This window comes from Bos indicus, chromosome X (assembly GCF_029378745.1).
Source record: "Bos indicus isolate NIAB-ARS_2022 breed Sahiwal x Tharparkar chromosome X, NIAB-ARS_B.indTharparkar_mat_pri_1.0, whole genome shotgun sequence".
NCBI classification, from domain to species: domain Eukaryota; kingdom Metazoa; phylum Chordata; class Mammalia; order Artiodactyla; family Bovidae; genus Bos; species Bos indicus.
Window position 1 is genome coordinate 59,393,139 of NC_091789.1, and position 144,179 is coordinate 59,537,317.

A 144,179-nucleotide genomic window follows, 5' to 3' on the forward strand; every position below is an offset into this window, starting at 1 on the left:
CTATACCACTGCTGCTGCTGCTGCTGCTAAGTCGCTTCAGTCGTGTCCGACTCTGTGTGACCCCATAGACGGCAGCCCACCAGGCTCCCCCGTCCCTGGGATTCTCCAGGCAAGAACACTGGAGTGGGTTGCCATTTCCTTCTCCAATGTATGAAAATGAAAAGTGAAAGTGAAGTCGCTCAGTTGTGTCCGACTCTTCGCGACCCCATGGACTGCAGCCTACCAGGCTCCTCCATCCATGGGATTCTCCAGGCAAGAGTACTGGAGTGGGGTGCCATCGCCTTCTCCACAGAGGATATTAAAAAATATTTTGATCCAACAAAAATATAAAAATAATTTTCGCTTAAAGAAAAAACACTGAACCTAAATCTCCATTCTTCTCTAAAACCAAAACACCCTCTTAATTTACAGGAAGGAACACCTACTGATTCATAGGATTTGGTCTCAGATAAAACCCTGGGGATGGGGGGAGGGGATAGGTAGAAATGCATCTTTGCAAACCCTGCACAAATCTTGAATTAAAATTCACCTCTTCACAGATATTCTCTTGTAGCAGAATGATTTAGTTGTAACAATGTAATAATTACATAAAATATAATAATGGTAAAATTGTTTCATTTGTTTACATATTTTTGGAGCGATTACCTGACAGTAAGATGCTCTTGCTTCACAAAACACAAGGGAATTCCCAAACGCACGATGAAGTCTTCGTTTCTTTGGGTCAAGAAACCAGCTAAGTGAGCCAGACTTATTCATGCCAGAAAGACTCATGAATCTGTACTTAGGGTTTATTCATTGCATGTGATCATTGTGGGGAATTCCTTTTCTCAACCCGCTGTACAACCAGATGACACAGCATTTTTCAATTCCAATCTTATAAAAGAAAGGCCCAGCAGAGGGCATGTTGAGCATTTTTATGGCTAATACAAACACCTTGGTACTTGCCTCAAGGATATTTAAGCAGTAACATGCTATATTTGCATCTGAAGTAAAATTTCCAATGTCTTCTGATGTCATATGGCAACTCTTTCAATTAAGAGAACACCAAGATACTCAGTCAAGTTCAGCCAAATAGATTTAAATAAAACAAAAATCAATCTAATTGATTACTTTAAAACCAACTACCTTGAAGATGTGAATAAATTCCCAGAATGAATAAGACCAGTGAGTTCATAGATCCTCTTTAGTGGTTACATGCTCATGGGAGTAAGGCGATAGACAGAATATAAATATGCTAAGTTATGCCATTAATTTAATTATCTGCATGCAGCTAGTCCACTGGCAGTGTTTAAATCTCAGGCTAATTTTCTTTGATCACTCAAGCTACTTCAGAGTCACCTCATATGGGTCTGAAGGGAATGCCTGCATAAAACATAAGATGAAAATGTGCTGAAAAATGCATTTCAAAGCCAACTCCAAGTGTCTTTGATAATCTGCTCTTTTGTATTATCTGTATCACTGGTTCCCATATACTTCTATCTATAACTGAGATCTGACTCAACTCTTTCTTAGGGGACTAATAAACAGTGACCCTAAAAAATCTAAACCTTCAGTATAATAATTCTGGTGAGCACCTAGTTTAGGTGGAAAATGAAGTTCAATTAAAAAATTTAAAAGTTGATTTCAATATTTGAAGGAGAAAGCCAGACAGGCAAGAATATTATTTGCATTTTAAGAATATAATTCTAATAAGAGAAAGATCATCAGAGCTTTGGTAAATGACCACTACTTTAAGCATGAGTGCCCTCTATTTCTAAATACTTGACAAACTGCAACGAATGAGAAAATTCCAAGACACCAAATGGCACCCCACTCCAGCACTCTTGCTTGGAAAATCCCATGGATGAAGGAGCCTGGTGGGCTGCAGTCCATGGGATTGCGAAGAGTCGGACATGACTGAGCTACTTCACTTTCACTTTTCACTTTCACGCATTGGAGAAGGGGATGGCAACCCACTCCACTGTTCTTGCCTGGAGAATCCCAGGGACAGCGGAGCCTGGTAGGCTGCCATCTCTGGGGTCGCACAGAGTTAGCAGCAGCAGCAGCAGCAGTTCTCTTACATTTTTCTCCATCTTTTTTTCTGCCCACACATCTAAAATGTTACTCAACTCAGCTATTTATCTTCCCATCACAGGAGTAAAAAATCTTGCTTCCCCTCTGTTTTAATAACCCTTTGCCACAGTTAGTATCATATATGTTTACATGACACCAAAGTAAATAAAAAATACTAGTTGAACAAGGCAACTGAATGTTCTACTTTTAGCTAGTTGTTTTGCTATTATGTAGGTAAGCCTGACTCTTGAATATCTCCTGAAATTATTCATCTGTATCTCTGTTGTCTTCCAAAATAACGCACTTGAAACAATTCTTCCTATTTGCAAGTGCCAGCCCTGTTTTCTTCTGCCATTATATATAATAATTTAAATGGTAAACATTCAGTGTCTAGAGCCTACCTAATTCACAGGCATCTCAGTTAGTCCCTTGGTTAAGACCAATACAAAAATAAGACATTTGTGGATAAAATAGAATCAATCTAAAGGAGGAATTCTTAGGCTGGAGTCCTTGGAGATGCACAGATAGGTCATACAAAGTCTCTATGCAGCTGAAGTATTCTTTTTTTTTTTTTTGGCCACGTGGCATGTGGGATCTTGGTTTCCTGACCAGGAATCAAACCTGCACCTTGTGCATGAAAGGGTGGAATTTTAACCACTGAACCACCAGGGAAGTACCAAGGTAAAGTATACTTGAAGTTAGCAGTACATGGAGTGGATTTTTTTTTTAAATCATTCTAAATGTCAAGAGCAATTCAGTCCAATAACATTCTGCAATGATATAAACTTCTATCTCCATGCAGTCCAATAATGGCAGTTGAGCACTTGAAATGTGGCTAATGTGCTTGAAGAACTGAATTTTTACTTTTATTAAATTTAAATAGACACAGGAAGTTGTTGACTACTGTATTGAACAGTATAGCACTAGATGAACATTAACACAGGGTCACTGGGATAAGCTTCATGAGGTCCATGAAGTCCTTGAAACTGTGCACATATTTGTGTGTGTTCATTTACTCTGTACATAAGTTTCATCAATGGGCATGAGTTTGAGCAAACTCCAGGAGATAGTGAAGGGCAGGGAAGCCCGGCATGCTCTTTAGTCCGTGGGGTCACAAAGAGTCAGACACGACTGAGCAACTGAACAACAACAAAGTTTCATCAAAGTTTCAGAAGGAACTCTGGCCCCCCAAAAGGTTAAGAATCATAGCAAAAGCAGAAGTAGTGTCCCTGTTTGGGTTGTATGCCTCCTAACAACATAGTTAGAACTAGAAACTTGGTGAATTTTATTGTTTTTTCAAAAATTTAATGTCTTAAGAAAACATCTGAATCCCTCGGCAAAAAAAAAAAAAAAAAAAAAGGGAGATAATTTCCTAGAGTTAAATTCAAGTAATGTATTATACATTTCTACAACCAACACACATTTCTCTTTTCAAAAAACTTATTTTGAGATAATTGTAGATTTATGTGCAGTTGTATGAAATAGAGATCTCATATACCATTCACCTAGTTTCCCTGAATGTTATCACTTTATGTAACTATAGAACAATATTACAACCAGAAAATTGACATTAATGCAATCCACTGAGCTTATTTAGATTTTACTACTTTTACATGCACTCATTGCATGTTCTGGGACTTCCCTGGTGGCTCAGACGGTAAAGCATCTGCCTACAATGTGGGAGACCTGGGTTCAATCCATGGGTCAGGTAGATACCCTGGAGGAGGAAATGGCAACCCACTCCAGTATTCTTGGCTGGAAAATCTCATGGACGGAGGAATTTGGTAGGCTACAGTTCATGGGGTCACAAAGAGTCGGACATGATTGAGCAACTTCACTTTACTTTATATTACATGTTCTATGCAGTTTTATCACATGTGTAGGTTCCTGTGATCACCACCTCAGCCAAGGTTCAGAACAATTCCATCACTACATTGTTCCCTCATGTGGCCCTTTTATAGTGACACACACCTCCACCCCATACTCTTTCCTTGACTCTGCTGCTGCTGCTAAGTCACTTCAGTCATGTCCAACTCTGTGCGACCCCATAGACGGCAGCCCACCAGGCTCCCCAGTCCCTGGGATTCTCCAGGCAAGAACACTGGAGAGGGTTGCCATTTCCTGCTCCAATGCATGAAAGTGAAAAGAGAAAGTGATGTCGCTCAGTCATTTTCAACTCTTCACGACCCCATGGACTGCAGCCCACCAGGCTCCTCCATCCATGGGATTTTCCAGGCAAAATTACTGGAGTTCCTTGACTCTAGGCAACCATTAATCTGTTCTTCATTACTACAGTTTTTCATCTCAAAAATGTTATATAAATGGGGTCATACTGTATGTAATTTTTGCAGATTGGCTATTTTCCACTCAGTGTAATTCTCTGGAGATCCATTCAGATTGTTGCATATATTCATAGTTCATTATTTTTTATTGCTGAGTAGTATTCCATGGTATGGATGTATCACAGTTGGTTAACTATTCACCTATCAAAGAATATTTGGGTTCTTTCCAGTGTGGAGCAAATATGAATGAAGCTGCTATAAATGTTCATATACATATATTTTAGTGAACATAATTTTTCATTTATTTAAGATAGAGGCCCAAGACTAGTATTGCTGAGTTATATGGTAGTTATATGTTTAATTTTATACGAAACTACCAGACTCTTCCAAATTTGCTACATGATCTTACATTCTCACCGACTGTGTATGTGTGATGCAGTTTCTCCACATTCTCACCATTATTTGGTGTGGTCATTTTTTAAAGCCATTCTGATAGGTATGCAGTGATATCACATTGTGGTTTTAATGAACATTCCCCTAATGGCTAATAATGTTGAACATCTTTTCATATGCTTATTTACCATCTGTATATCCTCTTTGGTGAAATGTGTGTTCTTGTCCCAGGGGGGAAAAAAGCATCCCAAATAGGAATGGGTTCTTTTTACATAGGAACTTGAATAATACCAGTGGATAATATAGTTTTATAAAAGAAAGAAATGCTGTTCAATCAGGAATTTTTACTGGCTATCTGCTAAGATAGAAGCCTTAACATTAGTTGATACTTACAGTGGCTCAACGGTAAAGAATCCTCCTACCAATGTAGGAGACATGGGTTCAATCCCTGGATCGGGAAGATTCTCTGGAGAAGGAAATGGCAACCTGCTCCAGTATTCTTGCCAGGAAAATCCCATGGACAGAGGAGCCTTGCGGACTATGGTCCACGGGGTTGCAAAGAGTCAGATATGACTGAAGTGACTAAACCACCACCACCACCACCACCACCATCCCAGTGAAGATGTTTCTGTGGAGAAGTAGAAAAATAGAATCCAGGAACAATACTTGGCTTTTTGATACCTTGACCTAGAGAGAATTGAGAGAATACAAATGAATGGAGAGATAAGAGAGCTTTTGGTTAAGTATTAGATTAGGTCATTTCATGAACATGTTTTCTAGTAAGTACCAGTACCACAAATATTTTATATCCTTGGTATGTTTTTGATATATTTAGATGTCATTTGTGGCCTTGTTTCTTGGGTCATAGTTGTATATACTCACCCAGATAGAGAGCTGTCTACTTCAGCTCAGGAAGGGCAGATTAGGTCATTTCATGAACATGTTTTCTAGAAAGTACCAGCAGCACAGATATTGTATATCCTTGGTATGCTTTTGATATATTTAGATGTCATTTATGGCCTTGTTTTATGGGTCACAGTTGTATATACTCATCCAAATAGAGAGCCACCTACTTCAACTCAGGCAGGGCCACAGAATTAGCTGCAGGCAGAACTATTACTCTCCTCTAAGAAGAGCTGGACTCAAATACCTGCAATGATGATTCAGGCATGCATGCTACGTCACTTCATTCCTGTCCAACTCTTTTTGACCCCATGTACTGTAGCCAGCCAGGCTCCTTTGTCCATGGGATTTCCCAGGCAAGAATACCGGAGAGGAATGCCATGTTGTCCTCCAGGGGATCTTCCCAAATCAGGGACCAAACCCAGTACTCTTATGTCTCCTGCATTGTCAGGCGTGTTCTTTACCACCACCGCCAAATAAATCAAGACCAAATTCCTAAATACATTATTCAAGATCAATAAAGTCCTAACCTACCTTTTCTGTCCTGTCTCCCAATACTCCTCCTCTTATGCTTAAACAAACTGAAATAATGTTCCCTGAATCCCCCTGCTCCTTCCTGACTCTGAGCTTCTGTTTCTGCTATATCTTTTACTAAAATATCTTCTCTCACCTATAAAAATCCCACCTACCCACCCCTCAAGGCCCTGCTCGGACAGATGCTACTTTCTGCATGAAATCTCCCCCAAATCATTAAGTCAAAAGCAAACATTCCCCCCTCTGCATTCACATAGGACTTTGTACCCCCTTCCAGCATCCATCTCTCTAACCACTCTTTTGCTTAAATGTCTTGCCATTACAATAACATAGATGAGTCTCAAATGCATTTTACTAAGAAATCAGATGCAAAAAAACGATATACTTAGTGATTCCATTTACATGACATTCTAGAAAAGGAAAAAAAAACATAGGGACAGAAAACAGATGAAGAGGTGCCAGGTGTAAAGGATGGGTGCAGAGGGAGACTTGACTATAAACGCATAGTATGTGGAATTTGAGGGAGTGATGAAACTTCTATATTTTGATTGTGGTAGTGGCTACATGACTATATATTTGCCAAAATTTATGGAATTGTATACTAAAAAAAAGAGAAGTTTATTGTGTATAAATTATACCTTAACAAACACAGTAGGGAGAAATTAATACCAGCTAGTCAGCAAACTAAAGAGGTTGCCCTACAGTTCTTGCCATCCACTTGCATGTGTGTGCTTAGTCATGTCCAACGCTTTGGGACCTCATGGGCTACATGTAGCCTGCTAGGCTCCTCTGTCCATGGAATTTTCCAGGCAAGAATACTGGATTGGGTTACCATTTCCTCCTTCAGGGAATCTTCCTGACACACGGATCAAACCCATGTATCCTGCATTGGCAGGCAGGTTCTTTACCACTGAGCCACCTGGGAAATCCTGCCATCCATTTACTGTTTTTCAAATGTATTCTAATGTGCCAGGCTAAAAGCTGGGGCTACAAAGAAGAAAAATACATGATCCCTTCTCTTAAGGAACTCAGTCTCTGATGGAGAAGATATGTAAATAAATAAATGCACCATAGCATGGAAGATACTATATATGATACAGTGGAGGTATAAAGGAGACAGTAGTCAGATGGACCTAGATTGTTGAGGTCCTAGCCCTTGAAGCCTAGAAATTTCTACTCTATTCAATACACAATGAGAAGTAACATAATCATAGCTATGTTTTAGAAAGTACAGTATGGCAGTAATATGAAGGATGACTTGGAGTGGGGCAGAGACTAAAAGCAGGGAGATCAATTAGAAGGCTATTTACAATTGTCTAGAAAATTAATATCACTTTTATTCCTTATTAGTAGGCTATCGAGATTAGACTAGGCTTTCAACTAAAGCTTTTATTGCCTATAATCTAGATGCATGTAGGCAAAAACAAAAAGAGGGCTCACAAAATTTTCCTTGGTATAACTGACTCCCAGTAGACTAAGATATTTAAAGGAGGGATCTGGTTGCAACTATCATAAGATTTTGTAGACATTAGAAGCTCTAAAAAATATTTATTATTCTAATGAATAAATTCAAGAATGTGTGAATTTTCTTTTAAGTCACCGAAGTTCCAGAAGAGAAAATCATAAATCCTGCATGCTCAGTGATGCTTATCGCTTAACATTTTATATGTCATTTGACAGCCCAGAGGGTCAAGGTTAGCGAAACATTTTATTTTCCCAATTTGAATACTGACTGCAGTGATCAGGTGGGATTAGTCTAGCACATTTTTTCCCTGGAAAGTCCATTCTTTGCTTGTTCACTGCTATGTAACACGACTTGCAGTGACAGGGCTAAGATTCTGTTTAAAAAAAATAGGATAACAGCAGGCATTATAAATCTACACTAGAACTACCCTTGGGCTTCCCAGGTGGAAAGTTAAGTGAAAGTGAAAGTCGCTCAGATGTGTCCAACTCTTTGTGACCCCATGGACTATACAGTCTATGGAATTCTCCAGGCCAGAATCCCAGGTGGTGCTAGTGGTAAAGAACCTGCCTGCCAATGCAAGAGATGCAGAAGACACCAGTTCAATCCTTGAGTCTGGAAGATTCCTTGAAGAAGGAAATGGCAACCCACTCCTGTATTCTTGCATGGAGAATCCCATGGAAAGAGGATCTGGCCGGCTACAGTCCATGGGGTCGCAGAGAGTCAAGATATGACTAAAGCGACTTAACATGCACACACTACCCTTAAGCAATTGACCATTCCATCTATCTTGGAGCTCGAAAATCTCTGCTGAAAATACCGTATGTGTGGCAGAGTTGAAGGCACTGATCTGAGATAGCCTGGTTCCTGGAATGTACGTGCTGAAAAGTGTTCATCCTGCCTTGAATCCAAACAAACAGAAAGTCCTAAAACCAGCAGGATGTTGGGCCCTAAACCCCTTGTAGAGTCCAAACATAGGCTCTCATCGGGTCTGTAAACAAACATCTCAACCATCTCCACCTCAGCAAAACTAAGATATTTAATGAACTGGTAGGATTATTAAAATAAACTTGATGAACCTCTTCAAACAAATAGGAGTTCAGGCTTTCAATGTCTACTTGCTCCCTCTCTTTTTCCCCCCACTACACAAAAACTAAACATTGCTAAGCTACTTCATTGCCTCTGCTAAAAGGCTTTCTGTGGCATCAGAGCTGACAACATCCAGAATATTAAGCAGTCATTGGTCTTTGCATCCAAACTACTTTGCTCTAAAGAACATGAAGGATACTGATCCTATCTGCCCCCAGAGTTACACAGACACAGCTTAGAAACGAGTGTTATCCACCCTCTGCTAACTAGAAGATTGATAGCTAAGGGAGAATTTATTTTATGGATTCCTGGATGTGCTGTAGTTCAATGGATCTGAGCATTTTTTCCTTGTGAAGGTTCTGTTAGTACTTTACGTCATTAAAGTTCTTATACTTTATATGGCATAATTTGTGGTAAAACCAAACCAAAGTAAGTTTTGTAGTCATAAAATACCCTTTTGTTGAAGACGTGCTTGTCTCTTGCCTGTTTCCTGTGACCAACACAACCATGACAGTTATCTAATTATGGTGTGACTGAACTTAATTACTGTGTGAATCATGAGTGGGAGACCAGCTAATTTCATTTGTCTCAACTGTGTGTTAGTACCTGATCATTATTGCCAGATGCTTGTTTACTCCCAGTTTTTGATCGATTTTGAGCTCTGGCCAGCAGCAGCTAATCCTAATGCATATTGTTGGCAGCTGTGAATTTTTGACTTTGCCCCTTGAAATACAAAGGCCACCTTTGCCCACACTTTAGTTTCTAAACAGGAAACCTTGGCCTCACAGGTGATTGTGATTATGCACTACACTATATTTATTCTTAAACTGCTTTTCAGAAGCTTCAGTTTTACTAGGAATTACCAAATCAGGCTCTTATTGAAAAGGAATCCCATTCTGTCTGTAGGTTAAAAAAAATACTGCCCATGTACATTTTGAAGAACTTAACCCCTCCCTAATTTAGTAAACTGATCTTCTCCATGCCTGCCAGGCCCACTCCCTTCTCCAGCAATTCTGTCATTTGTCCTAGAAGTGGCAAAATCTTAGATAATTTATTTTAGCTACACTAGCTGATCTGGTAGGCTTTAATCTGAAGGAACACTAAGTGGTTCAGAATATATCTACACAATTTTTTCATTATTATTATCTCTATTTTGTAGCTGAGAAAGAAGAAACAGAAACTTCCTCGGTGTCACATAACCAGTCCACAACAAAGTTAAAAATAACAACAGGATCTAGTCTACTGAGTAGTGCAAACAGATTGGAAATAAACCTCATATATGTGGCCATATCTGTAGGGCTGCTGCTGCTGCTAAGTCACTTCAGTCATGTCCGACTCCATGTGACCCCCATAGACCGCAGCCCACCAGGCTCCCCCGTCCCTGGGATTCTCCAGGCAAGAACACTGGAGTGGGTTGCCATTTCCTTCTCCAATGCATGAAAGTGAAAAGTGAAAGTGAAGTCAGTCAGTCATGTCCGACTCTTTGCGACCCCATGGACTGCAGCCCACCAGGCTCCTCCATCCATGGGATTTGCTAGGCAAGAGTACTGGAGTGGGGTGCCATCGCCTTCTGCTATCTGTAGGGCACGATTCATTAAAGACATTTTCCCCAAGCAGTTGTTTTTCTTTCTTTTAATATACCGAAATCTCTTGTGTTCACAGATTTAATTCTTTGAAAGTCATCTTACTAGAAACCTAAAAAGAGAGAGTTAGAGAGAGAGAAAAGATTGCATGAGAACAGATTAATTTCCCAAGTATTTGGTTGCACAAAAATTTCTTTGAGGTTTTTCTGTAAGATTTTATGGAAAAACCCAACAAATTTTTTGGCCAACCCAATAACGTTGTCCTGATACTGCAGGTGAGGGTAAAAATCACTCACATCATCATTCCCTTCAAGCACCTCCCTTGCCCAACTTTCCCCTTGGAACCATTGCTGACCCCATGCCTTGGGCTCTTCCTACTCATATCCCTTTTTAGCAATCTGTGATCCCCACAATCATGCCCCCCAAACTCAAGGTAGCTAACTTGATTCCCCTTCCCCATAGCAGTCAACTTGTCACAATTCACTTCCAATTTTCTTCACTGTCCTTATCAGTATGATTCCTTTCTGTACTATTTTGCATCAGTGATCAGAAAACACCCTTTCCACACATAACACGTGTTCAAGCACTCCTCTCCACACAAGCATGGGGGCCAGTGTGTACAACTCAATGTAGACATTTATAAAGGATGATGAAGCACTTGACTAAATGGACTTTCATTATCTCTGTTATCTAGGATTCTTAGGGCTGCTCAGCAAGAAATCAGTGCACTCTGGTGAAGGGGTTCTTAGTAGGTTCAATGTGTTACTGGATCTGACTGAAAAACAACAAATCTTTCCCCCTTGTAGTAATACCCTCACTAAGTATGTGGAGAAGAAGTACAGCAAAGTGAAAATGGCATAGAATTTGGAGTCAAATATAACTCCCATGTGGATTCCAACTCTGCCACTTATTAGCTGTGTGACCTTCAGCAAGAAACTTCACTTTTCTGAGCCTCATTTTTCTCATCTGAAAATAACAGGATTTTATTACTTGTTGTAAGAATCAAATGATATAATTAATACATGTAAAGTGTCTGGCACATAGTAAGTTCTCAATAAATATGTTTCCTTCCTACTCCTACTTTGGGAGGTAGTTTATGGAATGTTATGGAATGAAAAGTTGTACAAGAAGAGTGTAGTTTTGTTCTAAGACACGGAGTCAAATTCCAATTCGATCATTAGGTTATTCCCTAATGGGTGACCTCAGCAAGTTACTTAACCTGAGCACACATTTCTCCTCTGGTAAGATGTAGCATATAACACTTAACACATGGATATAACGTGTCTGGCTCCTGGCAGGTTCTCAATGGTAGCTATTACTGTTACAGGCATGAGAAGACTGTTCTTAGATTCAGATATAGCACACCTACCTATTGTAAAGCCCCTCTCTGAAATTCTGTCTTTTCTTTGAGTGCATGAAATCTTTGTTTAAAAAAATATCCATTGTTTTCTAATGGTTGTAAACCCACTTGAGCTGACTGAGGTTTACCTGCACTTGCAAGTCATGGGACATAATTTGTATGCCACAGCACCACGTTTGGGGTTTAGGGTTCTGTTTCATTTGGCTGTTTGCTCTCTCTGCACTGCCATCTTCTTGCTATCCGAAGGGCAACTGCCTCAAGTGGAAATGTGTTGCCATACATTCTCTGCACCTATATTGTCGAGTTGTTTAGCTACAGCATGGATTTGATGCCAGGTCACCAGTTGTCTAAGATGGTACTTTGCCACTTATTTAATGGTAAGATGTGGTGTCTCATTTCCTGGAGATATATTAAAGGCTGAACGCTCTTGTCCATCTCTGCGCCACCACAGAAACTCCGTGTGACCGGAAACTTAATCAGCTGCTGTGGTGTCCTGCTGTTGCTTCTGCAGTATGCTGCTCTGTTTACCAGTTCATCATTAGATAGTGCACTGCTCAGGGTGGCTTTCAGTTCAGTGTTGCTGATATACATATTTGGCAAGGCTAGCCTTTGTGGTAGGATTTGAGGAGTTGAAAAAGACCCCTGGCCCAAATATATCTCTGTCACTGGTCACAGTGACTGAAATGCATGCAAGAAACTTTTCATATGAACTTTCCTTCTTGGGTGTAAGGCAATGTTAGAATGCAAATACCACTCTCGAGAGGAAAGATACTGGGTCATTATTGGCTATTAATACTTAGTCAGAAGTACGTTGAAATCCTGACTCTATTACTAGCTATATGAGTTTCAGATCAGATCAGATCAGTCGCTCAGTCATGTCCGACTCTTTGCGACCCCATGAATCTCAGCACGCCAGGCCTCCCTGTCCATCACCAACTCCCAGAGTTCACTCAAACTCACGTCCATCGAGTCAGTGATGCCATCCAGCCACCTCATCCTCTGCCGTCCCCTTCTCCTCTTGCCCCCAATCCCTCCCAGCATCAGAGTCTTTTCCAATGAGTCAACTCTTCACATGAGGTGGCCAAAGTACTGGAGTTTCAGCTTTAGCATCATTCCTTCCAAAGAAATCCCAGGGCTGATCTCCTTCAGAATGGACTGGTTGGATCTCCTTGCAGTCTAAGGGACTCTCAAGAGTCTTCTCCAACACCACACTTCAAAAGCATCAATTCTTCGGCGCTCAGCCTTCTTCACAGTCCAACTCTCACATCCATACATGACCACATGAAAAACCATAGCCTCGACTAGACGAACCTTTGTTGGCAAAGTAATGTCTCTGCTTTTGAATATGCTATCTAGGTTGGTCATAACTTTCCTTCCAAGGAGTAAGCATCTTTTAATTTCATGGCTGCAATCACCATCTAAAGTGATTTTGGAGCCCAGAAAAATAAAGTCTGACACTGTTTCCACTGTTTCCCCATCTATTTCCCATGAAGTGATGGGACCAGATGCCATGATCTTCATTTTCTGAATGTTGAGCTTTAAGCCAGGGAGTCATTAATCCTCTCTGCAGTACTTTGGCCACCTCATTCGAAGAGTTGACTCATTGGAAAAGACTCTGATGCTGGGAGGGATTAGGGGCAGGAGGAGAAGGGGATGACAGAGGATGAGATGGCTGGATGGCATCACTGACTCGATGGACGTGAGTTTGAGTGAACTCCGGGAGTTGGTGATGGACAGGGAGGCCTGGTGTGCTATAGTTCATGGGGTCACAAAATGTCGGACACGACTGAGCGACTGAACTGAACTGAACTGAATCTTCTCTGAAACAGTTTTTTTTTTTTCTGAAAATAAGGATAATAGCAGACTTCCCTGGTGGTCCAGTGGTTAAAACTCTGCCTTCCAAGGCAGGGAGTTGGGTTCCATCCCTGGTGGGGGAACTAAGATCCCACATGCCAAAGGTGCAGCAAAAAAAAAATAATAATAATAATTAAAATAAGGATAATATGGAGGGTTGTGAGAATTTAATGAGATAATGCATGTAAAGAGCATAGTAAATGCTCAACGAACAATAGCTCTTATTAGCCTTGGGAACCCGGAAGGAATACATCTAGAACTGGTAAACTCAGTTTGAGAACCAGGCAAAGGTGAAGTCTGGTACAGGGAAACTGCTCATAGCAAAGATCCTGGTGGAGTGCTGATAATACAGCTGGGGAACAGCATGGGAACTCTGGGGAGCTAGGGTAGGAAGAATTGGATGGGAGGAAGAGGAAAGACTGAAGCAAAATCACAGTACATCTCTAGGAACTTTCCAACAAGAAAAGCGTAGTACTATTCAGGATGCAGTGCTCCGGGAGGTAGTAAGCTCTGACACTGGGCGTGTTCAAGCAGAGGCTGGGTGCTGGCTACCTGTCAGGAATACTCTAGTCTACCCCAGAGTAGACTACAAATAACCTGGGAATTTTGTTTAAATGCAGATTCTGATTCAGCAGGTCTGGGTGGAACCTTAGAGTCTTCACTTCTCAGGAGCTCACTGACGATACTGATACTCCCGATCAACAGATCTCACTCTTAGTAGCAAAGGCTCTGTTGCAGTTTGAAGGGAAATCATAGTGAGACAGAGGGATTTGGTTAGGGAAAGCCAGAGAGTTACCCAGTCAAGGCTCCACAAAATGGGAGCACTCTAATGCAGTCAGGATCCACAGTCTGGTCCTTAGCTTCATAAGCTTTGCAATTTGATTAGTAGTATAACCAGAGCCTGGCCTCCTGGGGACTGACTCATGCTTAACCAAATTCACAGGAGACCCATATACAAGTCAATGCCAACTGATTAATTTCTAATGATAAGCATAATTTCCAAGAGGAACAGATACTAGTGTTTTCTAATCAGTGCATTATCGCCCTGTAGGCATATTTACATGAGGAGCTAAATGATAATAAGAAGGTTGCTTGGTGAGGGTGGACTCATAGCAAGGGGAGTTCATAGGATGATTTTAACAGTTTATGTCATCAAGCTATGATAGTCTGATACCTCCATCTCCACCACTGGGCTAGAATGGTCTAGGGTGAGGGTGTTGGCCTCAATACCAAGTCTGTTTTACCCTCATACAATTTGGATGATATATGTAAGCCTAGGTCTGGTAATATCATTCATTTGATCCACTTCAATATAAATTTACAATCTAAACTCATCATTACGAAAAGTTTAAAATATAGAGAAAAGTTGAAAAAATATTATAGCAAGCATCTATATACCCACCATCTAGATTCAACAATTGTTGTCATTTTGCCATATTTACTTTATGTCTCTGTGTGCACACATGTGCATTGAGCCTACACTGTTTAACATAGATTGCTGAACTCTTCATGCTCTGGCACAACCCACTTGACCTGCTCCGCTCCTCCTGGCTCCCCCTTTGCTCCCCAGACATACCTAACTATTGAATAGGAGTTCCCGAATGTTCCCTGCTATTTATTACCTATTGCCTATGTCTGAATATCCGTATTTACTTTTTCCTTAACTCTATTTGTTCGTAAAGACGGCCATGCCCAAGTTGCATCCTATACTCTTCCCAATGATAACATGTATTACACTATGCTGTTATTTGCTTGCCTCTCTTCATGGCTCACATGGTAAAGAATCTACCTGCAATGTGGGAGACCTGGCTTCAATCCCTGGGTAGGGAAGATCCCCTGGAGAAGGAAATGGCAACCCACTCCAGTATTCTTGCCTGGAGAATCCCATGGACAGAGGATCCTGTTAGGTTATAGTCCATGGGGTCACAAAGAGTCGGATGCAACTGACTAACACTTTGACTTTCTTACTAAACTATGAACACCTTGAGGGCAGGGACTGTTTCATTTGTCCCTGTATACTTGTACCTCTCAAGTGTCTTGTGCTTAGTAGGCATTCAGTAATCAGAAAATTCAACTGCCAGCTGGACAGTTCTACCTAGTTACATCACGGGTACCTTGAATTCAACATGTCTAAACTGAAATAATTTCTCTTCCTACCAACTCTACATATTTAAAACCCTCCTCCTAATTAAATGACATTCAGTCTTCCAAGTCAAAAACCTCAGAGCAGTCCCTAACTCTCATTCATGAATGAGTCCCTCTCATTCATCCTCCAAACAAGTCTTATTGATTCTATCTCCAAAATACACTATAATCTGTCCATTTCTCTTTATGTCCACTACCTATTTAGTCTGGGCCACCTTCATTTCTCACCTGGAGAGCACTGGGTTCCCTGCAGACAGAGGATTCCCTGCAGGAGACTCTTGTCTCCTCCAAATTTTTATTCACAGAGAAGCCATAATGATCACTAAAATTCAGATCTGATTTTATTACTCCCTGCTTAAACCCTGATTATATTACTCCTTGCTTTTGGATCAAGTTCAAACTCCTTAACTTTACCCAAAGGACTCTCAAGAACTGACCCCTTTGAACCTCTATAACTTTATCTTTTGTACTCCGGGTTCCAAACACTTGGTGTTTATAGAGTCTGTAGTACTTGTTGTTTCTCAACATTTTCAGTTTCATGCATCAATGCCTTTTCTTGTATTGTTCTCTGTCTAGAAAGGCTGACACTTTCAAAATCAGCACAATTGTAACCTCCTCTGGGAAGCTTTTTCTTAACTTCCCAGTCTGAGTTAGTTCCTCTTCTCTAACACCCACTACTGCCCTACACCTAACTCTAGCATATCTCTTACACTATCTACATCCAGCACTCTATACATAGTACAATGATCAGTTTGCTTGTGTGTCTGATCAAAAATAATTTATGAGCTTTCTGAGAGCAGAGTTAATGTCTTATTTTTTTTATCCCAAAGCTTAGCCCATGATTGACATATAGGAGATTGCAATAAATATTTAAGAAAAGACAGAATGAATATTAATAAATGTCTCTCCAAACTTCATTATTGTAAACACCTTATAAAAGATTTCTTTTCTTTTGAACACATTGTTTCCTCAAAGTACCATATAGTTGTTTGTCACGCAAGTAATTTTGATTGAATGTTGAGTGCTCCTTACCAGCAATTTCAGACAATTTCTGGAATCACACCGTCTCTTTACATGGCAGATGCTATCCTTTTATTTTACTCTAGGTAATTTTTATCTAAGAGAGTAACGTAATCAGTAGTTGGGGGTGCCATGCTATTGGTCCCATATACTTCCCTTGACCTCTAAAGTCTCTGTCAACACCTACAGTTCATGGTTCACAAAATTGCCCGTTTATTTGGATTCTAGGTGCTGTTTAGTTACAGTATTAATTTTCCTCTAGGTTTCTCTCAAACCATAAGGGTATCAAGTGCAGAATTGTCCCATGCTTAATCTTTGTGAATAATATTGATTAAGTAAACGTTGGGCCATAGGTGTGAAATGATTGATTAGGAACCTAACAAATGTTGGGCTGGATAAAGTAAATTATATTTATTTGAACTGAAAAAATTGTTAAAACTAAACATTCTGAACATTACTTTCTCTGATTATTACCTCAGAGTAACAACCTTGATATTCTTTAAAAAGTATTGGGTCCCTGACTGTTTAATAATAATAGTATTTAACAGATATAATTTTTATATTCTGCTAGTGAAGTGAAAGCCTCTCAGTCCTATCTGACTCTTTGCGACCCCATGGACTATACAGTACATGGCACTCTCCAGGCCAGAATACTGGAGTGGGTAGCCTTTCCCTTCTCCAGGGGATCTTCCCAACCCAGAGATCCAACCCAGGTCTCCCACATTGCAGGCAGATTCTTTTTTTTTTTTTCTTTTTTTAATTTTATTTTTAAACTTTACAATATTGTATTAGTTTTGCCAAACATCAAAATGAATCCGCAGATTCTTTACCAGCTGAGCTACAAGGGAAGCCCTATACTCTGCTAGCACTGTTCTAAGGGCTTTATATGTATGAACTCATTTGATCATCTGGACAAGTCTATGGGGTAGGTACTATTATCACCCCATTTTATAGATGATGAGGAAACTGAGGCACGGAGAAGTAATTTTGCCAAGGTTGAAGATTATTCATGTGTCAGACACCAGAAGTATTAATTCAGTTTAATCCATGCTTATTTATTGAGCACATACTAAATTAACAACTAACAGGGTAAATGAAAATTGTATACTTAAAATAAGGAGAACTCTTAACGCCAAAGTGCCATGAGCGAATTGTCAAGGTGAATCAGGCTCATTTTTGTTAGTGGGCAATGGAGAAAGATTAAGTTAAGGTCATGAGTTGGCGGAGACATATCCGGTTGGGTAAATCTGGTTTGCGGAAGATGGAAGAGGCTTAGTTTCGAGGAGTATGAAAACAGTCATTCTTTTTTTGAGAGCTAAGATTAGCTTTAGAAGGGGCATCTAATGCAGTAGATTTAGGATGAGGTAAGGGTAAAAGAAAATACACAGGTATGATGCTTGTTTAGAGCAGGAAAGGAAAAATAAAAAAAAGATAATGGGTTCTTCCTGCCCCTCCCCCCTTAGAGAATTAGTAAATAGCCTGTCTAGGTACCACCCACCTACCCAAATTCTCTGGACTGCAACTCAGACCCTTCAGATCTGGGCTTTTTAGAAGTACTTTTCGCATTCTGGCACCTTAAGCCTGAACAGCCTTGTGGGCAAACGTTACGAGGGAAAAAAATACATTCTTGCAGTTCAAAATGGACTCGAATCCTACCAGCGAGCGTTTCTGTTCGCGCTGATTCCACAGTTCCTCACCTGTCCATTTTTCATACAACTACTCGACACACATGACCACACAGCTTCCGATCCTAGTCTAAAGCCTTCCCCTCCTGCTACCCTTTTAAGAGGCGGTCCCGCAGTGTCCTTTCCTCCCTCCCAGCCACCTCTACCCCCAGTCGGCGGGGCGGAGCTTCGCGCTAAAACCCCGGAGCCCAACGCGGCCCCGGCAGTCGCGGAGAGGAGTGGAGCCACAAAGGGCTTCCTCTGCGGCAACATCTCCGGCGACGCTACGTGCCCGCCGGCTCTGACCCAGCCCGCCGCGCGCGCCAGTCTCGTCCCGTCCTCTCACTACCTGGCGCGCACCTGGCCCAGGCCGGGGTCCCGCCGAGAGTCGGGAAGGCGCGTGCCAGGGGCCCTAGGGAACCTCAGAGCGCGCATATCATGGGGCAGCTGCCAGGGGCCGGGGTCTTCTGCCGCGGTGGTTGTGGCTTTTCCCGATTGCTGGCCTGGTGCTTCCTGCTGGTTCTGAGTCCGCAAACCCCCGGCTCCAGGGGAGCCGAAGCCGTGTGGACCGCGTACCTCAACGTGTCCTGGCGGGTTCCGCACACCGGAGTGAACCGCACCGTGTGGGAGCTGAGCGAGGAGGGCGTGTACGGCCAGGATTCGCCGCTCGAGCCCGTGGCTGGGGTCCTGGTACCGCCCGACGGGCCGGGGGCGCTCAATGCCTGTAACCCGCACACGAATTTCACGGTGCCCACGGTCCCGGGGGACTGGGGCAGCAGCGTGCAAGTGTCTTGGTTGGCCCTCATCCAGCGCGGTGGGGGTTGCACCTTCGCAGACAAGATCCATCTGGCTTACGAGAGAGGGGCGTCTGGAGCCGTCATCTTTAACTTCCCGGGGACCCGCAATGAGGTCATCCCCATGTCTCACCCGGGTGAGTGCAGCTATCCGATTGCGCCCCATCAAACCCCTGCCGAGGCCGTTTTTCCCATATTTCTCTGAAGATATTCCTCCCCTATCCCCTTGCTCCGAAGGAGTGTCCTTTCTGTCCCCATCGAGTGAGGCAGGGTCCTCTCTTCCCCGAGCTTCACCCTGCATGGGGGGTTGGGCGGGAAAATCCTTCAGAATTTGCCTCTGGTGGAAAAGGGTAAAAACCAACGGATTGCAGAGGCTGGCAATTCGAGAGCTGTTGGGGTTCTTTGCGTCGTCTTTTCCTGCTGTTTGTGAGGGTGCTTGCATGGGGTGGGCATTGGTGGTGGGCACTGGGTTTGATATGACTGGGAGGCAGCCTAACCGAGAAGCCCATCTGGAAAATCCCTTCCTCAATCTTGTCCTGATTCACAGCCTCAGGCCCGCCGCAGATTTTTTTCCCTCCGCTCTCCCTGTTTTCTCTGCGTGTTTCCTCGAATCAGGTACAAGATTGTGTTACTGTGCCCTGTTAACCTCATTCCAGTTTTGTTGGAAACTATGTTCAGCCCTCGGATCCTTCTCTGCCCCTGGGTCTCAGGTCCCAAGTGACTGTTGGCATCACTGCTTTCCTTGGCCTCTGGGAAAAAAAAAATCTGATTTAGCTTATTGAGTGACAAAACAGGTGCCATTAGTGTTACTTAAAAGGGAGAGGTTTATGCACGAGGCTAGCAAGGACCTAGACTTTGGAAAATGTAATCCAGGTAGATCTTACGTTTGTGCAGATGAAGTGGGTTACTCTTTTTCCCTTTTCAGTTATCCTTCCAGAAACCTTCTCCCTATTTATGTTTAGGTATTCATACCATGTGTACATAGTGATCCTAGGCCCCAAAAGACAAAGAAAAAATGTGGGGGGATAAAAAGGCAGAGACACATACTAGCAGTATATCATAGTTGTTGAGAGCTGGGCCTCAAGTCAGATGTTGGTTAAATTCTCCCTCCATTGCTTGCTAGTCCTGTGACCTTGAGCAACTTATTTGAAGTCTAGCCTGGGTTCCCTCCTCAATCAAATGGAAAAGAACTAAGAATGAACCACTCCCACAGGTTTGCCAGGAGGATGAAGTGATTATCCTTTTAGGAGTCACTGGAGAGATGAATCTGCTGGTTTAGCTACTGGAGGTTTTGTGTTTTTCCTAAAACAGTGTGTCTGGCCCTGCCTAGAGAGCACTTGTAGAGAGAGTGGCTGGGTGGTTTAATGGAAAGGGCACTGAACTGGAACTCAGGAGATTTGAGCTCATTTTAGTCCCTTCTGTGCCTCTACCAGCTTTGTGACCTTGTACAGGTTACTCAGTCAAATGATATAGTACAGAGGTAGGAGGGGGAGGCCAAGTTGTAGATTGTGCAGAGACAAAAATGAACCAAATAAACTCCCTTTCAGCTCTAAAATGCTGTTGAGTCTTAGATTTTATAGAGTAAAGATAGCAGCAACTCCATCTCTTTTGGTTGATACTTCATTGATTAGAATGAAAAGACTTTTTAAAGGCTGATAGAAAGGAAGAATAAGGACTCATAAATTTTAAAGTCCTTCCATTTCAATTGGCTACTTACATGCAAGGTTTTGACTTTGCCTCCTCCAAATGAGATTCGTTTGCACGGATGATTTGGAATTGAAAAGTACTCTTTAATTAGAGAGTTCTGGTTTAGACTGCTTTCATCCTACTTCTGTTTAAGGATATAAGCTTATATTTATCTGATAGTTTTAGGGCACAATAAAATTCATTTTTTTGCGTTCCTACTATGTTCCAGGCACTCTGCATACATCTTACTTATACTTTGTGGAGAGAGAGTATGATGTACTAGGAAAAGCACAGACATTGTAGTCAAGAATGGGAATCAAATTCTGAATTTACCACATAATAGCTTTGTGTCCTTGGTCAGAGTCTCAGTTTTAACTTTACTGAGTCTCAGTTTTCCCATCTGTAAGATGGAGATATTTACATTGCTGTGATCATTAAGGATAATGTATGTAAACTACCTAGCAGATAATAAATACTCAGTTAAAAGTTAGTTATTATAATAGGCTAATGCTAACAAGATGCAAAAAAATTGAGCAAACAGAGGCTTACACAACTGTCAGGATAAAGACAATTACACTGGGAATCTAAGCATGGCTCTTTTGTTTCAGAATATTATATAGAAATAAAGTCCTAAATACACTGGGAATCTCAGCATGGCTCTTTTGTTTCAGAATACTATATAGAAATAAAGCCCTAAATAGCGATCACTTAATTAAAACTCAGAAGAGTATTTTGATACTTTAAAAAATGAATTATTGTCTGAGATGTAGCAATGAATTCTTATATGACTGTAGCAATGTTACACTTAGGTTAACTAGCTGAAAGAGCTAGCTAGTTACTTGAGGAATGGAATCGCATTTCTCCCTCCTGGAGAAACTATTTTTCAACACAGGGGGAAATCACTTTGCATTTCATCCATGTATGTTGTTAAATATTTTGTTTGCAAAGTGCTGTGTTGTTTGCTTTGCTCATTCCTGAGAGTAATCCCAGGGTTCATTGTAATCTCTGGTCAAAAAACTATTTCTCTTGGATCCTAGTGGCAAAGAGGTAAGACTGAAGTTTAAGTGCTGATTAACGTAATATATATTGCCATGAATTCTACAAGGGCCGCCGAATGTGGAAAAGTCATTGCTGTGGACTTCGTTTTACAAAACCTTTCTCCACCCCCTCTCACAGGGGCCTGTGCTTGAATTGTCCTTCACTGGAATTAGTGCTGATCATCCACACTCCTATCTATCACAGTTCTGTGACCATGAATATCCATTTGTTTCAAGTAATAGAACTAACTGGTTTAGAGCAATAGCTTTAAAACTTTTGTATATTGGAGAGAAACTCCACTATCTAACCGCAACCAATTAGAAAAATCAGACTGTTTTTATGGATAACAAATTTTCCCAAAGGGTAGCTATAGCCTTGCAGCAACCTAGCAGTTTATTTCTGTATACTATCTTCCAGAAAATCTTGATTCATTCAGATAAAAAATTGTACATGATAGATTTTTATTAACAGCTGATCCTGCAATCTCTGGATATTTTTCATTAAAAATGATCCAGAAACGGGGAAGAAAATTCAGAGAAAATTTTGGTTTCACAGTTAAATCGCTATTCGTGTCTTTTTTAAATATGAAAATCAGATAAGAAGCGGCCAAAACTTAGAGTAAGCACTAAAGCCGTCTAAAATGCAGGGTTGTCACGATGAGACACGTTGCGCATGCTCTTGTTATTGCACAACTAACTAGTCTGCTTTCCCAAGCAGATGAGCCTGAGCCTTGCATGCTTTCTAATTGAACACAGCCCACGGGTTGAAGTGGTGTCAGTACTTCCTTGTATAGTTTTCCTTGAGTCAACATGTGCAGGCATGAGTTTATTGAAAGACCTGTGCAAAGCTTCCACCTTCATAATCCATGACGTGCTTACAAGACCTTGAAACATATTCAAAAGGATGGCAGGAGAAGCATTATTCCTGAGGGTTGTAAAAAAGTGAGTGAACCAAGCCATTTAAGTTAATGAATGATTTGGTGGTCTCCCTTGGAATAGAGTTTGCTATATGAAACAGTTGCTTGTTGTATACATTGTTGAAAGACTTCTTAGAGCATGTTAAGAAGATGACCTTTGCCACTTTTTATTTATTTATTTTTTAGTTTTTGCCTGCTCAATGCAGCACATGGGATCTTAGTTCCCCAACCAGGGATAGAACCTGTGCCCCCTCCAGTGGGAGTCAGGAGTCTTAACTGCTGGACTGCCAAGGAAGTCCCCAGGTTTTTTTTTCTTTAATTGAAATATACTTGTGTGTTGATTTACAGTGTTGTGTTAATTTCAGGTGTATAGCACAGTGATTCAGATACACACACACACACACACACATACTTTTTTTCAGATTCTTTTCCCTTATGTGCCATGCTTAATTGCTTTAGTCATGTCTGACTCTTTGTGACCCCATGGACCATAGCCCTCCAGGCTCCTCTGTTGATGGGATTTTTCCAGCAAGAATGCTGGAGTGGATTGCCATGCCCTCCTCCAGGAGATCTTCCTGACCCAGTGATCAAATCCACGTCTCCTGCATTGCAGGTGGATTATTTGTCTGCTGAGCCATTGGGAAGGCCCAATTCCCTTGTAGGTTATTATAAAATATTGAGTATAGTTCCCTGTGCTATACAGTAGGTCCTTGTTGATTATCTATTTTATATAAAGTACTGTGTATATGTAAATCCCAAACTCCCTCCCCCTGCCACTTACTATTTTTAAAATCTTAGGCCAGTATTTTACTTCTCTGTGTCTTAGTTTTCTCCTATGTAAAATGGACATAATAAAAAACTTGCCTGATAAAGTTAATGGATTAAATGATATAATACAGATAAAGTGTTTAACACAAAGCCTGACATTTAGGAAGCAACTATAATTTTTCTTAGGATAGGATAGTATTTTAGAAATACATTTGGAGTTAGGTTAGGGATAGTTAAATGTATTTAAGAAAATGAAAATTGATTTGTATGTTTGTGGTATATAATTTGAAAATGAATAGCCACGAGTACTCCAAGGTCCATATTATCTGACATCTAACTGTAACTAGGAATAAGTTGAGTAAACTGAATGCCTTACAAGAAAATAATCTTTTGGCCCGCATATGTTTGTCATTCTTTTCTCAAATAACTGCTTGTCCCTTGAGTAACCAATCTCTTTTCCATTCACAAGGACTTTGGAATAGGATTTTCCACTGGTTTATTACCACCCAGTTCCTTCTCAACCATTTGACATTTAGTTTTTATTCTGTTTTGAGTTTTGCTGTTGTTGTTGTTTGTTTTTTTAATTTTTATTTTTTAGCCCCTAGTAAGTTGACATCAAAAAGAACCTCTTTAGGCTCAAAAAGAAGTTGAGAAGAGATTAGGTGGTGATGATTTACCAAGGTAAAATACCATTCCAAAATCTATTCTCACGTTCATCCTTTTTGATCTCTCTGCGGAACTGTATTTGATATTGTTGACCACTCCTTCTTTGAAACTCCTTCCCAAGCAGTCTCTTGCTTCTCTTTTGTTTCATTTCTGTTATTTTATTAACACATTCATCTCACACCTTTTCTTCCTTGCATTCACATCCAGGCCCCCAACACTCTCCCTCTAATAAGTATCTGCCACGTCCAGTTGATTTAAACTTTTCCTTCTTCTCACTATGTTCCCTTCTCCCTCACAATTGTTATTACACTGCTTACAGTTCCAAATGTCTTCTAATGGAAACAAATGCTTAGCCTCCTAATTGGTCTCCCTGCCTTCAGTCACTTTTTCCTTTCAGTTCTTCTTCCACATGGTCACTGGAACATAGCTCTGGACACACATATTCCATTGCTCAAGAGCCCATTATTTATCATTTTTAGATTATGTTTCTCAGCATGGCATGTAAACTCTTAATAATCTAGTCCCAACCTATTTTTGAAGCTTTATGTACCTCTTGTCTCATATTGATCCTGAAACATATTCTCTAGCCTTTCCCATTATCATTCCTTTGCTCATACTTCTGCTTTTGCCTGTGTACCCCTTTCTTCCCAGCTCTGTTGATCAGAAACTTACCCATTCTTCAAAACCCAACACAGATGCCTCCTCATTGTTGAAGGTTTTCATAATTCCTTCTTTTCCTCTTCTCACCACAACCCCCACAACCAAAAACAAAATAATCTCTTATCTCCCGTAGAATTCCATCCCTTATAAGTACTTTCTGCATTTTGCTGGTAGTTTTTGTTCATGTATTTTCTCTTCCTACTGTATTGTAATCATTTTAAGGTTTTATTAATTTCATATTCCCCATAGGAACCTTTATTAACTTTCCTGTTGGCTCAGTGGTAAACAATCTGCCTGCCAATGCAGGAGATGCGGATTCCATCCCTGGGTTGGGAAGATCTCCTGGAGGAGGAAATGGCAACCCACTCCAGTATTCTTGCCTGGAAGATCCTATGGACAGAAGAGCCTGGCGAGTGTACATGGGGTAGTAAAAGAGTCGGACTTGACTTAGTGGCTAAACAACAACAATTTAGAAACCTTTTTGCTGTATGTGCTTTGCAAATACTTGTTGAGTGGCCTTAAATACACAAGAATGACAGAGGATCATAAGGTTCCCTAGAAAACTATCTAAAAAAAGGGATTGAAACTCAATTCACTGAACATTTATCAAGGGTCTACTGTATGCTAAGTACTGAGCTTCCTGCCTCAATATACAAAAAAAGGAGAAATAAGATTATATAAATACTTAAAGATTGCAAGCAGCCTAAATTCTATGGTAGTCACCATCATGTGCTAGTTTATGGTTTTTAAATAGTAATATGACCTAGATAACAAAGAAATAAAGACAATGAGTATTTCTGTTGAACCTTCCCTTTTCTATTTTTTTGATATTTAAAAAATTTGATTTATACCATTCAATTTATGTCTCCAACTAAAGTGTTTCCATTGAACATGTTGGTGAACGTTGAATTCCATAATATAAAAATTCCATAATATAAAAGTCAATATAGCTTGATTGATTAATTGTTTTTCTAAGCACATAAGGAACTATTTCCCCTAGTCCATGGAAGATGTGTGTTGTCTCATCTAGAATGCATTTAGTCTCTATTCTTAGGCTTCAATGGAGGAAAAAAGATATTGTCTAAATTATTTTCTGATTATAAACTTAACTATGCTTCTTGCAGAAAACTTGGAAAATACAGAAAACTAAAAATAAGAGCTCCACATAATTCTACAACGCAGAGACGGTATCGTTAATATCCCTTCTTGTCTCTTTTTCCATGTATAGGTATAGTTTGGTATCCTACTTTTATCATGAATATTAATATAGTATTAAGAAAATACAGACAATTTAAAGGAAAACAGAAAAAGCCATAAATGTAACCATTTTAGCATTTTGGGGTGTTTTTGTTGTCATTTTCTCCCTTTGCTCTGTATATGTATTATGTAAAGAATTATAATTATATACCAGATATGCAGTTTTGTATCCTACTTCTTGTTGTAAGCATTTTCCCGTGTAATTAAAAATAGAAAGAGGGTTCTCTTATAAGCTGAAGATGGCAGTCTTTGGTGGGAGTGGGAATTGAGCTTCTTTTCCAATAACTAGCAAAAAGAAGTACAGAAATGGTGATGGGGAGGGATGTGAATTGGAACATTTAAAACAAAAATATACCCCAGAGAGCTTTATATAAAATATGCTAACTAGTCAAAAACATGATCTGGTCTAACCCATATTCACTGCCTATTGTGGCCTTGGCCTTTTGAAAGATTTGATCACCATTTGTGCCTTAGTTCCTCTTCTCCTATAGTATTCTTATAATATTCCTATATTATAGGAATTAGGTCACAAATGAAGTTTACACCCAGTTTCCTTGTTGCTTGGTTAAGCAGCACCTCATTGACTAAAATGGCTTTTCTTATTCATGATGGCCACTGAACTATAAACTATTGTTGGGTTTTCCCCAAAGTTTACTTGATAGGGTACCACAAATACTGCTTAGGGGTGAATAATTTTTTGTATATGTAAATTTTATTGACGAATAATGTACATACCAAAAAGATACAGAAATAATTAGTGTATAGCTCAGTGAATTTTCACAAAGTGAGCACACTTGTGTAACCAGCACCTGGATCAAGAAGCAGGATAGTCCCGGAACCCCAGAAGACGACCTTGCGCCCCACAGTGAAGAAGCTTTGAAGCAGCACAATTGTCAACTTTGTCTTCAGAGGAAACGACTTCTTGCAGCATGTGATAGGAGCCCACTCACCCACAGAAACAAATCCTGCACTGCATTGGAGCTAGTTAACTGTGGTTGATCCTTAGCTACACTATAGGGAGTTATTTCCAAGGACTTTTGACAAAGTTATTAAGCCAGTTCAGAATTGCCACATTTTGCTGTTAACACCCACTTTGGAGCCCTGTGGGCAAAGCAGAGCACAAGGGCTCTTTGTTATTTTTCCATTTCCTGTTCTGCCTCTTTCAGCTGTATGTACCTCTTTCTGTATATCATGACATATAATTATTGCCTGAATTTGCCCCTAGGCTTGTTACAATATTGATTGCTTCCAGAAAGAAAGTTTGGTGATTCATGCCTGACTTTATAGGGGCTGTTAGGTTCAGAACCTAGACATGATTTACTTGGTTTTAATGCTTGAATGCTCAAGTTAGATACAAATCAGTGATTTTGAGTTAACCCTATTTATTTTGACCTTTTTTGAAAGAAGATGGTGCTTGAACTCACTTGGTGTGTGTGTGTTTCTCTCAGGATACCAGTCTTTATCATTTCAGATAAAATGTTGAATAAGTTTAGTTAAATGCTGCCTGCAACTAAAAAGTCTTAGCCTAAAAAAAAAAAAGTCTTAGCCTTTGAAAAGAAAATACACCAAAATGTTAACCGTGGTTATATCCGATTGGTGGAGTTACAGGTGATTATTGTTCTCTTCATTATAATTTGTCTCTATTTTATGAATTTCCTAAGATGAATGTTTTATACTTATAATCAGAAAAATAATGTTATTTAAAAATCCAAAATATTCCTATAGTGTTCATAAATCCAAAAGAAAGCATTAATTATGTGACTATACCAATAGCAGGAACAAAGCATACCTAATGGTAGAAATGATTTATAGACTATTAGAATTTAAAGGAGAATTACTTTGGTTTTTTAAATCTATCTAGCTCACAAAATTGTTAGCGTGGTCCTTTCTTGTTAATACTAACTGGTTTTTTCATATGTAAAATAAGCCTTGAACACTAAAGAACTTTAAAGACTGACTTTTTCAATTATAATATAGAATGTTTCTCTTCTCTTTACCCTTTGTATTACGATTGGTATTTTTCCTTTCCCCCTTTTATACATACCTTACCTTTCTTGTTTTTTGTCTGTTTCTTTTCCATAAGAGGCCTGCTTGCCCTCCCAAGCCCTCTTCAATATCTTTTCTATTCAATACTTTTAAAATTAATGCTAAATTTAATAGCTTAATATGAAGAATCCAATATATTGGCAGTTTTCACCCATGACACACTGAGTTCATCTGATGACAATTTGTTGTTCAGTTACTCAGTCGTGTCCAACTATTTGTGACCCCATGGGCTGCAGCACCCCAGGCCTTGTCCTTGACTATCTCCTGGAGTTTGCTCAAATTCACATCCATTGAGTCAGTGATGCCATCCAACCATTTCATCCTCTGTTATTCCCTTCTCCTTCTGCCTTCAATCTTCCCAATCTTCAATCTGCCCAATAAAATAAAGTCTGTCACTGTTTCCATTGTTTCCCCATGTATTTGCCATGAAGTGATGGGACCTAGCATCAGGGTCTTTTCCAATAAGTCAGCTCTTCACATCAGGTGGCCAAAGTATTGGAGCTTCAGTCTCAGCATCTGTCTTTCCAATGAATATTCAGGGTTGATTTACTTTAGGATGGACTGGTTTGATTTCCTTGCAGTCCAAGGGACTCTCAAGAGTCTTCTGCAACACCACAGTTCAAAAGCATCAATCTTTGGTGCTCAGCCTTCTTTATGGTCCAACTCTCACATCCGTACATGACTACTGGAAAGACCATAGCTTTGACTATATGGACCTTTGTCAGCAAAGGGATGTCTCTGCTTTTTAATATGCTGTCTAGGTTTGTCATAGCTTTTCTTTCAGAGAGCAAGTGTCTTTTAATTTCATGGCTGCAGTCACCATTCACAGTGATTTTGGAGCCCAATAAAATAAAGTCTGTCACTGTTTCCATTGTTTTCCCATGTATTTGCCATGAAGTGATGGGACCAGATGCCATGAACTTAGTTTTTTGAAAGCTGCATTTTAAGCCAGCTTTTTCACTCTTCCTCTTTCACCTTCATCAAGAGACTCTTTAATTCTTCTTCACTTTCTGCCATAAGGGTGGTGTCATCTGCACATCTGAGGTTATTGATATTTCTCCCTGCAGTCTTAATTCCAGCTTGTGCTTCATCCAGCCCAGCATTTCGCATGATGTACTCTGCGTATAAGTTAAATAAGCAGGGTGACAGTATAAAACCTTGATGTACTCCTTTTCCAATTTTGAATCAGTCCATTGTTCCATGTCTGGTTCTAACTGTTGCTTCTTCACCTGCATACAGATTTCTCAGGAGGCAGGTAAGGTGGTCTGGTATTCCCATCTCTTCCAGAATTTTCCACGGTTTGTTGTGATCCACTCAGTCAAAGGCTTTAGTCAATGAAGCAGAAGTAGATGTTTTTCTGGAACTCTCTTGCTTTTTCTATGATCCAATGAATGTTGGCAATATGATCTCTGGTTCCTCTGCCTTTTCTACATCCAGCTTGTACTTCTGGGAGTTCTCGGTTCACATACTGTTGAAGCCTATCTTGGAGAATTTTGACCATGACCTTGCTAGCATGTGAAATGAGTGCAATTGTGTGGTAGTTTGAACATTCTTTGGCATTACCTTTCTTTGGCATTGGAATGAAAACTGACCTTTTCCAGTCCTGTGGCTGCTGCTGAGTTTTCCAAATTTGCTGGCATATTGAGTGCAGCACTTTCACAGCATCATCATTTAGAATTTGAAATAGCTCAGCTGGAATTCCATCACTTCCACTAGCTTTGTTTGTAATGATGCTTCCTAAGGCCCACTCCACTTTGCACTCCAGGATGTCTGGCTCTAGGTGAGTGATCACACTATCATAGTTATCTGGTGGCTCAAATCATGAACTCCTTATGGCAAAATTCAGACTTAAATTGAAGAAATAGGGAAAACCACTAGGCCATTCAGGTATGACCTAAATCTAATCCCTTACGATTATACAGTGAAAGTGAAAAATAGATTCAAGGGATTAGATCTAATAGACAGAGGTCCTGAAGAACTGTGGATGGACGGAAGTTTGTAACGTTGTACAGGAGGCACTGATGATGATAGCTTTTGTCATTCTAGAAAAGAGGAAGAAACTTTATGAGAATAAGGACAAAGGAGAATCATGGTATTCTTATTTTACAGTTTATTAATGATGTGCAGAACATACAAGCTCAATCAAAATTGTATTTAACACATCATTAAAATTGAATTACGGATCTTCCTCAATTTATGATGGAGTTACATCCTGATAAACCCATCATAAATGGAAAATATCATAAGTCAAAAATGCATTTAATACACCTAACCTACCTAACGTGATAGCATGTTCTTTAATATGCTCAGAACATTTATATTAGCCTACAGTTGTGCAAAATCATCTAACACAAAGCCTATTTGATAATAAAGTGTTGATTATCTCATGTAATCAATCCTTGAGAGAGGATCGTACCACTCATATTATAAGTCACATCATCATAAGTTGGGAACCTTCTGTACTTGTTTTTTGGGGGCTTCCCAGGTGGCGCAGTGGTAAAGAATCTGCCTGCCAATGCAGGAGATGCAAGAAATGCTGGTTCGATCCCTGAGTTAGGAATATCCCTTGGAATAGGAAGTGGTAACCCGCTGCAGCATTCTTGCCTGAAAAATCCTATGGACAGACGAGCATGTGGGCTACAGTCCATGAGATTGCAAAGAGTCGGACACAACTGAGCATGCGTGTATTTGTTTTTTAAATTGGCATTTCCTTTGAAATAATACTTTGCTATGCACAGGTTGGTGGTTTGCACAAGAAACTGTCAAATTCAAGAGTAGCTGTTATACCACTTCCTTTCCTCTTAGGATACATTTTGTGTCCTACTTTTCTACATGCGTCCTTTGCCTTTCATAGCTCAATCAATTCTGCCTTAGATATAGTCTCTCTCTCTTGCATTCGCTTTTATTATGTCTTTCTGAGTCCTATTTTTACAAAAAAAATTGAGCTTCTTTCTATGTGGTGCCATTTCTTTTGAAGTGAAATTCGGCATAAAGAAGCCAGTGCTGTCAATATCTTAACAACCTTAAATGTGTCCGTAACTAACTCCCACAGTCTCTACAAAAACTTCCCATCAACCATGTAATCCTCCTGATTAAATATGCATTTTTCTTATGTCCCAGCATTTAAGATATTTTAAATGTTTTGGTTTTTTTGCTTGCTTGCTTAAGTATTTCTGAGATTTTTTTTTACAGAGAAGTCTTATTATAAATTTGGGTTAAGTAATAATTTATATTTGCTTTGAAGTTTTTAGTCCTCAAAGCATTTCTCATGGAAATAATCTGGGGGTTAATTTGGGAGCTCGAACTGTGTTTACCAACATTACTATGGGAAAATGTATTGTCTCTAGTTCCAAACAACTCATTTGCAGATGAATTTTTGAAACGCAACTCATCAGTGTTTCTCTTGTGGTTTTTGTTCATAATGATAGCTCCATTAAATATAGTTTATTAGGTTCTCCCCAATCATGCTAGTTTAGAGAGATTTCTCTACTTAATCAGTTTTTTTGTGATATTGACCAAAGCACTACCTCACCTTTTACATGTGTTTTACCTTAAGGAATCTCCATTTTCTTTTCCTAACTATGATCATCTCGGAGGTTGGCTTATTTTAATAGCATTTGTAATGTTCCCAAAAGTTTCAAGAATGTAATTTTGATTTGTGGCTTAGCCATTAACAGATTTCCAAGTCATTACATCTTTTCTCATTTTAGAGGATTTCGGCAGTCATTCAGATGAAGGCTAGAAAAGTGTGATTATATTGAGTAAGGTTTTCATTAGTAGATATACACAAGCAACCTATATGTAACAGAATTCCAAAGTGCTTTGAGTTATAGGACTGCTTCAAGTTTTGCTTCCCACCACCATCATTTCATCTTGGCAAGAGAGCAGGATGTGTGAAAGAAATGGAAACTGGCCAGTGCAAAAGCATCAGTCACCTCCCTTGTCCTAGACCTCAACCCTCCACCTACTTTGCTGCTTCTGTCTGGCTAATGTCTTTTGGTTGAACTGGCAATCAAGATAAGGAAATTGACTTACTTTGACTAATGTAATTAAAGGCTAACAGATTACCCTTTGTTAGCAAGGAAAGATACATGATTACTCTTTTTTATTTCAACCTATTGTACTAGAGGTGAATGTGTTCCGTTTGAAATTGGGAGATAGCATATTGTAATGGAAAAACAGATGTCCTTGAGTCAGACTGCTCTTTTTTAATTCCAGCCCTACTAATTAATATACATGTAGTCTTGGGCAAGTTGTTGACCTGGACTTCATTTATCTTGATTTATATAAAGGAGGGGTAATAATGCCCATTTCCTGTGATATTGTAAATAAAGTGTTTGGCCTGAGGTGGGTGTTTTGTGACTGTTAGTTCTCTTGAACCTTTTGTTGACAGTTTTTTCTTTTTTTAACTAAACATAATATTTCAACTTTGATTATTACAGCTGTTCACTACCTCATTTTGAAATAAGTAATTGCTTTATATGTAGAAGTAGGAAAAAATGTGGCATCCAAATTGCTATTTTTCTGGCAGTTTTTGAGAAATACAGGTAGAAATCACATAATCAAGAAACTGAAACAACTCTTGTCCTTCTCCCCTGTGTATTTCCATTGTAAGCAGCAGCAGGACCTTAAAATCAAGATGTTAAGTTCTAACAATAGAAATGTCTTTGAACCTTTTGAGGTCAAAGTGGTCCAAAGATCAGGAACTAAGGAATGAAGTAGATTTTGACTTAAATCCCAGATCTATCATGTAATAGCTCTGTGACCTTAACCAAATTATTCTCTATAACAGGAGTCCCCAACCTCTGGGATCTAATGCCTGATGATCTGAGGTGGAGCTGATGTAATAATAATAAATTAATAATAATTATTAATAGTAAATTAATAATTTCTATTAATAAAGTGCACAATAAATGTAATGCAGTTGAATCATCCTGAAACCATCCTCCCACCAACCCCAGTCCATGGATAAATTGTTTTCCATGAAACTGGTGCCTGGTCTCAAAAAGGTTGGAGATCACTGCTCTATAAGACTCATCTGTTGAATGGGGGATGATAGTTGTACCTGTTTCATAGGGTTATTATGAGGGATAAATTAGCCAATATATAATACACTTAGTACATAGCCTTGTTCATTAAAAAATAGCTTAACCACCTCCTTACCCTCATGTATAGCCCTATCTTGGAGACTGGCAATATATATCTCTGCGGGACTTCTCAGAACCTCTGAGAAGTCTAGATGAGTCTAAAACACTTTAACTTTGTCTAATGCATTATTTTCTAAACTTATTTATCTATAGAATGCTTTTTATCTCAGAATACTAAACATCTGAAATATAATTTGGAAAACACTGATTACCAAGCACTTGATAACTTCTTTCCTCTCTTTCCTTCTCTCCCCCTCCCCCTCCCCGTCTTTCTGTGTGTCTCTTAGACTGACCTCATACTTTAACTGTACCAAAGTCCTATCAGTGTCAAGGAGTGACTACGCTAGTTATCTCACTATGATAAGAAAGAATGTTTTCAGCTGCAATGACAAACATTTATGTTTCTTGGTACTAATATGGTACCTTTTATATCAAGTTAATGTAACTTTATAGTTCCACAGGTTTATTCTTCTTACTGACTTGCAGAAACAACTTATTGTGAAAGGATAAAAACAAATGAGATGGGTTTGTGTTTGTTTTTATAAATTAGTGTATGGGCCTAACTTAGCCTTTGCAATAATTAATACAGGAGGAAATTTAGTATTCTCAGTTAGCAGAGTGTTCTTATTTATGAATTTTTTATACTAAATGGTACCACAATTTCTGTAGAGGCATACCAAATTCTCTTTTTCTCTGATTCAGATACCTAATAGAATACTAATTTAACATCTGTAACTTTTGCCTGTGTAGATTCTTATGGCAGGATCAAAATGAATACCTTATCTCTCAACATAATGCTCTTTCAGATTTTAATGATTAATGCAATTTCCAATCTAATTCCCCTGTTATAAACTATACGTGAAGAGAAGACACACAAAAAGAGGTTCCAATTGCAGCAAAAGTTTGAACACCCCTTTATGACCAACCTTGTGATGGGATATTGTAGTAGGAGAATAGTAACAGGAAGTAGGTGAAGATAAACAATGACCTGGTCCTTACCATCTAGGTTACATTTTCAGCCTGTGTTGCCTATTTTTTGGCTAATAGTGATATTTTTGTTTGGCACTCAAATATCAATAAAGGTAGGGCTTTTTGTTGTTGAGTCGCTCAGTCATGTCTGACTCTTTGCGACCTCATGGACTGCAGCACGCCAGACTTCGCTGTCCTTCACCGTCTCCCAGAGCTCGCTCAAACTCATGTCCATTGAGTTGGTGATGCCATCCAACCATCTTTTCCTCTGTCATCTCCTTCTCCTCCTGCATTCTATCTTTCTCAGTTTCAGAGACTTTTCCAGTAAGTTGGATCTTTGCCTCAGGTGGCCAAAGTATTGGAGCTTCAGCTTCAACATCAGTCCTTCCAATGAATATTCAGGACCGATTTCCTTTAGGATGGACTGATTGGATCTCCTTGCAATCCAAGGGACTCTCAAGAGTCTTCTCCAACACCACAGTTCGAAAGCATCAATTCTTCAGTGCTTAGTCTTCTTTATGATCCAACTCTCACATCCGTACATGACTACTGGAAAAACCATAGCTTTGACTATACAGACCTTTATAGGCAAAGTAATGTCTCTGCTTTTTAATACGCTGTCTAGGTTTGTTGTATCTTTTCTTCCAAGGAGCAAGCATCTTTTAATTTCATGGCTGCAGTCACTAGGGCTTTTAGACCAGCACAAAAATGTCACTCTCTAGAGTCTGGCCATATTTAAGGTTCCGAGTACATTTTCCTTTCATACATTCTTATACTAGTTTCACATGATCTGGAAATTTGAGGGTTAAGTGGCAAGTGATGGGGGCCATATCTGAATTTTATTTTATGCCTAGGCTATCGCCTCCTTTTGTGCTCATCCCATCCCCCACCCAATACAGTAGTAATTTTTTCAGTGGAATTCTCCTTCTCAGGGTCTCACATTACAAGAAAACAGAATCAATGACTACAAGGAGAAAAGAGCACTATAATTTTCTAACATTTGTTTGTATAAGTTTTCTTTCCTTGAAACCCTAAATCTCCTGTTTAACTTTTTTTTTAACTGCTCAATAAAGATCGGGTTATTATTAACCTGTGATGTATATATTGTAAGTCAGTAATTCCTTTACCTTGAGCCATTAAATATTCTTATCAGATTCTGAATAGTTCTGGATATTGTGCAGTTTATTATCCCAAAGGATTGAATACACTGATGCTATGGAGTTTACTGACTAGCATTCCTCTGGAAAACAGTAATAAATAGCAACAACAAATGTTGAATTGGCTTCTCGAAATCTTACCTCCCCCAAACAAGAACTGTAGCAATAGAAAACTTTAGCATAAACATTTAATGCAATCACAGAATACCCTTTTAACCAAATAACATGCATACTAGAATTTCTGCCTAGCCTGGCAATAGCGTATCTTATTATTTTCTTTTCCTCAGTATCAGCACAAATTTAAGGTGGTATAAATACTCAATCTGTTCCAATGCTTCAAGACCTTTTAAGTCCTCTGAACTTCCTCATAAGTGCCCAAACAACCAATCTCCTAGTGAACCAGGATGGCTGACTGGGTTCTAACTTGAACTTGGCATTAAAATGATATCTGTCCAGCTCCTGAATGCAGGTGTGAATCTGTAGTGAACTCAAATCCCAGGATGGAGAGGGATTATTGCGACCATTAGTACTGCTCTGGCTATATGTTGATTTCAGTGGAATCAGCACTGAAGCAGTAACCATCACACTAAACCCAAGATCTGCAGAGTAGGATTAGTATTTAATTTGTTACTTATTATAGATATGTCCTTGCTGTAGGCAGACATGTCTTGAAGATACGCCATTGTTGAATGTAGGGAGGTGATGCATCTTAGACTGTTCACACAATTATCTTTAATGATGAATTTGTTTTCAGATTCAATCAAGATTCAAATTGTCACTAAATATAGCATTCCTAAATTGCATTCATCAAACATTTGACATGTGTTATGTGCCAAGCACTCTGTTAGACATTGTAGTTTCAGTGATGAAAAACCCAGTCCCTAATGTGAAAGAGTCCATAGATTAGTGAATCTCAGGTAAACCAGATAACCTCAAGGAAGTCTGCACTGGACAGTGTAAAACCTGACTATCTATGTAGATGAGTCAGGATCTTATAAAAGGAGGCTGAACTTTATTTTGTAGGTGAATGAAGCTACAGAGCTTTATGGAGTCCAGTTAGGGATCTTTGGCAAAGAACTCTTTAAGAGCCTTTGGCAAAGGAATCGCATGAACATTTTTCCCATTTAGAAAAATTTATCTGGTAGCCATGAGGGGACTGAATTGAAGGACTGAGACTGGTAGCTTGGAAACTAGCTAGCAGGTTGTTACAGTGATTTAGGTGGCACTAGTGCAAGGAGATCCAGCCAGTCCATCCTAAAGGAGATTAGCCCTGGGTGTTCATTGGAGGGACTGATGTTGAAGCTGAAACTCCAATACTTTGGCCACCTGATGCGGAGAACTGACCCATTTGAAAAGACCCTGATACTGGGAAAGATTGAGGGCAGGAGGAGAAGGGGATGACAGAGGATGAGATGGTTGGATGGCATCACCGACACAATGGACATGAGTTTGGGTGGACTCCGGGAGTTGGTGATGGACAGGGAGGCGTGGCGTGCTGCGGTTCATGGGGTCACAAAGAGTCGGACATGACTGAGCGACTGAACTGAACTGAACTGAACTGAAGTGGTAAAGAACCCACCAGCCGATGCAGGAGATGTAAGAAATGCAAGTTTGATTCCTGGGTCAGGAAGATTGCCTGGAGGAGGGAATGGCAAGCCACTCCAGTGTTCTTGCCTGGACAATCCCATGGACAGAGGACCCTGGTGGGCTATAGTCCATGGGGTTGCAAAGAGTTGGACACAACTGGAGTGACTTAACACAGCACAGTGATTTAGGTGAGACACAATGGTGACAATGGAGCTGTGTTAGAAAAGAAATGGGCCTGTTTCTTATGTGGCTGATTTTCTAACTTCTCTCTGTGAAGTACTTACTGATAAAATAAGTCTATTGGCAAAGTCTTTCTATGCAGAGTCAAGGATTGGTCTTGTTCTGGCTAGAGTGACTGGACCACTGTCTTGAAACTCCTTGGCCATAACATCAGTCAAGTTATAACCAAATTTCAGCCAATATTTCTAAAAGTATGGGTTACAGACTACATGCAGTCAGTGAACCCACAGAACTTGTTAAACTGCAGTTTCCCAAGCCTCACCCCAGACATACTGAATTAGGGAATGGGGCCCAGGGATTTCAATGTTTTAACAAGTCCGGTAATTCTCATGCATGTTAAAGTTTGAGAATCATTGATCTAGTCCCGTAGTTTTCAAAAAATGATCTCGGAGCACTGTTCCCTGAGATTCTTTCAGGGACCCATGAGGTCAAAACTATTTTCACAATACTGTGTAGACATTATTTGCAGAATTCACTGTGTTGACATTTACACGGATGGTTTAAAAGCAGTGGTGGGTAAAAGCTGCTGGCACCTTAGCACCAATCAAGACAGAAGCAGCAAACTATATTGTATACATTCTATGCATTTGCAGTAAAAAGGAAATGCCGGTTTCACTTAGGACTCTTCTTGATGTAACAGTAAGAATAATTTTTTTTTTTTTTTAATCTCTACACAGCTTTTTTTTTTTTGCCTGTTCTGTGTGGTGACAATGGGAAGTAGTTGCAAAGCACTCTCATGACTGAGTTGTGAGCCAAACTAGCTGTTATCTCCAAGCAACTGCTTTTTAATTTGAAATAACTACCGACAAACAATAGTTATGCAGCCTGGGGTATTTGGAAGACCTTTTGTCAAAAATGAACTAAGTGAACCTGTCCTTTGTATGCTAAGTCGCTTCAGTCAAGTCCAACTCTTTGTGACCTTATGGACTGTAGCCTGCCAGGCTCCTCTGCCCATGGGATTCTTCAGGCAAGAGTACTGGAGTGGTTAGCCACCCCCTCCTCCAGGGGATCTTCCTGACCCAGGGATCAAACCTGTGGGTCTTGCAGCTCCTGCATTGCAGGAGTTTCTTTACCGCTGAGCCACCAGGGAAGCCCTTTCAAAGAAAAGAAATGACAGCATTTGCTGCTAATGATAAAATTTAAGTGTTCAAGCAAAAATTAGGATTTTGGAAAACTTTTACCTACCACATGAGCTTGACAGTTTCTAAGACTTAGACTTTTCCAGTGAAAATTGTAGCAATATTAACAACCATGATTTTTTTTTTATATTGTATAATCTTGAAATGAGTCATCATTTTTAAAATCTGCATAATTCAGTGAATCAGTACTCTCCAGACGACCAATGCATGGTGTCACAAAACCATGCATAGATACAGGATCCATTCAATATATTAGATCAATGGATTTTCATTTAGCTAAGTAGAAACAATTGATTGATAGGATTTCAAATTCTCCCTTGCACCTAATATTTAAGAAACTACCACTTATTGAGTTTTGTTGTAACATAAAAGAAGAATATGTACAATTATTTGAAAATGCTATTAAAACACTCTTCAATCTTCTGATTACATATTTGTGTGAGTACAGATTTACCTTTATATATTTCAACCAGAAAAACAGATCACAGGTCTAATGCAGAAGCAGGTATGAAGATCCAACTGTCTTCTATTGTCTGACATTAAAGAGGTTTGCACAAATGACAATGCCACTCATGACATTTTTAAAAAAAATAGTTATTTTTAATAAAAATGTTAATTACATTAATATATATTTATAGCTGTTATATATGAATGAATAAATATTTCTAAAATTCCTGTTAATTTCTAATCTGGTTAATATGAATAGAAATCTACATAAACAAAAGTTCTTTGGAGAGTTTAAAGAAATCCTAAATCCAGAAATTTAGAGAAATGCTGACCTAGCCCTTGTGTTCTTAACAATGTGCTAAACATTACCACTTGTGGAAATCAGAATAGGCCTGGCAGGACTAGGTTTTTTTAATAAGAATCCTAAAAATTGTTTACCTGTGAATATGGTATCAGAAAATTATGCATCTGTTACCTTTTGAACAGTATTGTTTCTAATTTTCTAGTGCCTTTAATATGCTATTTCCTGAAAGTTCCAGCTGCCTGAAAATTTTTGATGCCATATCAAATCTGTCACCTATTCTCTAAAGTATTATTACCTTCAAAATCTTACAGCAGAAGTACTTGGGGATACAGGGTAGAAAGAAAGTCAACTTGTTGAACTACCCATGGCTGTGTGCCTCTGTTTCACTTGTTGGCTTAAAAGGATGATAATAATAAAAGGTGATTTTGGTTATCTTCACTGCCACCGCCCTTCCCTCAAAAAGATGATTTGTAACAGTGCAAAAAGTAAAGAACCATGGCTTTAACAGGCAACCTGTACTAAAACCTGTTTCATGTTCTGCAATAGACTAGAATTTACCTAAAGGCAAGTTAGGAGCGTCCGTCTGTCCTAAGTCACTTCAGTCATGACCGACTCTTTGCGACCCTATGGATTATAGCCCGCCAAGCTCCTCTGTCCATGGGATTCTCCAGGCAAGAATACTGGAGTGGGTTGCCATGCCCTCCTCCAGGGGATCTTCCTGATCTAGGGAGCAAACTAGTGCCTCCCTGCATTCCTGCAAGAACTTCTGCGGTTCCTGCATTTCAAGTGAATTCTTTACCTCTAAGCCACCACGGAAGCCCCACAACACATTAAAGGGATGTGCAGTACTGGTTTGTCTGGTTCCCAGTAAACCACAGACATATATTTCCAGATACTTTTAAGAAAGCACTTGTATATTTGTTTGTTGAGGTGCAATGATAAAAACTAAAATTTTAATTGAGAGCTGCTATGAAGCAGTCAATTGAAGAAACTAAATTTGGTTTGTTGGTAACTGGTAGTAACCAGAAGTGAGCAAAAAACAAGTCGTCACAAAACAGGAATTTGCATAAAGAGAGGTTAGTTTGGCTTAAAAGTTTAGATAATTTTTTTTACTCATTTAAAAAAAAAATCCACTTAGGACTGCTTGGTTTGGGGAGCTTTGGTATCCCTCTTTGAAGTACATTGACCTTCCCCAGTTGTCCAAAGAGTTTGGGCTATAGGGAAGGAAACTGAGCCTTTACAAGCTACTTGGTGAGGACTTCCCTGGTGGTGCAGTAGTTGAGACTGTGCTTCCACTGCAGGGGTGCGTGTTCAAGCCCTGGTTAGTGAACTAAGGTCCCAAATGCCATGGTGGTGTGGGCCAAAAAAAAAGCTACTGTAGACAAATGAATATTTAAGAAGTTCATGTGAATTGGTTCCAGATTTTCTAAAGGAGGAAATGTTTGTTAGAAAATTGTGTTGAAATTCACCACACCTAGATCTTGTTCATTCCATATACAAGTGAATTCAGAAGTGTTGACCCCATTAGTATCATCAGAATGAATGTGAGCTTAGTTTTTTAAGAGCTACTTTGGCTTTCAGTTGCCTTTATTATTTGTAAGTCACTCATTGTGAAGATTTTTTTCTAATATTAAAAGTGAAAAACTGGTTGAAGGAGATATTAGAACAGCTTTCCTCACCTCCTTGTATTTTGTGTTTGAATGCCAAGATGCTGTAAGTATGTCATCATTATGCTTAGGATATTTCATATTTTATAAAATATTTTAGAGTTCATTTTACATTTTGACATGTTAATATTAAAATGTGTGAGGAAAAGATCCTGAAGCACAGAGCTCACTACATAGTTTGCATTTGACAAATAATTTATTCAATGAATTTGTCTGTGTTCACAAATAAATAAGATTAGACCCAGACCATAATATTATTGGAGATATTGGAGAAGAAAATGACACCCCACTCTAGTATTCTTGCCTGGAGAATCCCATGGACAGAGGAGCCTGGTGGGTTACAGTCCATGGAGTCACAAAGAGTCGGAGACGACTGAGGCAAATGAAGCAAGCATAATATCACCGGGCTTCCCTAGTGGTGCACGGGTAAAGAATCCTGTCAATGCAGGAGATGTGGGTTCAATCCCTGGGTTGGGAAGATCCCCTGGAGAAGGGAATGGCTACCCACTCCAGTGTTCTTGCCTGGGAGATCCCATGGACAGAGGAGCCTTGCAAGCTACAGTCCATGGGGCCACAAAAGTGTCAAACATGACTTAGTGACTAAACAACAACAATAATTTTGTTAGTTTTTTGAAAGAAATGAATGAGATTGGTCACCAGCAGGATCCTAATGTCAGATTTCTATATATTATGAATAATAACCATGAAGTGTTTTTTGCCAGTAGTGATGAGGATGCTAATTATAATTGAATGATGTTTTAATTGAATGATATTCAGTAACAGTAGTAAGAGTTGCTACAGCCTATTTTATTACGTTTGTTCCCAAGATAAGCACATACCAAAACCTTTAGTCATTGTTTTTTTCCTCAATCTTTAAACTTTTTATTTTGTGTTGGGGTGTGGCCAATTAACACTAGTAGTAAAGGATGCACCTGCAAGTATAAGAGACTTGGGTTTGAGATGCTGGTTCGATCCCTAAGTTGGGAAGATTCCTTGGAGTAGGAAATGGCAACCTACTCCAGTATTCTTGCCTGGAAAATTCCATGGACAGAGGGGCTTAGCAGGCTAAAGTCCATGGAGTCGCAAAGGGTCGGACATGACTGAGCACACACACACATATAGCCAGTTAACAATGTTATGGTAGTTTTAGGTGAACAGCGAAGGGACTCAGCCATACATATACATGTATCCATTATTCATTGTTGAACATTTGAGATTAGAGTCTAAATTTCCTCTTATGCTAAATTATCGTCTATTCCTAATCTGTCTCTTCTCCCAAAGTACCCTAGAGCAGAGTGAAAATGTGGGAAACTTGAGCCGCATCATGTTATCAATGGTTTTTAAGTGGGAAGTTCAAGGATTCCCTATAGAATTGATTAACTGCTACATTTTGTCTATCAAGGTAAGTGTCGAAGTTCTGCTGGACCCGGGAACGTGTATTTAAGCAACAAGGGTTCAGATTAGCTATTCTTGACCATTAAATTGTCAACTATAAAGTGATGTTAACACACTAGAATTGTAAACATGACAGCTTTTCCTTTTTGCTTTTCAACTCTGAAAATTTATCAGAGACAAAGCATTAAAATTTATAAATAAGTCCTTGAAACAAAGTGTAGATTTAAAGAGATTTAAATCCTGAAATGACAGCTCTTCTGTGATCAGGGTTTATGCCATTAACGTTTGTTCTCCAATTAATGATCAGTTTTCTTCATATGACACTTTTAGTCTATTAAAGATTTATCTTTTGGCAGGGAAGAGGTGCGATGATTTTTGGAAAAACAATGAAATTAATAAATAGCTGGTTTGAAAATTCCATAAAGGTAGCAGAAGAAAGTTGTCTTATTCCTTTGCCAGAATTGATTTTAGAAGCTTTAGTACAGCCCTGTCTCCTTAAGGCAAAATCTGCAACCCAGTGGTGTGATTCCCACTTCAAAGTTATTTTTGCCACATTATACTTATTCCCTCCCTCAAACTCTAGTCCATTTCTGGTTTCCAATTTTTAAATAAAGAGTTCTACTAAGTTCAGAAATTTCAAAACAAGTATAGTTTGTGATATTACAAATTACTGGACATTGAAAGAAAATAGTCTTTTTTATGTAGGAAGCAACTCTACTAACCCAGTATCAGTTCAGAATGTGGTTTGGAAATTATTGTTTTCTACTACTGTCCATGAAAATGGATATGTACAATTCATTTTTCAGGCTTAGTTCATATTCCTAATGGTGAAAGGCTAATATACAGGAGACATCTGCAAATGCCTAGAGGGCAAGGACTATATTTTATTCCTTTCTGTGGCCCCAAGGCCTAAATACTTACAATATACTTAATGAGTTTTGAGGTATTGTCTTCTGTATAAGTGATCCACAAGAAGATTAACTGAACCATAGCCTTGATCTTTTTAACACTATGTTGTAATTAGCTGAGCTCTGCAACCCGTATTTGGCTTCCTAGGCTTGGTCCTTTCCAAAGGAGACAGTTGTTATAGCAAAGTTGTTGGATAGAAAAGTGGAACACTTGACAACTTGTTTAACAATATGTATTAGTGCACTAACATTGGTTTTAAAGATCAACTGTAAGAATGGTTTTAAGGAAATAACAATAATATTAAAGATTGTGGTAAAAATATTTGCATGTAATATGTTATTGCACTACTATGAGAGAATAAACTGATATGCAAAATTCTACAGCATGAGGAACATAGATTCAATGATATAGGTTAGTAATAAATGACTAACTTTTTATACAGAATATGCTGTGTGAGACCTTAAAAAATCACTTACAAAGTTATTAATTTTAATTTGAGAGGTTTAGAATCAGCTGACGCATAATAGCAGCCTCCTGAATCTCCAATATTTTAAAGACAAGAAGAAAGCTTAAGGGAGAAAAAGACTTGGCATGCCTGCTGTGGCAAGACACACACAGACTCACTCACATGCCCCAGTCAGAAAAAGGTGTTTTTTTTTTCTTTTCCACAAAAAGAAGTCTGACTGTTCTTCTTTGAAGTTTTGGGGTATATATTCTTTGGGTTTAACAGAGTAGCAAGTAGAAAAACAAATTTAACTTGGCTGTACATGAACTTTGACTGACTTTTTAAAGTAAGTATGAAAAAGTGAAAAGAATAAGCAAAGTATTAATAATTTTGTTATAATTGTATTCTACATATATTTAAGTTTTGACTCTATAATGTCCAGTGGTGCACTGGAGTTTTCTGACTCAGCCAATTGTACCCATATTTTCCTAACTCCACATTTTTATGGCCATTGTTGTTTGTTGTTTAGTCAATAAGTCATGTCTGATTCTTTTGTGACCTCATGGGCCGTAGCCCATCAGGTTCCTCTGTCCGTGGGATTTCCCAGGCAAGAATACTGGAGTAGTTTGCCATTTCCTTCTCCAGGGGATCTTCTTGACCCAGGGATTGAACCTGCGTGTTCTGCTTGGCAGGCAGATTCCTTACCACTGGAGCCACCAGGGAAGCCAGTTATATGGCCATGGGAGTAATATTTATGACATGGAAATTGGCACACACTACAAATCAAGGCTTCTTCCATCTCCCTTAAGAGCCAGTCGTTAAATCTTACCACTGCCTCCTCCAATGTACCTATTTAATTTTCGTTTTTTACTGTCAAATAATAGCTTTAGGTTTCACTGAAGATAGAGAACTGATGTAGAATGAAGAGCAGAGGCACTGAAGCCAAACTGCCTGGGTTCAGATACCAGTTCTGCATGTATTAGCTTGTGTTATCCTAGGCAAGTTAGTCTTCTCTCTAAAGGGATAATAGCAATGCCTATCTTGTAGGGTTGATAAAAGGATTAAATATGTTAATACAGGTAAAACACTTAGAATAAGGTCTAGTTTATAGATCTTATCTGGCAACTTTAATTATCCAGAAAGCAGCCAGGATTCAGGAAGTAAACAAAAATATCACTGAACAACCAATCTAAATATCAGAGGGTACTTGCCCCGAACCCCTCAAGTTCTCTCTGGAAGCCTGTTTTACTCTTTGCTTAGATCCAAGCTTGACTGACTTTTCAGAGCTGACAGTAGATTAGAGGTATAAAATTAGAAAGAGTGAAAAACACAAGCTCTCTCCCCCAAAGAAAATTACCCAAAGTGAGAGCTCATAAATGAGTCAGACTGGATGATCTCTAAGGTTGATTCTAGCTCTCCAAATCTGTGACTTTGCTGGAAAATCACAACAGTTTAGGGACAAATAACCTAACTACAATATTAAATAATGGTTTTCAAAGATGATCCACTATCAATAGTAAATCATAATCAGTATATCCTAGTTAGGAAAGTAGGGCAGTATGAATGGCTTTTTAAAATGTCCATTCAAAATTGTTGAAATTAAGTATTTGTATGAAACTTTTTTGTTGAACTTGGGAATTTGGCTTATATGGAATACCTAATTCCCTGACAATACTAGATAAAGGAGAGTGTTGCTATAGTTAACTAAAAGACAGAGGGAGTATGGCATGCCAATTGAAATGCAAAAGAAAATGAAGTACTAGCTAAAAGCTAAAAGCCAAGTGACAGGGGAACAAAGAGGAAATATTTACATTCTCACTTGGAACTTGTGGGGGAGGAATAGCATAGAAGACAACATTTGAACTGGGAGTTAAGTAATACATAGGCAGAGAAGGGAGGAGGAGTGTCAGCAGATGTAGGACATTTTAGGCTGAGAGAACAGAATGAACAAAAGGAAACTTATGAAAAGTGAACGCTACTAGCTGATCCTATGTGACTGGATGGATCCAAGTGTTCATGAGATACGGTTGTAGTGGAGATACATCAAACTGGAAAAGTTGGTTTGGGACCAGATCATATAAGGCTTTAAATACTAAGCCAAGAAGTCAAAAATTTAATGAGTAATAAGGAGGCACTAAAGATTTTTGAGCAGGGAAGAGTCATGATCCAACTACATAATGGCGAAAGTCAACCAGGAATGTAAACACTGATGAAACTTTAAGGGAAGGGGGAAATTTGGAGTTAAGAGTGACCAGTTAGGTTACTGAAGTAGTTCAGTCAAAGAAATTATGAGGGCCTATTATATAGGCAACAGGAATGGAATGGAGGTTCTGAAAATGAGAGATGCTAAGGAAATTTTATCTATTGCACACATGCATGTTCAATCGCTAAGTCGTGTCTGACTCTGAGACCCTGTGGTCTGTAGGCTGCCAGGCTCCTGTGTCTATGGGATTTCCCAGGCAAGAATACTGGAGTCTGTTGCCATTTCCTCCTCCAGAGGATCTTCCTGACCCAGGGGTTGAACCTGTGGCTCCTACCTCATCTCCTGCATTGCAGACTAATTCTTGACTGCTGAGCCACCCAGGAAGCCCGTATTATCTATTGGGCTGGCCAAAATGTTAATTTGGGTTTTTCCGTATGATGTTATGGAAAAACCGAAGGGAACTTTTTAGCCAACCCAGTACATGACTGACTAGGTTAGCAGGGCGTATTCAAATGTGATTCTGGTGTCACTAAACCTGGTGACCAGTGGGTTGTGATGCCATTAACTGTAACCAGGAACAGTGGAAGAGGAGCAGTTTTTAAATAGTTTCAAGGGTGTAGAGACTAGGAGATGTATAATAATGTTTAGAAATAGGACTTTTATATGATTAGAAAGCTAATTCAATAGATAGTTGTACTACATATAGCATATATGAATATGAATTGGGGTGATTGAAGCACAGCATTGTTCCTTATGTGTAGACAATGTACATTTCTTGACTCTCCTCATTTTTTAATCTCCATTTGACCACAAAGGCCAGTATATTCCTGAGCATCCACCCCTGCCACCCACCCCATATCTTCTAAAAGAATGAAAATGTACTTCTATTAGTAAAAAACATTTAGAAAGACATCTGTGATTTAAAAAGAAGTCTTTAGAAATATCATATATTCCTAAACCTCATTTTTAGAATGATCTATACAAATATTATACATTTTACAGTATCAGAAAGTGAATGCTATAGTTAATCAAAACTTTATAACCAGAAGCTTTCCTGAGAGATAGCTTGTAGAGAAAAGCCAAAAAATTACAAAATAGAATTGAAATAATTTCTGTGCTTTTAGTGCCAGGGCTAGAAACTTAAAGCTCCCAAATAAAGAGGAAAATCTGCCTCTCTCTTGCAAAATAGCCAGTTATTTAGGACCATTTGCATTATATACTGATAGAGGAAAGAGATACAACAGAAGACATTTTAGCCTCCTTTACTTCCTGCCGCTTTTGAAATTTTACTCATGTTAAGAGAGGAGAAAGTGAGTCTTCAGTGTTACCAAACTAAGTAATGGCAAATGAGTCAGCAGTAATATAAAAGGGTTTAACTGAATGGCTATCCTGTGGTAAAATAATGTCTTTGGGAACTTCAAGGATCTCTAATACCCTATGAATATATTTTTTGAGTTAGTAACTTCAAGTGAGGGGAGAATCTTGATCTTTTGTAGACTTTGGCCACTGGGGGCCATAAATTTAGGAGATTACTTAGGTAATAATTCTGCTATAGACATTGCCATTTGAGGTTTGTACTCTTGATTTGATCATTGAAAGTGTGAATAGCAAAGAACTCTAACCTTTTCCTAAACATTACTGGTCTCAGGTCATTTAAACTAGAAGGAATATAAACCATGATAAGCATTGGACTGGTAAGAGTAATATTCTCACACCATTGGGAAAGATTGGGAAAGATAATGTCTGTCCTTTATTTTTATCACAAGATTTATAAAGTTGGTAAAGTGGGAGATGTTACAGAGATTTAGTCTTTTAGACTAAGACTTATAAACTATTAGACTAAGTAAAAAGTCGCCAGTCCAGGTTTGATGCAGGATACTGGATGCTTGGGGCTGGTGCACTGGGACGACCCAGAGGGATGGTATGGGGAGGGAGGAGGGAGGAGGGTTCAGGATGGGGAACACATGTATACCTGTGGCAGATTCATTTTGATATATGGCAAAACCAGTACAGTATTGTAAAGTTAAAAAATAAAATAAAAAAAGTTAAGTCTAATTTCAGACTTGACTTTAGTTGGAGTTGAATGGAAACACATTTCTATCAGTTGTACATGTTACATTCATTGCTAACCTGATTGCTGCTGCAGTAGCTGCTAAGTCGCTTCAGTCGTGTCCGACTCTGTGTGACCCCATAGACGGCAGCCCACCAGGCTCCTCCATCCCTGGGATTCTCCAGGCAAGAACACTGGAGTGGGTTGCCATTACCTTCTCCAATGCATGAAAGTCAAAAGTGAAAGTGAAGTCGCTCAGTCATGTCCGACTCTTCGCAACCCCATGGACTGCAGCCTACCAGGCTCCTCCGTCCATGGGATTTTCCAGGCAAGAGTACTGGAGTGGGTTGCCATTGCCATCTCCAGCTAACCTGATTAGGTCTATGCAAAACCTTAGGGCACCTTGGACAAATTTCATATTGCTTTTGAGGATATAGAAAAATGGCACATGGACATATATACACACACACACACACACACACACACATATACAGTATATATATATATATATATATGTTTGTGTGTGTGTGTATATATATATATATATATATATATAGGTTGTCCATTTGGGCTGTAATCATTATCACAAATTATTCTGATATATATATCCTTATACATTTTATTTTTCTTTATTTTTTTGACTGTGTTACATGTGGGATGTGGAATCTTAGTTCCCCAACCAGGAATCAAACCCATGCCCCCAGAAGTGGAAGTGTGGAGTCTTAACCACTGGATCTCAAGGGAAGTCCCTTCCTTATACATTTTAGTAGCAGGCTCATGAGATAGTCTATCACTTTATAAATTCAGAAATATACAGTTAAATTTTTCGTTTTTCCCAAATCTCAGATTCTCTAGGAGAATTCCCTACTCTCCAGGTGACTACTTTAAGAAAACCTTCATGTAAGAGGCAAATTGGGCCCCAAACCTGATACTTTTGAATTATATGTAGCAAACCTGAGAAGGGGGGAGGTATTTATTATATATTAGTATCATGGCTTCCTTACTAAACTATGAGTTCCTTAAGGTCAGTAACCAAGTCTCAGTATGCTTATATTCCCTGTAACTTACGTGTACATATGCGCCCAATAAATGTTAATTGAATGAAGGATTGTCCTTCCTTTGTCTCATTGAGTGTCCTTTAAAATCATTTTAGCAATTGGATTTTTATACTAAGAAAAATTTTATACTTTAGCTTTACCAAACTAAAACTGAATTCCTTTTCTTTTACAGGTGCAGGAGACATTGTTGCAATCATGATTGGCAATCTGAAAGGCACCAAAATTCTACAATCTATTCAAAGAGGCATACAAGTAACAATGGTCATTGAAGTAGGGAAAAAACATGGTCCTTGGGTGAATCACTATTCGATTTTTTTTGTTTCTGTGTCCTTTTTCATTATTACGGCGGCAACTGTGGGCTATTTTATCTTTTATTCTGCTCGAAGATTACGGAATGCAAGAGCTCAAAGCAGAAAGCAGGTTTGTAATGATCCTTTCTTCCAATTTAAAAATATTTTACTGTTTTAATTGTAGATTCAGTATCATTCATTTTAATATGCTTCCCTTGCTGGACAATGATCCATGCGTGTATTTTGTGAAAACTGGTAGATTTTAAAAGTATGTCAGTATCTGTACTCTCAGATCTTTTATTTTCTGAAACTGGTCTAAGGCCTTAATCCTACTGGGTTAAATCTTCTAATACTTTATTAGAGAGCACAGCAAGCATTTAAGTATATATGGGTATAAATACATATGTCCTTTTGCACATTTTTCTAAATGACAAAAGCATTTCATATGCAATATAGAAAATTTAGAAACTAGAAAGTATGAGGTGGTGGTTTAGTCACTAAGTCGTGTCCCACTCTTGAGACCCCGTGGACTGCAGCCTGCCAGGCTCCTCTACCTATCCATGGAATTCTCCAGGCAAGAATACCAGAGGGGGTTGCCATTTCCTTCTCCTATGTGCCTATGCCTGTGTTCATTTGCATTTGGGGGCAGGGCTGGGAAGAGAGACTAGGCTGAATATTATGAGTAGGCAAATGTAAAGATCTAATTGTTCACAATATAGTACTTGATTCCAAACAGAGTGACAGAGTCATAATTTCTCCCAGATATTAACAATTGGTATATAAACAAGTACAGAGTATAGAAATAATAGAACAAAAATACTGAAGTATCATTGAACAGGGAAGTACCTGTTTGTCTAATGTTGATCCTACTACCTTTAAACTGCCCCTCATCCCTCTGTTATCCTCACTTCTCTTCCTTACTCAACTTAACTTCCATAGCCATTCCCATGCATGTATCTTCAGTTTCCTTGGCCCTTCTCTCTCTTTGTTATACTTGCTGTCAAAACCCAATCCTGATTATATCCTACTTCCCACCTGTTCTGTGCCTGTTCTTTGCTTAGCTGAAGTAGCAGAAAAACATTAGCATCTCTGCAACTGGCTAATCTCACTTTAAATTTGTGACCACAAACTCAGAGTGAGTTTGCTTAATGCTGCCCAACAATCATACCATCTTTTCTTAGCCATTTCTTCTTCTTTCATAGATGACTAATCATACACATTCCTTTCTCTTCAAACCTCTAGTACTTACCTCCAGTTTTACTCTCAACTTGTATTTTGGGTCTTATTCCACTGAGAAAATTGAAGTAATCAAGAGTACTTCCACAAGCTTCTACCACATTTCTGCATCTGTGTCTATACCCGCTATCCTCCGCTTTGTCTTCTGTTACTGTAGACACCCAAACATACTAGTAATTGCTTCCATTTTCAAAAGAACTTCTTTTGACCCCAGGCCAGAAAACTTGGGAGTTAATTCTTTATTTTTCTCTTTCTCTCACTTCCTGTATAACCTCTATCAGTAAGTCCTTTGTTTCTACCTTCATTGTATATCCAGGATCTGATTACTTCTTAGCACTTCCTTTACTTCCACTCTGATCCACACCACAATCATTTCTTAACCTCTTCTCCCTCTCAAGAATTCTAAACACAACAGCAAAGCTGTGTACCACTTCTCCAGAATGTTCACTAGGAATTTAAGGCTTTCAGCTGATCACATAGTGGGGGGCAAGATTATATTTTATATGTACTTAAAAGTTTCTCCAAAGACAGATTCTGACCATTTCATGCACTTTTTCTCCAATAAGCAAAGATGAACCCAATTTATTTGAGAGTGGGGGAGCAGTGAGGATTTCTAGACGGCAAGAAAATAAGCTTAGGAATAGGTGAAAAATTAAAATCTTATTATAAAAACTTTGTAAAGATTTAGACACCAGCATATGGTAAGGAGTGATGATTATCTCAATGTTTAAAGTTAACTGACTTCTGTACTTCTCTTTAAAGAAGCAGCTTATCACATTGGTGGCAGGTTCAGCCTGTTACTAGCTGTGGTCAAAAGGATGTTTAAAATTCCTGTGCCAGACGATTCAGTAGTCTCACACTGTGTTAATATTTGACATTTGTATATTGTGCTGGTTTTTATCTCTGAGACTGGAAAGAAATTGGTGTCCAGTGTAATGAACTATTCAAAGGTTATAGTTACAATAAGAAGAGTGTTTGGTTTGTGAATGTTCATGGTGAGGTATGTATTTCTGTTCTTCAAGTGCTATGTGAAGTCTGTTAACATGGCATTAAACCCCATAAGCAAATAATATAGTTCATAGAGAACTACCTGGTATTGCACAAGCTACATTGATATTTAACTCTGATCTCATCACTGGTTTAAGTAATTTTCATAGTTTTATTTCTTAGAAAAGTTAACTTCTGTACAAATAGTTAAGAATAGCATTAAAACTTCTCACCTTTTAGAGAAGGCTTTGAGAGGGCATCTTTCACTATTTAATGGGCTGTATCTGATTATTCTTTGGTGACTAAAAGATTAAATATATGAGACTGATGATCCCTTCTGCTTGTATATACTTGAGAGTGCTGAAATGTCATTTACATGTTATTTAATTTTCATAACTTCCTATGTTTAAGATGTAGAGCTTGATGCATATGATAGTTATAACTATCACGAAATATTTGACTACCTTATCTCCACTTCACTGGTCGAAATGGTGCTGAAACTGAGCTATAAAAATTTACCTTCATTAGAACATTAGGAATTCATTAAATTATTTGGGTATGTCTTCCCTCTGAACCATTTTGACACATAGCAGATAATGTGAGGCAAATCGATAAATGTATAACCATAAATTTGATGACCAAAATGCCAAAGTATAATGGACAGCATGTAGTGGTTGTATGCCTGACAAGCCATAGTATGCTGTGTAAGAACACACATTATCCCTGGTTTTGTGGATGGAAAGCTTTTAAACAAGATGAAAAGTGTCAATGGGTTGTGAATGAAAATAACATATTAGGCATTATATAGTGGATTCAGGGAGAAGGCAGTGGCACCCCACTCCAGTACTCTTGCCTGGAAAATCCCATGGATGGAGGAGCCTGGTGGGCTGCAGTCCATGGAGTCGCGAAGAGGCAGACCCTGAGCGACTTCCCTTTCACTTTTCACTTTCATGCATTGGAGAAGGAAATGGCAAGCCACTCCATTGTTCTTGCCTGGAGAATCCCAGGCACAGAGGAGCCTAATGGTCTGCCATCTATGGGATCGCACAGTTGGACACGACTGAAGTGAGTTAGCAGCAGCAGCAGCAGCAGGTGGATTCATGTTTTCACCGGGGACTACCCTAACCGAAGACAAGAAAGAGTATGGAAAACCTTATGGCATGCGCAGACTAAACTGAATTTGGGAGTGACCACTATACACATGACTCTGGCATGGGACACCCTGCATTTTGGGGATACAGTGCATGTACCTTAACCTTATTCAAGCAATCAATACTCAATGGAAACAAGATACATGTTGGGTTAAACATCGGCCAGTGAAACCAAAGAGGGCTCTAGGTGAAATAGAAGCTGGCCTTGGTGTAATGGAACAAGCTGAATTCACTTTTAGTGAAAAGTGTCTTTCAGAAGAAAAGAAATTACTCTGACATAGACAGATTTGTAGGAATCATCTTCCAAGAGCGAATAAAAGAATGGGAATCTACTTGGAAAGATGATAAAGACTGGGTAATAAGGTCACACAGAGCCAATAATACTGCTAGAGAATGCTAGCATTCAGCACTGGGAAAGAGCATGTACTCTGACACAACAGGGTCTGTTAACTATTTTACTTCGAATGGAGATCCAAGTAGTCATGGGGTAATGGCTTTTCATTTTTACTTATGGAAGTTGAAGAGCATCTTTGAGACACATGCAGATCCTCAAACTTATGGAAATTTTCTGAGTGAAATTGTAACTTACATTATTGATCTCTGACTTTTACAAAAGGATGGACCAATGAGATGAGGTATAGGAATAATGCTGAATGATGCACATGTTTTCCCCATGGAAGGGAGATGGTCTTGCTGCACAACAGTCAGTGGGAAAACTGTATAATAGTGTGACTTGAAACAAATGATGGGCTTTGTCCTCAGCTAACATGGAACCTAGAAATGACATCACCGCTGGTGATAACACTTGTCCATGATATCTGATATGTGGGCAAAGAACAATTACTCTAGGAAGATTTAATAAACACTTCTGTGATACTTCCCCATTTCTTTTGTAACCAAATGAAACCTGGTTACATCAAATATTGTGATGGTGTGATACTGGTATTGTTGGTAAGATTCAGCTGCCTTATATAAACAAATTTTATGATAATCAAATGTATTGGGAAACTGAACTAAAACCTCCCAGCATGTGATGTCAATGGAGAGTGACTAGCCTGAGGAAGAATTAGATGTAGTTCATTACTTTAAATAGCTCTTTACAAGGTTATCACAAAGTTCAAGTGGCCATAGATCAAGGGAGTAAACATAATTAAATTGTTACATCAATATAAAGATGTCTTAAATGGTCTTATTATGACTAGGAGAATAATTTATCTGAGCCTATTTTCATCCTTCGTTGCCTTCTGCAAGTATTAGATATGGTTATGTTGCTCTTGCTTACCTTATATATAAATGCTATACTAATTGTAAAAGCCCAGATATGACTATTTCATTGTTAAAAAGACCTTGATTACAAGAGAGGGAGTGGATTGTAAAGAGACAATACAATAGATTTAGTTGCTTACTCCTTGAGAGTCTCTCAGGAAACCATGCTTGTTCCTTAGCCAACCCTGGGAAAATGGTCCTCAAGGTGGTTTTATTTTGTTTGTTTTGTTTGATTTTCTGTTTTTTTCCACTTTTATTGAGATATAATTGACATAGAGCTCTGTGCGAGTTTAAGGTGAACAACATAATGATTTGACTTACATCCTAAAATGATGACCACAGCTGGTTTAGTGAACATGCATCATCTCATGTAGATACTCATTAAAGAAATAGGAAAAACAATTTTTTTTACTTGTGATGAGAACTCTTAGGATTTGCTTTCTTAATAACTTTCATTTATAATATATAACTGTGTTAATTATACTTGTCATATAGTACATTATATCCCTAGTACATACTTATCTTATAATTAGTAGTTTGTAGCTTTTGACTACTTTTATCTAATCCCCCCTCCCCCCACTATCTGCCTCTGGTAGCCACAAATCTGACCTCTTTTTCTATAAGTTTTTTTTTTTGAAGTATAATTGACCTATAACACTATGTTAGTTCCTGGTATGTAACACAATGATTTGATATTTCTGTGCATTTCAAAATGATCACCATGATTGTATAGTTGTTACTTGTCACCATAAAAAGATATTGAATAATTACTGATGGCTTCCAGATGGCGCTAGTGGTAAAGAACCTGCCTGCCAATGCAGGAGACTTGAGTTTGATCCCTGGGTTGGAAAGATCCCCTGTAGAAGGAAATGGCAATCTAGTCCAATATTCTTGCTTAGAGAATTGACTTAGAATGCACACACTCATAATTACTGACTATATTCCACACACTGTGCATTTCATACCTGTGACTCATTTATTTTGTAACTGAAATTTGTACCTCTTTATCGCCTATAAACAGTGAAATATTATTCAGCCATAAAAAGAATGGAATCTTAACCACTTGCAACAACATGAATGGACATAGAAGATATTATGCTAAGTGAAGTAAATCAGGCAGAGAAAGACAAATAGTGTATGATTTCACTTACATGTGGATTCTAAAGAACAAAACAAATGAAGAAACATAACAAAATAGAAACAGAGTCATAGATACAGAGAACAAATAGGTGGTTGCCAAAGGTGAGGGGGATCGGGCTGGGGGGCAGAAATAGGTGATGGAGATTAAGTGGTACAGACTTTCATTTACAAAATAGATTAGTCAAAGTGTTCTTTATGTTAATGGTTGATAATTTTGTTATATACATCTGAAGCAATAGACCATGTTGTACCAGTTTGTTATGGGTACTTGGCACAACAGTCAAGATAAATAATATGCACTTGGCTTCATTGTAGGGGTCCTGAGTTTGGGGCAGCATAGCCTACTGCTAGCAGAATTATGTAGTGACCAGTTAGTTCCCCATCTGAGCCTCACATCCTGAGATTCAAATTGGCTTCCTGGGCAGAGATCTGTCACATGTGTCCTTGAAGTTTGCTGCCAAAGAGATAGCACTCCTGTGTGGTCTCAAATGAGGAAGAACTTAGCTACATTAATACCTTAAAATTTGTCCTTGAACTTCAGTTCAGTTCAGTTCAGTCACTCAGTCTTGTCTGACTCTTTGCAACCCCATGAATTGCAGCACACCAGGCCTCCCTGTCCATCACCAACTCCCAGAGTTCACTCAGACTCACGTCCATCAAGTCAGTGATGCCATCTAGCCATCTCATCCTCTGTCGTCCCCTTCTCCTCCTACCCCCAACCCCTCCCAGCATCAGTCTTTTCCAGTGAGTCAACTCTTCACATGAGGTGGCCAAAGTACTGGAGTTTCAGCTTTAGCATCATTCCTTCCAAAGAAATCCCAGGGCTGATCTCCTTCAGAATGGACTGGTTGGATCTCCTTGCAGGCCAAGGGACTCTCAAGAGTCTTCTCCAACACCACAGTTCAAAAGCATCAATTCTTTGGCGCTCAGCTTTCTTCACAGTCCAACTCTCACATCCATACATGACCACTGGAAAAACCATAGCCTTGACTAGATGGACCTTTGTTGGCAAAGTAATGTCTCTGCTTTTGAATATGCTGTCTAGGTTGGTCATAACTTTTCTTCCAAGGAGTAAGTGTCTTTTAATTTCATGGCTGCAGTCACCATCTGCAGTGATTTTGGAGCCCCAAAAAATAAAGTCTGACACTGTTTCCACTGTTTCCCCATCTATTTCCCATGAAGTGATGGGGCCAGATGCCATGATCTTCATCTTCTGAATGTTGAGCTTTAAGCCAACTTTTTCACTCTCCTCTTTCACTTTCATCAAAAGGCTTTTTAGTTCCTCTTCACTTTCTGCCATAAGGGTGGTGTCATCTGCATACCTGAGGTTATTGATGTTTCTCCCGGCAATCTTGATTCCAGATTGTGCTTCTTCCAGCCCAGCGTTTTTCATGATGTACTCTGCATATAAGTTAAATAAGCAGGGTGACAATATACAGCCTTGACATACTCCTTTTCCTATTTGGAACCAGTCTGTTGTTCCATGTCCAGTTCTAACTGTTGCTTCCTGACCTGCATACAGGTTTCTCAAGAGGCAGGTCAGGTGGTCTGGTATTCCCATCTCTTTCAGAATTTTCCACAGTTTATTGTGATTCACACAGTCAAAGGCTTTGGCATAGTCAATAAAGCAGAAATAGATGTTTTTCTGGAACTCTCTTGCTTTTTCGACGATCCAGCAGATGTTGGCAATTTGATCTCTGGTTCCTCTGCCATTTCTAAAACCAGCTTGAACATCTGGAATTTCAAGGTTCACATATTGCTAAAGCCTGGCTTGGAGAATTTTGAGCATTACTTTACTAGCGTGTGAGATGAGTGCCATTGTGTGGTAGTTTGAGCATTCTTTGGCATTGCCTTTCTTTGGGATTGGAATGAAAACTGACCTTTTCCAGTCCTGTGGCCACTGCTGAGTTTTCCAAATTTGCTGGCATATTGAGTGCAGCACTTTCACAGCATCATCTTTCAGGATTTGAAATAGCTCCACTGGAATTCCATTACCTCCACTAGCTTTGTTCATAGTGATGCTTTCTAAGGCCCACTTGACTTCCCATTCCAGGGTGTCTGGCTCTAGGTGAGTGATCACACCATCATGATTATCTTGGTCGTGAAGATCTTTTTTGTACAGTTCTTCTGTGTATTCCTGCCACCTCTTCTTAATATCTTCTGCTTCTGTTAGGTCCATACCATTTCTGTCCTTTATCGAGCCCATCTTTGCATGAAATGTTCCTTTGGTATCTCTAATTTTCTTGAAGAGATCTCTAGTCTTTCCCATTCTGTTGTTTTACTCTATTTCTTTGCATTGATCGCTGAGGAAGCCTTTCTTATCTCTTCTTGCTATTCTTCGGAACTCTGCATTCATATGTTTATATCTTTCCTTTTCTCCTTTGCTTTTCGCTTCTCTTCTTTTCACAGCTATTTGTAAGGCCTCCCCAGACAGCCATTTTGCTTTTTTGCATTTCTTTTCCATGGTGATGGTCTTGAACTTAAAGCATGACTAGAAATATCTGAAACATTTCTGGTCACATTAAATTTTCTCTGCTCTCCTAGTATATGAAATTAGCTGGAAGACTTACCAGGTGGCTGCATACTGTACCAGTATCTATCTATCTATCTATATATATATATAGATATATTTATAGTGGGTGCATGTGTATGTGTCTGTTCCTGCTTAAATTTGAGGTTTAGAACCCTTTACAAAACTACTGGTTTGGTTCTTACATGAGAAGAGCAGATTAAACAAATTCTTATCTGAGTAGGACCTAGTTTTATAGTCTTTCTGTGATTTTCTCATTGAACAAAGGGAAGCTCTTACAATGAGTCTCTCAGGACTTTTTAAAAAAAGTATTCACTTACTATAATAAAGGTTTTGATTGTTTCTTTGAAAAATGCTATCATCTGAGTCATAACCTATCCCCTGGGTCAAATTCCCCCTTTTCTCAATGCTCTTCCTTACAGTGTATTTCTTCACACTGTTCACAGGGATCGTCTTCATGCAAATGATCTGTACTCATATTTCTGTAATTCCATAGACTTATGGGAAGCTGTGTTACCGTCTGCAGCTCCTCTTTCCTTTAGGAATCCTCCCGTTCAAATATTATACATAGGGGTGTTTTTGCTTACTCCTCTTAAAAATTATTTTTATTTATTTGGCTGTGTCAGGTCTTCATTGCAGCATGTTGAATCTTCTAGTTGCAGCATGCAAATTTTAGCTTTTTAAATTGAAGTATAATTGACATACAATATTAGTTTCAGATGTATGACACAGTGATTCGATGCATAGGTTTTTGATTGGGGAAAAAATAGATTTCTCTCAGTTCTCATATATCAAAATAGCCACGACACTCAGATTTTGATTTTGTTCACAGGAATCTGAGTAAAAGAATCCTCTTACCATAATTCTTGATTTTAAGATTTCTGTTGTATAAATTCTAAGCCAAATTTTTATGAAAGCTTTTATTTTTAAAAAAGTGGTGGCTTAAGAACAGGAAAATCTAGTTTGCTTATATCCACGTTCTTTTCTTTCTTTTATATACTCACCCTGCCCAGCCCCCCATCAAGTAATTAGGTTCGACTACATGCCTAGTTATTTATGTGGGTTTCAGTTAAACTGAAAGCTGAATACCTTGGGACCAAAAATCAGGCTGACAAATAACCAGACTAAAACATTTATTTTACTTAGTTCAATATAAATTCATAGGTAAAATAGGTAGAATATCTTTGTGTTCACTGTAATTTAAAAATTGAACATTGTAATATAAGATGAGAATTGCCGCAGATCTTCATTCTTCGGCCCACTTAAAAGTGTCGCTCAGAACAACAACAGAAGAAACTGTACAGCCGAGATTCGTCAGTGACTAGAACATCCCAGCTTTTGAATAGAGTAATGACATTAAGCTTCCGCTGACAAAATTGGCCAACAACCAAACTGCTTTGAATCAGTCTTCTATTCTGCCAAATTTTCTTAGACCAGGTATCTCTTAGAACTGGGGAGGAGGTGGGTAGAATATGTTGATATAAAATACTTGTTTAAGAGAGTTCCCCAAATCACAGTTAAGTAGTCAAATGAAGAAGGATTTGAAGATTGGATAATAGCTGACTTTGAGGGTTTTTTCCCTTTCATTTATCTTCTTCACAAGGAATGTGAAGCCCTTTAAAGGCTTCTTTGCTGTTACACAATGGAGGCAGTGTACTATAGTGGAGAGATCATGGGCTTTAAAGCCAGATAGAACCTGGGCTTGAATTGAATCACAGCTCTGCAACTAACCAGCTGCCTGGCCTTTAGTCAAGCTTCAAGACCTTTTCTTGTCTATAAAATTTGGATATTAAAATGCCTATTCCATAAGGTTGTTACTGTTTAAACAAGATGACACATGTAAAAGCTTAGGGTTAAACCTGACGCATGGCAGGAGTCCAATACATGTTCTCTAAACCTTTTTTCCCTCAAAATTGATTGAGTAGAGGCTTTTAATGAATAAAACTTAAATGGGAAAATCTCTTTTTCTAAATTCAAAAGCTATCCTTTGAGTAAAGATTGATTAAAAAAAAAATGATTAAGGCCCAGTCTTCTACCTACTCACAATCTACTAGGAGAAAAAGACACATGAATAATAACAACTACAGAATATAAGAGGTGGAAACAATGTGCTGTTGGAATTTATAGGATAGGAATTCTGATATGATGGAGAGGTACTGAAAAGGTGTCTGAAGCAATTTGTGTACCAAAGTAGATAAACTCTTAAGTTCTGTTTTTTAAGAAGTAAAACATAAACTATAGTTTGCATTAGGCACATTGTCTTTAAATATTAAAGCATATAGCGGCACCCAAAAGTTTGACTTAATATTATTCAAACGTGCTGTTTAGTTACTAAGTTGTGTCTGACACTTTTACGACTGTAGCCCACCAGGCTCCTCTATCTATAGGATTTCCCAGGCAAGAATACTAGAGTGGGTTGCCATTTTTTTCTCTAGGTGATCTTCCCAACCCAGGGATTGAACCTGTGTCTCTTATGTTTCCTGCATTGACAGGTGAATTCTTTACCGCTGAGCCACCAGGGAAGCCCAAAATATTGTTGTAACAATACTGTATAGGATTATTAGTATTCCTACTTACTGGTGAGGAGACAGAATTGGAGAGAGGTTTCATATTTCCCAAAATGTTAATTTCTTAGTCATGTCCAACTTCTTGTGACCCCATGAATTGTAGCCTGAAAAGCTCCTCTGTCCATGGAATTCTCCAGGCAAGAATCCTGGAGTGGGTTTCCATTCCCTTCTCCAGAGTATCTTCTTGACCCAGGGATTGAACTGGGGTCTCCCACATTGTGGGCAGATGCTTTACTGTCTGAGCCACCAGGGAAATCTCAACCTGTATTTAATATAAACTGTGCTGTGCTGTGCTCATTCATGTCTGGCTCTTTGCGGTCCCATGGACTGTAGCCTACCAGGTTCCTCTGCCCATGGAATTTTTCCAGGTAAGGATACTGGAGTGAGGTGCCATCTCCTACTCCAGATCTTCCCAACCCAGGGATTGAACCTGCATCTCTTGTGTCTCAAACATTGGCAGTCAGATTCTTTACAACTAGCGCCTCCTGTTGTTGTTTAGTCGCTCAGTCATGCCTGACTCTGCGACCCCATGGACTGTGGCACACCAGGTTTACTCTTTGTGTCTTACTCTTTGTGACCCCATGGACAGCACCATGCCAGGCTTGCCTGTCCTTCACCATCTCCTGGAGTTTGCTCAAACTCTTGTCCATTGAGTCGGCGATGCCAGCCAACCATCTCATCCTCTGTCGTCCCCTTCTCCTCCTGGGAAGCCCTTAATATAAACTACTTGGTCTTAATCTTGTTCTCATATGTCAGTATTTAGAGGAGTGGGTGCATCTTGGAAACTCCTACTATCAATGTGACAGTGAAATATTAATATTTTGAGTGCTGATGGCAGTTTTAAAACCTTTATTCAGGTTCTAAAAATTGTGCTTCTTAACAAAACCACAAGTCACACCTCCGTATTGAAAGAAGTATATTTTCCTTATAAAAGCTTGGTAGGAGTTATTGGAAACATTCAGATTTCCTTTCAAAGGCTTTTTAAAATTCTAGGGCTGCTTCCTTAAATACTGGTATATGCTGTGCTACAAATCTTTTAGAAATCCTTCATAATCAAGTCCCTTGCTTAGGATATTCTGGCATCTTGGATTTTCCCCTATATTTTTGTCTCCCCTCAATTTTTTTTAAAACATTTGTCTTAATGTAAGTTCCACTTTTCTCATCAACATAGACTTGAACATTACATTTAAAGTTTGCTTTTGATCCCACCTCTCAAATTAATTTGCAGTTAGTCTTGGATATAATCAAAGTTGTATAGTTAGCATTCATCCCTGATGAATAAGCACTAGCACTGGAGGCTCATGCATTTATATTTTGTTGAACATTTTGGAATGAGAAATCAAACTGTGCAGGCTTAATCATGTAAATACGCTAGAGATGTATCACTTCCTTGTGAGTACATTTCCCCAGTTGTCGTGGAACTGGTTGCTTAAACCTAAGTCAGAAGCTCTCTAAAGACAAAGTGCAAAATGGTTGTCAAAGACTTCTCATCAACTTCACTTTTTCCTTGCCGTATTTTCTCTTGTTGGCTCTATTTTTGTATCATCTGCATTTTTCTCTTCTTCATGTCGAAATAGCTTATATTTTATAGGAAACGAAAGTAGTAATGTTTGGAAGTTTAGGCCAAGGCCAGAGCCCTGTGGGCATACTGGCCATAATTTGCCAGACCGTAGAATCCAGGAGTTGGAAAAACTTCAAACGATTTTGGATGGCTGTATTATAATGGAATCTTGGGGTATGAAGAGCAGACTTCTGTACTAACTGTCGTTTAGAGGTTGCATTCCCTTTTGGACAAATTATTTTACTTTTGCAAGCCTCCATTTGAATGACATTAAAATAGAGATATTGTCTCCTTTAGGGGATACTGTGAGGATTAAGTGAGGTAATAGATATCAAAAATAATTTTAAATTATATAACAGCTATTTTCTAAGTTTCCTGTAAATGTGTTATCATAACTTTCACAATTTAAAAAAATAAGAAAAACAAAACAAACTAAAACATTTTTTTAAACAATTATATAAATATAAGGAAGTAGTAGTACTAGCTTCCTACTTCAAGCCACAGTAAACAAAAGATGACTACCTTGATGTCAGAGTTAAGTGTTCCCAAACTCTGGGCTTCAGTGGGACTGACACTAACCAACTCTGAGATTTTGAGCAAGGTATTCTTTCTCTTTGGGCATCAGTTTTCTTTTCTGTCAGATTAGATATCAGGCTAGGTGAACTCCCAAGAATTTTTCCAGCTCTAAAGACCCTAAGTGTACCTTGTTTCACTGTCATTCTATTATTTACTTGTGATGCAAGTAACAAAATAGAAGGGAAATATTTAGGCTCAAAATTAAGTACCATGATAAAATTCCCCTTGTGAGTGAACTCCATGATTAAGTCTCCCAAACAGGGAGTGAAAGGGCTTCAATTAGCACTTCTTTCCTTCTAAGGGCTAGGCCTTCCTATTAACTGTTTCTATGAGCTATGTTTGCCCGTCAGATAACAATCTGAGAAGTTTCTGCTCCTACTGTGACAGCAGAAAAATACTTTGGCAGTAATCACCTTGGCATCAAGTCAAATACCTTTCACAAAATGATATCTTACATAGGAGGTAGATTTGGGCATTAAGGAATAGCTTCACATACCTATACTCATGGATTATTCCCGTCCAAAATATATTTGCTACAGACATGTATAAATATGCTTATTGATGAAAATACTTTATATTTTCATTTAATAAACATTTTATTGAGTGTCTGTTATCAGCCAGACATTATGCTGGGTACTTTACTTACATAGCTTCCCGGTGGTTCAGATGGTATAGAATCTGCCTGCAATGTGGGAGACCCAGGTTTGATCCCTGGGTTGGGAAGATCCCCCTGGAGAAGGAAATGGCAACTTACTCCAGTATTCTTGCCTGGGAAATCCCATGGACAGAGCAGCCTGGTGGGTTACAGTCCATGAGGTCTCAGAGAGTGGGACACAACTGAGTGACAAACACTTAAATTATCTCTAATTTTCATATAGCCTTGATGTCAGCTAGGGGGTCTCCCTCTGGGGATGGAGGTACATACGGGGGGCGGGGGGGTGGGGTGGGGATGAGGAAGCTGTTGACATTCTCATAAGACTTCTGGTTCTGCCCATCTACTTTTTGCTGAATTTCTCTAAGTTTGTTCATTTCACAATACAAAATAGGAAGATTGCTTATCATCTTGCCCTGCTAAACATGCTATCTCTCTATTCCATACAGCATCCACCCAGGCATGAAACCTGGCCTCTTCTTCAATTTACATATATATTATCTTTTCTTGAGGCATTCGTATATGTGGTAGATTTTACTGAAATATAAGGAAGGTTTATTTGTGGCATCACAAATAATTTCAAATTAACACTGGATGTCTCATACTACCTGGCTTTCCCCCCACCCCCACCCTCCAGTTCATCCCACACAAAGAGATAGTCTCTCATTGATTCCTTTCCTTCTCACTTTTCCCTCGCCTTTTAGATTTCCCCCATACTTTTTTAAATTTTATTTTTTAATTTATTTTTATTTGAAGGATAATTGCTTTACAGTGTTGCATTGATTTCTGCCATACATCAACATGAATCAGCCTTAGGTTTACATATGTTCCCTCCCTTCTGAACCTCCCTCCCATCCCCCACCCCATTCAACCCCTCTAGATTGTCACAGAGCACCAGGTTGAGCTCCCTGTGTTATACAGCCACTTCCCACTAGCTATCTGTTTTGCACATGGTAATATGTATGCATTTCAATGCTACTGTCTCAATTTTTCCCACCCTCTCCTGCCCCCGCTATAAGTCTATTCTTATGTCTGTAAGTCTATTCTTATGTCTATAAGTCTATTCTCTATGTCTGAGTCTTTATTCTTCCCCTACAAATATGTTCATTGGTACCATTTATCTAGATTCCATATTAAAACCTCACTTTTGATTCAAATATATACATATGTGTATATATGGATAGATACATATAAATGTAATATTTTAGTCCTTATTCCCTAAATGAACCATGGACTTGCCTTTGCATATCCAGACTCATCTAGGTATATGTTAAGTGAAATAAACAAAAAACTCTCAGAATCCACCCACCTTACAAGGCAGTAGTGGTTATAAACAGCAATGTTTTTCCCCTAGTACTGAATAACACTGGAAGGATTGATGTTATCCTCATTTTATAGATGAGTAAACAAGCACAAAAATTTAATGACTTGTCCAGGATTTTTCATTTCATAAGTGACAAAGTCAGAGTTTGAATCTAGGTTCATTTGAATCCAAATCCTATGCACTTTCTACCAAACAAGACACTTCAAAAAAAAAGAAATTGGAAAATATGTACTTTAAGACCTTCTGGGCTTTTGAAAATAGGAAAACTGCTTTGAAAATCCATAGCATCTGAATTCATTTGGAATAGAGACATAGAGCTTTATCGTTGTGGCCCAAAGCTGCTGTTTAAGAAGGTAGGAAACATAAGGTTTCAGTAGTTCAAAAAATCCTGTTTGATATGAGATAAATGGACATTTATTATGGTTAATTAAATTGTGTCTTTCAGCATTTACTTATACACTGACTTTTACCTTATAGATATTTATTAATCCTCTCTACCTCTTTTATCATATTTGTTTAAAATTTTTTTTCTAATACCTGCTATTTTTTATTACAGAGACAGTTAAAGGCAGATGCTAAAAAAGCTATTGGAAGGCTTCAACTCCGTACACTGAAGCAAGGAGACAAGGTGCATTTATGACTTTTTTTTTTTTTTTTTGAGGGTCTAATGCGATCTTAACATGCATTTCTTTTTTTTTTTCTTTTAAATGCTATTTGTTTTAAAGCAGTGCTACCAATCCATTTTTTAAAGTTCATGTTCTTCCAAAGTATGATTTTAATTGGAATTTATAAATATAACTGATTTTTTAATCTATTTAATGCTGGAGGTTGGCTGAATAATGACCCCCAAGGACATCCAGGTTTTTTTTTTTAATCCCTGGAGCCTGTAAATGTTATCTTATATAGCAAAAAAGACTTTGCAGATGTGATTAAGTTAAGGATCTTGAGATGGGAAGATTATCCTAGATTATCCAAGTGAAAGTGAAGTCGCTCAGTCGTGTCCGACTCTTTGCGACCCCATGGACTGTAGCCTACCAGGCTCCTCCGTCCATGGGATTTTCCAGGCAAGAATACTGGAGTGGGTTGCCATTGCCTTCTCCAGGGGATCATCCAAGTGGGGCCTGAATATAATCACAGCGTTCTTATGCGAGGGAGGCAAGAGGAGATTTGACAATGAAGTAGGAGATGTGACAATGGAAGTAAGAGATTGGAGTGGTACAAGAAAGGGTCCATGAGCAATAACACTTAAGAGTATAAGTTTGTGCATTTTAAGCCACTAAGTTATTGTAATTTGTTGTAGCAACAACAGAAGATGAATATAGTACTTAAGTACAATTTTACTTGAACATCGATTTTCAGATTTAGCACAGTTGAAAAGTACCATTGATGTTTAAAACCCATATAAAAAAATAGCTATAGAGGTTTGTACGACAATGAAAATATAGCTATAGAACTTATTGAAATAAAAAAATACCATCTAAAATAGCACCAAAGCCATTATATACTTAGGTATACATCTTACAAAATGTGTACAAGGTCTATATGCTGAAAACTACAAAATATCAAAGAAAGAAAGAAATCAAAGAAGACCTAAAGGAATCGGGATATACCATGTTCATGAGTTAGAAGACTCTCCCCAAACTAATCTAAAGATTCATCGCAGTTTCAATCAAAATATTAGTTGCATCTTTTGTAGAAATTGACAAGTTGATTCTGAGTTTATTTGGAAAAGCAAGAGAACTAGAATAACCAAAATAATTCTGATAAACAACAAATTTGGATGCCTAATGTTTCCTGATTTGCACAGTTATTTTAAAGTTATAGTTGTCCAGAAGGTGTGGTATTAGGAAAAGGCTAGACCTTTAGATCTTTGGAACAGAAGAGACAGTCCAGAAATAGACCTACAGATATATGATCAACTGATTTTAGACAAAGGTGCAAAAGCAATTTAAAAGGACAGCCATTTGGTGGCTCACCATAAACAGTGACTGAATATCCATATACAGAAAAAATAAACAATGAACCTCAGTCCATGCTTTATACCCTCTGTAAAAATTAACTCCAAATGGACCACAGACTTAAATATAAAACCTAGAACTATGAAGTTTTATAAGAGAACTTTGGAGAAAAATATCTCTGTTGCTTGAGTTAGGCAAAAATTACTTAGATATGATACCAAAAACAAGTCCTTTAAAGAAAAAAATGAGAAATTTGACTGTTAAAATTAGCTTTTGCTGTTTGAAAGACACTGTTAAGATACTGAAAAGATGAGCCACAGACTTGAGTCACATATCTGATAAAGGACTGTATTCAGAATATATAAAGAACTCTCAAAATTCAACAAAAGAAAAAGCAACCTAGTGTAAAAATGGGCAAAACAGACATTTTACCAAAGAAATATATGGTTAGCAAAGAAGCACATAAAATGTTGCTCAACATTATTCATCATTAGGGAAGTGCAAATTAAAACCACACTGTGATACCCACAGCACATTTATTAGAATGGCTAAAACCAATTGAACCTACAATACCAATAGCTGGTCAGATGTGGAACAGCTGGAACTTTCATGCATTTGCTGGTGAGAATGCAATATACAGCCAGTTTGGAAAACGATTTTGCAATTTTATGAAGTCAAATATACACTCTCCAAAGAACCCAGCAATCTCACTGCTAGGTGTTTACCCACTTATATAAAAGCTTGTTCAAAATTGCTCAGGGAAGCTTTACTGATTACCCAAAACTGAAAAGAAGCCAAATGTCCTTCAGATGGTGAATGGATAAAAAACTGTGGTACATCTATATTAAAGAGTACTACTTAGCCATAAAAACAGCAGAACCCTACTGATATATTCACCAACAGGGATGAATTGTAAATGCGTTATGTTAAGTAAAAGAAGCCAGACACAAAGGCTATATAATACACAATTCCACTTATAAGATACCCTGGAGAAGCCAAAATAGAAGGCACTGAAAAACAAATCAGTGGGTAAGAGAAGACAGAGATAAAAGGAGGGTGTTAATTACAAAGGGATATAGAGGAATTTATTGGAGTACTAGGACTATCCTGTGTCTTGATTATGGTGGGGATTAAGTGACTGCATGCTTCTCCAAACTTGCAAAACTATTTACTCAACATTTAGAATGAATTTAACTTCATATGAATTATACCTTAATTTTTTTGATGGAAAAACGTAGCCAAAGAACTTATGCTGCTGTTGCTGCTAAGTTGCTTCAGTCGTGTCTGACTCTGTACAACCCCATAGACAGAGGCCCACCAGGCTCCCCCATCCCTGGGATTCTCCAGGCAAGAACACTGGAGTGGGTTGCCATTTCCTTCTCCAATGAATGAAAGTAAAAAGTGAAAGGGAAGTCGCTCAGTCATGTCCAATTCTTAGCGACCCCATGGACTGCAGCCTACCAGGCTCTGCCATCTATGGGATTTTCCAGGCAAGAGTACTGGAGTGGGGTGCCATTGCCTTCTCCAAAAGAACTTATGGCACTGTGTAAATTCTAAAACCAGGAAAAAGTTTACGTCAGTGCTTCATGTTTCTCTTTATACTATTCCTCTTGGGTTAACTTTATTCTTTTACATTTATTTATTTATTTCTGTCATGCTATATGGCTTGCAAGATCTGAGTTCCCCGACTAGGGATTGAACCCAGGCTATGGCAGTGAAGAGTCGACTCACTGGAAAAGGCCCTGATGCTGGGAGGGATTGGGGGCAGGAGGAGAAGGGGATGACAGAGGATGAGATGGCTGGATGGCATCACTGACTTGATGGACATGAGTTTGGGTAAACTCTGGGAGTTGGTGATGGACAGGGAGGCTTGGCATGTGGCGATTCATGGGGTTGCAAAGAGTCAGACACAACTGAGCAACTGAACTGAACTGAACTAATGGCAGTGAAAGCCCAGAATCCTAACCACTAGGCTACTCAGGAATCCTCTTCTTTTACTTTTTAAAGTCTTAAGTATTTTATTTTCTAATTTCAATTACATAATACACAGTGTTATCAACTTGTCGCCATGTTTTATATTAGATCTTCAGACCTCATAGTTGAAAATTTGTACCCTTTTACTAACTTTTCCCTATTTTCCCCCCTCCTCAGCCCTTGAAAACTACTTTTCTACTCTGTTTCTATAAGTTTGGCTTTTTTTTAGATTCCAGTTAAGTCTAGATAATTTTAAATTTCTTATTGAAAGTCATTTTAGTGATATGATGCTCCTTCTGTAGGAATTTAAGTAATGTATTAAATACATGTATATTCTGATCTTGCTCTGTAGTTTAGTGTGTTTTTCTTATCCATCAGAATAACAGTAACTCTTTGCTCTTAGGAAATCGGCCCTGATGGAGATAGTTGTGCCGTGTGTATTGAACTATATAAACCAAATGATTTGGTGCGCATCCTAACCTGCAAGTAAGTTTGATTTTCTTTTATGTTGTCAATAAAAATAGCTGATTTACAAAAATGATTATAGTGCAGGAAACTATTTTGAATGTCTCCAAATAAATAAAGTGTTTGTTTCTAACTTCTTTTCACTTAAATACAGATGATTGCTTTATTTCTAATATCATTGGAAATAGTATGAGGCTAACTATATGAAGTTTCCATAATCTGGTACAATTTGGAAACTACTTCTGTAAAAAACTGAGAACCTAGCTAGCACCACTATTGATTGTGTGTGTATGTGTGTGTGTGTGTAGCCAGCACCACTGTTTATTTGTGTGTTTGTGTGTGAGCGGTACTGGATAATTTAATTAAAAAGATTTCTGCCCATCCTGTTGAGAAAAAATAAAATCAATTTATGAGCACCTATTTGGAAGTGTTTGTTAGCTTTTCATTATCCATCTCCTGGAAGTTATTCTTAACATTCTTCCTTTTTGCTATTAAATAGTGGTATTCTTGGAATTTGTCACATTTCCTAAATTATGAGAATTATTTTGCACTCAATACTTTTGTCTATATTATCAAGAATGACTAATTGTACTAGTTTATAGTTCAGTTCAGTTCAGTTCAGTCGCTCAGTCATGTCTGACTCTTTGCGACCCCATGAATCGCAGCACGCCAGGCCTCCCTGTCCATCACCAACTCCCAGAGTTCACTCAAACTCATGTCCATCAAGTCGGTGATGCCATCCAGCCATCTCATCCTCTGTCGTCCCCTTCTCCTCCTGCCCCCAATTCCTCCCAGCATCAGAGTCTTTTCCAATGAGTCAACTCTTGGCATGAGGTGGCCAAAGTACTGGAGTTTCAGCTTTAGCATCAGTCCTTCAAAAGAACAACCAGGACTGATCTCCTTTAGAATGGACTGGTTGGATCTCCTTGCAGTCCAAGGGACTCTCAAGAGTCTTCTCCAACACCACAGTTCAAAAGCATCAATTCTTCGGCACTCAGCTTTCTTCACAGTCCAACTCTCACATCCATACATGACTACTGGAAAAACCATAGCCTTGACTAGACGGACCTTTGTTCGCAAAGTAATGTCTCTGCTTTTGAATATGCTGTCTAGGTTGGTCATAACTTTCCTTCCAAGGAGTAAGCATCTTTTAATTTCATGGCTGCAGTCACCATCTGCAGTGATTTTGGAGCCCCAGAAAATAAAGTCTGACACTGTTTCCACTGTTTCCCCATCTATTTCCCATGAAGTGATGGGACCAAATGCCATGATCTTCGTTTTCTGAATGTTGAGCTTTAAGCCAACTTTTTGACTCTCCTCTTTCACTTTCATCAAGAGGCTTTTTAGTTCCTCTTCACTTTCTGCCATAATGGTGGTGTCATCTACATATCTGAGGTTATTGATATTTCTCCTAGCAATCTTGATTCCAGATTGTGCTTCTTCCAGCCCAGCGTTTCTCATGATGTACTCTGCATATAAGTTAAATAAGCAGGGTAACAATATATAGCCTTGATGTACTCCTTTTCCTATTTGGAACCAGTCTGTTGTTCCATGTCCAGTTCTAACTGTTGCTTCCTGACTTGCATATAGGTTTCTTAAGAGGCAGGTCAGGTGGTCTGGTATTCCCATCTCTTTCAGAATTTTCCACAGTTTATTGTGATCCACACAGTCAAAGGCTATGGCATAGTCAATAAAGCAGAAATAGATGTTTTTCTGGAACTCTCTTGCTTTTTCCATGATCCAGCAGATGTTGGCAATTTGATCTCTGGTTCGTCTGCCATTTCTAAAGCCAGCTTGAACATCTGGAAGTTCACAGTTCACATATTGCTGAAGCCTGGCTTGGAGAATTTTGAGCATTATTTTACTAGAATGTGCAATGAGTGCTATTGTGAGGTAGTTTGAGCATTCTTTGGCATTGTCTTTCTTTGGGATTGGAATGAAAACTGACCTTTTCCAGTCCTGTGGCCACTGCTGAGTTTTCCAAATTTGCTGGCATATTGAGTGCAGTACTTTCACAGCATCATCTTTCAGGATTTGAAATAGCTCCACTGGAATTCCATCACCTCCACTAGCTTTGTTCGTAGTGATGCTTTCTAAGGCCCACTTGACTTCCCATTCCAGGATGTCTGGCTCTAGGCGAGTGATCACACCATCATGATTATCTTGGTCATGAAGATCTTTTTTGTACAGTTCTTCTGTGTATTCCTGCCACCTCTTCTTAATATCTTCTGCTTCTGTTAGGTCCATACCATTTCTGTCCTTTATCGAGCCCATCTTTGCATGAAATGTTCCCTTGGTATCTCTAAGTTTCTTGAAGAGATCTCTAGTCTTTCCCATTCTGTTGTTTTCCTCTATTTCTTTGCATTGATCACTGAGGAAGGCTTTTTATCTCTCCTTGCTATTCTTTGGAACTCTGGATTCAGATGCTTATATCTTTCCTTTTCTCCTCAGGTTTTCGGTTCTCTTTTCACAGCTATTTGTAAGGCCTATTCAGACAGCCATTTTGCTTTTTTGCATTTCTTTTCCATGGGGATGGTCTTGATCCCTGTCTCCTGTACAATGTTGTGAATCTCCATCCATAGTTCATCAGGCACTCTATCTATCAGATCTAGTCCCTTAAATCTATTTCTCACTTCCACTGTATAATCATAAGGAATTTGATTTACGTCATACCTGAATGGTCTAGTTAGGATATAACAAAATAATCAAGATCCGAATTACTGTACATCTTAGATCAGGCAATATCTTAACTATTTTTTCATAAGTAGTATTAAAAATAGTTTTTATGAAGCTAGGGTAATGAGGCTTTTATATTTAAAAGTACTGTATTATGAAATTTCTAAATTTTGTTTCTGTAATTGTGTGTTTTAAAGGGAAAAAAGTCATTTGTTAAAAGACCAAGTAAACTTATAGAGTAACTTGTTAGTATATTAGGCAAAGCGTTGTTGCTATTTCACAACAGATAACCAATTTATATGTTTTTCCTTCATTAGCCATGTTTTCCATAAGACATGTGTTGACCCATGGCTGTTAGAACACAGGACTTGCCCCATGTGCAAATGTGACATACTCAAAGCTTTGGGAATTGAGGTAAACATTGCTAAACTATTTATACAAAGGAACTTAACCAGTGTGTTATTTATATATCTTAACCTTCAGAAAGTCATCATCCTATTTTGTAACTATACAATGTGCTAGACTTATAGGTTATACCAAAAACGGGAACTACTTATATCATAGTGACAGTGAGATGCCGTGTTGGACCACCTCTGTTTTCCTCCTTCTTCCCCCTCCTCAAATGTACTTATTATGTGGTCAGAACTTGAAGTGATAACCCCAGCTGACTTCTGATACCCCTTGTTGTTTTTTACTATCTTACTATTGCATTGCAACCAAACTTGTAGTTAAATGAGCATGTAAAGTTTGAGAAAGTATAATAAATATTGAATTATATTTCATAAGTGAAAAAACTACCTGTTTCACAATATACACAACAGAGACTCAAGATCAACAGAATCTTCCTGACTTGAGGAGATATATAGATGACAGTGATTCTCAATACTCCTAGGGGACAGCATAGGAATTTGTTTTTTGAGTGCGTTCCTTGTCTCAGGCATTATATTATGAAGTGTTCACCCAGATAAACATTTCAAATGTTGATGACAGTCTGCCTGTAACATCTTTCACCCCATTGGACCCTGTTATTCCAGTGCTCTGGCTGGGACCAGCAAGAGATGTTTGTGATCATCAAAAAATAGATTGTAAGTTTCAAAAGTCAAGAAGCCTTGCTCTAAGAAGTCACCTATGAAGAAACTTTGTAATAATATGTCAAGGAAAAGTGTGTACTCTGAGATCCTGTTAATGTGGTCAAATGCTTTCCACAGGTGGATGTTGAAGATGGGTCAGTGTCTTTACAAGTTCCTGTATCCAATGAAACTTCCAGTAATGCCTCTCCTCATGAAGAGGATAACCGCAGTGAGACTGCTTCATCTGGATATGCTTCAGTTCAGGGAGCAGATGAACCACCTTTGGAGGAACATGCACACTCAGCAAGTGAGCACCAGGCTGAGGGGCCCCAAGTGCCCCACAAATGATCCGCTGGAGATTAGACACCCAGGCAGAGTACTCCTGTTTTTTAGCATTTATTCTGTTTATCCATTAACACAATTAACACATTCCAGGTTTTTTCTAGTGACAGTGATGCAATGCAGGATGCACCCCTCTTTTGACTTAATATACACGTATTCAAATATACCTGAAACAGATGAAATGCTTTAAGAATGGGGTTTATTCACAGAAAAAAGATTTTTTATTAGAAAGTTGCTCTCAAATGCATTTAAGTGTTGATTTATTAACTTACAGAAGCTAAGGACAAGTTTTCAACTTTAGAAGCCATTCTTTATTGCATATCAACCAGAAATTATGGAATGATAAAATATAATTTAATTTCCAAAACCTTGATTTATACACAACTTCTCCAGAACCACCCCCTCCTTTTTTTGCCAGATGGGAAACTGTGTTTAAGAACAGTGTGCTGCCACCTGTTATTTGCCATGAAATGAACAAACCTTGGAAACTAAAAGTGAATGTATTAATTTCAAAATAGTAATGCCATACCAATAGAGAGATTTTAGGGAATTCTGTTACTTTTTTCCTTAGAGAAAACCCCTATACAAATTATTTTCTCTCTCTTTAACTTCTACCTTTGTCTTTTGGTTTTTGTTGGTTTGATAGTTTTTCCTCAGTCCCCATTTTGAGATGACCTAATTCTGGCCTAAAAAACCGGAGGAAAATGAAATGTCAAGATGACTTGTAAAAGTTGCAGCTTCCTATAACATGAACCTTTGTCCTTGATAGGCTTATCAGTGACATAGATACCATTTGTACAGGGGTCACGAGGAATACCATCATGCAAAAGCAAACCTCATATTGTAATCTAATCTTTGAACAGTTTGCAGAGTACAAAGTAGTCATAAAAATCTTAATAATCTGTGTTTTATTCTACCTATAATAGATAATCATTGTCTCTTAGCCTCAGATGAATTTTTGGTTCCTGTAACTGTGTGCTAATAGAATTCAGTGATGAGAAAGAAGAGGGTATGGCATAATTCAGTTTAGCAGCATTGGTAGTTCAGTGGTAGAATTCTTGCCTGCTATGCAGGAGGCATGAGTGTATGGGATAATTCAGTTTATTGCCAGGTCAGTTTAAAAGAAGAAGAAAAGTCCCAACCTACCATTTTGGTGTTCTGTTTTTATGGGGGAGGGTGGAAGGCAGAACAGTTTTTGCAGAGAATTTGAGAAGCAAATAAAATGACGATTCATATTCCTTCTCCCGTATTCTTTATCTGCATTAATGGTAGGAACACCAACCCAGGTGCCTCAATCCAGAAACTTAGGGAGAATCCTAGATTCTTCCCTCTCCCTTTCCTTTTGATTCAATATAATTTTTCCTTTAATCCATCTCCTAATTTCTAACCTTAATTCAACAGTCATAGTTTGAACCACTCTCTTCTCTCTGCCCATTCCTTCCACTCTTCCTCCACCAAGAAATTGGGGAAGTCAAGTCCAACTCCTGTTCCTCCTTTAAAACTTGCTTCCCTTTGAGTTTGGAGAATGGATACATATATATGGATGGCTGAGTCCCTTTGCTGTTCACCTGAAACTATCACAACATTGTTAATTGGCGTTCAGTTCAGTTCAGTCGCTCAGTCGTGTCCGACTCTTTGCGACCCCATGAATCGCAGCACGCCAGGCCTCCCTGTCCATCACCAACTCCCGGAGTTCACTCAGACTCATGTCCATTGAGTCAGCGATGCCATCCAGCCATCTCATCCTCTGTCGTCCCCTTCTCCTCCTGCCCCCAATCCCTCCCACCATCAGAGTCTTTTCCAATGAGTCAACTCTTCATGTGAGGTGGCCAAAGTACTGGAGTTTCAGCTTTAGCATCATTCCTTCCAAAGAAATCCCAGGGCTGATCTCCTTCAGAATGGACTGGTTAGATCTCCTTGCAGTCCAAAGGACTCTCAAGAGTCTTCTCCAACACCACAGTTCAAAAGCATCAATTCTTTGGTGCTCGGCTTTCTTCACAGTCCAACTCTCACATCCATACATGACTACTGGGAAAACTATAGCCTTGACCAGACGGACCTTTGTTGTCAAAGTAATGTCTCTGCTTTTGAATATGCTATCTAGGTTGGTCATAACTTTCCTTCCAAGGAGTAAGCGTCTTTTAATTTCATGGCTGCAATCACCATCTGTAGTGATTTTGGAGCCCCCAAAAATAAAGTCTGACACTGTTTCCCCATCTATGTCCCATGAAGTGATGGGACCAGATGCCATGATCTTAGTTTTCTGTATCTTAGTTTTATTTTGTATTTGTATCTTAGTTCCCAATACAAAATAAAATGTTGAAAAGAAAACTTGCTCCCCTGAGAAGCCTATCTTTAGTTATATGTGTGGCCCTACTGTCTACTTCCACAGAACTTCTATCATTGCACTTATTGCACTGAATTGTATTAAAACCTTAAAAAGTCCATTTGGGTAGGGACAGTGTCTTATTGTTCACTATTGTACACCCAGCACCTAGTACAAGCTGCCTCACAGCAAATACTGAAATAAGTGTTGAATGAGTGACCACACAGAGTAGATTTTTCCCACTCACACAACTAGAGAAAAGCCCGCATAGCAAATAAGACCCAGCACAGCCAAAAATAAATAAATAAAATAAAAAGAATAATAGTTTAACCCACATAAATGGTGTTTGTTTGCCTTAATAAGAATAAAGTAATATGTTTCCTGTAACTATAATATAAATTGGACAGAGATGTTTAAGCTGTGTGGAGTAGATTTGTTTCAACATTAGGAAACCAGAAGTTTTATTAAATATAAAATTAGCCCTGATTTAAAATCATGTATTTTAAGATAAGCTTCTGATATCTAAGGGAAGTATTTCGTTGTATTTCAGTTGTAATTTTTTATTTTACAGTTCAACTGTGGCCCCTAGTCATCATTATTATGCTGAGATGGTGAGATATTCTAATTTACATCTAATAGTTTGTAGAAAAGTTACACATACAGAAATATTCATCTTTACCCTGCCTTTTCTTCACTTTTAGAAGCCATATGCTATTTCTAAAGTCAGTAACCAAAACCCAAACCAGTCTAAGAATACCTGTTATAAAGTCAACAACCTATGTTACTTCCTCATATGATTGGATTTTGCTCAGACACTAAATGTTGGAGGCATGCCAAATGTACAACCGTCACAAGTGTGAGCACCCAAATAAATGGATACATAGAATTGGTATGGCCTTGGGGTAAAATCCTCCCATTCAGAGTCAGAGAAAAAATAAAAGTTAAGAAATTTAAGCTTAGTTTCCTAATACTTTATTATGCTCTTCAAACAAATCAAATATTAAATTGACTTAAACCAACATCTTTGAAGGTGAATATGTTAGTGTGACTTTTGTGACTACTTAAAATGTAATCATGGATAGAAGTGGCACACTTGCCATCCCTTTTATATATTGATATTTGGGGTTTCATAATTTAAGGGTTACTTTTCCTTCTTGGCTACTTCTCCTATAGTTTAGAGATACTGCTAATAGATGAATTGGTGCCTCAGTCATATGTCTTAAATTAAGAGAATATACTTTGCTTTGAGGGAGAAGGAGACAGCAACCCACTCCAGTATTCTTGCCTGGAGAGTCTAATGGATGGAGGAGCCTGGCAGGCTACAGTCCATGGGATCACAAGAGTCGGACATGACTGAGTGACTACACCACCACCACCACTTTGCTTTGAGATCAGACTACAACCGTGAATTTTTTAATTGGTTTTGAAAAAAATATTAGAACAGCAAAATTTAACATTAATAGTAAAGTAGACTCGTCAACTGGAGGAGGAAATGGCAACCCATTCCAGTATTTATGCCTGGAAAATCCCGTGGACAGAGGAGCCTGGCAGGCTACGGTCCACAGGGTTGCAAAGAGTCAAACTCAACTGAGCACACACACACACTCACATACAATTATATATTAATTGTTTTGGCACCTTTCCTATTAACTACTGATTATTATGGTGATAGTTGGTTTAAATAGCTTCGAAAACATACAGTTGGTTAGTTCGTGCCTGTGTGTTCCATCATTGTGCTGAGTTTTATTAGAGCACTGGTTTTCAAAGTTAAGCATACCTTGAGTCACCTAGAGGGCTTGTTTAAACAGAGGGGAGGGCCTTCCCTGGTTCAGTGGTTAAGAATCTGCCTTGCAATGCAGCGGACACAGGTTCAATCCCTGGTCTAGGAAGATCCCACATGCTGCGGGCCAGTTAAGCCCCTGCGCCGCAACTTGAAGCCTGCGTTCTAGAGCCCATGCTCTGCAAGGACAAGCCACAGCAACAAGAAACCCATGCATTGCAACTAGAGAGTTAGCCCCCACTTGCTGCAACTAGAGAAAGCTCGTGCACAGCAACAAAGACCCAGCACAGCCAAAATAAAATAAATGAATAAAAGTTTATTAAAAAAAAAAAAAAAAACAAGCAGAGTGGCAACCACTAGTTTCTGACTCAATAGGTCTGAGATGGGCCCTGAGAATTTTCATTTCTAAGAAGTTTCCAGGTGGTAATGATTCTGCTTGTCCAGGGACCACACTTTGAGAACCACAGAATAGGGCCCCTAGTTCTTAATCCTTGCTGCACATTAGGATCACCCAGAAGAACTTTAAACATTACTGATACCTGGACTCTACCCCAGAATAGTTCAGTCAGAATCCATGAGATGTGGGGCCCAAGCACAGTTTTTTGTTTTTTTTTTTTAATAATTTCAGCCTGACTTAAAAAATGTTTCAAAAATAGTAAAAAGAATGCCCATCACTGAACTTCTCCAAGTGTTAACATCGTATATAACCATATACAGTTATCAAAATCAGGAAATTGTATGATAAAATGTTAGGAACTAAATTGCACTTACTCAAATTTTACCAGTTGACCCCTTAATGTCCTTTTTCTGTCCTAGGATCCCACATTGCATTTCCTCTTCTCTCATTTCCCCCTAGTTTTATTGAAATATACTTGACATATAACCAGAGAAAGATTAGTTACCAAATCTATCATCTCAAATAATTATAAATTGTGTGTGTGTGTGTGGTGAGAACATTTAAGATCTATGCTTAGCAACTTTCAAGTATTTACTACAGTATTGTTAACTGTAGTCACCATGCTATATATTAAATTCCCAAGAACTTATTCATCTTATAACTGGAAACTTGTATCCTTTGATGGACATTTCTCCATTCCCCCCTGCTTCTAGCCTCTGGCAACTACCATTCTGTTTCTATGAATTTGACCTTTTAAAAAAAGATTCCACATATAAGTGTTATCATACAGTGTTTGTCTTTCTCTGTGTGGCTTATTTCACTTAGCACAGTATCCTCAAGATCTATCCATGTTGTTGCAAATGGCAGTATCTCCTTTTTTTCTCATGGCTGAGTAATATTCGTGTGTGTATGTGTACATATATATGTATCTCACGTTTTCTTTATCTGTTGATCAGTCAATAGAAACAGGTTACTTCTATGTCTGGCTATTGTGAATAATGCTGCAGTGAACATGGAGGTGCAGCTGTCTCTTCAAGATAATGATTTCATTTCTTTTGTGTGTATACCCAGAAGTTGGATTGCTGGATGATATGGTAGTTCTATTTTTAGTTTTTTGAGAACCTCCATACATGTTTCCCGTAGTGCTATACCAATATACATTCCCACCAACTGTGCACCAGAGTTCCCTTTTCTTCACATCCTTGCAACACTCGTCTGTTATCATTTTGATAATAGCTGTTCTAACAAGCATGAGGCAATATCTCATTGTGGTTTTGATTTGCATTTCCCTGATGATTAGTGATTAACATCTTTTCATCTACTTATTGGCCATTTGTATCCACATGTCTTCTTTGGGGTGCTTCCCAGATGGGTCAGCAGTAAATATTCTGCCTGCCAATGCAGGAGCCACAAGAGATGCAGGTTCAATCCTTGGGTCGGGAAGATCCCCTGGAGGAGGAAATGGCATCCCACTCCAGTGTTCTTGTCTGGAAAATCCTGTGGACAGAGGAGCCTAATGGGCTACAGTCCATGGAGGCAAAGAGTTGGAGATGACTGAGCATGCACACATGTCTTCTTTAGGAAAATATCTTTTCCCCCCAAAATTTCAATTCTGCCCAGTTTTAAATCAGATTATTTACTTTTCTGCTATTGAATTGTATGAGTTCCTTACATATTTTGGATATTAACTCCTTACCTGATATGTGGTTTGCAAATATTTTTTCCCATTTTGTAGCTTGCCTTTTCATTCTTTTGATTATTTTTTGCTGAGCAGAAGCTTTTTGGTTTGATGTAGTCCCGTTTGTTGATTTTGGCATTTTAAGTCCTTAATCTATTTAGAGTTCATTTTTTAAGTGGTATGAGATGGAGGTCCGGTTTCATTCTGTTGCATATTTATCCAGCTTACCCAACACCATTTATTGAAGACTGTCTTTTCCCCACTGGATGTTTTTGGTTCCCTTGTCAAATATTAGTTCATCTCACACATGAGGCATGTGAGGCATGTGAGATCTTAGCTCCCTGACCAGGGATCCAACCCATACCCCCTGCATTGGAAGCTTGGAATCTTAACCAGTAGACCACCAGGGAAGTCCCTATATATGTCCTTTATGTTTGGATATGTTCTTTCTATACCCAATCTGCTGAGAGGTCCACATTACATTTAACTGTCATGTCCTTTTAGTCTTAATATGTGACTGTTTCTAAGTCTTCGTTTTTCTTAACTTTGACACCTCTGAAGGCCACCAGTTAGTTACTTTGAAGAATATCCTTCAATTTGGAATTGTCTGCTGTTTCCCAATGTTTAAAATCATTGTCCATTGTCTATTTCTGGCAAGAAAACCACATATCTTATCTTGTCTGCCTGATATCATATAATGAGGCACATTATGCCCATGTCTTATTATCAATGTTTTTAACTTTGTTCACTTGGTTAAGGTGGTATCTGCCAAGCCTCTTCTTTTAAAGTTATTATTTTTCCCTTTATAGTTATTGTTTTATAGAGAAACACTTGGAAACTATGCAAACGTCCTGTTTCTCATCATAATTTTTACCTACTAATTTTAGCAATCATTGATAGTTCTTGCTTACAATAATTATTACTGAAGTATGTGCCAAATGGTGATTTTCTGTTTCTATTCTTCTTTCTACATTAATTAAGCTTCTAATTTAAAGAAGAGATACCATTTCTCCACTTATTTATTCAACTGTTTATAATAATATGGACTCACAGATATTTCTTTTTCTCCATAATATTATTCTCATGATTTATTCATGCTTAGATTGCCCTAGATTTGGTCATTGGGAACTCCCTCAAGTTGGTTGATTTTCTTTCAAAATAACCCTGCCCCCCCCCCTTTTTTTTTTTGAGCGCTTCCTTACTTTCTATTATCACAAGATGTTCTAGGCCAAGGATTGGCAAACTTTTTCTGTAAAGGGCCAGATAGTAAATATTTTAGGCTTTGAAGACTTTAGGTCTTTGTTGCTTTGGGGGCTGAGACAGTGTTGTTTTATCTTCCAACCTCTTAAAAATGTCAAAATCACTCTTAGCTATGGATTTGGCTTGCGAGCTGTAGTTTTCTGGCCCCTAGGCTAGAATCTAGGTTAATCTGCTCTCTTGCCCTAACCCGAGAATCAGGGAGTGGGGGCTTTTATTGGAGAACAGCACCTCAGAATCAAGATCGGGCATTAGGTACGCTCATTGCTTTTGGAGTATCATTGCTATTAGCCCTTTCAAGGAACAAAGCGAGGAAATATGTGTATGTACTCACACAAATATACACACACCTACATTGACCTAACAGAAGAACAGCTAGTTCATACTGATGTATGATTCTAATCCAACATCACAGAGTTTATTCTAGCCTTCCTCTTTCCTTACTTTTAACTCCATTCTTGGACATTGAGAAACCCGGCTGTTATTATCCTCAGTATATTTACTTATTTGTTCAATCCTAAAGTACATGTAAGTTGTAACATTGCTAACATACCCTTGTGAAAAACAGTTTCACTAACCAGTGTAGTTCTTTGGTTTTAACCTTATAGGATATAGTCAAAATATCAGTCTCCAAAATTACTTAGGTTAGTTCTTTTCTTTCCCACTCTCTTCAGAACGATTATATATATTTCATCTATAAAATAATTATATTCACTTGTTACTACTTGTATTCCATTTTGGGAACTCCCTCCACAACTTCCTGGTTGATTAGCTTTAGTCCTTCTGTCTATCTATCTATCTATCAGTTAGTAAAGAATCTGCCTGCAATGCAGGAGACACAGGAGATGTGGGTTCAATCCCTGGGTTGGGAAGATCCCCCGGAGAAGGAAATGACAACCAGTATTCCTGCCTGGGAAATCCCATAGACAGAGGAACCTGGCAGGCTACAGTCCATGGTGTCATAAAGAGTTGGACTTGACTGAGCATGTACACAGATCTATCTTATCAATCTATCTATGTTTATGAAAAAGCATAGATAATTTTTTAAAGTGCCCAGGTGATTCAAACATGAAGTTGATTTTAAGAGCTATTATTATTTAGAATAGAGAAGAAACAGAAGACACAACTGTTGCTCTTAAGAATGCTATGATGTAGGTAAAAATAAGCACATGTATGAATCAACAAAATAGTAATTGTAAATTAATATAATGCCATAAATGCTTTAGGGCTTCCCTGGGCGCAGTGGTAAAGAACCCGCCTGCCAATGCAGGAAATACCAGAGGCAAGGGTTCGATTCCTGAGTTGGGAAGATCCCCTGGAGGAGGAAATAGCAACCCACTCCAGTATTCTTGCCTGGGAAATCCCATAGACAGAGAGCCTGGCAGGCTACAATCCATAGGGTCACAAAGAGTCAGGCACGACTGAAGCGACTTGAGCACACACATATAAGTGCTTTATGTAAGGCAGCAAAATCATTTTAAAGAAACAGGGAATTAGTGTGATAATCAGAGTGTGATTGAATTAGATAAGAAAGACTTCTAGACATGTGTGTTGAATTTTGTCTTAAAGAACAGAGGGGTAAAAGCATCCTAAAATTGCCATTAAATATTAATTTATTTTAATTGGAAACTAATTACTTTACAGTATTGTGGTGGGTTTTGCTATACATTGACATGAATCAGCCACAGGTATACATGTGTCCCCCATCCTGAATCCCCTTCCCACCTCCCTCCCCATCCCATCCCTCTGGGTTGTCCCAGTGCACTGGCACTGAATGCCCTGTTTCCTGCATCAAACTTGGACTGGTCATGTATTTCACATATGGTAATATACATGTTTCAGTGCTATTCTCTCAAATCATTCCACCCTCGCCTTCTCCCACAGAGTTGAAAAGTCCATTCTTATATCTGTCTCTTTTGCTGTCTCACATATAGGGTCACCATTACCATCTTTCTAAATTGCATATATATGCGTTAATATACTGTATTGGTGTTTTTCTTTCTGACTTACTTCACTCTGTATAATAGGCTCCAGTTTCATCCACATCATTAGAACTGATTCAAATGCCATTTTTTTTTAAAGATGAAAATCTACAGCTGGTAAACCATGAAGCAAATTCCATGGCAGTGGATGTTGTTCCTCACGTTGACAACCCAACCTTTGAAGAAGATGAAAGTCCTGATCAGGAGACCACTGTTCGAGAAATTAAATCATAAAATCTGTATCAGTAGAAAACCTGAACCTTTAGTAATAACAGAACTGCCAATCAGGGCCTAGTTTACTACTAAGGAACTGGATAAACTTAATAAAATAAGAATGATACTGAAAGTGCTGATATGACTAATATTATGCTATAGTTAAATGACTTAAAATACTAAACCTATTAACCTTTTCCACAAACACATTATAATGTTTTTCATAGGCAAGTTTCCTCTTGATAGCAGTAGCAACATTTTTAAATATTCAAAACTCTTGTCAAGTAATCATGTTTTCCATTTATAACAATTTTCTTATCAAAACATGTTGCTTTTAAAATGTGGAACAGCTATAATCACTTTATTTTATGATAGTATCTTAATTAAAAATAATACTACTTTAGCTTGGGCTATATGTGTCAGGGTTTTTCTCCAGGTGCTTATATTGATCTGGAATTGTAATTTAAAAAACAATGCAAACTTAGGCTAGTACTTCATGAAATATCTATTTAAGCTGCATTAAGTTGATAGAACAAGATTAAAGCAAAATACTCATTTTAACAATTTCTTATTTTTAAAATCAGGCTAAATTTACTTCATTTGAGTGTCAAGCATAGTTTCTTAGAGAGTATGGACTGGACTGGATTGATTGGTATATTAATGACACCAATTTGACAAAAGATCATAGACACAAACTTTCCTTACAAAAACACTGTATAACTATTTCTCAAACCTTACTTATGGGACTTTCAAAAACAGAACATATAAATCATCATACCATTTGAAAATGATTATTAATAAGTCACACAAAAATTGGTAATTGATCTCTGTGTATGAATTTGTCTACAGAAATTAGTCTATAGAAAATGTTTTCCAAACAAAGTTGACTTAAAATTGAGTTTACATTTTACCTAAATGGACTTTATAAAATAACATTAGGTAAAATAAAATTCTATCTGTGTAGCTATAAATTTCGTGAATGCATTTTCTTGGTGTTTGAAAAAGAATTGGTGTTGGGGGGGAGAATTCCAGGTGCCTTACTATAAAGTTTGAAGCTTCATCCACCAAAGTTAAATAGAGCTATTATAAAAATGCACTTTATATTTTCTGTGGCTTATCTTTGGTTTTAGAGTTTTGTTTCCAGTACAAATTCCAGCAGAATTTAAGCAAAAGCAGAATAGACATGTATTTTTGTTGGCTAAATGTAGAGTGGATGAAACCATTGCATTCTTGTACACTGATTTGAAATGCTGTAAATAGGTCCCGATTTGTATTGATTCTCTTTAAATATAAAATGTAAAATAAAATATTCCAATAAAAGTTTGTGTCTGGTGTTTAGTAATCATATACTAACTTTTAACATATGCTTGGATTTAGGAGGAAAAAGGTTTAATGTAAATATTTGTTGATATATTTGATAATAAAAACTAAAACTTTAGTATTTGGGCTTCCCTGGTGGCTCAGATGGTAAAAAAAAATTCACCTGCAATGTGGGAGACCTGTGTTCTATTCCTGGGTTGGGAAGATCCCCTGGAGAAGGTCATGGCAACCCACTCCAGTATTCTTGCCTGGAGAATCCCCATGGACACAGGAACCTGGCAGGCTACAATCCATGGGGTCACGGAGTCGGACATGACTGAGTGACTAAGCACAGCACAGCATGTTTACATATTTCACTACATAGTGAGGAACTGCTGCCATTATAAAATGACTGAATCTATCATGAATTATTTTTAAATGTCAGCAAGGTAAATAATGACGTTGACCACTGATAAGTTTTTTCTTTTTCTTTATTTACTGGAGGACAATTGCTCTACAATATTGTGTTGGCCTCTGCCACACATCAACACAGATCAGTCACAGGCATACATATGTCCCCTCTCTCCAGAATCCCCTTCCTATTAATCACTGAAAATTTAAGGTTAGAAAAGGACCATGATGCCAGTCCATCTTTATACTGCTGCTGCTGCTTAGTCACTTCAGTCATGTCTGACTCTGTGTAACCCCTATGGATTGTAGCCCACCAATTCTCCAGGCAAGAATACTGGGGTAGACTGCCATGCCCTTCTTCAGGGGATCTTCCCAACCCAGGGATCAAACCCAGGTCTCCTGCACTGCAGGCAGATTCTTTATCACTAAGCCACCAGGGAAATGTCCATCTTTATATTACACAAACCATAAGGCCATTTTATTGCTTTATGTTTTGTGTAATATAAAGATGGACATTTCCTTTGGTCTTCTCTTTGGAAGTATCATTCCTGGGATGCTGTTAATGGGTTAAAAGCAGCTCTTTATTTTGGCAAACATGTTAAGAATAAACAGTTGTTTGGAACACTTCAGAACCATGATTATGAAATCCAGGATATACATATGTCTTATATGGCAATATGCCCAATGTGTGTGATGCCACACTATAAAGTTTCTCTATATTCTTAGGAAGTTTCTCTTTATTCTTAGGAAGTTAATCATCTCAAGCTTTGCAGGGGTTCTTCTGGGGAGGCATTTATAATTTTTGAATATTTACTAGCTGTATTAACATACAATTTATATACCAAAAATTCAGCCATTGTAAATGTATGGTTCTAAAGATGGATAGAATTGTGCTCACCACAAGTGAATTTGAGAACATTACATTAACCAGGAGATCAGTCCTGGGTGTTCATTCGTAGGACTGATGATGAAGCTGAAACTCCAATACTTTGGCCACCTGATGCGAAGAGCTGACTTATTTGAAAAGACCCTGATGCCGGAAAAGATCGAGGGCAGGAGGAGAAGGGGTTGACAGAAGATGAGATGGTTGGATGGCATCACTGACTCAATGAACATGGGTTTGGGTGGACTCTGGGAGTTGGTGATGGACAGGGAGGCCTGGTGTGCTGCGGTTCATGCAGTCGCAAAGAGTCAGACACAACTGAGCGACTGAACTGACTGACTGACATTATCCCCCAAAATCCCTTCATATCCATTTTTACTCAGTTTCTGCTCCCATTCCTAGCCCCAGGGAACCATCAATTATCCTTTTGTCTCCATGGATTTGCCTATTCTGGACATTACATTTAAATGGAATCATACAATATATGGTCTTTTGTGACTGCCTTCTTCTACTTAGCATATTTTCAAGGTTTATCCATGTTGAAGCATGCATCAGTATTTCATCCTTTTTAATTGCTGAATAATATTCCAGTCTATAGGTATTCCATATTTGGTTATCCATTCATCAGCTAAGGAACACTTGGATCATTACCACTTTATGGCCATTATGGCTGATGTTCCTATGAACATTCATGTACAAGTCCTAGTGTAGATTTATGCTTTCAATTCTCTTGGGGATATGCAAAGAAGAGGAATCCATGTCACTTGTGAATTTTCTTCCTGATATTATATTTTGATTATAAATAAGAGTTTGAGCAACAGACTTTATTATTTTCACATAGTCAAAATATAAGGCTGTGGCTCAGTGGTAAAGAATCTGCTTGCCAATGCATGAGATGGGGGTTCAATCCTTGGGTCAGGGAGAGCTCCTGGAGAGGAAATGGCAACCCACTCCATTCTTCCTGCTGAGAAATCCCATGGACAGAGGAGCTTCGCAGGCTACAGTCCATGAGGTTGCAAAAGTGTTGGACACAACTTAGAAACTAAACAACAACATGACATTCAAAATATAGGCTGATATTTTTGAACAGTGACAGTAGATATATTTGTATGTATAGGTAGTCTCCAACTTAAGATGGTGGGGTTTTATGAGAATTCATTTGTAAAAGTCACATTGTGTTAAGATCATGGAAGAAATCAAAAAGGAAATAAAAATATGCGTAGAAACAAATGAAAATGAAAACATGACAACCCGAAACCTATAAAAGCAGTGCTAAGAGGAAGGTTCATAGCAATACAAGCCTACCATGAGAAACAAGAGAAACATCAAATAAATAATGTACACTTAAAGCAACTAGAAAAAGAAGAACAGAAGAAACCCAAAGTTAGTAGAAGGAAAGAAATCATAAAAATTAATGCAGAAATAACTGAAAAAGAAATGGAGACTATAGCAAAAATCAACAAAACTAAAAGCTGGATCCTTGAGAAGATAAATTAAATAGACAAACTGTTAGCCAGACTCATCAAGAAAAAAAGGGAGAAGAATCAAATCAATAAAATTAGAAATGAAAATGGAGAAATCATGACAACACAGAAATACAAAAGATTATAAGAGACTACTATGACCAGTTATATGCCAATAAAATGGACAACTTGCAAGAAATTGACAAATTCTTAGAAAAGTATAACATTCCAAAACTGAACCAGGAAGAAACAGAGAATCCTAACAGACCCATCACAAGCATGGAAATCAAACTGTAATCAAAAATCTTCCAACAAAGAAAAGCCCAGGACCAGATGGCTTCACAGGTGAATCCTACCAAAAATTTAGAGAAGAGCTAACACCTATCCTATTCGAACACTTCCAGAAAATTGCAGAGGAAGGTAAACTCTCAAACTCATTCTATGAGGCCACCATCAACCTAATACCATAATCAGACAAAGATGCCACACACACACACACACACACACACACACACACACACAAACTACAGGCCAATATCAATGATGAACATATATGCAAAACCCTCAACAAAATGCTAGTAAACAGAATCCAACAACATATTAAAAAGATAATACATCATGACCAAGCGGACTTTATTCCAGGGATACATTCTTCAATATCACAAGTCAAACAATATGATACACCATTATAAAAAATTGAAAGATAAAAACCATATGATTATCTCAATATATGCAGAGAAAGCCCTTGACAAAATTCAACACCCATTTATGATAAAAAAAAAAAAAAACAACTCTCCAGAAAGCAAGCATGGAAGGATCAGACCTAAATAAAATAAAAGCCTTATATAACAAACCCACAGCAAACATTATCCTCAATGGTGAAAAATTGAAAGCACGTCCTCTAAAATCAGGAACAAGACAAGTGTGCCCACTCTCACCACTACTATTCAACATAGTTTTGGAAGTCCTAGCCACAGCATTCAGAGAAGAAAAAGAAAGAAAAGGAATCCAGATTGGAAAAGAAAAAGTAAAACTCTCACTGTTTGCAGATGACATGATCCTCTACATAGAAAACCCTAAAGATACCACCAGAAAATTGCTAGAGCCAATAAATGAATATAGTAAAGTTGCAGGATATAAAATTAATACACAGAAATCCCTTGCATTCCTATACACTAAAAATGAAAAAAAGAGAAATTAAGGAAAAAATCCCATTCACCATTGCAACAAAAAGAATAAAATAATTAGGAATAAATTTACCTAAAGAAACAAAAGGCCTATATATAGAAAACTATAAAATAGTGATGAAAGAAATCAAAGGTGACACAAATAGATGGAGAAACATACCATGTTCATGGATCAGAAGAATCAATATAGTGAAAAAGAGTATATACCCAAAGCAATCTATAGATTCAATAGATTGAAGCTACCAACAGTATTTTTCACAGAATTAGAACTGCCAGGGAACATTTAACAGGAGGATTCCTGCATGCCGTTTTCTATTTCTCAAGGATTCTCTGTTCCTTATCAGTTCCTATTCTGAGAATGAGTAGAGCTGCACGCAGTTCTCAGGACTGAGGTCATGGGAAAGGGTATCTGCTTGGATTCCTTTTAGTAACTCCCTTCAGTGACTCTTTTCAGCGTCAGCAACCTTGTATGTATTAGACTATCCATATCGTGGCTATTGATAAAATTTCATCCTGTGTAATAGCTGAGTAATCGTCTTACTAAAGATATATAAGCCTACATTTCTGCTAATAAAGCACCCTTGCTCCATCAGAGATTGGGTCCCCGTGTCTTTCTTTCTCTCTTTCTTTCTTTCTCTCTCTCTCTCTTTCAGTTTCTTATCATTGACTTCAGACTGCCAGGTTCCGGTCCATTAAAGGACCACAACAAGTGGCCCCCAGAACAGGGACCTGGTATATGTGGCATTTCAGACTGAGTGACTCAGGGCCTATTGAGGTCGGTAAGACATGGATTAAACAGCTGGAAAGCCCCATCATTTCTCTACTTTACTTCACCATTTGTTTAAAGCTCAGGGACTTCTGGTTTCACGCAAACTAATAGAGCCTTGCCTTCAAACAGTGGTTGAGTGTAATCCTTGGTTCCCTGATAAAAGCAGTTTTGATTTAGAAATTTGGCACTGGGTCAAAGAAAATGTTGAATGAGCCGCCAGGCAGAGAAAAAATATTCCAATTGATTTCTGGCCCTCATGAGCTCTCATTAAAGCTGTAATTCTGCCATTTCAAGGTAATTCTAGCCCTCATAATATTCAACAACAGACAGAAAACTTGTTACATAAATATGAATTAGATGATGAAACTTTACAAAAGGCCCAATTAGAACAACATAAAATATTTCAGAACTTTCCTACAAATCCTACCCCGGCTGCTCCAAGTGCTCCTCCTCTGCCAGCAGACACAAATCCAAAAGTCTCTCCTTTGCTAGACTTACTCGCTCTCCTTGAAATTCTCCTATTTTTGTTATAAAAAAGAAATCTAACAAATGACGTCTCTTGACAGACCTTAGAAAAGTTAATGAAAGGAGATCCTAATTTAAATAGCCCTCATTCACTTTCTCAAGAGACACAAGAGGAACTCTATTTAGTGCAAAATAAATTACAAAAACAGTTTCTTACTCGCATCAGACTAGATTTACCTCTAAAATTATTTGTACTCCCCTCTCTTCATTCTCCCATGGGACTTCTTGACCCAACAGCTCCAAACTTGATATACCAGAAACATGTCTAAGCAAAAGCCTGTAATTAACTCTTATCACGTTATTGAAATAGACAACCCACTTTGCCTGAGATGTCAGCCTTAGACAGATTAGTACAACTTCAAGCCAGAAAAAAAAGTGGGGGACAGACCTTTTAAATCTTAAAGCAGAAATCTATGAGATCTCTGTCTGTCTAGATATATATGTATGTCTTTGTCTCTGGATAATATTGCTGAGGTTAATTTATAAATGAGCTAAACAACAGTTCATGGTTTCTAAAAAAAAGTAAGATACATATTTTCAGTAAAAAAGGTATAAGAAATGAAATTACATTTTATTAAGAAAACAAAGAAGTATGGCTTATAGATGGCTATTCTATGAATGGACAAATAAAGTGATGAATACAGAAAGTATAAAAAAGGTTTGTGGAAAGTTAAACCCAAAAAAAAGTTCTATATGAGAAAAAAATATGCCTTACAGATAAATAAAAAAAGTATACAAAAGGTTTATAACAAGTAGAAAAGTGTTTTATGCATGATACAAGTTTCTTAAGACATGACTTTACTAATAACTGCTAACTATAGCTATATTATTTTCTATGTCACTTGTTTTGGAAGAACTTTTTACGTTAACAAATGTGTGACTGAGCCTATGATATAATGCTGATATACAGTTCCATATGAGATCAATGATTGTAATAATGTAACTCTAGATATGGGAAAAAACAACAAGAGGAAATGTTTTCCTGGACCAAGAGGCTAGTAAGACAGTGGTCCAGAGACTTTTGCTACTTACAAGGCCTGGTCCAATAACAGCACACTGAGTGGCCTATCAATGAAATCGTCCCTAAACCTGGGAATGTCTCCCAATACCATGAGACACAATGGCCATAAAATGCCCCCCAAACATGGTCAAATATGTGGCTATGAAGGGACCCTACTGACTGAAAATTGATACTTGTCAACTGCCTCTACAAAGATTACATCATGACCACTGCAAGCTGCTGACCTTCAACACCCCCTGAAAGGAGTTCAGGGTAGAAATCAAAAATAAGACACTCTATGCTCTGGAAAAAAAAAACAACCCAGAAAAACTGGCCTTCAGACAGTCAGATGTTTTCGGGTAAAGATTTTATGAGCCCAAATTCTTGCATCTTCTCATACCTAGAGAAACATTAATGTCGTGAACCAATGTCTGGTCCTAGTTCTCCTGGTAGCCCCTAAACAGCTTTTCTACTTCTCTTAATCTTTGGGCCATATACCTTTAACTTTTTTGTTAAGTTTGTTTCTTCCAGAATACAACAAATATCCAAATGGTAGTATGACAAAAATATTCCCTGACCAACACCTAGACAATGCTGAAACAAGTCACCTTATCATTCCATGGACTCTCATCTCCCTCTGTTAATACACCCTGACAGAAAACAGGCAAAGGAAACCCAAAACCCCACGACTGCCCCTGTACAGCCTGAAAAAGCCAGAGCGGTCATTGCCCCCTTTCCCCTGAGACTGGATTCCCAAATGCCTGAAAAGGAAAATAGGTAGACAGTTAGACATGAACAGGATATCAAAAGGGACCAAAATCAAAAATCAAAAAAATTAATGTTTATAGCTAATCATACAATTGTCGATTGGAGACCCTATGGTATGTGGTTATCTAACTGCTCAGATGATATTAACAGTACTATGTATGACAATGCTACTCAAGTAACATAAAAAGTTACTAATACTACGATGAAACATTACCATGACAAAGGACTTCTTGGCTAGCTTGACGATAAAATGACACCCCCTCATCCTCGAATTGTCCTCGATAAACAGATTGGGCCTGAACAATGAGACATCTGGAAACTTGCCGCAAACACCAAAGAACTTAGACTGGACATCTCACAGAGAACAATTGTAGTCATAGTAACGATTTCTTTCATTATAATCAATCATATATCATACAAGCTTGTTTTCCCCTTCCTTTTGTTACAATTATATTTGTTGTTTACCATTGCCTTTATGCAAAAATGCCTTTATGCAAAACTAAACAAACTCAATTAGTCAAGACCTTTTTACAAATATAATAAATAAGGGTAAATTGTCAGGGAACATATAACAGGAGGACTCCTGCATGCTGTTTTCTATTTCTCAAGGATTCTCTGTTCTTTATCGGTTCCTATTCCGAGAACGAGTAGAGCTGCGCGCAATTCTCAGGACTGAGGTCATGGGAAAGGGTATCTGCTTGGATTCCATTCAGTAACTCCCTTCAGTGACTCTTTTCAGCATCAGCGACCTTGTATGTATTAGACTATCCATATTGTGGCTATTGATAAAATTTCATCCTGTGTAATAGCTGAGTAATCATCTTACTAAAGATATATAAGCCTACATTTCTGCTAATAAAGCACCCTTGCTCCATCAGAGCTTGGGTCCCCATGTCTTTCTCTCTCTCTCTCTCTTTCATTTTCTTATCGTTGACTCCGGACCACCAGGTTCTGGTCCATTAAAGGACCACAACATAGAACAAATGATTTCACAATTTGTATGGAAACAGTTCAGTTCAGTTCAGTTGCTCAGTCGTGTCGAACTCTGCGACCCCATGAATCGCAGCACGCCAGGCTTCCCTGTCCATCACCAACTCCCGGAGTTCACTCAAACTCATGTCCATCAAGTCGGTGATGCCATCCAGCCATCTCATCCTCTGTCGTCCCCTTCTCCTCCTGCCTCCAATCCCTCCCAGCATCAGGGTCTTTTCCAATGAGTCAACTCTTCGCATGAGGTCGCCAGAGTATTGGAGTTTCAGCTTCAGCATCAGTCCTTCCAATGAACACCCAGGACTGATCTCCTTTAGGATGGACTGGTTGGATCTCCTTGCAGTCCAAGGGACTCTCAAGAGTCTTCTCCAACACCACAGTTCAAAAGCATCAATTCTTCGATGCTCAGCTTTCTTCACAGTCCAACTCTCACATCCACACATGACCACTGGAAAAACCACAGCCTTGACTAGATGGACCTTTGTTGGTAAAGTAATGTCTCTGCTTTTGAATATGCTGTCTAGATTGGTCATAACTTTCCTTCCAAGGAGTAAGCGTCTTTTAATTTCATGGCTGCAATCACCATCTGCAGGTAAGTCAGTAAAAATATATTTAAGGATACAATTAGAATGCTAGATATATAATACTTCTCCTCCCTCCATCTGGTTTTGGTGCATTTACTAAATATTCTAGCTATGTTCTATAATACCTGGATCAATTTTATCACCTTAGGTTATAACAATTTTCAGTTATTTGCCTTACTCATTGTATTTTCCATTTAGAGTAGGTTAAAAATATTTTAAAGCATATTAAACAATATAACATTTAGATTTGCATACTACATGGGATTTAAAAGAAGTGCATTATTACAGTGGGCACTTTGACCTCCAGAGCAAAATGTTTATTATCTTCTACCTTAGAGGCAATTCAGGGAAAAGTTTGAAAACTACTACTCACAAGTTCTAACCTTTTTTCTTCCAGAAACATACAATCTCATAAATGTGAGACACTTGTGGACATACCTAGATTTTTTTGATGGTTAGGTGGCTCAGCTGGTAAAGAATCTGCCTGCAATGCAGGAAACCTAGGTTCAATCCCCGGGTTGGGATGATCCCCTGGAGAAGGCAAAGGCTACCCACTCCAGTATTCTGGCCTTGAGAATTCCATGGACTGTATAGTCTATGGGGTCTCAGAGTTGGACACGACTGAGCGACATTCACTTCACTTCACTTTAGAGAGTGTTTGTGTGTGTGTTAGTCACTCAGTCGTGTTCAACTCTTGTGACCCCATCACTGTAGCCTACTAGTCTCCCCTGTCCTTGGACTTCTCCAGGCCAGAATACTGGAGTGAGTTGCCATTCCCTTATCCAGGGGATCTTCCTGACCCAGGGATCGAACCCAGGTCTCCTGCATTGCAGGCAGATTCTTTACCAGGTGACCCACCAGGGAAGCTCCAGTTGGAGAATAGTAGTATATATAAATAGAGTTTAGCATGGCTGGGCTTCCCTGATGGCTCAGCTAGTAAAGAATCCACCTGCAATGTGGGAGACCTGGGTTTTATCCCTGGGTTGGGAAGATCCCCTGGAGAAGGGAAAGGCTACCCACTCCAGTATTCCGGCCTGGAGAATTCCATGAACTGTATAGGCCATGGGGTCGCAAAGACTTGGACATGACTGAGTGACCTTCAGTTTCACTTAGCATGGATGCTGCTGCTAAGTCACTTCAGTTGTGTCCGACTCTGTGCGACCCCATGGACTGCAGCCTACCAGGCTCCTCCATCCATGGGATTTTCCAGGCAAAAGTACTGGAGTGGGGTGCCATGGATACCTAGTGTCAATTTCTCCTCCAACTAACATCCCAATTCTGAGGCCTAGAAAATTTTAATTTGCATGTTCTGATATAAACTTAAAAAAAATTCAGTCATCTAAATTTCATTGATAGAGCTTAATTTTTAAAAGATACCTATTAGCTCTTAGTAGAAATGTGATTAATCACCCCCAATTTGTTGTAAAATTTGATTTTCAAATACCTCATTTGCTTTCAGTTAGAGAATCTAAAACTTTAATATTCCTACAAACTACCGGGATCTTGTTAAAATGCACACTCTCATTCTAAGGCCTGGAATAGGTTCTGAGATTCTGAATTTCTTTTACTTTTGCACCAACCTAATAGCAAGCTCCGTGGTAATGCAGATTTTGGTGGTCCAGGGTCTGTATTTTGAGTACTAAAGTTTTAGATGGCTCTCCTCTAGCAATGCTCCACCTGTTTTGAATCTTACTGCTTCTAAACCTGCTTCAGACTGTAAAATATCAACTAAGCTTGTGAAATTCACTTCAAATAAGAATCCAGTGGAATCTTGAGTGATAGCCTAAGCCTTTCCATGGCACAGGGTTTGGAACTGCTATTTGGTGTTTCCCAGTACCTTTCACATAGGTGTTTGAGACTATGATTTAGAAGCCTGAGTCAGCTGGAAGACTGAATTTTGGATAAACGGGGTATTATTCAGCCCTGCATAGTATAACATTGTGTCCATAAATATGTGGCTTGGATAAATCAGAAAACGAACATGGTAGTAGACAGATGAGTTGGGAGGCTATTACAGTGCAGCAGAAAAGTGATGTGAGGCTTATCTGAAGTGATAACAGGAGGATGGAATGGACTTTTGGGAAAAAAAAGAGTAGAGTGGTGTGTGTGTGTAACAGTGCAGGTGGTGAAAGTAGGAAGTTTAAGACTATTCTCAGGTTCCTTACATGCACCCCAATGTTCATAGCAACACTATTCATAACAGCCAAGATGTAGAAACAACCTAAGTGCCCATCAACAAATGAATGGATAGAGAAGATGTGGTATACATATATATAAATAAACACACGCAATGGAATATTACTCAGTCATAAAAAAGGAATGGAGTAATACCATCTGTAGTAACATGGATGGACCTATAAAATATCATACTAAGTGACGTAAACCAGACATAGAAAGACAAATATATGATAACAATAAAAATGAATCTATTTACAAAACAAATAGACTCACAGATACAGAAAACAAACTTCCCCAAAAGGAAAGGGGGATAGATAAATTAGGAGTATGGGACTAACAGATCCACACTATTATATATAAAATAGACAAGCAACAAGTATTTATTGTATAATACAGGGAACAAAGTTCAATATCTTATAATAACCTATAATGGAAAATAATCTGATATTATTTTCCATAATACAGCAAGGTGTACAGCAAGGTGATTCAGTTTTATAAAAAACTGAATCACCTTGCTGTACACCTGAAACTAACACCTCATTTTTTTTTAATGTAAAAAAAGCAGGGAGGGAAGACTATTCAAAGTTTCTTAGCTTGAGCATCTTGGTAAACAGTGGTGCTCAGAACTATGAGAATGTAGTAGAAGAGACAACTTTGGGCAGGGAGGATACTAGAGAAATAAATTATGCTTTGGACATATTGTCTTTGAGGTATCTATAAACCATATTGTCAGACATATTGTACTCAGACAAACCCAGGTTCAAACCCTAGCTCCACCATTTATTTAGTTATCTGATTTTAGGCAAGTTAATTTCTTTGAGCCTCCTGTTCATCTGCAAATTAAGGATGTTAAAATGTACAAGTTTATTAATGAGGGTCAAATGACAATCTGTGCATCCAGTCATAGATAGATATAGCTATTACTAGCACAGCACCAGCAGTGATATCCATGGCAGTTTGTAATTCTTGTCCTTCTTCTCTAAAAACAATGTATACTAATATACACAATTGAATAGTGACATGGTCTATATAGTGACATGGTCTGTCATTTTAAGTCGTTTTAAGAAAAATACTTCTATTTGCAAAGGCTTGAAATACAGTAGATGATCAATACAAAACGTTATATTCCAGGAGTAATGTAAACATGTTTTATTCACATAATCAACAAAATGTTTACTACAACAGGAGCTCTCTAAATGCCCTGCTCCGAGCCAAAAGTGGGTCCACTTCTGTAACAGGGAGCATGTGGGTTTATCTGAATAGAATTGCCCAGTAAAGGGACAGAAGAATCATCCAGCTCTGCATAGCCCCTGCCACAACTCTTACAGTTTAAGGGTATTGGAAAAGAATGTGGCTTGATGAGGAAGGAAATAAAAAGGGGAAGGAAAAATAAAAAATAAAGGATACTTCACATCTCTTTTTATTTGCCACATTTACTGATCTTTCACCAGGAAGATTTAAGAAATTATCTTCCTTAATACATATCCAAATTAGGATGGCTTTCCCCAAGGATACATTGCAGTTCGGGCTCTGGGAAGATTGCTGTCCACCGCCACCACTCCCCCCACGCCCGACTACCCCCGCCCCCCACCTCCAAAAAGCTGCATTGGGACTAATAACTGCATTTTAGAAAAAAAGAATCCCAAATTGGCCTTTTTTTCACTTTCAAGAAAAATCCCTGCTTGTAGCACACACCTGCTTTCTTTGAGGTGGCCCACATTTTGTGAGGGTTAAGCCACAGACGCTGCTCTGAGGCAGAGTTTTATGGCTCCTTGGCCTCTGGGTGTGCCCCACCCCATTTTTTTTAAGTCATATTTTTGAGGCTTCATTCTCAATATAGCTTGCCAAGAGCCCCCCCCCCCACCTTTTTTTGTACGCTGCCTCTCAACTCTTTCCTTCCTATAAACGTTTTCACTTTCAGTTGTTGTGTGTTAGTTGCTCAGTCTTATCTGACTCTTTGCAACCCCATGGACTGTAGCCTCTGTCCATGGAATTCTCCAGGCAAGAATGCTGGAGTGGTTTGCCATTTTCTTCTCCAGAGGATCTTCCAGACCCAGGGATTGAACCCAGGTGTCCTGCATTGCAGGCAGATTCTTTACCGTCTGAGCCACCAGAGAAGCCTCTTTAATTCTGGTGGGCTTAGTGACAGCAGTAAATAAAAATGTCCCTCAAATAATTTCTCATAATGATGTCTCACAAAGTACCGACTTCAAAGTGTTTAAGCAGCTGCGTATCACTAACAAGGTACAGGCTGCCCTGAAAGGGATTCTTAAAGAACTGAAGCAAAAAAATCGCTCATAAATTATTATATCCAGTAAAGCAAAGTTGGACGACATTTTCTGTGGCTGATTACAATATTTAGAACAAATCTGGGAAGGAAGGAGCACACGGCGTGAAAAACACTATATGGTTTCTGGAGATTTTATATTTTTATTGTATGGGCAGAAAAGAGCTTAATCCAAGAAAGATTTTTCAATCAGACAATGAATAGTATCAGACTCCACTTTCTGTGTAACTTTGGCTAAGTCACCGAACCCGACTGCCCATTTGTTTATGTACAGAGTGGGGAATGAGATATACATTGTGAGACTTCTGTAAGGATTATGTGAGACACTGTAAGTGAAATCGCTTAGTACATAGTAAGAGAAGGCAATGGCACTCCAGTACTCTTGCCTGGAAAATCCCATGGACGGCGGAGCCTGGTAGGCTGCAGTCCATGGGGTCGCTAGAAGTCGGACACGACTGAGCGACTTCACTTTCTCTTTTCACTTTACATGCATTGGAGCAGGAAATGGCAACCCACTCCAGTGTTCTTGCCTGGGGAATCCCAGCGACGGGGGAGCCTGGTGGGCTTCCGTCTATGGGGTCGCACAGAGTCGGACACGACTGAAGCGACTTAGCAGCAGCAGCAAGAGCGTATTAAACGTTAGTTCTGGAGAAGGAAATGGCAACCCACTCCAGTATTCCTGCCTGGAGAATTCCATGGACAGAGGAGCCTGGTGGGCTATAGTCAACGGGGTCGCAAAGAGTTGGACACGACTGAGCTACGTTAGTTACCGCTACTGCTCCTTCCCAGAATGGCCGTTCGTTACTCCCAAATTCCGGAAACTATTTACTACAGTTTAACACCCTCAGCTGTAAAAGGATGAGAAGAAACAACACCTCTATACCCGGGCCTCACTTATTCGCTCCAAAAACCGCTTTAAACTTTCGATTGGCAAAATCCACTGAACTGGTGGCTTGGACTCGCTTTGAAAGCACGCGCACCCAGCTCTCACCCCAATGGATTGTGGGAAGTGTAGTCCCGCGCTCCAAGTGCTTGAGTACAGAAAAGCGGGAAGCAAACTACAATTCCCAGAAGAGAAAGGAACAGGACTATTTCCCAGTCGGGCGTTAGCGCTGTGGGAGGGAATTGGCAATCTCGCTGCCTACGTGGGAGAGAAGGGAGGGTTGGGGGAAGTGTGGAAAAGCAGAACTCTAGCGGCTGCCGCCTGAGGCAGATTTAGTGGGAGGAGAAGTAGAGGGGAGGAAAAGAGTGGAGGGGTGAGGTGAGGAGGGTATCTAGGTGGCTGCTCCAGGGCGGCATAAAGTTCCTCGCGATGTGGCTGAAGCCCGAGGAAGTGCTCTTGAAAAATGCGCTGAAGCTGTGGATGATGGAAAGGTCCAATGACTACTTCGTGCTGCAGCGGCGTCGGGGCTATGGGGAGGAAGGCGGCGGGGGACTCACAGGTAAGATGTGGCCATTACCCCCACCCTCCCTGCCTGGGGCCCCGTGTTTTCTGGTACTTAAAAGGAGGTGAGGGACAGTTACTCGTCGCCGCCCGCCACCTGATTCTAAACCCTGGGCGGGGAGGGTGGGGGTGGGTGGGACTCGGATTCTTCTCCCACCACCACCACCTTTCCGTCGCCCTCACTGAGTCCTAAGAACGCCTCCCTGGACCAGCAGTCGGTCTTTGGATGGGACGGCGAAAGGGAGGAGGGGGTTCTTTCTGAAGCCTAGGAAGAATCTGAGGTAAAGGAGGGGCTTTTTCAGAGGCAGAGTACCCATGGGGGAGGGGGCTGGTGACAAGCGTTAGACGTGGGCAGATCGCTTTTAGGCTAGTGATCAGGGCCAGTTCGCAGTTGTGCACTTAACTTTTTTCCACAACCTCCCCACCTCCCCCATCTTTAGCCACCACCCTGGGGGTGGTGGTGGGGGGTAATTGTGTGGGAGGACGGATGAGGAGAAAGGGAGGAACTCCAATCACATCTAGGGGGATCGGCGTCAAAAGAGAGATTCGGGAGTCGGGGTTGGGCGGGGGGAGGGGAGAGTCGCGGTGCGGGGGGAAGGTGAGGAGTAGGTCTCAGAATTGCTAATTCCTCCCCATTTAGCGTTTTTCACTTTGTCTCCAAGTTTTCGATCCTTGGGATCCCCTCCCAAAGTAACCGTTGTAACTCGTTTCTTCCTTGAGTGTTTGGCGCTGACTACCCTTTCTTTCAGAGCCAAGGTTGTAAAGCAAACCGATTGAACAAACGGAAGTTTCTCTTCCCGCCTAATCCATCCTGCCTTCACTTCTTTGATTTACAAATCAAGAACTCTATTTGTGTCTAGTCTGGGAACTTTGTTTTGAGACCAGCCTTCTTGGGCAGGTGCAAACTTTTGGTGCAAACTTTTGGTCACTGGAGAGACCAGAGCTCATTTTCGTGACAACTTATAGTTCGATATTGTGGCCTTGAAGTGATGGTCCAGGATTAATTCAGCAGCGAGATGGAATGAAAAGGAAGTGTCTCAAAACCTGCTTGTTAGTCCCATCATAATCTCCTGTTGAAGGATGTTCGACAAATTCTTTCATTCATTCAACCTTAAGAGCCTACTGTGTGCCATATGGAATGCTAGTATACAAAGATAATTAATATTCAGTTCCCTGTCTGTGAAGTGTTCATAATCGAGATAAGTGGCAGAGGGTCGGGTTTGAGGGAAATAATCAGCAAACCAGGCAAATTATAATTATGACCTGTAACTGCTAAACCAGGCAAATTGTAATTAGAACCAAATAACTGAAGGCATTGCTTTTTCTCTTCTGTTAAATGGTGTCTACCTCAGAGTTGAGAGGATGAAATAAATAGGTGCCAAATCAATGTGTATTGTTGAGATGGTGATGAACATGTGCTATTATTTATTTTTTTTTCAAGATCCAGGTAGTGTGGTGAGAATTCTGAGGTCCTATGGGACATTTAAAAAAATATCTTGCATGAGCTATTCATCCTATTCAGCTTCCAAAAGAGCCCTCTTGAAAATACCGCCACAAAAATTGCCTGATTAAACTTCATGTTTTGCCACTTTATAATTTTCAAAAATTAGAAGTGTTATTTTGCAGAGGAGTCTTTCCATTTAGTAGATGTATATATTTTCCAGATTAAAATTTGAGAATCAATGTTCATAATTACCCAGTGATGTAATTTGCCCATTTGAGTCCATTGAAAACAGATCAGAATATATTTAAAATATATTTTCCAGCCCAGTGTTACAGCATAAAATTTTGGTTCCCCATAATTTTATTTGACCAGAATTTTTCTGGTGCTCCTGTCCACATTTACCAAAGTTTATGTCACTTTGTTACAACTACTGTGTTCCTGAAAAGTAATAGGTAAATCAGATTTTTGAGAATCAAATCACTATTGCTGCTGCTGCTGCTAAGTCGCTTCAGTCGTGTCCGACTCTGTGACACCCCATAGACGGCAGCCCATCAGGCTCCTCCGTCCCTGGGATTCTCCAGGCAAGAACGCTGGAGTGGGTTGCCGTTTCCTTCTCCAATGTATGAAAGTAAAAAGTGAAAGGGAAGTCACTCAGTCATGTCTGACTCTTAGCGACCCCATGGACTGCAGCCTCCCAGGCTCCTCCGTCCATGGATTTTCCAGGCAAGAGTACTGGAGTGGGGTGCCATTGCCTTCTCCGCAAATCACTATTATGTAGTAGTAAATATGTTTTTACTTGTTGCAAATTTTCTTTATATAATCACTCCTTGTTTTCTTTATTTGGGTTTTCATTTGACGCTGTCTTTTTTGTTTGTTTGTTGCTGCGTGACTTGTGGGATTTTAGTTTCTTGACCAGGGATTGAACCCAGGCCTCTTGGCATCAAGAGCCCGGGAGTCCCAACCACTGGACCGCCAGGGAATTCCTTTGAGGTGCTTTTTCTTAAAGCATGCATCAGTTGCACCAGTTTCTTACCTGTCTCCCACCCATTTGCATTTACTCTAGCCCCATCTCTGTAAAAGAAGAGAGGGTTTGTCTGAAGAAATAAACCAAGATTTCTGCCACACCTGTATGATGAGAACAGGTATAGCCCCATTTTTGTGGTCAGTTCGTATCTCAGCATATTTGTCTTTATCTGTGGTGTGGTAGAATGCTTGAAATTACCACATGAGAGTTACCACTATTATATTTCGTGTAAATTAAGATGGCTCAGAATGGAGCAAGGAGGTGTTTTTAAGGTTTATTTGGTTCTTTTTGGTCCAGAGCAAAAGTGTGTGCTGATTTTCATGGCTGCTCAATTAGTGTATTCTTAAAATTGTGAACCCAACAGCTTTGCTGTGCTTTACCACAAATACACATTTGGATTCGCTCTCATAGGAGATTGATTCTGTGCTAGTATAAGCTTGCCTTTGTCCATTTTGTTTGCTAAAATCCAATGCTACATGCTCCCCCTTTAAGAATTTCATTTATACATTTTATTTTAATGAAGAAAATGAACACCTAGAGATTCTAATATTGTACTTTTTTTTAAGATTTCATTTCTTGGCCATGTGATAATTGGCAATAAGCACCACCAATGTAAGAATTTAGCTGTGGACTTGGAGAAGTTAGTTGGCTCTTTTTTTAAAAATTCTAGTAATGGAATTGGAGCAACAGAGAACCCTAGGATGGTTTTAGCAGGTGACTAACTTGGAAGTTAGAATTCTGAAGTCCTTTTCTAAATTTTCTGCAACACTTCTAGTGGATATCTTAGCATTTGGTAAGATTACTTAGCATTTGCCTAACTGTATCTTACTTAATTGTCCTAGTTCCCAGCAGGGTGGAATATCTTGTGAAAAATTTTTTATACATAAGATTATTTTTCAGATAAAGTGATTTTCATTTAGAGAAGTAATAAACCCTTCTAGATTTTTGTAGTTACCTTGCAGTATTCCTTGTTCCTCCTGGATGATAAGGGTAATGACTTTTCTCTGGCACTTACCACTTGGCTTTATGTAATTAAAAATAATTTATGCATATTTGGCTTATTAAGCACAAATCAACAACTTGCTTGTCAGATGGGAGCTACTACATGAGTGAAATTATGGGGCTACATTCTATTAAATACTCTAGTATGGGACCTAGGAAGGTCTGCCAATTAGGAAGCTTTAATTTAGATAGTTTGTTGAGAGTATTTTACTCTTTTTTTAAAAAATTTATTTATTTGGCTGCACTGGGTCTTAGTCGCAGCATGTGGGATCTAGTTCCCTGACCAGGGTTCAAACCCTGGCTCTCTGCACTGGGAGCTCAGAGTATCAGTAACTGGACCACAAGGGAAGTCCCAGTATTTGACTCTTGAATTTTCCATATCTGAATAGTGTGAGCAGGTTCTTGTGTGTTAGACTGACAGTCTCCTTCAGTAGACCTTACTTTTTTGTGATGTAGAACTAGACTAAGAAATGAAACATGAAAATGGAAGATGTTTCCTTATCCCTTCTTGCATCTTGGCACTGCTACTTTGAAATTAAACCATCTGTAAACACTAGAACATGATAACATTTGAAATGAGCTTCCCATTTTATGATATTTATATAAACTTAATAAATCACTATGTGAGTTATAAATAAACACACACATAAAAATCAATTAGGTAACCTTTAAAAAAGTTCTTCATGACCATCCCTCAAAAATACAAAGTTTTTCTCTCCCTTTTCCCTACTCCCAACTCAAGGACCCAACTCTGAAAATGTTCTCAAGTTTTCCTTAGCAAAATATTCCTGCATTCCATACTTACAAAGGAAGCAGCTGATAAAATTTTGGCCTCCCAGATATCTCATTACTGGGACCTGGGTGCTAAATAGTGGCCTTGACATTTCATTTTACATAAGGAAAGATCAACCCTCCCACCCAGTCTACCGCCCCCACCCCACCACAGTGTAAATTAATAAATATCATTTTGGCTTATTAAAGAGAAAAATCCCATGGGGCAACCCCTAGGGAGGCAAATCACACTGTATGCTCCCCTCTCGTCTTCCCTTCCTGGAACGTGTATCCATGTGAAATCCAGTAAACAGTTGTCTTTAAAGATCTCTTAGAATGATGAAGGACAGCTTTGCAGGAGGTTTTGAGACATAAAGGATGGTCAGTGTCACCACTTTTTCTAGGTAGTAATGGAAGGATTATTGAGTGCATACCTGTGAGCTTCAGGCCTTTCTTCACATACCTGTTAATACACTGCTCTCTTGCCCTTTTCCCTCCTCTGCTTGCTGCTAGGGTCTCTCCTCCCTTAAGCATAGCCTGGGAACCACCACTCCAGTTCACCTTAGGGCCATCAATCCTCAATCCTCAAGAGTTAAAGTGATAATGATGTGGATTGTGTGCAAAGAGGTTGATTTCTTTTCTTTTTTTGATTAAGATATTGGAGGTTTATAATGTAAGTGGGAAATTAATATTTGCTGTCAAGTAGATTTTGTTCTAATGAAAAAAGAATACTAAGAAGTGATGACACTGACCAACCTTCATTTTTCAAAACCTACAGACCTGTTTGTTCTTGTCATATCATTCAAAGAGATCTTTGAAGGTAATTTTTACTTAATTTCACCTGTATCCTTTGTGAGTATGGAATGCAGGAATATTTTGCTAAGGAAAACTTGAGAACTTCCAGAAAGGGAAGTGAGCACTGTGTGATTTGCTCTCCCCAGGGGTTACCCTAATGAGATTTTCTTTTTAGTAAGTCAACTACAAGCCAAAATCCACAAATGCATGAATGCACCACCTAGTCCAGTGAATCCATGTACCCCATTAACCCTATTTCCTTTATCTTCCCTGATTCTTTAATATTTTTATGTGTCTGTTTAGTTGTGATTGTTTTATAAAAGCTTTGTCATGTGTAAAATGGGAACAGAACTTATCTTCAGTATCTCGGGGCAATGTTACGTGAATCAAATGAGTTTTGAAACTTGTGAGCAACTGATTAAACATTTGACACTCATTTATCTGTTGATAAAGGAATGATTTGTTTAGTGCCATTTTTTTAATTAATTAATTTAAATTGGAGGATAATTTATTTACAGTATTGTGGTGTTTCTTGCCTTACTTCAACATGAATCACCCACGGGTGCACATGTGCCCCCTGATCCTGAACCCCCCTCCCTCCTTCCTCTCCACTCCATCCCTCTAGGCTGTCCAGAGCACTGGCTTCAAGTGCCCTGATTCATGCATCAAACTTACACTCTCCATCTATTTCACATATGGTAATGTACATGTTTCAGTGCTATTCTCTCAAATCATCCCACACTCCCCTTCTTCCGCATAGTCCAAAAACCTGTTTTTACATCTGTGTCTCTTTTGCTGCCTTGCATATAGGATCGTTGTTACCATCTTTCTAAATTCCACATATATGTGTTAATATACTGTTTTGGTGTTTCTCTTTCTGACTTACTTCACTCTGTATAATAGGCTCCAGTTTCATCCACCTCATTAGAACTGACTCAAAAGCATTGCTTTTTATAGCTGAGTAATACTCCATTGTGTATATGTACCACAACTTCCTTATCCATTCAGCTGCCGATGGACATCTAGGTTGCACCCATGTCCTAGCTATTGTAAACAGTGCTGCAGTGAACATTGGGGTACACGTGTCTCTTTCAGTTCTGGTTTCCTTGGTGTGTATGCCCAGCAGTGGGATTGCTGGGTCATATGGCAGTTCTATTTCCAGTTTTTTAAGGAATCTCCACGCTGTTCTCCATAGTGGCTGTACTAGTTTGCATTCCCACCAGCAGTGTAAGAGGGTTCCCTTTTCTCCACACCCTCTCCAGCATTTACTGTTTGTAGACATTTTGATGGCAGCCATTCTGACCAGCATGTGATGATACCTCATTGTGTTTTTGATTTGTATTTCTCTAATAATGAGTGGTATTGAGCATCTTTTCATGTGTTTATTAGCCATCTGTATGTCTTTGGAGAAATATCTGTTTAGTTCTTTGGCCCACTTTTTGATTGGGTTTTTCGATTTTCTGGTATTGAGCTGCATGAGCTGCTTGTATATTTTGAAGATTAATTCTTTGTCAGTTGCTTCGTTTGCTATTATTTTCTCCCATTCTGAAGGCTACCTTTTCACCTTGCTTATAGTTTCCTTCATTGTGCAAAAGCTTTTGAGTTTAATAAGGTCCCATTTGTTTATTTTTGTTTTTATTTCCATTATTTTGGGAGGTGGGTCCTAGAGGATCTTGGTGTGATTTATGTCAGAGAGTGTTCTGCCTGTGTTTTCCTCTAAGAGTTTTATAGTTTCTAGTCTTACATTTAGATCTTTAATCCATTTTGAGTTTATCTTTGTGTATGGTGTTAGAGTGTTCTAGTTTCATTCTTTTACATGTGGTTGACCAGTTTTCCCAGCACCACTTGTTAAAGAGATTGTCTTTTCTCCATTGTATATTTTTGCCTCCTTTATCAAAGATAAGGTGTCCATAGGTGCATGGATTTATCTCTGAGCTTTCTGTTTTGTTCCATTGATCTATATTTCTGTCTTTGTTAGTGCCATTTTCTTTACCTGAAGAGCAAATAAGGATCTATATTTGTACCATTTTTTCCTAGTAATTACTTTTCCCATGTTGTATCCGACAAAGGTTTGTATAGTCAAAGCTATGGTTTCTTTAGTAGTCATGTACGGATGTGAGAGTTGGACCATAAAGAAGGCTTGAAAGTGAAAGTCGCTCAGTGGTATCTGACTCTTTGCCACCCCATGGACTGTATAGTCCATGGAATTCTCCAGATCAGAATACTGGAGTGGGTAGCCTTTCCCTACTCCAGGGGATCTTCCCAACCCAGGGATCAAACCCAGGTCTCCTGCATTGCAGGTGGATTCTTTACCAGCTGAGCCACCAGGGAAGCCCAGGAATACTGGAGTCAGTAGCCTATCCCTTCTGCAGTGGATCTTCCTGACCCAGGAATCAAACTAGGGTCTCCTGCATTGCAGGCGGATTCTTTACCAACTGAGCTATGAGGGAAGCCCGTAGTGCTGAAGAATTGATGGCTTTTGAACTGTGGTGCTGGAAAAGACTCTTGGGAGTCCCTTGGAGAGCAAGGAGATCAAACCAGTTAATCCTAAAGGAAATCAACCCTGAATATGCATTGGAAAGACTGATGCTGAAGTTCCAATACTTTGGCCACCAGATACGAAGAGCTGATTCACTGGAAAAGACCGTGATGTTGAGAAAGATTGAGTGCAGGAGGAGAAGGGGGCAACAGAAAATGAGATGGTTGGATGGCATCATTGGTTCAATGGACATGAGTTTGAGCAAACCTGGCATGCTATAGTCCATGAGGTCACAAAGAATCAGATATGACTTCATAACTGAACAACAGCTTATAGAAATTGATTTGGAGTAGTTTTTGTTCAGTCACTCAGTCATATCCTGCTCTTTGCAATCCCATGGACTGCAGCATGCTGGGCTTTCCTGTCCTGCACCATCTCTCGGAGTTTGCTCAAACTCAGGTCCATTGAGCCAATGATGCCATCCAACCATCTCACCCCGTGTTGCTCCCTTCTCCTCCTGCCTTCAGTCTTTCTCAACATCATGGTCTTTTCCAGTGAGTCAGCTTTTCGTATCAGGTGGCCAGAGTATTGGAGCTTCAGCATCAGTCATTCCAATGAATATTCGTGACTGATTTCCTTTAGGATTGACTGGTTTGATTTCCTTGTTGTCCAAGGGACTCTCAAGAGTCTTCTCCAACATCACAGTTCGAAAGCATCAATCCTTTGGTGCTCAGCCTTCTTTATGGTCCTACTCTCACATCCATACATGACTACTGGATAAGCAATAGCTTTGAGTAGACAGACCTTTGTTGGCAAAGTGACGTCTCTGATTTTTAATATGCTGTCTAGGTTTGTCATAGCTTTTCTTCGATGGAGCAAGCATCTTTGAATTTTGTGGCGGCAGCCATTGTCTGCAGTGATTTTGGAGCCCAAGAAAATGAAATCTGCCACTGTTTCCACTTTTCCCCCCACCTCTATTTGCCATGAAGTGATGCGACTGGATGCCATGATCTATACAATATGCAGCGATAACACTGCAAAATCAAAACACTGCAAAATCAAAACAGTGATATTTAAGAGGACTTAGACTAAAATAGCAGGACAGCATTTCTTTTTGATCTATTATTACCCCAAACCCAGAAGTCCTCAAACAGTGTTTCTATAGATATAAGCATCACTTGTCTTTCTGAGTGGTGTCTAAGAGTGTGTGCAACTCTAGTTGTCTATGTTATATTTTTCAAAACATAATACTTGAAGAAGAAATAACCATTCAGCTGGTGAAAGCCCATGCTTCTGGTGGACAGCTGTGGAAGGAATATGGATGTAAAATAAGCTAAAAATTAATAAAATAAATAGGACTATACTGTTTCCCATGTTGCTATACAGCTATGCCATGGATTTTATATTACTTTTATGTTAGAAAATCTGCCCAGTTTACCTCCTTTTGCTGCTGCTATATGAGCACCTCAGGTAAGAGTAAATCCTAAATGTGAATCAGATCAGATCAGATCAGATCAGTTGCTCAGTCGTGTCCGACTCTTTGCGACCCCATGAATCACAGCACGCCAGGCCTCCCTTTCCATCACCAACTCCCGGAGTTCACCCAGACTCACGTTCATTGAGTCAGTGATGCCATCCAGCCATCTCATCCTCTGTCATCCCCTTCTCCTCTTTGCCCCCAATCCCTCCCAGCATCAGAGTCTTTTCCAATGAGTCAACTCTTCGCATGAAGTGGCCAAAGTTTCAGCTTTAGCATCATTCCTTCCAAACAAATCCCAGGGCTGATCTCCTTCAGAATGGACTGGTTGGATCTCCTTGCAGTCCAAGAGACTCTCAAGAGTCTTCTCCAACACCACAGTTCAAAAGCATCAATTCTTTGGTGCTCAGCCTTCTTCACAGTCCAACTCTCACATCCATACATGACCACAGGAAAAACCATAGCCTTGACTAGATGGACCTTTGTTGGCAAAGTAATGTCTCTGCTTTTGAATATGCTGTCTAGGTTGGTCATAACTTTCCTTCCAAGGAGTAAGCGTCTTTTAATTTCATGGCTGCAGTCACCATCTGTAGTGATTTTGGAGCCCAGAAAAATAAAGTCTGACGCTGTTTCCATGGTTTCCCCATCTATTTCCCATGAAGTGATGGGACCGGATGCCATGATCTTCATTTTCTGAATGTTGAGCTTTAAGCCAACTTTTTCACTCTCCACTTTCACTTTCATCAAGAGGCTCTTTAGTTCCTCTTCACTTTCTGCCATAAGGGTGGTGTCATCTGCATATCTGAGGTTATTGATATTTCTCCCAGCAATCTTGATTCCAGCTTGTGTTTCTTCCAGTCCAGCGTTTCTCATGATGTACTCTGCATATAAGTTAAATAAACAGGGTGACAATAAATGTGAATACTCAACAGATAATTACCAAGTGACTTCTAAAAATCAAGCACTGTTTTAGGTGCTACAGATAACAGCAGTGAGCAAAACAAAATCCCCGTTCTCATGGGGCTAACATTTTAGTTGAGGGAGGCAAATTAATATATGGCTGGTAGCAGTAAATGCTATAAAGAAAAATAAAGTAAGGTATAGTAATAGAGAGGGGAGGGGATGGTAGTTTAGATAAGTGTGGTTTAGGAATGCTTCCTTAAGGTGACCTATGAGTAGAGACCAGAGGGACTAGAGTACATGAGCCAAGCAGATAATTTGAAACAGACTGAATATACATAATTCTGTCTAGGAATTTCACTGTGAAAAGAAGCAGACAAATGGGTGGTAGCCGGCTACTGGTTTGGGTGTTGGGTATACAGTGGTGAATAAAACAAAAATAACTTATACCCCCATAGACTTTATAATCTGGTAGGACAGACAAATAATAAGTAAGCAAGCAAATATATAATTATTGGGGTAGTCAGTAATAATATCTGCCTGGTGTGAGTGGCTTATAAATAGTCATGCATGAGGAGTATTTGAAACTCCCAAAGCAATTTTCCAGGGCCAGATCTGGTGTAAAGTATGCTTTATCTAATTTCCTGTTAAATGATACAAAGATTTCCTAAAAGCAGTGATTAATAACAATAGGTGGTATTCTGGTGGCAGAATTCAAGTGTGACATCTGTGGAGCAACTTGTCAAAAGCCAGTTTGGATTGTTTTTTTAAATTAGCCATCTCTCAGCACTAACAAGATCTGGGATGTGGCTTGGTAGAGAGGAATAATATGCTAGTGCAGAAGCAAAAGATGGCAGTTGTGGGGGATACAGTAAGTACTCCAGATTTACTTATTTGTGGCTGAAAATAGGAAACTCAAGATATATTGCCCTTAGCAACCAGAAAGTTCTGTTGAAGAGCAACGCCCTCATCTATAGAAGAGGAAAACCTGGAAAACTGGAGATAGAAATTCAAAAGGACTTGAGAATGAAACCTTTGTTGTTTTTTGTCTCCACTGCCCATTGAATTCAGTCTAGATGGTTTTGTTTTTTTCTCTTTCACTCCAGTATAAAAAAGTGAAGTTTTAAAACAGGAGGTAATCACATTTGTTGATTTTTATCCTTAAATTAGTTGCCCTTTTGTTTTAAACTAACCAAAATCATAGCCAGCTTTCAGTTCAATTCAGTTCAGTTGCTCAGTCGTGTCCGACTCTTTGCGACCCCATAAATCGCAGCACGCCAGGCCTCCCTGTCCATCACCAACTCCCAGAGTACACTGAGACTCATGTCCATCAAGTCGGTGATGCCATCCAGCCATCTCATCCTCTGTCGTCCCCTTCTCCTCCTGCCCCCAATCCCTCCCAGCATCAGAGTCTTTTCCAATGAGTCAACTCTTCGAATGAGGTGGCCAAAGTACTGGAGTTTCAGCTTTAGCATCATTCCTTCCAAAGAAATCCCAGGGCTGATCTCCTTCAGAATGGACTGGTTGGATCTCCTTGCAGTCCAAGGGACTCTCAAGAGTCTTCTCCAACACCACAGTTCAAAAGCATCAATTCTTCGGCACATAGCCTTCTTCACAGTCCAACTCTCACATCCATACATGACCACAGGAAAAACCATAGCCTTGACTAGATGGACCTTTGTTGTCAAAGTGATGTCTCTGCTTTTGAATATGCTATCTAGGTTGGTCTCTTGATGAAAGTGAAAGTGGAGAGTGAAAAAGTTAGCTTAAAGCTCAACATTCAGAAAACGAAGATCATGGCATCCAGTCCCATCACTTCATGGGAAATAGATGGGGAAACCATGGAAACAGCGTCAGACTTTATTTTTCTGGGCTCCAAAATCACTACAGATGGTGACTGCAGCCATGAAATTAAAAGATGCTTACTCCTTGGAAGGAAAGTTATGACCAACCTAGATAGCATATTCAAAAGCAGAGACATTACTTTGCCAACAAAGGTTCGTCTAGTCAAGGCTATGGTTTTTCCTGTGGTCACGTATGAATGTGAGAGTTGGACTGTGAAGAAGGCTGAGCACCAAAGAACTGATGCTTTTGAACTGTGGTGTTGCAGAAGACTCGTGAGAGTCCCTTGGACTGCAAGGAGATCCAACCAGTCCATTCTGAAGGAGATCAGCCCTGGGATTTCTTTGGAAGGAATGATGCTAAAGCTGAAACTCCAGTACTTTGGCCACCTCATTCGAAGAGTTGACTCATTGGAAAAGACTCTGATGCTGGGAGGGATTGGGGGCAAGAGGAGAAGGGGATGACAGAGGATGAGATGGCTGGATGACATCACTGACTCGATGGATGTGAGTCTGGGTGAACTCCGGGAGTTGGTGATGGAAAGGGAGGCCTGGCGTGCTGTGATTCATGGGTTCGCAAAGAGTCGGACACGACTGCGTGACTGATCTGATCTAGGTTGGTCATAACTTTCCTTCCAAGGAGTAAGCGTCTTTTAATTTCATGGCTGCAGTCACCATCTGCAGTCATTTTGGAGCCCCCAAAAATAAAGTCTGACACTGTTTCCACTGTTTCCCCATCTATTTCCCATGAAGTGATGGGACCGGATACCATGATCTTCGTTTTCTGAATGTTGAGCTTTAAGCCAACTTTTTCAGTCTCCACTTTCACCAAGAGGCTTTTTAGTTACTCTTCACTTTCTGCCATAAGGGTGGTGTCATCTGCATATCTGAGGTTATTGATATTTCTCCTGGCAGTCTTGATTCCAGCTTGGGCTTCTTCCAGCCCAGAGTTTCTCATGATGTACTCTGCATATAAGTTAAATAAGCAGGGTGACAATATGCAGCCTTGACGTACTCCTTTTCCTATTTGGAACCAGTCTGTTGTTCCATGTCCAGTTCTAACTGTTGCTTCCTGACCTGCATACAGATTTCTCAAGAGGGAGGTCAGGTGGTCTGGTATTCCCATCTCTTTCAGAATTGTCCAGTTTCTTGTGATCCACACAGTCAAAGGCTTTGGCATAGTCAATAAAGCAGAAATAGATGCTTTTCTGGAACTCTCTTGCTTTTTCCATGATCCAGCGGATGTTGGCAATTTGATCTTTGGTTCCTCTGCCTTTTCTAAAACCAGCTTGAACATCAGGAAGTTCATGGTTCACGTATTGTTGAAGCCTGGCTTGGAGAATTTTGAGCATTACTTTACTAGCATGTGAGATAAGTGCAATTGTGCGGTAGTTTGAGCATTCTTTGGCATTGCCTTTCTTTGGGATTGGAATGAAAACTGACCTTTTCCAGTCCTGTGGCCACTGCTGAGTTTTCCAAATTTGTTGGCATATTGAATGCAGCACTTTCACAGCATCATCTTTCAGGAATTGAAATAGCTCCACTGGAATTCCATCACCTCCACTATCTTTGTTTGTAGTGATGCTTTCTAAGTCCCACTTGACTTCACATTCCAGGATGTCTGGCTCTATCTAGGTCAGTGATCACACCATTGTGATATCACAGTAATCCAAGTCTATGCCCCAACCAGTAGCCAGCTTTAGTTCTTCTAAACAATGTTTTTAAAATACTGTACTATATATGAGTTTCCATTTGCTGCCACACTTGCTTTTTGCTTTGCCCCTAGGAATTCAGATGTTGTTATTTTCTTTAATTTTCTGAGGGCCAGTCTTTTTGCGCCTTGATGCATAAGTCTTGAAGTGTATTAAGATGCTGTAAATAAAGATGATAACAATTTTCATATTTCTCTGTTTTAATCTTTAGAAGTATAGATGTATTTGATGGATAATTCTTATATTCTTTTTTTCCCCATGACATGGTAATCTACCATTTATGCTCAATTACTTACCTTTACAAAATTCTAAATCCTTTAATGAAACAAAGCTTTATTTTCAGTTAGGGAAGGAAATGAGTGCTTATGTATATCTAGTTTTCAAGTAAATGTCTGTAAAAAATGCAAGGAGAGGGAAAATAAGGCAAGAGAATTATTTTTATTAACTGTTTTCTAAAAGCTTTTAGTGCTTTCAAAATGTCAACTATGTCTGTTGGATTATTGTAAAAGAAGAGTTCACAATCTTGTTTTAAGGACTTAGAACTGGCAGCAAAAGCAGTAGAAAGAGGAAGACCTACGGCCTTTACTGAGAACATTACTTTCTCCTATTTGAATGTATTTCCTACTAAGTTTACCAATTAGTTTGTTCATCAACATTTAATGAACCTGAGATTATAAAAAATTCAGTAAAGGTGTACTTGTTTGACTTGGTAAACCTGGCAACTGAAGACAAGATACAGAATCCATTATAAAGTTTCAACAGTCATTTCTATTGTCAAAGTTTATAATTGAGTGTTTTACTTAGAATGGAAATTAAATGTTCTTTGTATTAGGAAGTGCATTTTAATAACTTCTGCAGCTGGAGCAGTGTTGCCTTACACAATGTCCTCAATCTAGTGTACAGGCAGAAAAAGCCACTTGTCAAATGAAAGTGTACTAAACTAGCACATGATAATGAGTACCAAGCTTTGGCTATTTTATAGTGTCCCTTCCTCCAACACTTAGCCTAGTTGTTCATATTATTATTAACCTAATATAAGAAAAAAATGTTTATCAGATTTGCAGGTGTCTGAAAATTGAAAGTGACAGTTAATACCATAGATCAGTTTTCTCAATACTGACTGCATGTTAGATTCAACTGAGAACCTTTTTAAACAAACTAAATGACACTGGAGTATTTATGGGTAAAATGATATGATATTTGGGATTTACTTTAAAGTACTCTAGGAGGGAATAACGATAGAAGATTGGCAAACTGTTGGTAATTATTGAAGTTATGTCATGGGCACATAGAAGTTTTAGTTTATTCTTCTCTTTTTGAAAGTTTTTATAAAACACAGTTAAGGAAAAATAGAATACCTGGGCCCTATCCCAGCTGAATTAAATTAGAATCTTCAGTCGGAGAAGGCAATGGCACCCCACTCCAGTACTCTTGCCTGGAAAATCCCATGGATGGAGGAGCCTGGTAGGCTGCAGTCCATGGGGTCGCTAAGGGTCTGACACGACTGAGCGACTTCACTTTCACTTTTCACTTTCATGCATTGGAGAAGGAAATGGCAACCCACTCCAGTGTTCTTGCCTGGAGAATCCCAGGGACGGGGGAGCCTTGTGGCCTGCCGTCTATGGGGTCGCACAGAGTCGAACATGACTGAGGCGACTTAGTAGTAGTAGTAGTAGCAGGCTTTAGTGGTTTTAAAAGTTGAGCTTGAGTAGTTTGTAAAACTCCTCCAGGGCTTACCTGGTGCCTCAGTGGTAAGGAATCTGCCTGCGAATGCAGGAGACATGGGTTCAATCCCTGATCGGGGAAGATCTCACGTGCCCCAGAGCAACTAAGCCCTTGTGCCACAACTATTAAGCCTGTGCTCTAGAGCTAGGGAGCTACAACTACTGAGCCCACACCCGCTAGAGCTCATGCTCCGCAACAGGAGAAGCCACCACAGTGAGAAGCCCTCAAACCACAACTAGAGCGTAGCCCCCACTTGCTGCCACTAGAGAAAAGCCTGTGCAGTGACGAAGACCCAGCACAGCCAAAAATAAAGTAAATTAAAATAAATAAATCTTTAAAAAATCCCTCCCCCAAATAATTCAAACTTGCAGTTACAGTTGAGAATCACTATCATGGAAAATAAAGTCAAGATTCAGATAGATCTGGACAAGTTAAAAGCTCAGTTGAAATCAATGAGATAAAATTTAGCATAGGTAAACGTAAACTGTATTTATGTTTTTTTTTAATCAACTGTACAGGACAGAGAATACCTAGGTTGGTGCTTGTGTTTGTGAAAAAGGTCAAAGTAGGTTAATTTATCACAAGGTTAGTATGATGATAATATGACATCATGACTAGAAACCTAGTATGATCTTTGACAGCATTAATAGAACCATGTAGCCTACAGTATAAAAACCCTACATTTGTTCAGATCTTATCTCATATTCAGGTTTGAAAGACACATTTTATGAGACTTTGACAAATATGTATGTTAAGAGAAATAATAAGAGACTCAATCTCTTACAACAAACAGATGAAAGAACTAGGTATATTTTAAGCCAGTAGATGAGAAGAATAAGCACAGGGAGACAAGAAAACTATAATCGTATTAATAACATTTAAAGTCCTACCATATTGAATAGAGCATATATTTTGTATGGCCCCAAAGTTGCAAAAGTAGTATTTACCCTAAGGAAGACCATCATTTTCTATTTTTTAAAAGTGTGTAAGAAATACTTTCATTTTTCTATCGTAAAGGGTAAAAAAATGTTCATTTCAGAAAATATGTATAGGTGTGAAAAAGAAAATAATGACCACGCATCATCCTGCTGCCCAGAGATAACCACTGTAACCCAGATTGGCTACCTAATGTATGTGGCTCAGTGCAAAATGAAAATGCAGGGGGAAGAAGAAAGAAAATGTGCAGGGCTCTATGTTAAAAAATTAAGAATTTAAAGATGTAACAGCAGAGTATTAAAGCAAGCATGGGGCCCTTCTGGCATGAGGCCCTATGGACAGGTCATAAGCTCATGAAGCTAGCTTTATTATATAACATCTAGAAATTTACAGTTCACCCTTCAACAACATGGAGTTTGAACTGAATGGGTCCACTTTATATGACTTTTTTCCCCAGTGAATACAACAGTATTATACAGTCTTCAGTCTGTTGAATCTGTGGATGTGGAGCTGCAGACATGGAGGGCTGACTATGAAGTTATATGCAGTTTTGACTTGCGTGGGGGTCAATACCTCTAACCCCTTGCGTTGTTCACGGGTCAATTGTAAAAATATTTTAGAAATAAGTTTCTAATTAGTAGACATTCCCACCAATGCAATAGGCTCCCTTGGGATAACTCTGGAGTTAAAAAGGGAAAAGCTAGGCTTCCAATCAGGGATACTGTAGAATAGATGAATGTGTTGGTGGTTGGACCATATGACATGCTAGGATATTTTTTCATCTCTGACATCAGTGATGCTCTATCTCTATCCATTCAAAAATTGGTTCATGAACAGTTCATTACCTGCAAGTTGTCTGTTTTTTGAAATCATAAAACCTTGCTTTTTGTTATCTTGCTGTATCACTTAATAAAAAATATTTCATATCAACTATGGCGATGGTTTCCTTTAACAGGGTGTAGAACATTACCTTACTCAGCTATAGACATTCAAAAAATGATTTTTGAGTTTCTTGATATTTTTAACTCTCTTGTTCTGTCCTGCAGCTGACAGACAGTATTCTTTTCCCAATTTGCTATTGCTATGCATGCGTGCTAAGTCACTTCAGTCATGTCCAGCTGTCTGTGACCCTATGGACTGTAGCTCTCTGGGCTCCTCTGTCCATGGGATTCTCCAGGCAAGAAGACTGGAGTAGGTTGCCATTGCCCTCCTCCAGGGGATCTTCCCACCCAGGAATTGAACCTATGTCTCCTGAGGCTCCTGCATTGCAGGTAGATTCTTTATCTCTGAGCCATCAAGGAAGCCCGTTTCTATTGCTATAGATCTTCCTATATGTAGGCTGATTCATGACCTTGGATGTTCAGGCTATCAGATGATAAACCTCTGTTTATATGGAAAAGCAACCCAAAGTTCTCTGCTTATTTTCTTGCACTTCTAGAACCCAGACATTGGTACATATTAATTCCTGAATGACTTGCAGGGACTTGATGATGATTATAGCTTAATAAGCTTCAAGACTTCCCCAAGTAACTTGAAATGTATTGCACTAGCTTCCAAATTATTTTTTGCATGGTTTTGCACTAGCTCCCAGATTTAAAGCACTTACCAAAACTGACCAGTTTCCTTTCTGCATAGTGTAAAGCACTTATAATCTTGCAAACAATTCTGTTGCAAAAACAGTGACCTTTCATGCCAGTGATTTTCACTACTTTGTTCCCAGTCTCAAACTTTCTATCGAAGAACTAATTTTTCTTATGTTACTCAGAAATAATGATCTGTAGTCTCTCCTTTCCTTTCTGCCTCCTCACACATCCACACTCCATGTTAACTTTCAGCTGAGCCAAACTTTTCTTTACCTCTTTGTTCTTTTTCCCATTCTTCTAATACTGCTTTTTCTAGTGTATATGAAGAAGGAAATAGACTTTGAGCTCCTTTTCTTTGAATTGTGGCAAAATGTGCAGTAAATAATTTTCCTTGCAAATTTGCAAAAACTTTTTTGAAAGCTTTTTTAGAACTTAAATTCATGGGAGCCAAATCCAGCAGCTTAATAGTGCTGTCTTTAATGAATGCTTTTATTTGAACTCCTTATTTTGACAATTTTGTTAAGTCATCGCATGTTTATTTATATAAACAGGCATTCATATACATGATTCCATTTTTTCAATCTGAAGATAGTTCCTTCTTTTGTTTTTCTTTCACTGCCTCTTTTTAGTATTTTCACTTTCCCATCTTCAAAATGAAAACATCCTCCTTTTTTTTCTATTTCCTGAATAATTTCAGTTAAGTTGCTCTGAAGAGGCTATCTGCATATGTTTAACTCCCACTTTTCTTTTTCACCAGCTCCCACTTTTCTTACTTTATTCTAATCTCTTAGCCAGATCTCCAATTTCTCACAGTCACTTTTTCATACTGAGAGTGATAGACTTATTTTTCCTTTTATCTCCAACTCTTCAGTAATTCCCTCATTAGTTGACATAGAATCACTTCCTGTATCTCAGGTCTTCATTCCAATTCTCTCTTCCCCTGTACCATCTCTTTCATAATATTTGTCTGGGTGTTCATATTTCTTTTTCTTAGTCTTCAATTCATATTATAACTTTTTCATATCAGATAATTGCTTTTTTCTATAATCTGCACATGTTGTGATTGCCAAAATCTTGCTTCTAAGACTGCCTTTTAAGACTGCTAATTGATATGCTGCATTTGTGACCCCTGTTTTTACCAATTCCTACATCTCTCTCCCACCCTTTCCTTTCACCTGAGCCAAGTTTCTCTTTATTTCTTTGTTTTATCTTCTACTCTTCTAATTTACTTCCCTCTATGCTTATAATAACTCCCTACCTCACATCTGCCAATGTACCTATATTCTCATTCAAATCTTGCTTGAAATCTTAACTCCTTTTAAGTGGGTAAAGATAGGAAAATAGCCAAAGGCCTGTTTTATAGTTGAGTTATTTTTTTCTTAAGTCTGTATGCTAAATCAAAGAGGAATGCCTCATAAAGTAAAACCAACACTCAACCAGTCAAAGCTTCCAGAAAAGAAAGATTGATTTATGTTTCTCAGCCATCTCACTGATAAGTTAACAAATTTTGCTCCTGAAAGTTAGGGATAGAAACCTAGAGGTAGAAGACATGGTTATTGTCCTCAGAGAACTAATAATCTAGGTAAGGAGGCAAAATTAATATACATGAAGTACTTAGAAAGTAGTTGTAATAACTAACCTAATAATCAGAATGCTGGGTTGTATCATACAGACTTTTAAGTGTTGTGTATAATCAGAGACAAGGGAAGGCATAATTGCTTGGGGTTGCCAATGAAGATTTCACAGGGGAATTGGGTCTTGAAGAAAACATAGAATTTGGATTAGCCACACTGGGCTATAAGACTTCCATTTACATTTCTAGGTAAAAAAGAGACTTGCTTAGCAGAGACTTTTTAAGTTTTTATTTATTTATTTATGTTTGGCTGTATTGGATCTTTGTTGCTTTGCATGGGCCTTTTCTCTAGTTGCAGAGAGCCCAGGCTACTTTCTAGTTGCAGTGCCCAGGCTTATTTTGTTGCGGAGCATGGACTCTAGGGCACATGGGCTCATTAGTTGTGGCTCTCTGGCTCTAGAGCACTGGCTTAATTGTTGTCTCACAAGCTTAGATGCTCCATAGCATGTGGACTCTTCCGGGACCAGGGATAAAACTGAGGTCTCCTGCATTGGCCGGTGGATTTTTTACTACTGAGCCACCAGGGAACCCCAGACTTGCTATGCAAAGACTTTAAGGGAGAAATTAGGAAAACAGGAAACTTATTCTAGGAGGAGTAGGAAATATCAAATAATTAAATTGAAGCTAAATAATCAAAACCTTGAATTTGAAATTGAGGAATTAAATGTTAAAAAGAAAAAAATCCCCTTTAAGCATTTTAATTAATCAAGATTTTTATCTTGTTAAAATCCATTGTTTTTCTTCAATAGCTAACATTGAGTCTTTTACTATGTGCTAACATTGTGCTAAGTGTTTTATGTGTAATAATAACTCATTTTATCTTTCCAACAACCTTTTGTGGTAGGCTCCAGTTTTACCCCCTTATTTTACAAATGAGAATGAAGAAAAGGTAAGTACAACTGGGTCAAGTTGACACAAGTTAGTACTAGGATTCAAACCTAGGAAATTTCTGGTACTAGAATCTACATTCTTATCTGCTTTATACATAACCTTGTAAAGGAGGTAAATAAGTGCTACAAATATATCATGAGGTTTAGACAAATGAATCTGACATATTATTTTATTGAAAGATAATTTTTAAAGCACTCCTGACACTGGAACACTGTAATCTCTTCATCCCGATTGTACTTTTTTCTTTAAAAAAAATCTCTGTAAAGAAGCTTTGAGTTAGAAATTTTAAAAAAATCCATTGGTTGTTATTCATGTGAAGCGATATTGATTTTATCTCTTGTAAGATCCTTGTTTCAACAGTCTCTTTATTACAACAGGACTTTTGGTTGGGACTCTTGATTCAGTCTTAGACTCTACTGCAAAAGTAGCTCCATTTCGCATCCTACATCAGACACCAGATTCTCAAGTTTACCTGTCAATTGCATGTGGTGAGTATGTTTTTTAAAACATAGAATTCAAACAAATAAGGATCTTAAGGAACTGAATATTTAAATTTATTTATACTCCCCAGTTTTTTAAAATTAATTTTTATTGGAGTATAGTTGACTTACAAATAGAGTCACAGATGTAGAAAACAAATGAGGTATATGGGAGGGTGAAGGATAAATTAGGAGATTGGGATTGACATATACACACTACTATAAAATAGATAACTAATAAGAACCTACTGTATAGCACCAGGAACTCTACTCAATACTTTGTAATGACCTATATGGGAATAGAATCTCTCCAGTTGTTTTAATTTAGAATTGAGTTAAATGTGCAGCTCTACTTTGAGAGACTAGAAAACTATCTGTTTAAGAAGGATTACAGATTTTTAAAAAATCAATTAATATGTGAGACCTGAAGCTTGTGTTCTGGCAGTGTTGATTCTGAGCAAATTTTGGTCAGTGCTACTGCTAACCTGACTCCTTTCTTAAACTCACCTTTCCTGCTTAACCCAACTGCTAGGAAGATGAGAACCTCCCCCATGAAGTTCTTTGTTTCATCTCTAATAATTCAGATGAGGAGAATCAAGCCCAAAACTTAAAGGCTGATCTCTAAGAAAATATAAGCCTGAAAACCTGAACAAGGCATCATATCCTTGAAATATGAAGGGATAACTTACACGTAGTGCAACATATTCATCCATGAATATGTTCAAATGCATCCATATTCAGGTGGTTCAGTTTCTTCCACATGTATCTATTGTGGTAGAAAAGGAATTAGGATGATTCTTCTTAACATAGCAACTCAAAATTAAGAAAAAATACAGTGATAGTTGTTACTTCTTTAATGATGCCATTACAATGTTGGTCTAAATTAGAATCTGAGATTTATGGGGTTTTTTTAATGTTGAAAGGTTGCCTTTTTCTGATTCTTTCTTTCTTCTCCCCCTCTCTTTTTAAAGTAGATATACTTAAAAAATACAAAAGCATGTGAACTTCTGGACAGTTCATGTGTGTGAACATATAGCATACAATTAATTTTTAAAACTGTGTGGCTTGTTTTTTGCACCTCCCTCTCAATTTCCTTTAGTGTTTCTGATGAGTGTTTTCTCTTGACTCTTTCAAATTGAATACCATTTAAACTAAATATGGAAGATACTTGCTGACATCATGAGATGTCTATAACCTCAACTCTAAGTTGAGTTGGTTGAAATTATATCCTCATTTCTTAAAAAAAAGGATGAATATACAACTTACTTCCCAAATTAACTTGATGCAGAAACACAGTGCATGTGTGTTCAGTTGCTCAGTCATGTCTGACTCTTTGTGACCCTGTGGACTGTGGCCTGCCAGGCTCTTCTGTCCATGGTATTCTCCAGGCAAGAATATGGGAGTGGGTTGCCATTTCCTCCTCCAGGAGAGCTTCCCGACCTAGGGATTGAACCTGCATCTCCTGCATTGGCAGGCAGATTCTTTACCTCTGAGCCACCTGGGAAATGCACAGAAATATAGTAGTTACCTATTAGTGAAGCTTCCTTATACCTAAAGGGCCACAATAAAGGCCTTAAAATTTCCCCATGGCTTTTATTTGTGGTTCATTAAAGAAAGTTATTACACATGGTGTGATGACTTGAGTAACATGAATACAGTTCTAACTGATCTGTAGAAAATAGGCAGTTTTGAAGTGTCAATACTTTTTTAAAAAATTATTTTTGGCTGCCACTGGGTCTTCGTTGCTACATACGGGCTTTCTCTAGTTGTAGTGAGCAGGGGCTACTCTTCATTGCAATGCAGACTTTTCATTGTGGTGACTTCTGTTGTTGTGGAGCACAGGCTCTAGGTGCGTAGGCTCAGTAATTGCAGTGTGTGTGCTCAGTAGTTGTGAGGTATGGGGTTAGTTGCTCCACTGTATGTGGTATCTTCCCGGACCAATGATAGAACCCATGTTCCCTGAATTGGCAGGTGGATGACTTCTTAACCACTAGACCACCAGTGAAGCCCATCAATACATTTTTAATGTATCACTCTCCATATGTCATAAAACATACTTAGAAGTCAGGATATTTCTTTTGAGTGAGATTTGTATAATCTACAGTGCTAGGGAGATCCTAAAACTATGTTGGTTATAGGGGAAAATTGATAGATATTAAAATATTAAAATGTTCTTCAAATCAAAGCAACCCAGAGTTAAGTTTAATAACAATGCAAGTACTCTGTCAATGCAAGTACTCTGACCCTCAGTAAACCACCTAACCTTGATTCAGCAGATCACAAGGATTTAACCTTGCTATAGGATTTCTAATCTCTTTTATAAAATTTCTGTAAGTTGACTAGGCTTTTTAATGAAAGAGCTGACTGAGAGAAAGCTCCATAAACACAGTTGAGATCCGTGTTTATGCAGTGTGCATAGAATTGTCATATGCGTGCTGTTTTCAGTCACACAGGCACAGGGCTGACTGTATTATTTGAAGACCAAAGATTAAATTATGTATATTTATATTCTAGTACTCTATATATTTGGGCTTCCCTGGTGGCACAGATGGTAAAGAATCCGCCTGCCATGTGGGGAACCCGGGTTCAATCCCTTGATTGGGAAGATCCCCTGGAGAAGGGAATGGCAACCCACTCTAGTACTCCTGCCTAGAGAATCCCATGTACAGAGGAGCCTGGCAGGCTATACAGTCCATGGCGTCGCAAAGAGTCGGACACGACTGAGCAACTAACAAATACACACGTACACTATATATCACGGCTTCCCTGGTGGCTCAGCAGTTAAGAATCCGCCTGCAATGCAGGAGATGCAGGTTTGATCCCTGAGTTGGGAAGATCCCCTGGAGGAGGGCATAGCAATCCACTCCAGTATTCTTGCCTGGAAAATCCCATGGACGGAGGAGCCTGCGGGCTACAGTCCGTGGGGTCACAAAGAGTCAGATATGACTGAGCGACTGAGCACACACTCGATATATTCTCTTAAAAGAACTGGTTACTGTAGGTACCAGTTACTGGCACCTTGTTTTTAAAATTTTGTATCTTTTCTCGAATGAGTTGTATTTACTTAACTAGTGTTCATACTCACACTTAAGGATGACATGGAGAATAAACATTGTGTCCTGTTCCTTTATGATGATCATTTTTTAAAAGAGCAAATATTATTTTATAGCTTTTTAAACTAAGCTTATAAATATCAAGAGCAGTTTTTTTGTGCGTGTGAAGTTTTCTTTGAGTCTCTCTTTCTCTTTTATTATTAATCAGGTGCTGACAGAGAAGAAATAACCAAACATTGGGAGTGGTTAGAAGAAAATATCATGAAGACCTTATCTGTGTTTGATTCAAATGAAGATATTACTAATTTTGTACAAGGAAAGATAAGAGTAAGTGGCATGGATATAGTTTGTAGATGGAATACTAAACTCTTCGACCCTTTTATTTGAGGATGAAAGTTGCATAGAAGTTCATTGTTTTACTGGCACCTTTCAGGACTGGCAGAAGCACACGTATAAATATCAGAATCAGAGCTAAAGAGAGTTGTAAACTTAGTGGTTATTCTTTGGTGCCCTTGTGAGTGCACTTAGGGATATTTTCTTTAAGAATCTCTTTGAATGAACCCTTCACTCAATCAAAATAATATTTAGCACCTGTATTTTTGGTAGCTTTTTTTTTTTTTTTTGAGGCATTAGGAAAAGATTAAATTACGAAATGGCAAATTTAAAGAAATTTAATTACAAAATTAAAGAGGATCTGCTCACTTCTGTCGTAAGAGATGTAGGTATGTGTGTGTGTGTATACACAGTTTTATTCAAGGAACTGTTTAAACATGTGAGGTATATTTTTGTTGATGGATAATTATTAATTTTCAGAAATTATTTTGTCTCCTTTAGGGATTAATTGCTGAAGAGGGAAAACATTCTTTTGCAAAAGAAGATGATCCTGAAAAATTTCGAGAAGCCCTTTTGAAATTTGAAAAATGTTTTGGTTTGCCAGAGCAGGAAAAGTTAGTTACCTATTACTCGTGCAGTTATTGGAAAGGACGGGTTCCTTGTCAGGGTTGGCTATATCTTAGCACCAATTTTCTGAGCTTCTATTCTTTTTTGTTAGGATCAGAAAGTAAGTGGTTTCTGTTGTTTACTATGACTTTGAATTTACAAACTCACCTATCAACTTTGTGATGGTATTAGGTTGCATGTAAAGTAGTAGAATAGATATTAAAGGTAATTAAACTATACATTTAAAAGTTCACTTCATCTGGGGAAGAATACTTTTAGGACTGGTTGTTTAACATAAGAACCATTTGAATTGTATATAGAATGCCTTGCCTGCTGTGGGAAGCAAATGAATATTAAATGATGATGGTGATCTGACATATCCTTTTTTTCCCTTGTTCTAAACTATGCACTTTCTTCAATCTATATTTAAATAATTGTTTTAAACATACAATACACAATATGTGTAGTAATCATAGTACCTAATGTCCTACAGCTACAAAGAAGAATCAAGCAGTACTGTTCATAGCATATGTATAGCTTTTATCCCAATAGTTATATAATTGTATAAATTGAAATACCAAATTTAATATCAGGTTTAAATATCAAATCAGAAAAAAAGATTAAAAATTATTTAAAATTAGGGACTTCCCTGGTGAATTATATCTGTTCCTAAAATCAGTTGTTGTATGTTCATTGTTATGCTTCAAAATTTAAACTAATCTCGAACTCAAAAGCATTTTAGTTGTTCATAGCATTTTTTAAGTGACTGTTGTTTGTTTTGAAAGACCTGATTGATAAACATTAATCAACATTGAGAAATTTAATCATATCTGCTTATAACTCTAATTTGCAGTAAAACTCATTATCTCCTGGGATGCAGTCTCAAAACTTGAAAAGACTTCAAATGTCATACTGACAGAGAGTATTCATGTGTGTTCCCAAGGGGAGAATCACTACTTTTCAATGTTTTTACATATTAACCAAACATACCTTCTTATGGAACAACTGGCAAACTATGCTATAAAAAGAATTTTTGATAAGGAAACATTTGATAATGACCCAGTCCTTGATGATCCTCTACAAATCACTAAAAGGTATTCAAAGCTTAATTAATATTTATTTTTAAAGTATTGTTTGACCAAAGAATGGTGGCATTGAATAACATTAAAAGATGAATGGATAAAAAAGTTCTGATACATATACACAATGGAATATTACTCAGCTATTAAAAAGAACACATTTGAATCAGTTCTAATGAGCTGGATGAAACTGGAGCCTATTATACAGAGTGAAGTAAGTCAGAAACAAAAACACCAATGCAGTATATTAATGCATATATATGGAATTTAGAAAGATGGTAACAACGACCATATACATGAGACAGCAAAAGAGACAGATATAAACAGACTTTTGGACTTTGTGGGATAAGGTGAGGATGGGATGATTTGAGAGAATAGCATTGAAACATGTATATTATCATATGTGAAATAACATGACCAGTCAAAGTTTGATGCATGAAACAGGGCACTCAGAGCTGGTACACTGGGACAACCCAGAGGGATGGGATGGGGAGGGAAGTGGGAGAGGTGTTTGGGATGGGGTACACATGTATACCCATGGCTGAGTCATGTTAATGTATGGCAAAAACCACCACAATATTGTAAAGTAATTAGCCTCCAATTAAATAAATTAATTTTTAAAAAGTTAACTGTTCTATGTTATATGATAGTTTTTCTTTGGAGTAATCACTGATGTGTGAGTTTTTAAAGTTTATTCATATGCATTTCACAAATAGTATCCTCTCTGAGAAATTTAATGTTAAGAAGTAATAGAAGTTAGATTTGAAAATTATTTAAGATCTCAGTAGGATTTGCTCTGGAGTGCTTTTAGAAACATAGAAGTTTTTGTGTGCATGGTTAGCCTGAGGAGTAGCCTAGATAGATTTAAGGCTGAAATTGTTAAATGTATTGTTTATTTTTAAACACATTTTATAGGTAGTTTCATTTTTTCTTTGTTTACAAAATTTTATTGATATATAGTTGATTTACAATGTTGTGTTAATTTCTACTATAAAGCCAAGTGACTCAGTTGGCTATACATATATTTTTTTTCACATTCTTTTCCTTTATGGTTTATCAGAGGATACTGAATATAGTTCTCTGTGCTATACAGTAAGATCTTGTTTATCCATCCTATATGTAATAGCTTGCATCTACTAATCCCAGACTCCCAATTTTTCCCTCTTCCAACCCTCTCCTCCTGAGAGTTTCACATTTTAGTATAAGGATAAGTTAGTAGAATCAATGGAATATGAGCTTTAGAATAAGATTAGAGCAACCCTGGGAAAAGTTGTAACCTCTCAGGACCTCAGTTTTCTCATCTGTTGTTTGTACCTCAGAGAGCACTTGTGAGGAATGAGCAATATAACATGTGAAAGCACTTTGTAAAATATAAAGCACTAGATAAATAGTAACCATTATTAGTGCCTGCATCAGAAGTATCTGTCTTATGGCTGTTTGCCTCTATATTTGGTTTGCTGAAACCGACCAGAGCCCTTTCATCCTGCTCAACACTCAGAACAGTTGACTGAAATGAGTGTGCCAAAGGAGAGAGGATCCAGAAATAGCTAGTGAGAAGAGCTTCTGACAAGAAGGATGAGGGTATAGACTGTATGGGAAAGTGTAAATAAGAGAAAGCTAAGCTGCAGTCCTGTGGATAGACCAGAACTAGTAACCTGGATGCTGTGTGATTGTTACATAGCCCTAACCTAGGTACAGGTGTTCCTCTTGGCTATTCTTAACCCATTCCTAAAATCTATATACATAAGGGTTCCCTTTGTGAGCCTTCTTACTTTTCTGGAAATAGATCGGCAAGGTGAATTTGTTTTACACCTTACTATCAAAATTAGGTCCCAGTGTGCATGATTTAAACTCTATAAGGATTAAGAATATAATTTATGTTATGTTATAGTGAAGCATTTGTTTATATAGGTTGTTTTGATTGGCCACCCTAAGCATAAACATTTTATCTATTTTATTTCCCTTAAAATATCCTAAAAGGCCACTTATCAATGAGTTATTCATAACCAAGTCTGTATTTAAATGAGATATAGTAGATTCATTTTTGTCTATGTGCATTTTTAAAAGAACCTACTGAAAATTAGGGCTTCCCCTGCAACTCAGCAGTAAAGAATCTACCTTCAGTGCAGGAGACATGTGGGTTTGATCCCTGGGTCTGGAACATCCCCTGGAGGAGGAAATAGCAACCCACTCCAGTATTCTTGCTGGGAAAATCCCATGGACAGAGGAGCATGGTGGGCTGGAGTCCATCAGGTGACAAAGAATCGGACATGACTGAAGTGACTGAGCACATGCATTGAATATCATATATATCTAAATCCTTTTCCCTAGTACATTAAAAAAAAAAAACAGATCATTTAGACTTCGTCTCCAAATGACATTTTTAAAATAAAATGGAATATCTATTGCTTTGGTTTATTGTTTTTACAAATATGAATTATAGTAGCTAAATTCAGTGTATATCCTTCCAGACCTTTTAATGCATGAATTAAAAAATATTTGCCAAAAGCATGAATGGGATTAAACATCACATATTATGCTACAGTCTACTTCTCCTCTTAAAATAATATATTGCATACATCTTTTCATTCATATAAAAAGATCTTATGTTTTTCAATAATAGTGGAAAAACCCACCAAATTGCAATTTAAGTGAGGTAAAAATTGTGAGTCTCTGCTCATATTTATCAGAATTATTTTTAAAAGACATGGTGAACTGCCACATATTCAAACAGTATATGCTGGAAGGATAAATTTAGTTTTAACTTTTTTGGCTTAGAGTTAGAACTTGCATAATTTACTCACTACCCCAGATGGCTTTGCTGCTTAGCTCAAGTGTTTAATGCCTCTAGAAAAATTGTGCTATTTTAAGCAATTGTTTTTTATTTATATATTTATGTGTCAGTTAACAAGTCATCTGTATTTATTGACACCCATCCTGTGCCCAAAACTGTGAAAGCACTGTTTTATTGTGTCTCTACTTTGAATTTTTTAAACATTCGTTTAGATTTTGGCTTCATTTGATTTTAATGTTATTTTTATGTACTAGTCTTCCCGTCTAAATTTTGATGCCGTAAATTTTCATCATTTTGTTTAAACTGGGTAACTCTCTTGATTTTCCTGATAACCAGGTGTAAAAATTATTATCTTCCAAGATTGGTTTTAGCCATATTCACATATGAATATAATAATAGAATAATCTCCTAGCAAATCACCCTTTAACAGATGGTTTGAAGACCTACATCATCTCTAGCTGTTGTGCATTGGAATCTACTAATAATACAAAACTGGAAAAGAGAACAAATTGGTTAGGAATCAGTGTGTTTCTTTCATTCCATAATTTGTTGAAGAGCATAGCATGTAGTGTTTAATCGTTCTGTTTTACAGTGCACTTAATCAGTGTAGACATGTGTACACTTTAGAAGGCATCATTTGAGCCCCTTCTTTTTTTCTTTCCTATAGAGGTCTGGAAAACCGAGCCCACAGTGAGCAATTCAGTGCTTTTTTTAGGCTGCCCAAAGAAGAGACTTTGAAAGAAGTACATGAATGTTTCTTATGGGTACCATTCAGCCACTTCAACACTCATGGAAAAATGTGCATCTCGGAAAACTATATCTGCTTTGCTAGCCAGGATGGCAATCTGTGTAGTGTAATCATTCCATTACGAGAGGTAAAGTAAGTTTAGTTGCATATCAGTTTTTAGTTCAAAAATGTTATCATTCACAGAGTAAAATACCCTTTAATTTTGTAAATTATTAAAAACAATGTGCAACATCTTTTTAGTAATTTTTAAATAATCTTTTTTAAGTTCCATAATATTCTCCAGGATAAGAGTACCATTCCTAAGGATAAGAGTACTAGGATAAGAACCTTATAGCTCTTATTGAAAATGAAAACAACTAAAAGTTTACGTACAACATAAGGGTTTGGGGTGATGCAACATAGAGTATAATCACTCAGACATTTATGACATGAATACCAACACTATCACATTTGATATATATACATGGTCAGAAAGAAAAGAATTGATAGCTTTTGTATAAGTCAAAAATCAGTTATCAGTATTGCAGCATTGAATTTTTACTTTGGTCATTTTTAAAGGTTACATGTTAACCTTTCCCTTAAGAAGTGAAATAACTTGCGCTGAGATTGCTTGTATCAGTGATACTACTAATACCCAAAGTCTATTCCTTACTAAGTCCTACCACAGACCAAAACTTGTTGCCACAAAAAACAAATAATAATAAGCTAAGCCATTTTGCCTGACCTTGTCAAAAATGAGAAAAAAAGTGATTCACTTATGTTTTCATCCCCCAGGTCTTAGCTATAGATAAGACAAATGATTCCAGCAAATCTGTCGTCATTAGCGTCAAAGGAAAAACAGCTTTTCGCTTCAGTGAAGTAAAAGAATTTGAGGAATTGGTGGCAAGGCTCAGGCTCAAGTGTGGGGCAACTTCAACTCAATATCACGATATTAGCACAGAGGTAATTATATACCAATCAAATCATTTTGAAAAAAGATTTATGTTTGTGTGGTCCCCTCTTTAAAAGGAACTCATAGTACCTTTCCTATTTATACTTATGTTTAGTTTTTATAAGATGAATACCAAAGAAATTGTATTCTCTAAGTTACCATCATAAAGCAGAAGTGAAAATTAGGGACGTTATCATTTTTTAGGAATTCAGACTTTTAAAAAATTATCTTGTTATTTTTCTTGACTATATTTGTTGTTTAATCATATATACATACCTTATACTTTCATATAACATGGCTTTTAACAACTCAAACTATGTTTGAGAATTCAATGAGGCATTAAAAAAGGACTAATTGCTGTAGGGAGATGGTCTGATAATCTTTTTAACATCAAGCAGGTCAGCCTTATTTATATAATCTGGGCCAAAGCAAAATAGTGACATATCTATTTACTTGTAAAATATTAGACAAGGCAGATATTCTTGGCAAAAGATAATTAAAAGCCTGATTTTGATGTTTGTCTTTTATGGAAATGTAGTTTCAATTCAAATTAATTTTTCTTTTTCAATCTCATGTTTTAATAGATTGATAAAACATTACAACTACTTTTATTTTAATTAAAAATTCAAAGAAAAAATCAACATTGGCTTCACTGGCTATATTATTTTACTTGGATTGGATTATAGAGGCTTTTATTTCTTCCCCTAGAGCAGAGACTGAAAATATTATGCTAAGTCAATGAGAATGCAGAATTGACAAGACTGACTCTCTACTTGATAATAGAAAAGTGCAGTGAAAGCATATAATTAAAAAATATGTATATATTTCCGTTTAAGAGTTGGACATGACTTAGCGACTGAACAACAACAACAGTCTCTGTTCCAGACACAGAACCTTCATGTTGGCCATTTAAGAGTTTTTGTGCCCCAACTTGCTAATCTTTCATTCTCGTCAAATATATATACCCACAGTATACGACAGTTTGATGTGAGGACATAAGTAAACTGATCAGTCTTGCTCACATATTCTTGCTTATCTCACTTTTGTTTTTCAGTCCTAAGTCCATTTCAGATTCAGTCTCTGTGTTGGATGTAACGCTCTGTTTATCTTTCCCTTTCCTTTAATTTATCTGTTTATCTTAAACCTGAATACCTGGAATTTTTTTCCCCTGAAAATTCTCAGATGCATCTTAATAGTTGGATATGCTCAATTGTCAAGAAAGGATTTTGTTTCAAAATGAGTTTGCCGTCTTTTCAGATGTACGTCAAAGTTCTAAGGTTTTCTAGTTTCTCTTACCCATTTTTAAAGATTTTAACAAAGATATGTACGAAATACCAGTTAGTAAACTGGCTTGCTTGGAAATGTGTTTGTTTTTTTTTTTAATTGACAGAACATTCTATTTTCACTTAAGATTTTTATCTTCACCGTGAGGAGGAATATTAACTTGTTTTACTATAATCTGTATATGTCTAGCTTTATTTTTAAACTACATTTTAAAAAATAGTAAAGAGAGCTTTTTAAAGAGGAGCTGGTTCCATTTGATTTCTAAATGACAGACATTGTAGTTATTTTATAGCTACACCTAGCATACTGAAACAAAGAAAAAATTATATTAAAAAATTATACACAAACAAGTCTTTTTATTCTAAATCTCAAGGAAGTCTAAATCAACAAATCTAAATATGAATACAAGAAGGATTAGGAAATTTTTCCCATGAGTATATCAAATTGTGAAACAAAGAACAAATGCTCCCAGAAACAACTGGGAGTATGCGTAAGTATCAGTTCTGTCTAAATTTTTAAATATGTCAATTAAAATTCTCCACATTTTGTTAAGTTAAAATCCAGGTGTATACACAGGTTTTGAAATTTTCCAATCAAATGCTTAGAAAACACATTAATCTTTTATTTTTTATTAACACATATACTCAAGAAATATTACCAGATATGATAATTTTTCAGAACTATAATAAGTGAAAGAAAAATGGGCCCTTTTAGGTTAGTTTTAAGCAAAGTGACTTAAGAGGGAAAGTACTGCTAAAGATCCTTCACTTGATGCTTTGCAACTACATTGTAAGTGGATCATGGAACTATAGAATGTCAAGAAGAGGTAGAAATTGAGCTGTGCATTGGAATGTTTAAAAGGGCAAAATCTACAGATTATTGAAGTGTTTATAAATATACTTGTTTCATTAGTTTTCATAACCAACCCTATCTAACGGCTTCCTTATCCTCCATGATAATGCAGAGAAGAATAATACTTTAGGGCTTCCCTGGTGGCTCAGTGGTAAAGAATCTACCTGCCAATGCAGGAGACAAGGGTTTGATACCTGATATGGGAAGATCCCACATGCTGTGGAGCAACTAAGCCTGAGCTCCACAACTTTTGAGCCTGTGCTCTAGAGCCTGGGTGCTCTAGAACCCATTCTCTGCAACAGGAGAAACCACTGTAATGAGAAGCCCAAGCACTGCAACTAGAGAAAAGTCCATGCAGCAATGAAGACACACCACAGCCAAAAATAAATAATTTCTTAAAAAAGAATAATCTAACCCACACAACTGATGTTTTCTTTGCCTTGTCAGAATAAAGTAATATATTTTCTGTAGCTATAATGTAAATTAGAGATGCTTAAGCTGTGTGGATTTCAACATTTCTTGTTGTTCATTTGCTAAGTCATGTCTGACTCTTTGTGACTGCATGGAATGCAGCATGCTAGGCTTCCCTGTCCTTCATTATCTCCCAGAGTTTGCTTAAACTCATGTCCATTGAATGCCATCCAACCATCTCATCCTCTGCCATCCCCTTCTCCTGCCTTAAATCTTTCCCAGCTTCAGGGTCTTTTCTAATGAGTTGGCTCTTCACACCAGGTGGCCAAAGTATTGGAGCTTCAGTATCAATCCTTCAGTGAATAATCAGGGTTGATTTTCTTTAGGATTGACTGATTTGGTCTCCTTGCTGTCTCAGGAGTCTTCTCCAGCACCACAATTCAAAAGCATCAATTCTTCGATGCTCAGCCTTCTTTATGGTCCAACTCTCAAATCTGTACATTACTACTGGGAAAACCATAGCTTTGACTATACAGACCTTTGTTGGCAAAATGTTGTCTCTGCTTTTTAATGTGCTGTCTAGGTTGGTCATAGCTTTTCTTCCAGGAGTAAGCTTCTTAATTTCATGGCTGCAGTCACCATCCGCAGTGATTTTAGAGCCCAAGAAAATGAAGTCTGTCACTGTTTTCATTGTTTCCCCATTTATTTACCATGAAGTGATGGGACAGGATGCCATGATCTTGCTTTTGAATGTTGAATTTTAAGCCAGCTTTTTCACTCTCCTCTTTCACCCTCAGCAAGAGGCTCTTTAGTTGCTCTTTGCCTTCTGCTATTAGCATTATCTGCATATCAGAGGTTTCTCTAGGCAATCTTGATTCCAAGCTTGTGATTCATCCAGCTTGGCATTTTGCATAATGTACTCTGCAAATAAGTTAAATAAGCAGGGTGACAATACAGCCTTGACATACTCCTTTCCCAATTTGGAACCAGTCCGTTGCTTCATGTCTAGTTCTAACTGTTGCTTCTTGACCTGCATACAGTTTTCTCAGGAAGCAAGGGTAAGGTGGTCTGGTATTCCCATCTCTTGAAGAATTTTCCACAGTTTGTTGTGATCCACAAAGTCAAAGGCTTTAGCATAGTCAATGAAGCAGAAGTAGATATTTTTCTGGAATTCCATTCCTTTTTCTGTGATCCAACGGATATTGGCAATTTGATCTCTGGTTCTTCTGCCTTTTCTAAATACAGCTTGTACATTTGGGAGTCCTTCACATACTGTTGAAGCCTAGCTTGAAGGATTTTGAGTATTACCTTGCTGTCATGTGAAGTGAGAGCAATTGTGCAGTAGTTTGAGAACATTCTTCAGCATTGCCATTCTTTGGGATTGGAATTTCAACATTAGGAAATCAGAAGTTTTATTAAAAATAAAATTAACACTAATTTAAAGTTATGTACAATGTACAGTCAAACCAGTCAATCCTAAAGGAAATCAATCCTGAATATATTCATTAGAAGGACTGATGCTGAAGCTGAAGCTCCAATACTTTGGCCACCTTGTGTGAAGAACTGACTCATTAGAAAAGACCCTGAAGCTGGGAAAGATAGAAGGCAGGAGGAGAAGGGGACCACAGAGGACGAGATGTTGGATGGCATCACCAACTCAATGGACATGAATTTGAGCAATCTCTGGGAGATGGTGAAGACAGGGAAGCCTGGTGTGCTACAGACTATGGGGTTTCTAAGAATCAGACATGACTGAGTGACTGAACAACAACAATGTACAGGAGCATATTTTAAGATAAGCTTGTGATATCTAAGGGAAGTAGTTCTTTGTATTTTTGTTGTAGTTTTTGAATTTACAGGTCAACAGTGGCCCCCAGTCATTATTATGCTGTGTTTAATGAGATATTTTAATTTAAATCTAATTGTGGAAAAGTTAAAGTTACACATACAGAAATATTTATCTTTCCTCTGCCTTTTCTTCACTTTTAGAAGCCATATGCTATTTCTAAAGTCAATAGCAGATACTAAAAACCAAACCAGTCTAAGAATACCCTTTATAAAGTCAGCAACCTATGTTGCTTCTTCATGTGATTGGATTTTGCTCAGTCACTAAATGTCTGAATAGTGCCAAATTTATAACCATCACAAGTGTGAGCATATATTTATATACAGCATATTCTACATATCTATATAGCTATATGGATATATAGAATTGTTATGGCCTTGGGGTAAAATCCTCCCATTCAAAGTGCCAGAACAAAAATAAAAGTTAAGAAATTTAAGCTTATCTTCCTAATTCTATATTATGCTCTTCAAATCAAATATTAAATTGATTTTTAAACAAACATCTTTGAAGGTAAATATGAAACACAAGATGCAGGTTCAATCCCTGGGTTGGGAAGATCCCCTGGAGAAGGGAATGGCAACCCACTCCTGTATTCTTGGCTGGAGAATCCCACGGACAGAGGAGCCTGGCAGGATACAGTCCATAGGGTTACTAATAGTCAGACACAACTGAAGCAGCTGAGCAGCAGCAGCGTGTTAATGTGACTTTTGTGAATACTTAAAAGGTAATCATGGAGAGAAGCAGCACACTTGCTGTCAGTTTTATATGTTGACATTTGGCATTTTATAAGGGTTATTTTTATTTTCCTTCTTGGCTACTTTTACTATAGTTTAGATATACAACTCGGCGATGGCACCCTACTTCAGTACTCTTGCCTAGAAAATCCCATGGACGGAGGAGCCTGGTAGGCTGCAGTCCATGGGGTTGCTGAGCGTCGGACACGACTGCGCGACTTCACTTTCGCTTCTCACTTTCATGCATTGGAGAAGGAAATGGTAACCCACTCCACTGTTCTTGCCTGGAGAATCCCAGGGACAGGGGAGCCTGGTGGGCTGCTGTCTATGGGGTCGCACAGAGTCAGACACGACTGAAGTGACTTAGCAGCAGCAGATATACAACTACTAGATAAGCTGGAGTCTCAGTCATATGTCCTAAATTAAGAGAATGCACTTTACTTTGAGATCCAGACTACAACCATGAATTTTTGAATTGGTTTTGGGAAAACATAATCCCTAATTAGAACATCAAAATTTAGCATTAACAGTAAAGTATATTTGTCAAGTAGAGAGGGAGATGGCAACGCACTCCAGTATTCTTGCTTGGCAAATGCCATGGACAGAGGAGCCTGGCCAGCTGTAGTCCATGGGATCACAGAGTCAGATACATACTTGTCAAAACAAGCTTTTTTAAAAAAGAAAGTGTTGTAACACGGGACATATACTCACTAATAATTGTTTTTTTTTTCCTTTCTAAGATTCTTCCGTCCTACCCTTATATTCAGACATTGTTTTGAATACTCCTTTTAAACTTTCCCTGAATCCTCTTAACTTTCAACCCTTCTGTGTTGTGTGTTCAGTCGCTCAGTCGTGTCCAACACTCTGTGACCCCATGGGCTGCAGCATGCCAGGCTTCCCTGTCCTTCACCATCTCCTGGAGCTTGCTCAAACTCATGTCCACTGAGTGCCATCCAACCTTCTCATCTGTTGCCCCCTTCTCCTCCTGCCTTCAATCTTTCCCAGCATCAGGGTCTCTTCTCATGAGTTGGCTCTTTGCATCAGGTGGCCAAAGTATTGGAGCTTCAGCTTCAGCATCAGTCCTTCCAATGAATATTCAGGGTTGATTTCCTTTAGGATTAACTGGTTTGATCTCCTTGCAGTCTGAGGGACTCTTGAGTCTTATCCAGCACCACAGTTTGAAAGCATTTGTCGGCGCTCAGCCTTCTTTATGGTCCAACTCTCACATCCATACATGACTACTGGAAAAACCATAGCTTTGACCATATGGACCTTTGTCAGCAAATATCGTCTCTGCTTTTTAATATGCTGTCTAGGTTCGTCATAGCTTTCCTTCCAAAGAGCAAGCGTCTTTTAATTTCATGCTGCAGTCACCATCCACAGTGATTTTGGGGCCCAAAAAAATAGTCTTTCACTCTTTCTATTGTTTCCCCATCTATTTGCCATGAAGTGATGGGACCAGCTGCCGCATCCTAGTTTTATGAATGAGGGGTTGCCTTTTCCAAAATTTTATGTAACATATGTATTCTTTTCAGACTGATTCCTTGGCAGTATGCATGTTTCCCCCATATCTTTTTGTGGTTTGATATCTCATTTTTTAAATTAAAAAATACAACAGATACTTGTTAAACTTCAACTATGTGTGTAAGGAACTGCCAGGTTCTTTCCCTGCCACCACCCCCAGATTTATTGTGATAATTGACAAATTGTGTAAGTTTAAGATGTATGATGTGATGATTTGATACACCTATATTAAAATAGGCCTTAATATATCTGTATCAAATCATCACATCATATATCTCAAACTTACACAATTTATATGTCAATTAAATGATTACCACAGTAAAGTTATTTCACTTATCACCCACTCATGTAATTACAATTTTGTAGTTGTAAACATTTAAATTCTACTCTCATAGCAACTTTCAGATATACAATATTGATAACTATAGTCATCATGCTGTAGATTAGATTCCTAGGGTTTATTTCTCATATAAACTAGAAGTATGTACACATTAACCAACATCTCTTCATTTCCCCCTTTCCTAGCCCCTGCAAACCCCATTCTACTCTGCTTCTGTAAAGCTGGCTATTTTAGATTCCACACGTAAGTGAGATCATACAGTATTTGTCTTTCTGTGTCCGATTTATTTCACTTAGTGTAGTGTCCTTAATGTCTGTCAATGTTGTTGCACATTGCAAAACTTCCTTTTATGGCTGAAGAATAATTTTTTGTTTATCTGTATACCACATTTTCTTTGTTGATTAATCTGTCAACAGTTAGGTTTGTCTTAGCTTTTGTGAACAATGCTGCAGTGAGCATATGGGATGCAGTTATCTCCTGAAGATAGTGACTTCATTTCCTTTGACTATATACTGAGAAGTGGGATTACTGAATCATATGGTCGGTCTTTTTTTAAAAACTTTATTTATTTATATTTTTGGTTATGCTCGTCTTCACTGCTATGCTCATCCTTTCTCTAGTGTCAGCAAGCAGGGGCTACTCTTCATTGAGGTACACGGGCTTCTCACTGCGGTGATTTCTCTGCTTCTCTTGTTGCGGAACACAGGCTCTAGAGGACAGGCTCAGTAGTTGCTCTGCAGCATGCGGAATCTTCTTGGACCAAGGATCAAACCCGTGTCCCCTTCCTGTATTATATTGAGGCAGGCAGATTTTTAACCACTGTACCATCAGGGAGGTCCCCAAGTGGTAGTTCTTATTTTTTTGAGGAACCTTCATACATGTTTTCCATAGTGTGGCACCAATTTGCATCATCACAAACTGTGCTTGTGCTCTCTTTTTTTCCATATTCTTGCCAACACTTAACTCTTGTCTTTTGATAAAAGCCATTCTAACAAGTGTGTAGTTATATCTCATTTGTTTTTCTTGCTTAGTTTCTCTGGCCCGGATGTATGGCACTTTGTTGAATAGTAGTAGTGACAGTGGGCACCCTTTTCTTGTTCTTAATCTTAGAAAGCTTTTAACCTTTCACCATGGAGTATGATGTTTGCTTTGGGCTTGTCACACATAGCCTTTATTATATTGAGGTATGTTTCTCTGTATCCACTTTATTGAAAGTTTTTATTGTGAAAGGATGTTGAATATGTGTCAAATAATTTTTCTGCATCTATTGAAATGATCATATGGTTTTTGCCTTTCATTCTGTTCATTTTATTGATTTGTATATTTTGAACCATCCTTGCCTTCCAGGGATCGTAGTTGATCATGGTGTACGATCCTTCTAATGTGCTGTTGAATTCAGTTTGCCAGTATTTTGTTGAGAATTTTTGCATCTGTATTCATCACGGATTTTGGGCCTGTAGTTTTCTTTTCTTGTAGTGTTCCCATCTGCTTTGGTTTCAGGGGACTGCTGGCCTTGTAAAAGAAGTTTGGGAGTGTTGACTCCTATTTAATTTTTTGGAAGAGTTTGAGGATTAGCATTAATTCTTCTTTACATATTTGACAGATTTCACCCATGAAGCCAGGGATTTTTGTTGTTATTGTTGGGAGATTTTGTATTGGATTCAGTTTCCTTACATATCATTGGTTAAGTTCAGATTTCCTATTTTTTATGATTATATCTTGGTAGATTGTATGTCTCTTGGAATTTGTGCATTTCTTCAGTATCATCCCATTTATTGGCATATAATCAGTCATAGTAGTCCTTATGATCTTTTTAATTTCTGTGTCATCAGACAAAATCTCCTCTTTCATTTCTAATTTTGCTTGAATTCTCTTTTTTTCTTGGTAAATCTAGCTAAAGGTTTATCAGTTTTGTTTATCTTTAAAAAAAACCAGCTCTTAGTTGTGTTGATTGTTCATGTCTTTTTATTGCTGAAAAATATTCCATTTTTGGATATATTTGGATATATATAATATATGTATAATGGATATAGCAGTGTTTATCCATTCACCTATTGAAGGATACCTTAGTTGCATCCAGGTTTTGGCAGTTATGAATAAAACTGCTATAAACATTCATGTGCAGATTTTTGTGTGGATGTGTTTTTAGCTTATTTGGGTATATCCCTTGGAGCACAGTTGCTGAATCATAAGGTAACCTATGTTTAGCTTTATAAGAAACTGTCACACCATCTCTTAAAGTACTGTACTGCTTTGTATTCCCATCAGCAATGAGTTCTTGTCCCACATCTTCATTAGCCCTTGGTGTTACCAGTATCCTGGATTTTAGCCATTTTAATAGGTATGAAATGGTATCTCACCCTTTAACTTTGCAGTTACCTAAAGATGTATGATATTGAGCATCTTTTCATATGATTGTCATCTTTATATACATATATATATTATATATATGTACATATATATATAATATATATATATTGGGTGAGGTCTCTGCTTAGGTCTTTTGCTTACTTTTTAACCGAGTCCTTTATTTTTTTTAAACAGTTTCCTTTAGTTCTTTGAATATATGTATAATAGCTGGTTTCCATTCTTAGTTTAAAAAAATCTAAGAAGTGAGGCCCTTTAGGGACACAATTGTTGGTTGCCTTTTTTCGAAAAAAAATTGTATTTAAAAATAATTTAATTAATTAATATTTTGGCTGTGCTAGGTCTTCGTTGCTGCAAGGGCTTTTCTGTAGTTGTGGCGTGCAGGGGCTGCTCTCTAATTGCAGTGTATGGGTTTCTCATTGTGGCACAGGCTCAATAGTTGTGGTGCACAGGCTTAGTTGCTCCGCAGCATGTGGGATCTTCTTGGATCAGGGATCAAACCCATGTCTCCTGCATTGTCTTCTGTGTCTCCTTTACCACTGAGCTACCAGGGAAGCCCCTTGTGTGTATTTTTAAGCCTGGCTTCTTCAGATCACCCCCTCAGTCATTATAAATCAGTGGTCAGCCAATGATGGGTCAGAGATGTCCTTAAATGCCTTGAACCATTAAGTTCTCCACCTTTTCCAAGGAGATCTTTGTGTAAAGGTATTCCTCATACTTTAGGCAGTTTATCAGTCAGCCTTAGTTTTCATTTCTTATTTCCAAGATCAGCCAGAGTTGAGTGACGGGGGCCTTCTCCTGTCCCATCTTGTTCCTGGGCAGGTTCACAGTCTTGTATACTCATGTATACTTTCAGATTCTGAAGAATATGTTGGAATCTTTCAAAGTTCCCTTATGGCCATCTTGTTTTCAAAGCCTTCCTTTAACATTTTAGCCAGGCTCTTGTTTGCTTCAAATTGAAATCATAGCCTTAGGCAGCTGTGACATTATCAGCAGATTGCTGTGGTTTTCTTATAATGCCCTGAGGAAAGTACTTTTTACAAAGAACTGAGCTCTGAATATGCAGGTCAGGAAGCAACAGTTAGAACTGGACGTGGAACAACAGACTGGTTCCAAATAGGAAAAGGAGTACGTCAAGGCTGTATATTGTCACCCTGCTTATTAACTTATATGCAGAGTACATCATGAGAAATGCTGGGCTGGAAGAAGCACAAGCTGGAATCAAGATTGCCAGGAGAAACATCAGTAACCTCAGATATGCAGATGATACCACCCTTATGGCAGAAAGTGAAGAGGAACTAAAAAGCCTCTTGATGAAAGTGAAAGAGGAGACTCAAAAAGTTGGCTTAAAGCTCAACATTAAGAAAACTAAGATCATGGCATCTGGTCCCATCACTGCATGGGAAATAGATGGGGAAACAGTGTCAGACTTTATTTTTTGGGGCTCCAAAATGACTGCAGATGGTGATTGTGGCCATGAAATTAAAAGACGCCTACTCCTTGGAAGGAAAGTTATGACCAACCTAAACAGCATATTAAAAAGCAGAGACATTACTTTGCCAACAAAGGTCCATCTAGTCAAGGCTATGGTTTTTCCAGTGGTCATGTATGGATGTGAGAGTTGGACTGTGAAGAAGGCTGAGCACCAAAGAACTGATGCTTTTGAACTGTGGTGTTGCAGAAGACTCTTGAGAGTCTCTTGGACTGCAAGGAGATCCAACCAGTCCATTCTGAAGGAGATCAGCCCTGGGATTTCTTTGGAAGGAATGATGCTAAAGCTGAAACTCCAGTACTTTGGCCACCTCATGCGAAGAGTTGACTCATTGGAAAAGACTCTGATGCTGGGAGGGATTAGGGGCAGGAGGAGAAGGGGACGACAGAGGATGAGATGGCTGGATGGCATCACTGACTCGATAGACGTGGGTTTGGGTGAACTCTGGGAGTTGGTGATGGACAGGGATGCCTGGCATGCTGCAATTCATGGGGTCACAAAGAGTCGGACGTGACTGAGCGACTGAACTGAACTGAACTGAGCTCAGAATCAAATCCAATGGTAAAAACACCCTGGGAATGGAGTTTTCTGGGTAGCTACTAATTCGGTGAAAATATTGACTGTGTTCTGGGGATGGGGCTTTTAATGAACCTCCAAAAGATCCATTGGCTGTGATAGTTCTGACTTTCATGACTACCATACCTTTGAACTTGAAAGGGAGGGAGGATGGGAATAACTTGAAGTTAAAATGTAACAGACTGGTGTTCTTACTGAGGTTCAATAGTTTTTTTTTTTTTTTTTTAATTGATACTTTTCAGTTCATTCTGTACCTTTGGTTAATTTCCAGTGTTCTGAACTGTTTTTTGCTTTTTAATATTTTGCCAGTATTTGTTTGCCCATATAAAGGAACTGATTCACTAAGGTCCTGAGTTTGATGTTCTTGACATTGGTTTGTTGACATCCCTAATTTTGATAGAAAAACAAAGTTCTTCTGAGACATTGCATTAATATTTATTATGTATATAAATCGTGGTTCTTAAGTGACAGATAAAACATTAGCACTTTTTCCTCTTGCAGAAACTTTTAGGCATACATTTGGGACAATTACATTCTTTCTTTTTCAGGTTCCTGTTAGTTCTGATTCTATAGACCCATCTGATGATACTGAGGTACAGTCTTTGACATGTCAGAGAGAATGCAGCAGAACTGTGAACACTGAAGCTTTAATGACAGTATTTCACCCTCAGAATTTGGAGACCCTTGATTCCAAAATGGTAGGAAAACAAAATATTTAAATCTGTGGATTGAAACAATTGATTAAAAATAAAAATATTAGACTAGAAGGTATTGCAACTGAAAATTCTTCTTTTAGGGCTAGAAAAGATTTTCTAGCAGATACAAAATACGACTATTATCTAGAATTAAGATGAAAATTGAATCTTGGGTTTTATTTGCATAGATTTCTGACAGTCAATCCTAATTGGAGTGATTGGTGTCCTGATTTTCCGATTTTAACGTGAGTTTAGCTAAGAACTAAAATAGTAAATTAAAGCTGTTATGCTCACATGGGTTTAGAAGATTTTTGTGATGACAGTGTTCCAGTGGTTAGCCCATCTGTGAATACCGATTTTGAATTTCTATGTTCTTATTTTCCATAGGTATTGTTTTTTGGTGAAGAAAGTTGTCAAGTTATTTGAAACTTAATTTCAAATTAAGTTAATTTCTCATCATGTTTAATTGCTTTGATTTTTTTGTTGTTGTTACAGTTGAAAGAAAAGATGAAGGAACAGTCCTGGAACATTCTATTTTCAGAATGTGGACGTGGTGTTAGCATGTTTCGGACCAAAAAGACTCGAGATCTGGTTGTAAGAGGGATTCCAGAGACCTTAAGAGGAGAGCTCTGGATGCTTTTTTCAGGTATTAAACTTACTCACTTTATTCATTTAACAGACATTAACTATGCCCCAATAAAAATAATTACAAAGATGGCTAGAACAAAGTCTTACTCATCATCCCATCATGAGTTCAGACTAGTCAAAGAGAGTACAATAGTTACATGTACTTACCTTTATATACACACATCCATTGCCTGAGCAGATAAGTTTATGAGGCAATATATAGCTAACTGCAAGGGATGGAATGGGAACCTCTAGTGTTAAAGGAAAGTTAAGGGGAAATGACATTTCATGAAAATGTTACTCTTTGGTGTCCTGATGTTAGAGGTTTTAGTGTGAAGCTTTTCCTTTTTTTTTTTTTTTAAATTTATTTTTTGTTGAAGGATAATTGCTTTACAGAATTTTGCTGTTTTCTGTCAAACCTCAACATGAATCAGCCATAGGTATATATATATCCCCTTCCTTTTGAAACTCCCTCCCATCTCCCTCCCCATCCCACCCCTCTAGGTTGATACAGAGTCTCTGTTTGAGTTTCCTGAGCCTTACAGCAAATTCCCATTGGCTATCTATTTTACATATGGTAATGTAAGTTTCCATGTTACTCTTTCCATACATTTCACCCTCTCCTCCCCTTTCCCTATGTCCATTAGACCATTCTCTATATCTCTTTCTCCATTGTTGCCCTGTGAATAAATTCTTAAATACCGTTTTTCTAGATTCCATATATATATATTTTAGAATACAGTATTTATCTTTCTCTTTCTGACTCACTTCACTCTGTATAATAGGTTCTAAGTTCATCCATCTCATTAGAACTGACTCAAATGTGTTCCTTTTAATGGCTGAGTAATATTCCATTGTGAATATGTACCACAGCTTCTTTATCCATTCATTTGTCGATGGACATCTAGGTTGCTTCCATGTTCTAGCTATTGTAAGTAGTGCTGCAGTGAACAATGGGATACATGTGTCTCTTTCAATTTTGGTTTCCTCATGGTATAGGCCTAGAAGTGGGATTGCTGGGTCGTATGGTGGTTTTATTCCTAGTTTTTTAAGGAATCTCCATACTGTCTTCCATAGTGGCTGTATCAACGTACATTCCCACCAACAGTACAAGAACATTCCCTTTTTCTCCACACCCTCTCCAGCATTTATTGCTTGTAGCCTTTTTGATGATGGCCATTCTGACCAGTGTGAGGTGATATCTCATTGTAGTTTTGATTTGCATTTCTCTAATAATGAGCGATGTTGAGCATCTTTTCATGTATTAGCCATCTGTATGTTTTCTTTGGAGAAATTTCTGTTTAGGTCTTTTTCCCACTTTTTGATTGTGTTGTTTGTTTTTCTGGTATTGAGTTGTATGAGCTGCTTGTATATTTTGGAGATTAATCCTTTGTCAGTTGTTTCATTTGCTATTATTTTCTCCCATTCTGAGAGTTGTCTTTTTGCTATGCAAAAGCTTTTAAGTTTAAACAGGTCCCATTTGTTTACTTTTGTTTTTATTTCCATTACTCTAGGAGGTGTGTTATAGAGGATCTTGCTTAGATTTTTGTCATCGAGTGTTCTGCCTATGTTTTCCTCTAAGAGTATTATGGTTTCTGATCTTACATTTAGGTCTAGAATCCATTTTGAGTTTATCTTTGCGTATGGTATTAGGAGGTATTCTAATTTCATTCTTTAACATGTAGCTGTCCAGTTTTCCCAGCACCATTTATTGAAGAGGCTGTCTTTGCTCCATTGTATATTCTTGCCTCCTTTGTCAAAAATAAGGTACCCATAGGTGCATGGGTTGATTTCTGGGCTTTCTATCTTGTTCCATTGGTCTATGTTTCTGTTTTTGTGCCAGTACCATACTGTCTTGATGACTGTAGCTTTGTAGTATATTCTGAAGTCAGGAAGGTTGATTATTCCAACTCCATTCTTCTTTCTCAAGACTGCTTTGGCTATTTGGGGTCTTTTTTGTTTCCATATGAATTGTGAAATTTTTTGTTCTATTTCTGTGAAAAATGCCATTGATAATTTGATAGGAATCACATTGCATCTGTAGATTGCATTTGGTAGTATAGTCATTTTCACAATATAGATTCTTCCTACCCCGGAACATGGAATATCTGTTTATGTCATCTTTGATTTCTTTCATTAGTGTCTTATAATTTTCTATGTACAGTTCTTAGACAAGTTTATTCCTAGATATTTTATTATTTTTGTTGCAGTGGTGAATAGGATTGATTCCTTAATCTCTCTTTCTGATTTTTCATTGTTAGTATATAGAAATGCAAGTGATTTCTGTGTATTGATTCTGTATCCAGAAACTTTGCTAAATTCACTGATTAGCTCTAGTAATGTTCTGATACTATCTTTAGGGTTCTGATACTATCTTTAGTATCATGTCATCTGCAGTGAGAGCTTTACTTCTTTTCTGATCTGGATTCCTTTAATTTCTTTTTATTCTCTGATTGCTGTATAGTGTGAAGCTTTTCATTTTGTTTGTCCTCAGATAACACTTGAGCATAGAGCTAAATTTAAAAGCAATCCAGTTCTTCATGTATATATGCAAGTTGTAGCTTTTTTATATTCCTTTTCTTTTGTGTGTCAATGTTAATTATCTATACAGGTGCTGTTAATGACATGGCTGCTAATCCTGGCTATTATGCTGAAGTGGTTGAGCAGTCCTTAGGGACCTGCAACTTGGCTACTGAAGAAATTGAACGTGATTTGCGTCGCTCCCTGCCTGAGCATCCAGCCTTTCAGAGTGACACCGGTATATCTGCTCTGAGGCGGGTACTTACTGCTTATGCATTCAGAAATCCCAAAATTGGATACTGCCAGGTATGCTGTCATTATGAACTCAACTATTTACATGTTCTAAATGATAAAATCACATCAAATCCAACTCTACTAATAAGAACAGAGATTGGCCTGCGATTGATAGTGGATATTATTAATCTAAGAATGGTAGTAGAAATATTTAGAATTGATATTCTATTATTTCATTTCTCTTTTATGTTTAACAAATATTTATTGAATTCCTGCTCTGTGAAAGATACTGTGCTGGGTACTCAGGACTACATAAAGCTGAATCAGATAAGAATCCTCCCCTTAAAAATATATGGACTGGCAGGT

General features: G+C 38.4%; 2 protein-coding genes across 5 annotated transcripts in view; both read left to right on the plus strand.

Annotated features, from left to right (window-relative positions):
• Nucleotides 1–18,552: 18,552 nt before the first annotated feature.
• On the plus strand, nt 18,553–83,607 carry RNF128 (ring finger protein 128). Of its 4 annotated transcripts, XM_070784436.1 has the most exons (8): nt 18,553–19,272; nt 49,062–49,309; nt 64,726–64,797; nt 68,505–68,587; nt 71,560–71,656; nt 72,451–72,619; nt 75,552–75,591; nt 82,175–82,307. In XM_070784436.1, coding segments are annotated over exons 1-8 (1,203 nt in total). In that variant the 5' UTR covers nt 18,553–18,779; the 3' UTR covers nt 82,176–82,307. The 4 variants fall into 4 exon arrangements, with proteins under 4 accessions (XP_070640537.1, XP_070640538.1, XP_070640540.1 ...); XM_070784437.1 differs by lacking the exon at nt 75,552–75,591 and having other exon boundaries at nt 72,451–72,688; nt 82,175–82,312; XM_070784439.1 differs by lacking the exon at nt 75,552–75,591 and having other exon boundaries at nt 72,451–72,683; nt 82,175–82,309.
• Nucleotides 83,608–97,806: 14,199 nt separating this feature from the next.
• TBC1D8B (TBC1 domain family member 8B) overlaps nt 97,807–144,179 on the plus strand; it is a 77,734-nt gene continuing 31,361 nt past the window's right edge. The window contains exons 1-10 of the mRNA XM_019955442.2: nt 97,807–98,073; nt 118,666–118,776; nt 122,029–122,147; nt 122,655–122,880; nt 123,613–123,853; nt 127,300–127,507; nt 128,155–128,322; nt 140,286–140,435; nt 140,928–141,078; nt 143,671–143,885. Coding sequence (XP_019811001.2) covers nt 97,944–98,073; nt 118,666–118,776; nt 122,029–122,147; nt 122,655–122,880; nt 123,613–123,853; nt 127,300–127,507; nt 128,155–128,322; nt 140,286–140,435; nt 140,928–141,078; nt 143,671–143,885 — 1,719 coding nt within the window. The 5' untranslated portion in view covers nt 97,807–97,943. The remainder of the gene's footprint in view (nt 98,074–118,665; nt 118,777–122,028; nt 122,148–122,654; nt 122,881–123,612; nt 123,854–127,299; nt 127,508–128,154; nt 128,323–140,285; nt 140,436–140,927; nt 141,079–143,670; nt 143,886–144,179) is intronic.

What these genes read in the sequence shown, in the direction of transcription:
- RNF128 (XM_070784440.1), top strand. Translation starts at nt 18,780, where the DNA reads ATGGGGCAGCTGCCAGGGGCCGGGGTCTTCTGCCGCGGTGGTTGTGGC. An exon ending in CACTGAAGCAAGGAGACAAG is followed by an intron (nt 64,798 to 68,504) that starts GTGCATTTATGA and finishes CTTTGCTCTTAG; the next exon opens with GAAATCGGCCCTGATGGAGA. An exon ending in TCAAAGCTTTGGGAATTGAG is followed by an intron (nt 71,657 to 72,450) that starts GTAAACATTGCT and finishes TGCTTTCCACAG; the next exon opens with GTGGATGTTGAAGATGGGTC.